Here is a 121,896-nt window from a genome sequence, read left to right on the forward strand (position 1 = left end):
GCTGTGGGGAGAATACCCCCCACCCACACAACAGGCTTCAAGCAGAGAAGTCCCTGAGGCTGAAGAGAAACCTGACCCATGCTGAAGAACACGGGGGTGCACGGTGGAGGGGGCAAGGTCAGAAATGACTGAGCTTGTGTATACGGCCTGCCCAGGCTGGGTGCTGCAGAAAACCATTGTCTTGTGGTCTGGGAAGTGTCAGGAAAGAAAATGTGAGGAGTCTTTGTTTCCCACTGTGGCCCCAGAAGGCATTATAGAAGTTTAGATCTCTGAACTCTGGGCAAACCATTTTCTCAAAGGGAACGAGGCCCAGGCTGGTTGTAAACCAGCTGAGCCAGCCCAGAACTCATGTGGTTCTTCTCTGCCTCACCTATCACTGGGGCCTCGCTGCTCCATTCCTGACAGCTAGGAAGGCATTCTCGGCTCAGGAAGCTGCAGTCCTGGACCATGGCCAGTCCTGGTCCCTCACAGCTCCCCTTCATGTCCTGGAAACCTGCTCAGGGGCTGGAGAAACCTGGCAACAAGAAGCTGAGTCAGAAGAGTTCAAAGGCGGGTGCCGCCTGGGCGTGGGTGGGTGCAGGTGGCAGGAGGTCTCACCTGGCCCTCAGCTTCCTTTCTGCCTTCCCACTCCAGAAACAATGGTGGTGGCCCCATCCTCAGAAATCTCCTGGGAATACACTCAAGCAAGTAGGTGGAAGGGAAGGTCTCCTCCCCATCCCACTGCCACACTAGACTCCACAGTCACCCAGAATTGGAGAGTCTGCAGGAACAAAATGCAAGATTCAGGACTCAGAAGGGCTAATGGGCACTCAGGACTTAGAGCCCAGCAGGTGGAATTCAAATGCCAGCTCTGCCACATGCCTGGGCAAGGTATTTCACCTTCCTGAACTTCACTTTAGTTTCCTCATCTGAAATATGGGGTCACAAATTCCAAGCTCAAAAGGTTGTGAGGTTTTGGGAATGTCTGAAAAGCTCCCAGTAAATAGTTGTCCCTCTCCTCCCATCTCCTTCCCTGAAGTCGTGGAATTGATGGAGCCAGGAGAGTAATAGCCCCAAATGCTGGGACAGGGGCTCCTGTAGGCCAGTGCCGGGATGGGGGAGGTGCATAAAGGGGAGAGAGCTGGAGACAATCCAAGACTGTTCTTCCCTCCTCCACCAACTGTCTGCCTGCAAGACCGCTCCCAGCCAGAGCCAAAGGCACGAGTGCTCAGACGGCGCGCCCCCGCCCCCACCGCAGGCCCCGCCCCGGCCACAGGCCGCTCTCCAGGGTGCTGAGCCGTGTTCACAGGCCCGGCCCGCCCCGCCCCGCCCCGCCGCCCCGCCAGGGGTCACGATACACCGTTTTTTGTTAGCTGGGGAACTGGAGGTGGGATAGGAGGAAGGATGCTCCTGGGAGGCAAGGTGGCTGCCCAAAGCGATGGGAGGATGCAGTTCTGGAATCCGGCCTCCGTGCTGCCCCCATAGCGTTGAGAGGACTGCAGGCTCCACAGGCTTCAGCTACCTCTTTATCGAAGAAGGCGGCTTCTTCTCAGCGCCCGCCTCCGCCCCGTCCTGCGAGGCTGTTTCCTTCCCACCTTCCAGACGGCCCCTCCTCTGTCTCCCTCACTGGTGCACCCTATCCTCGCCCCCTCAATATGGATGCTCCTCGCAGGACGGCGGTCCTGTCCTCATTCTCCACCCCACTCCCACGGAGCATGCAGCCTTCTCCCAGCATACCAACAACTCCGGGTGTCCCCTGCCGCCCATCCCTCTCCCTGGAGCTCCAGGTGTCCAGGCTGCCTCTTGGACATCTCCTCTGGGAACAACCCTTAGGTCCCTCATATTCAAATATTGAACATCCAATACACCTATTTTCCCTATTAAAGACATCAACAAACTTCTTAGTTTTTTGGGGTTTTTTTGGTTTTTGTTTTGTTTTGTTTTCGAGATGGATTCTCACTCTGTCACCCAGGCTGGAGTGCAGTGGCATGATGTGGGCTCACTGCAACCTCTGCCTTCCGGGTTCAAGCAATTCTCCCGCCTCAGCCTCCTAAGTAGCTGGGACTACAGGCACCGGCACCACACTCAGCTAATTCTTGTATTTTTAGTAGAGACGGAGTTTCACCATATTGGCCAGGCTGGTCTTGAACTCCTGACCTCGTGATCTGCCTGCCTCGGCCTCCCAAAGGCATTAGGAAACTTCTAATCTCCGAGCTGGACACTTCAAAGTCACCTTGCCCCATTCCTCTCCTATACTTCCTATATCGTCTGTCCCAAGGAACAGCAGATTCTCTCACATTCGTCCACTCACTCCCTCCATCCCCATCCCCCTGCTTCCTTCCCCCTCCCCTGGTCATGCTCCAGCCCCTATCCCAGGTCAACCTCTCTACTCCACCTCCGCCTTGCACCTAAGAGCAGCTAATTTTTGTATTTTTTTAGTAGAGACAGGGTTTTGCCATGTTGGCCAGGCTGGCCTCAAGACATCTATCTGGTAATGGAATTTCCTCTCAAAACCTTTGCAGGGCTCCCCAGTGCCCTCCTGATCAAGGCCAAGCTCCTCAGCCTGGCATTTGAGGTCTCTTGTGATCCAGCCCTGACTGACTTCACCACCCTCTGCCCCAGGTGGGGCCAGGTCTGGTCCCTAAGCACACGCTGGTTTCTCCTCGACTTTGTACAGTGTTTCTCCTCCCGGGCAGACTTTCCCCTCCTCTTCCTTTTCTCTGTCCATCCCAAATCCTGGCCCACCATTGCTGGGCCAGTCAGCACACACGCTGCCTCCCATCCACAAGGACAGGCAGGCAGGAGGGGGCACTGGGTTCTGGGCTAGAGACCCTTGGTGGCCTTTCCCTTCCCTAATGTCTTGCCACCGGCTGTCTCACCACCAGCTGTCACCCCTAAACCCCCGCTCAGGCTCATCTCATTTCTTCTACGGGATCCTGTTTCCTCAAAAGACAAGCCAAAGTCCTATTTACCTCGGCCCTAGTCCACAGCCTTTGGGCAGCCTCCAACAGGCCCAAGCAGGAAATGCTGGTGGAGGAAAGTCAGAAAGGAGGCTGATGGAAATGGGGTGGTGCACAACAGAGCTCAGCTCAAGGGCACGGTGGGGCACGTGTGTCTTGCAGACAAGAGACCACAGGTGTGTGGGGATGCAGGCAGTGACGCTTACTGCTCTGTGAGCACCCCCCAACCCCAGGGCAGGCTGAGGCTACCCATTGTGAGACAACCCTCAGCTCTCCAGGGAAAGGCTGGTAATTGGTGGAACATGGCTTTCACGAAGGGTTGGTCTGAACACCCTTGGGTGACTCCCTCTGGCTAGGGGACAGAATAAGCCCACATCTGGGTCTTCGCAATGGGAGCCTAGGCATGGGGAAGGGGTGGAGTGGGGAGTTCAGGGAGCCATCCCACAGCTTCTCCCCACTCCTCCTCTGCCAGGAAGCTCCCCTCTGTGGCTCTGATGACAATGGCTGAAGGAGCACCATGTCCTTGGGAAGGGCCTGGCATGGGTCTCTGCATTCTCATACTAAGCATGGCCCCCACCACACAAGTGACAAAGCTTCTGCTGACAAAGGAATGAACGGCCACCACAGCCTCTACAGTAGTTCTAAGGTGGAGCAGCTTCTTCAACACCTCAGGAAGGTGACTTTGGGATTCAGGTTGGGGCATGAAGGATCCACTGCAGGTTCCAGGATATCTGTCAGAGCTGTCCAGTAAGGAAGGGGTGACCCCAGGTGAGAGCAGTGACCTCCCCATGGCTGCTAGGCAGGGGGCTGGGGGTCTGGAACAGATGGCGAGTTCAGGGAAGGGAGAGGCCGCCTGAGGCTGCCCAGCCCCAGCTGAGTCCAGGGCCCTCTCCTGCCTCCCTTGTCCTGCAGGTGAGGGTGGCTGCACTGGTCTAGGAGGGATGGCAGAGAAAAGGGAGCGGGAAGTCAGATGGAACGGGGCTGGGCCAGACACTTGGAAGTGCCTTCAGCCTCAGGTTGAGATCATCTCCAGGGTTATAAATGAGGGAGCATGAGATGCTAGAGCCAGTGAATCTAATCCCTCATTGTGCAGATGGGAAAACTGAGGTCAGAGGGGTGCCCAGGTAACCTGGTGAGTGAAGGGCAAGGCCGAGCCTAGGACCAAAGATGGTGGCCGTTGCCCCATTGGACTACTTCCCCCTCTTCATACTCTTCCACCTCTCCTTCCTCCTCCAGTTGGGACAGCAGCCCACAAGAGAAGGCTGTGCGTATAGCTTGTGACTCTGGGGAGGGCCCCCAGGAATGTGGAATTCCAGCAGAGATGGGTCAGGGCAGAAGTGGCCCCTGTGGCTTCCTATTCTGGGGAAGGCTCTGCTCTTCTTGGGGTCTCAGCACCAGCCCCATCACCACCAGCACCCTCCAATCCAGCACACTAGGATCTTCCTTGCCAGGAGGCCCTGAACCTCCCACTCAGCCCTGAACCACCTCTTCCCCCATAACTCCCCGCACCTGAGGGGGGATGGAGGGGGTGTGACTCTGTGGGATGAAGGCAGCTGCTATATTTGAATTATTACATAAGCCAGGAGGGAGGCAGTTGCAACGTGACTCCATGAAGGTCGGGAGACAAGTTGAGGCTGGGCCCAGGAGGCAGGGGTCTCCTGCCCTCTGTCCCTAGACTCCAGCCTGACCTGGGGATTGCAAGTCGGTCTGCACTGCTGCACTGCAAGAAAGGTCTTCCCTAGGTCTAACCACACTAGGAAGGCTCTGTTCTCTATCTTCTTAGAAAAATATAACCTGGTTTCTAGAAACCCTAAGGCCAGACCCAGGCTATGCCCCAGATCCTGCCCCTACACTCTTTCCAGTAATAAAGATGGGATTAAAGGCTTTGCCATTCTTTTAAAAGAGCGTCTGATGGAGACAGCAATACACACGAGCCTTGCCTCGCCTGCCCCATCTGAGAGGAAACTGTGTTCCTGTCCTAGCTACTCCACTTACCAGTCATCCTCCTCCTGGGTCTTAGAATAAAATGGGATGACACATGCAAAGCCTTGGCACAGCAGGTGGTGGGCGCCCCATGATGGTTTATCGGCACTATCACTTGCATCTTCGCTCCCACTGCCAACTCTAAGGGCTGGCTGGAGATGGTGGTGGGAACTGAGATTGGACTGACCCCTCTGCCCCCAGTACCCTCCTTCTGGGTGGAAGGTGGGAGACCAGAGGAGAAAACGAGTCTGAGAGTCAGGAGCTTGGCCAGACTTGCTGTGTGACCTGGGACAAGCCCCTGCCCTCTCTGGCACCCAGCTCTGGAGCTAGTGTTTGAGAGAGGATTTCCCAAATGGGATCAGTGACTTATGGCAGTGGAAGCTGCAGTGGCAAGCAAAGTTGGCTGGGGGGGGGTGGGGGTGCGCTGTCCTGGGAATGGTGAGCTGGAGGCAGCCGTGGTGGGCACCAGCACAAGGCCCACCTCCTCGGCACCTCCTCCTCTTGACCCCACCCCCCAGGAGAAGGAAGCTGTGCCCACCCGAACTGTGTTGCCATGACACCCGTCTCCATGGTGCCAGGCACACAGCCCTCCCCTACCCCAACAGGAGGGACTGAAGGTGACAGGAGCTGAGGAGATTCGGGACCTGGGGTCCCTTTCACTTGTCCCTACGCCTCCATCGGCCCTATGAGGTCCCCATCCTGAGCCTCTCAGGAGAGCTGGGAGGAGCAGTTTCCACTTCAGAGTTGAAAGAGTAACAAAGAGGCCTCAGAATGACTTGTGTGGAGGGCAGATACACAGGAACGCAGGGAGGTGGCAGGGTGATGGGGAGGCAGGGAGAGCTGGGGAGGCAGACGGGCAGGGGGAGGAGGGCATGCCACAGTCACAAAGGGAGGAGGGCGTCCCAGGCTGACAAGTGGTGGGAGGCACCGTCCGGCTGACAAGTGGTGGGAGGCACCGTCCGGCCCATCTCTTTGGTCTCAGCGTTTGGAAGTGGGTGGTGGTGGGAGGACAGGGTGGAGGAGGAGGAGCAGGAGGGAGAGAGAGCAATTTTCCTAGAGAGCTCTGTGTGGGTGGGTGTTCATCCACGTGCCGTGTGTGTGTGCGTGTGTGTGTTCATCCACGTGCCGAGCGTGTGTGTGCGCAGCATGTACTCACAGATCTGGAGAAGCAGGCTGAGGTGTGCAGACACGTGTGTGCAGGCCTGAGTGTGTGTGTGGCATGTGTGCGCCTGTGCCACTGTGTCTCCAGGGTGATAAATACAGCAGTAGGAGCTGTAACCAGGGCAGAGAAAGTATGGAAATTTCCATAGGCTGGAAGTGGTGTGAGAGAAGGGACATGCTATGGCTGGGCCAACCCTGGCTGACCAGGGAAATCCCTGACTAGGTGTGGTGACCTGGGCACATACACATACCTTAAGTAGGCACAGAGGGATGGAAGAGCAACCCAGAAGAGCTTCCTGAAGGAGGTGTCATACTGGAGGAAGGGCTGGGAGGTTCAGGCCACTGAACTTACGTGAGAGACGGTCCCCAGAGCAGGGTCAGGGTCACTTAGGTCACAGAGCTGGCTAAGAGAATAGGAACCGTTCCTTGTTCTGACGGGGGATGATCCCAAGGAACCCACTGGACTGGGATGTGGGTTCATATCTCATATCTCAGAGGCAGGGGCATGGGGGACAGGCCCTACGGTGCTATGGGGCACTGTGCCCCAGCCACAGCAGGCTGCTCACTGCAGGGTCACATCCCCTTGTCTTGTGCTCAGACCACTTCCTCTCCTCCACCTGCGGAGAACTGCCTCTCCTTCCAGACTCACCTCCTCCAATCTTTCCTGATAATATCCCCCACCAGGAGGTCTCCACCTTCCTCCACACCACTCACTCATCTGCTCCCCCTCAGTGTTCAGTAAAGCTCTGCATACAGTCGGTGTTCAATAAGTGCTTGTTGAGTACAAATATATTGGGACTAGAATATGCCATGATATCTTCTCATGGATAGATGAGAACTGTCTATCTATAGGGAAGGGGATTAGCAAGGGGCAGTGCTAGACATTTCACATTTACTAGTTCATTTAATTCCCCAAACCATTAGGGAGTAGCTACTATTAATACCCGCAAAGTACAGATGACAACATTGAGGATCAGAGACCTAGGTAATTCAGGCAAAGTCACACAGCTTGTGAACAGGAGCACTGGCACCCACATGCGTGCTTTCCAAGATAGTGGGCCATGGGCAGGCGGCTTGGAGGCCACCAGAGCATGGGGCCAGGAAAGAAGTCCCAGCTCCCGCCCTTCCCCGCCCCACTGATTTCCTTCTCCAGAGGCCCCAGGACTCCTCAGAACTCTGCAGAGTAGGAAGGTTGTGCTGGAAGGAGGCAGGAGAGAGGCAGACATCCCTCCCCACCTCCTTGCCCCTCTCCCCTCTGCCCCTTGGCCTCCCCTCCACCTGCAATGCCCTCACCATCCAGGCTCTGACGTGCCTCGGCCTTCTCTCGCCAGGTGCCCCTTATTCCCCAGGGGCTACGCCTGGATTTGGGCTGGTCCTTGAAGCCCTGTCCTCCTCCCCCAGTATTTCAGTATTTTAACCTCTACTCCAACCATATCTGGCAAGGCCTCAGGTCTTCGAGGCTGGCTCAGGAGCACCTCCTTGTCCAGGAAACCCCTCCCTTTCCAAGAGCTACTCCTGGCCCCACTGCAGGTCCAGGTCTGGGGTCTTCAATTCATCCCTAGCAACCCGACCTCAAATAATATGTGAATGAGCAAACCATCCAGGGTCCCAACAGGCCCCATTTTTAGGAATCCTTGTGGCAAGGACCAGCAGAGCCTCCTGCCCCTAACCCCATCCAACACTATTGTCACAGGCATATTTCATTCTGGCTGAGGCCCTGAGGCTCCTGTTAGGATGTCACCCCTACCCCCTACCAGAGGGAAAGCACTTTAAGCCATCACTAACTCCTGGCAGTTCAGACCCCCTGCCTCAGGCCATTTGTAAGAGGAGAAAAGGGTTGGAATCAGGAGGTAAGTCAAAGAGGGAGACCCCACCAAAGTAGGGCAGTGGGAATGGACCTCAGGCCTGCTTCACGAGCATGGTGTGACCTTGGGAAAGTTGCCTCCCTCCTCTGGGCCTAGCTCGCCCTTGTCAAGAGCAGACAGTGCAGGAGGCACAGGGACCGATTCATAGCAGGTACTTGGTAGAAGGGTTCCCTCCTCTTCCTGGTTCCCAGAGCCCAGGACTCCAAAGCACATTCCTGTATGGTGCTGCCTTTCAGAATGTCACCAGCCTGCGGGTCAAAAACAGAACTGGGTCCCGCTTCACACCCCAGCAGAGAAAGGCCTGTTCCAGGACCACCATCAGGGCGTCCTCCAGACCCTGCTTTGATTCCAGCAATGATGAGTGGTCCGTGGCTGCCACCTTGTGGCCCAGCGTAGGACTGCAGCCAGCGCCCTGATTTGGGGAAGTGGCCGTAGCAGAGCAGGGGGAGCCTCCAGTCTCACCCACTCAGGTGGGCCTCAGGGCCGGCTGGGCAGTGCAAGGTCAGATCCAGGAGCAGATTCCGGCCCCCGAGCACCTGGACAAGGGGGTCCACTAGCCCTATCCTGGCTGGAGGCAGAAGGGTCAGACATTCGACCTGTGGATCTGGCCAGAGCGACCTGTGGATCTGGGAGACTCAAGGGGCTTGGCTCCAGCCTGTGAAACAGGTCAGCAGGACTCAGGGAACCGGTTCCAGTCTCCTGCCATATACCTCCAACTCCTAAGACAGTGAGAGGGAACCTGAAGTCCAGCTCCCCAAGTCTTCCGCTGGACCCCAGGCTCCCCACTGAGCTGGATGCCTGAGTCGGAGGTCACGTAGCCCATGCCTACCCACTCTGCCCAGCCCCACTGGCTGAGGCTAAGGACGGGAAGTCAGCCTGTCTGCCCGCTGAGCCCCAGAATAGTGGGTGGTAATGAGGCTCTAGGGAGAGGTGGGAATGTGGTGTCTGGCACCTCCCCAGGGAGTCCCAAACCCATCTCTGAGCAGCTCATTATCTCCCCTGCAGGCCAGGGCCTAGTCTTAGAGGAGATGGCCAGGCAGTGCCCAGCGAGGGCAGCCCCCTGGTGCATGACAGGCCCCACCTCTGGAGGGGTAGGTACTGGGGCCACAGGTGACCGGAAGGTGCTTCTTCCTAATTTCCTCAGGCTCCTGTGGCTCTGACCTTGCGTCTCCAGCAGGGGGCTGCTGCAGGGCTACCAGGCCTGAGTCACTGACATACCATACCCAGACCCCAGCTGGGACTGCAGCAGGACAGGGGCTCATGTCCAGCCAGAGTCAGTGCTGGACAGGAAAGGACCGGCACTTCCAGCCTGACTGCACAATAGTACAATGGGGAAGGCATGGAGACAGGCCAGGGCTCTGCTTGGGGAAGGGGGTCATCTGAATAACTCAGGGCCTGGAGAAAGCAAAGCCTAGGTTCTCAGCTTCAGGCACTAGGCACTCACCCCTGGGCTTCCCGACCTTCTGTCCCTCCTACCCCACGACGCCCAATCGCTTTAACCAATCACAGGTCTCAGCACCATAGGGTAAAATATACAGATATATTTATGTTATCAAAAAACCCCAAATGGGGGAAGGGGCATCAGGTAGTCTGGACCCCCCAGTCAGCCCATACTGGAAGGGAGGCTGAAGTCCCCAAAGCGCAGCTCTCAGCCCTGTAGAAGCTCAGCCAAGAGCTCCCTCCCCCTGAGCTGAGTGCTCCTCTAGAGCACCCGCTTTCTGCTGTTCTGGAGTTTGTTGGGGGTAGCAGGGGGCTCCCTTCCGGCGGGGGCCCCAGGGCCTCATGCCCCTGAAAGGGTGGTGGTCCTCCCAAGTTCCTGACTTATGCCCATCTCTCCAGCACCACAGGGACGGTGAACCCGGCGGGGGTGAGCAGGTTGGGTCAAGAGGTCTGAACACCTGAACAGAGTTGGGAGAGGTTCCCGCCCAGGCTGACCCTGCTGCCTCCCACCCCTGCCAGGGAACCCCATGCTGCAGTCAGGATGGAGGATGTGGGGTGTGGGGTGCAGTTTCCCAAGCACCCCCTACTGGCTCACACCAGGCCTTGGAGCATAAGGGGTGTCTGAACAGGCTTCCAGCGGTGGAATCCTAGAGCCAAGGATGGGCTCCTGTGCTCAAACGTTGCGCAGGAGCTGCAGGAAGGGAACAGGCCCACAGATATTTTGTGAAGGCCCAGAGGGGTTGACGCCCCACTGAAGCTGCTGCAGCCACTCTCCACTGCCAGCAGGAAGCACTCCAGTCAGCCAAGCTCCCAGCTCCCAGGGCCAGGCAGAGGGGACTCCCAGCTCCTAGGGCCAGGCAGAGGAGACTCCCAGCTCCCAGGGCCAGGCAGAAGGGAGACCCAGCTTCCAGGGCCAGGCAGAGGGGACTCTCAGCTTCCAGGGCCAGGCAGAAGGGGCTCCTTTGAATCGTGTGAACCAAAGGGGCCTATGAGGGCCCCCACTGAGGCTAGACGGGGGGCCGGAGGGCAATAGGGGAGGGCAATCAGGGCAATCATCTACTGTGGAGTAGAAGGCAGGTACCCAGCCAGGCCCCCAGTCCTCTGCCCAAAGGCATGGAGAGCCACTCACAGAGAGAGGGTCCGCGGTGAAGGCAGCCACACTCCGGCGCATTTCATTTTCACTACCTCGAAGGGGGATCAGTGACACACTGCCCAGCCGGACCTCAGGCACCGCCCGGGACACGCGTGAGGGTTCTGAGGGCCACACCAGGCCGTCATGCTGGGGAGCAGAGAGAGGAAGGGGCTGGGCTCAGCTTCAGCTCACCCAGACATTCAGCCTCAGATCTGCCCACCCTTCCCAGAAATGCCTCCAGCTGTGATCTGAGATGACGCCCTCAGCTTTGATCCCAGCCGATATGAGAAGCAGCTGTGGGGAGAACATGACTGCATCTCTGGCAAAACACGGCCAGTTCTGTTACTCAACTCCAATCTCCAGATCCACAAACCCCTCCAAGAACCAAGAAAACATTTCTCTTAGAGGAACATGTCTGTGCCCCATCTTAGGAACCAGGAACTACAGAATCCACCGTTTCCCTTTAGGCTTTGCTTACCACGAAACTCAGGGCTAAAAGAACACAGCTCCAAGAAAGAACTCAGCCCAGCACCCTGGTCATTTTGTCTCCCTTTTCCCTAAACACTTATGAGCTCTCCCTTTAAAAACTCTTTGTCTTAACTCATCTGTTTTAAGTCTAACCCAGCCTCTGGCCCTGCTCTGGCTCAGGAGTCATCCCCACCATGTCCCTGCCTGGGCTACCACAGCCACTGCCTCACTGGCCTGCTCACCTCTGGGCTCTATCCTCCGTCCCTCTTTCTGACGCTGCACCCACAGTGAGCCCTCGCAGACTCAAGCCTGCACCACACTCTGCCTAAATGCCACCTCCACCCTCTGCCAGTGGTTCCCCACTGACCTCTGTGTCGAGTTCAGTTTCCCTGGCATGGCCTACAAGGCTCTTTGAGATTCTGCTTCTCACTCCCTTTCCTGTGTTGACTTCCAGCACTCCTGGCTTCTCCCCCCTCACATTCCACTTTAACAATCTGTGCTTCTCTTGCATCTCTCTGGACCTTTGCTTAAACCATTCCCTCTGCCTAGAAGCCATTCCCCTCCTCTTTGCTTGGTGAATTCTCCCACATTTCCTAAAACTCAGATCCCCTGGGCTCTCCACTGCCACAGCACTGATCACACTGGGCTATAACTGGCCACTTCTGGGTCTGTTTTCCTGTTCACATGAGGGGTGCCCCAAGGGCAGGGTCTGTGTCCTGTCTGTCCCTAGCATCCCTGGCTTGGAGCTAGACTAACAGTAGGTGCTAGGAAGGGTTTATTGAATAAACTAGCAAATCAATTAAAAGCAACTCAAAATCTCCTTGAAGCAAGGGGTGGGCTGAATAGCACAGAAGCCAATGTCCCCATTCTCCATAATGGAAGCCTCCAGGGACCCACCCCACACCCCACACTCTGCACCTTGTACCTGCACAAACAGGAAGGTAGCAAACCACTCCCGGAGCTCCATCTGTGTGTCACAGCAGAGGTACCTGCAGGGTGGGACACGCATGATGCCAAAGGCCTGACTGAGCAGGGAACGCCGTGTCCGCCTCCTCAGCCCAGGGTCTGCTAGTGGACACAGATCTGGGCAGTGATGAGGGACCCAATCAAGGGCGATGTGCCACCAACTTTCCTCAGCCTGGGGTCTCAGGATGAGGTGCTCACTCACCACTGCTGTTTCTCATGTTTCTCTGTCTCATGCACCACTGTGAAGCCCCAGCTGCAGAGGAAGAGGGGAGAGAGTGGGGTGTTTGACAGGCCATAGAGGCTCAACGCCCCGGTTCCCAGGACAGAACCCAGAAGCCACAGCCAGAGCCAGAGTTCAGAGCCTTCGCACATGAGTGACACGTCCTGGCCTCTTCCTCTCTCAGCCCCCACCAGCCTCCCAGGTCCTTGACACCCCTAAGCCCCAGCCCTACCCTCAGAATCTGTGATTCAGTAGGAATGGGGTGACACCTGAGAATTTGTGTTTCTTTTTTTCTTTTTTTTTTTTTTTTTTTTTGAGATAGGGTCTCACTCTGTCGCCCAGGCTGGAGTGCAGTTTCGTGACCACGGATCACTGCAGACCCAAACTCCCGGGCTCAAGTGATCCTCCCGCCTCAGCCTCCTGAGTAGTGCACCACCAAACCCAGTTAATTTTTGTATTCTTTTTGCAGAGACAAGGTCTCGCCATGTTGCCCAGGCTGGTTTCGAACTCCTGGGTTCGAGCAATCTGCCTGACTTGGCTTCCCCAAGTACTGAGATTACAGATACGAGCCATTGCACTTGGCCGAGAATTTGTGTTGAAGGTGTGTCCAGGTGATGCTGCTGGTCTGGGGACCACGCCATCAGAGCCCCTGTACTGACCTCTGTCAAATTAAAAACCCCAGCTGTGCCTCCCCCATTAGTTCTGAGCCCCCACAGGCCCCAGCAGCAGACCTATCTGCCCAGTCCCAGCTTACCAGGTGGGTGGCCTGAGTTTCTTCTTCACTCCCAGGTAGACTTTGAGACTCTTGACGGGCCACTCCTTCTCAGGCCGGTGACTCTGGGGTAGGGCGAGGAGAAGAGGGCACTTTAGTCTGCAGAAAGGGCACTGGGGCTGCTCTCCCAACTGGGCACCTCCCTCTTCCCACTCCCCAGCCCTCTTTGCATCCTAGCACAGAGCACCTCCTCCAAGAAGCCTTCCTTATAAAGCCCTCCCTGTTCACAATCCAGCCCAACCAACCTCCCAGCCCTAGGCCCCCAAGGCCTGTCTCCCTGCAGCAGTATCAGACAATCAACCCTCAGTCTCCGAGGCAGCCGTCCCAACTGAGACATCTATAGCAGCAAATCCCAGCGCCACCCTGATGCCCTGCAAACTGGAGGACTTGAAGCATCAGCCTGAATCAGATTGTATGTGGAGGGAGAACTGCACATCCTCCCCCAGCACCAAGCTGGAACAAGCAGGTGTGATCAGAGAGCCTCAGTTGGCTGCTCGTGTCTATGTTCATCTCAGATTATTCATTTCTCAGCCCTCCCTGCCCCACGGAGGCTCCAGGGTTGACCGTGTGAACAGAAGGCTTGAGGGACCAGCAGTTACTAGCTCTTTGGTTCCACAAGAAGGCTAATGACTCAAGCTTAAGCAAAACAGCTATTCAATAGACCACAGGAAGAACTTCCCAATGGTCTAGGTCAGGAAGCGAGAGACCAATGTACTGGGGAGGGGCACCAGATTGCCAAAATGTTCACCTCTGGCCCCCACCTCTGCATATGGGTCTGGGCTTGGAAGGAGCAGGCTGGCTCGGAGGCAGAGGGATGGGGGCAATGACCCCCAAGGAAGGTCAAGCTAATGAGGCTTCCTCCTGCTCTGGGAGCCACTTGCTTGAAGCCCTACCCCTACCAAGCACCCCTGGAGCCCACAGAGGCACCAGGGTGAATGGCATGGGAGGGGGATTCACTTACAACCAAAACTGGGGGTCAAAGACTGAGCTACCTCCCCCCTGTTCCCCACCATTGCTGCCAGCCACCTCCAGGCATGGCTTCTCAGCAGGGGCCAGAGAAGGGACAACCAGGGGAGAGGGAAGTTTTGGGAACTGGTGGACTTCCTGTGATATCACAAAAGGATGGGCTGCCTAGGGACTGAGACCTCTGTGCTCTCACAGGGGGTGTGGCTTAGGAGGGCCTTAGTAAGGACTTTTCACTCTGCTTTTATCCCGATACCTGCTGATTGGAAAGCCTCATGTCTTCTACAGACAGCACCTAACCTAATTATGGGCATGTGCCCAGGAGGACCTGGTACCAACTGGGCTGCAGGCATGGGACAATCAGGGTCACAGACAGGGAGGAAATTAGGCAGGTGGAAGGAAATCAGGCTTCGGACATGGAAGAAACAAGATGTGGGGGAATACAAGGAAGAAACCTGTATGCACATACAGAAGAAGCAAGGCTGGGAGCACTAGCAACCGGCCTGCAAACTGGAAGACAGCTGATGGCAGAAATGGAAAGACTGAGATAGAGGCTGTAAAAGAGATTCAGCTGCAGGCACAGAAAACACAAGGCTCTGGGCATGAGGGAGGAAGGATGTGGGGGAAACTGGGCTCCAGGTACAGGAGGAATTGGGCTGAGGGGATGGAAAACAGGCTGTGGGTTTGGAAGAAGTCAGGCTGTGGGTGGGAGGGGAACAGAACTAGAAGCAAGCAGTCAAGTGAGTCGAGGGTGGACAGGACAGGCCCAGTCAGGCGCAGAGACAACTGCAGGAATCAAGGCATTCAAACCAGGCTGTGGCTCCAAGAAAGAAAACACAACCCTCAGGCCTCCGATTCCCTGGGGTCTGATGTGCACGGCACGTGTGTGATGTAAGGGTGGCTGAGACAGGAAGTCTGCAAAAGGGGGTCTTGGGAGGGAAGGATGTCAGTCAATGCAATCTCCTTTTGAGAATGAATCCCCCAAGCTGGAGTGTAGTGGTGCAATCTCAGCTTACTGCAACCCCACCTCATGCAATCAAGCCATTCTCCCACTTCAGCCTCCTGAGTAGCTGGGACTGCAGGCATGCACCACCATGTCCAGCTAATTTTTATAGAGACAGGGTTTCACCATGTTGCCCAGGCTGGTCTCAAACTCCTGGACTCAAGCAATCCTCCCACCTCGGCCGCTCAAAGTGCTGGGATTACAGGCCTGAGCCACTGCACCTGGCCCAAGGACTTCATTTCTAATCGGACAGCTCATGTTTCCAGCATCTCCAAGGCACGGGGCCATGGGCAGACAATGAAGTTTACTCTTGATGCTTAACAATCTCTGCTGGAACCAAGATCTTTCTAGCATATGCCTTTTCCAGGTGCCTCAGGGTTTTTAACAAGAGAAAACCCCCAGGATAAGGCACAAGTGACCATGTATCCTGCTGAATCACCTGAGATTGTCCCAATTTCAAATATTCTGTCCTACTGCCGCATAAACCAACAAATGCCAGAATTGATAACCCCGTGGTAACCAGCCCACATCTGCTCAGGGCCTCTGCCAGGCCAGAGGTGTTGGCTGTCACTGGGGTGTGAAGAGCACCACCTACCCTGTGCTGAGCACCCTGCTGAGTCCTCAAGTTCGAGACTTCCAGGAATATAAGCTTGTGTTTCCACACTAAGAAACCTGGGTGCGAGTCCCAGTCTACACTTACAGATGGCTTTGGGCAAGTCACACAAAGCCTGTTTTCTCTCTTTTTTTTTTGAGACGGAGTCTTGCTTTGTCACCCAGGCTGGAGTGCAGTGGCCGGATCTCAGCTCACTGCAAGCTCCGCCTCCCGGGTTCACACCATTCTCCCGCCTCAGCCTCCCTAGAAGCTGGGACTACAGGCGCCCGCCACCTCGCCCGGCTAGTTTTTTGTATTTTTAGTAGAGACGGGGTTTCACCGTGTTAGCCAGGATGGTCTCGATCTCCTGACCTCGTGATCCACCCATCTCGGCCTCCCAAAGTGCTGGGATTACAGGCTTGAGCCACCGCGCCCGGCCAAAGCCTGTTTTCTCACCTGGAAGTGGGGACAGCCCTCTTTCTCAGAGAACAGTAGTAAGGATTCCATGTCTCAGTATGTGAGAGGCCAGCACTAAGCATGGTTCCTTAAGGAACAGTAGATCTCATCCCTTTTTCAAGCTCTTCTGCCTCCTTCCTTCCATGCCCAGGGATCCACAGCTGCCTTTCCAGGTGCCTCAGCCATCCTCCCTCCCTTCTGCCCACAGCGAGGGTTCTAAGCACTCCTAGAGGTAGGGGGCCAGGGAGATAGCATCCCAGAACCAAGGGGGATTGACTGGACCGGTGGAGAGGCTCAGAAGTGAGGATGTGATCACAGAAGAGGGCAAAGGAGAGAAGAGATGGCATTTCCCACAGGGTTAGCAGGAGCCTGGGATGCATTAGAAGAGGCACAAAATGCAAAGAGAAGGAGATGAGGTCCTGTTCTATCGGCTCTGCTCCTGCCATGGCAGCCAAGCCTATTCAGACGACCTCAGGAAATGCAAGGGGCAGGAAGAGGCTGAAGACACTGGGGGTGGGGTGGGAGGTAGCTGTGGAGCTCAGGCTAGACCACCAGGCTTGGAACCATGTCTCTGCTGCCCATCTTGCAGGGCAGCAGTCCCCAATCTTTTTGGTACCAGGGACCAGTTTTGCGGACAACAATTTTTCCATGGGTGGAGGGATGGTTTTGGGATGAAACTGTAAAACCTCAGATCTTCAGACATTAGATTCTCATAAGAAGCACACAACCTAGATTCCTTGCTTGCACAGTTCACAGTAGGGTTCACACTCTTAGGAGAATCTAATGCCGCTGCTGACCCAACAGAAGGCAGAGCTCAGGCAGTAATGTTCACCCACCTGATGTTCACCTCCTGTTGCATGGCCCTGTTCCTAACAGCTGGGAATCCCTGCTGCAGGGGCATCTATGCTCTGTGGCCCCCAAGGCATAGCTGGGACCCACAGGGGCATCATGAGATGCAGATTCTCAGCAGAACCCGAGCAAGGACCTTCTCTCAGACAGAAGTATCCCCCTAGGAATAGGGTAGCCCCAAGGGCGGAGGGGATGAGCTCTCTCTCCTAGGACTATGCAGAGTGGAAAGAGCCAGCCAGGGAGGCCTCAGAGAGACTCCTACCCCAGGTGGGGGATATCCCACAAGCCTCTCTCGTCCCACCCTGGCATGTCAGGATCAGGGCAGTAGTAAGAATGTTCTGACAGTCCCGGAACACTGTCCAGGGTTGGAAGTAAGGAGGCTGCAGGATGACAGGAGAAGAAGATCAGAGCTCTAATTCAAACCTAGGTGCCATCATTACTGGATCTGTAACTTCCACACAGAGTCCTTTGGAAAATTCTAGAGCATTGCACTGATAGGGAACCCTATCTTGGGGAAAGGACCCTGGGACAGGATTAGGGATAAAGGGGAGGAGCTTAGGTCCAGGATAGGGGCCAGTGCCGACCAGCAAGGGGGCAGGGAACCATGCCTGGAGATGGCCAGGAGCACTGGCTGTGTCCCCATGCTCCTACCCAGCTCATTTGGCCCCCAGGTGGTGTAAGGCAGCTGGCAGTCAGCCCACAGCTACTCACGGTCTCAGGGGCCCCGCTCCACGGCCTCTGGCTCTGTTTGATAGAGGATCAGGGTTATGGAAGAAGTCCCAGGTCTAGAGCCAGGACAGCATGTGCAGTGATGTGTGGGGTTGGGGTGTGTGTGTGTGGCATGTATGTGCAGAAGGTGGAGGATGCCAAGTGGAGTCTGGGTTGGGAGAACACCTGCATGTGGACAAAATGAGTGAGGAGGGTGGCCTGAGAGGTGTATGGCGTACGATGTGACAAGGCATGCATGGGCCACAACTTGGGGCTGTCATCAAGTAACAGGTTCCTGTGGGTGCAGTGATAAGGCACAGGCACAGTGAGACAGAGCATGAGCATGGAGTGGTGTGATGGCATCTGGGTGCCAGGGCCTAGTGGGGCTACAGGGCACAGTAGAGTGGACATCCAGGGCCACAGCAGGAGGGGCCTTGAGAGTCTACAGTTCTCCCCCACTGCTGTGCTATCCTGAGAGCCTGCAACAGGAATATTTCCACTTGCAGACCAAGGGGAATCTCTGAGCACATTCAGGTGTACAGGTGCCCAACCTGAGGCAGAACCCAGTGGGGCCACTTACCCGGACCTCCTTGTAGAGCCGCAGGCAGCTGCTGTTGAGGATGAAGTAGCGATCGTGGAAGCCGCCTGAGGGCAGGCCCAGGCCCAGGAGGCTGCGGTCCTCACGGAACTTCATCATGCCATGCTTGGTGTCACTGACACGGCTGGCTGGGGGGGGACTGGAGTGGGTACAGGCTGCACCAACCCCTACCCGGGGCTGGGTCCCAGGATGAAGGAAGCTGCCCCATCCTGCCCCAGCCTCTCCACAGAGGCCCACCCACCTGGTGCCCTCTGCCTGAGCTGCTCCTACCTGGCACCACCAGGTCCCACTCTTGCTCTGGAAGAGGGGTACGCCCGGAGCCTGGCCACCCTGCAGGCACCACCTACCCAAGTACAGCAGCATGGCCTCCATGGCCTGGTGCTTCTTCACCACCAGGTGGCTGTCCGTGCCCAGCCCGTGCAAGATGGGCAGCACCTTCTCCGCAAAGTGCAGGGGGCGCTCTGGGGAGAGGTCACACCTACCGTCACTGGGACCATATGGCCCGATACCACCAAGGGCTGGCAAATAGGCACATATCACCTACACATCCCCAGTCCACTCCAACCATCTGCAAGTGCCACGACACAAAACACCACCATCACGACCGCCCTTCCCATGACCAAGCTTCGGGCTTGACACACCTGGCTGTGACCAAAGCTGCTCCAATTCAACATGTGCAAAACCATGCCTGTGATCTCTACCCTCTGCCTCCCTTACCACCCTCCCCATGGCCCCCATCAGGGAAACACCACCACTACCACCCACCAGGCTGCTCCATCCAGAAACAAACCTCTCCTCCCTCTCCTGATCCACATGTCCAACCTCTCTGCTCTGTCCATCTCCACTGCTGCCACCCCAGCCCACATGACTGCCTTCTCCTCGGACTAAACCATGGCCTTCAGAGTGTGCTCTAATTTCCCTCTCCCCACCCAGCAGCGAGTAGCAATCTTCTTAAACTCTTACTCACTAACCCTCTGATGGTCTTGCATTGCTGCTAGGCCCTGCGTGGCTGCCTCTGCCTTGATCTCCAGCCCCACCCATGTCACTATCCCCTCACTGCCCTCATCTCCTTGAAAGGGCTGTGCCTCTGCCCACCACAGGGCTTTTGCCTTCTTCACCAAATAACCCCTACTCTTCCTTCCCATCCTGGCTCGGGAACGATCTGGTGATGCCGTGGGTCTTTCCTCCACAGCAGTTAATGCAACTGTAGTTGAATATTTATTGGTGTGATCATTAGACTAATGCCTCCATCCCCTACCAGACTAACCCCAACGAGGATAGGGACTATGTGTGTGGCTCCCCAGCCAAGTGCCTGGCACTCAACAAGGACAGTAAAACAAATGAACACATACAGCCTCATCCTCCACTGCCATCAAGACCACCTTTACCATAAATTACCTTTCTCCCCTCAACCATCACCACTGTCACTGACACCTGAGAAAGCACTATCACAGTCAACACCATCTACCCCTTCACTGTCCCTTCTATCAGCCACATGACAGGCATAACCTCAATCCCTGCCAGCACCCTATCACCACCGTCACAGAGATCAGTGTGACAGCAACACGTCATCAAAGTCCTTTTCACCACCCATCCTCATGTGCAGGGTAGGGGAGGACAGACTGGGGCTACAGCTGAGACAAGCCATACCACGCCCTGCACAAGCCCAGGGTCACCCACCTGCCTCCTCCCTCTCGTTAACCTCAAAGCAGGTCCAATAGTCCTTCTCCCTGATGCCCACATTCCGGCGATCCAGGATCTCCAGGGTGAGCTCCTCGGCAGTCATGGATGCTGGGATCTGCAAGGACCAAGGAGAAGATTAGCCTACCTGTGCCTGGCCCCTGCTCTGCCACAACCTTGCTATGTGATTCAGAGCCTGAGCCCATCCTTCTCAGGCCCTTCTGGAGTCCTGGGATACAGAGAGGTATTTCTGAGTAGTTCTTAGGAGCAGGCCCCAGCACCAGCCAGATACAGGTCCCAAACTGGTCCTCTCCTTGGGATGGAAGCACTGCTCCCCTGGCCATCTGAGCCTATGCCTGGCCCAGCCTGACTCTCTGGCCCCTTGGCTTCTAGGTCCCAGCACCTACCTTGACATGCTGCTCGGTCTCTGCCTTCTTCTCCTCCAGATACACTGTGCAGATGAAGTCACCGGCATGCTGCAGGGAGACAGGGCTCAGCTGGGGGCCTAGGAAATGGGTGCAGGTGGTAGGCCCAAGCCCCCCACCCAGGCTCCAGCCTTCACCTGGGTCCCACTGGCAGTGCCAGCCACACGCATCTTCACAATGGCAGTGATCTCCTCCCGCTGCTTCCTGAGCTCTTCCTCATCCACCTGGGAAGGGGCGAGGGGCAAGGACAGGTGGTCACCGCCATCTGGAAGGCTCACCCCTGCCCTCCACTGCCCACTGACCAGGGACGCACACTAAACACCACCACATAGTGGTTAATGAGGTCTTCCACCACACGGCCAGCCTTGTAGTCCTGCCCATCTGTCTGGAAGAGCGTGGGCCCAAACACAATTGCCAGGTTGTGCACATTCATCTGGTTCGTGTCAGAGAAGCACTGGACACTGGAGAGAGGCGGAGGAGGGCCTTGAGTGAGGAGTCAGGCCAGAGCTTCCCATCTCTCCCTGTTAATTTCTGACAGGTCCAAGACTGGTCTGATCAGAGGGAACCACTATTTAATGGGGTAGGAACAGTTTTTCTGGCCATATCTTGGGTCCTGGTAGGAGTAGGACTGGGAAGCTGGGAGATCCAGCCAAGGTAACCTGGTCCCAAGTGGAAAAATCCTCTATAACAGTGGCCCCAACAGTTCTGGCACCAGGGATTGGTTTCATGGAAGACAATTTTTCCAAGGACAGGAAATTTTTCCAAGGACAGGTGGGGGCAGGGGATGGTTTCAGAGGCATTAGATTCTCATAAGGAGTGCGCCACCTCCCATGCGCAGTTCACAATAGAGTTCCGATCCTTTGAGAATCTAATGTTGCGGCTGATCTGACAGGAGGCAGAGCTCAGGCAGTAACGCTTGTTCACCCACCACTCACCTCCTGCTGTGCAGCCTGGTTCCTGACAGGCCACAAACCTGTACTGGTCTGTGGCCTGGGGGTTGGGGACCCCTGCTCTACAAATGTCCAATGTTAGGGCAGATCACAGTCAGCACTTGGTGCAGAAGCCCCGCTGGCTCCCAGGGGAGGGCAGTCAGCCAAGGTGGGGGTAGAAGAACCTTCACCCCATCCCCCCAGAGTCTCACAATGGTATCCTCCCTCACCAGTACAGGTGGCTGACAAGGGCCTTCACCGTAGCCCGGTTGACAGGGGGCAGCCGCACCAGGAGCTCTCGGTACCTGGAGACCTTCTCCTCCTCATCCTCAATCTCTGGGTGGGAAAGAAAAATCAGGTCAGAAACCCCCTGTAACTATCATCTCCTCACCCCGCCCGGGCTGCCCTGCCTCTCATGGTGGGTGACAGCAGTCCCTGTGCCCTCCAAGTCAATGCAGGCCAGGCACTCAACTAGGGTAAGGAATCTGGGTCTTCCAGGGCCCTGGGCTCCGTATGGAGTGGCGATGGGAATGACAAGCAGAGGCGGGCAACTGGAGCCTGTCGGTTAGGGTGAGCCTAGTGCAAGTGCCAGAAGGGAAGGGTGCAGAAGTCCGGAGGGATGGGTGGAGGAGGCTGGGCACGGGCTGCAGGGCCCACCTGAGGCCTCCAGCCAGGCTAGGCGCTGGGCGCGAGTGAAGAGCCCATCGGGCAGGTCGCGTAGGAAGCGCTTGAGCGCCGAGGAAACATCATCTACGTGCTGCTCGCCCTCCTTGAGGTGCACAGAGCGCGCATCCTGCCGCAGGCTCTCCAGCAGCCGCTGCGTCTTCGATGTCTGCCCACACTTGCGGTAGATGCCCTCAGAGGTCAGGCCTAGGGAGGGGCGGGGCCAAGCATTGGGGGCCTGAGGCATTGCGTCATGGGGCGGGGCCACGCAGCTCTGGGACGGGAGGCGGCTCTCCGGCAGGGGGCGGGGCCGGCACCCCAGGGGCAGGGCTCACCGCACTGCGTGATGTAGTCCACACAGCGGTACACGATCACCGGGATATCCGAGTCCCCAAGCTGCTGCTCCGACAGCGTGTCCCCCATGCTGGCGGCTGCTTTCTGGATGGCCCCCAGCCAACCCATGAAGTCCAGCCGCCGCTCGCCCTGTATGTACAGTGTCCTGGACCAGGGACAGTCAGTCACTGAGGGGCCTACACCTATCCCCCTCTGTCCCCAGGCCCATCCGACTGCTCCAAGCTTCTCAGAGCCCCTCGGGGAGGCCGTGGCTCACCTCCTTCGCTCCACCAGCACCAGCACCTGGTTCTCACTGTCCCCCTGGATGGCTGTGGAGGGGTTAGTCAAGATGAGGGCCAGGTCTTGTTCCTGATCCCCAACCTGCTCCCTCCCTCTCTGAGCACACACACACCCTTAGGACCCGCCTGCCAATGTATGGGGTGGCTGAGATCCACTCCAAGGACATGAGAGGGCAGGATGGCAGCTCTGGCCAAGCCAGCCAGAGTTCAGACTTCCAGGCAAGGCCTGGGGGCCTGGGAGCCCAGGATAGGGTGCCCTGGAGGCTGGGGGCCCAGTTCTGGTCCACGCACAAAGCTCCTGCAGTTTCCGTAGTTGCAGCGGCTCTTCGCAGGGCCCCTCCGGGAAGACAGCGCGGAGCTCGGAGCCACTGAGAGAGAACCAGCCCTCCTGGGCTCGCTGTAGGCTCAGGCCAGCTTTGTAGGGAAGGCGTCCGAGCCGCTCAAAATCCCGGGCCAGCAGATCCTCAGCCAGGGGAGGCACGAATGCCTGGCAGAGAGGCAGCCGGGGGAGACAGCATCAGCCAACAGCACTGCCTGCCCCAATGCCCCAGCTTCTTGGCTTATAGGCAGGTGCCCTCTTCCCACCCAGCAGCCTTCTCTTCCCCAAGGCAGAACCAAGCCCACAGATGGAACTTGGGTACCATGTCCCACTTCATACCCACTCAGATGTGCCCACCTCTGGAAAGCCTTCCCAGACACCTTCTGGAGGGCCCTTCTCTGGGCCCCCACAGCACCAAAGCATTCTTGCCCTCTGTTGTGGCACTGGTTACACTGCTGCTGCCGCCTGAACCCCACCCGCAGGGGAGCTGTCTTCCACCCCCACATGGGAGCTACTGAAGGGCTAGGACTAAGCCTGGTTCATCTGGGTCCCCAGGTCTCTGAGGGCTGACTCTCAGGAGGCACACAAGACAACTGATCAATGGACAAGTGAATGATAAAAAGTCACAGGCTCTCACAGCACAGGGGACCCCACAGGCACCTGGCTCTAGTCCCCGAGGCAGAGCTCTCCCCGTGGCCTCCCTGCCTCTTCCCTCCAGCCTCTGCTTGCTCGCCTCCAGGAACAAGGAGCACACTCCCCTGGAGGCAGCACTGTTCATCCTAAGATGGCTCTGACTGTCATTCACTTATTGAGCACCCGTGGAGTACAAGGCCACAGCCCTTCTTCTGCACAGCTAAGACAGGTCTGACCAACCCCGCAGAGGGCTGCAGATTACAGTAGGCCCTTGGCGGGACAGGCCTGCTCCATGTCTGCTGCCTTCCATCTAGCTGCTGCTCTCTAGATGGGGGAGCTGGGATACATGGGATTGGTCAGGAGGCCCCACCTTCCCCCGTCAGACACCCTTACACCCGCCCTGCTACCCCAGGCCCACCTTAGCAATACACTTGACCCACTCATGAGCCTGCTCCATGCTCTCCAGCCCAAACAGGTACAGCCGTTCTCCCTCTGTGTACACCTCAAAGGTGTGCTCAAAGCTGCAAATACACAGGCCAGGACTCAGGCCCACCTCATCCAGCACTGGCCCACCCCCAACCTGCACCATCAACCGCCATCCTCTGCCCCCTCTACACTGCCTTGGCGCTTGTCTTTACTCTGGTCCCCTAAGAGGTGGTGGAAAAGTCTTGGGCTGGGGCCTCAAAAGACCGGGGTCGGCCCTTGTGCAGCCTCCGTTTGCTGTGTGACCCTGGGGAGGTCCTCCCCTTCTCTGGGCCTATTTCCCTGTCTCCCCAGTGGGGGATTGTACCTTATAGCAACCACAGTCTGATTTGCCCAGGGGTGCTCACCCATGGGTATCAGGAAGGGGCACTGCCAGGCACACAATCTCGCTGGCCCGAATCTCTCCGTTGGGGGTCACTGCCCGCTCATTCTCATAGTAGCTCAGGACGCCGTCACTAAGGACACACCAGCGCCGGCTGAACTCTGGGGAGAATTTGGGCAGGGGAGCCACTGAAAACCACCTCTGCATCCTCCCAAGGCTCCCACTCCCATCTGACCCATGTGCTCTTCATTCTCTCAAGTTTCCCCCAAATCCATCCACCTCTCTGCATCCCCACCATGCCAGCCAGCCCACAAGTCATCCTCTCCCCCAGGCCTCTAAGGCAGCCCCTTCCAAAATCCCAGAGTGATCTAGCTAAAATCAGACCACATCCTTCCTCTAACCAAAACCATTCCATGGTCTTCAGGACAGACTCTGCACCCCTCAGCCTGCCATTCAAGGCCCTGCCAGGTCTACCCCTGCCTGTCTCTCCAGCTGCCTCTCTGTCACTCCTGGACACACATATCCCCACCCAGCACTCCCAGCTTTTGCAAACCCTGTCCCCTCCACCCACCACCTGAATGTCACAGGAAAACTTCTATGCCCCAACTTCCTTTTCTAGAAGCACCCATCACTCTCTACTCTGCCTCCTGCTACAATGGCTTTGAGAGACTGACAAGGTCCCACAAAAGAAATAGAAAGGAGACTCTGGACCAGGAAAGGTAATGGAAAGGATAGGTTGTCATGGCCATGCAGGCTTGTACAGTTCACAGCACTGAGCTTTACAGTGGCTCAGAGCTTCCTGGCATCCAGGGCAAAAAGGATGACTCAGGCAGCTGTTACATAAATGACATTATCAGGCAGAGGGAGGCAGACCTGGGGCAATGAGGTTGTGAACAGCATGGAGTTCCAAAGAAATCTCTTTGGGAGTTGGAGGCTTCGTCCCCATAGAAGAGCATGCAGGAGGTGCTGAGGGATGTTGTCAGCAATGACCTCACAATGTTCCCATAGCAGACTCTGCCTCTCATCCTGTCTGTGAGGGCCTGACATTTGCTCTCTGAGGTCAATGTTTCCTCAGGTCTGACCCCGTGGATGGGCTCCCTCCAGGAGCACCAGCTCTACCTGAGTCATCCTTCATTCTGCAGATATTTGCCAAGTGCCCACTGTGTGCTAGCCACTGTTCTAGGATCTCAGGGCTACAGGCAGTGGTGGCCAAAAGGAGTTTATGTCCCAGTGGGGTACAGAGAATCTATAGATAAGTACATTAATGGACAAATGAGTACCAGGTAAGTGGTGTGAAGAAAATGCAGGGTAGCCAGGCGCGGCGACTCACGCCTGTAATCCCAGCACTTTGGGAGGCCGAGGTGGGCAGATCACCTGAGGTCGGGAGTTTGAGACCAGCCTGACCAACATGGTGAAACCCCATCTCTACTAACTAAATTAGCCAGGCATGATGGCGCATGCCTGTAATCCCAGCTACTCAGGAGGCTGAGGCAGGAGAATCGCTTGAACCCAGGAGGCAGAGGTTGTGGTGAGCCGAGATTGCATCATTGCACTCCAGCCTGGACAACAAGAGCGAAACTCCATCTCAAAAAAGAAAAGGAAATGCAGAGTAAAGGGAGAGATGGGGGGTGCTATTTTGCATAAGGTAGTCAGAGATGACATCTCTGCAGGAGTGATACTGAAACAGAGACCTGACGGAAGTGAGGGATTGGCCATGCAGATACCTGGGGGAAAGCATTTCAGGCAGAGGGAACAGCATGGGCAAAGATCCTGGTAGGTGATAGCATGTCTGAGAAACAGTGAGGAGACCAGCAGAGTGATTAGCGGGGTGGTTCAGAGAGGTAATGGGGGTGGTGGCCAACTGTGCGGGCTCTTGTGGATTTTCTTCTGATTTGGGGAGTGAATGGAAGGCTGAGATCAGAGAGGGATAGGGCTTTCCGTTCAGTCCTCAAACTCCCTACCAGCCACAGGCTCTACCTACCAGATACTCAGCAGAGCCCATACCCAGTAGGGGCTCAATAAAGGCTCATTTAGTCCAAAGAAACTCTGGCAGTGACCTGCTCTGCAGCGCCATGCCCTACCCCCACTCCCACCAGGATCATTTAGGAAGCACCTTCTGTGTACCAGAAACTATATCCAGGAGGCCCTCTAGGGTGACTCTGCCAGAGTCCACTTGGCTGCCTCATGGGTCCACCAGTCTGGCCAGCCCTGGCTTCCCTAGCCCTGCAGCCATGCCCAGATGCCATGGGCCAGGGCAGGGTCTGGGGTGGCACCCACCTTCCCGGGCCCGGCGGTCCTGCAGCAGCTTGCCGGCAGAGGCGGTCTTGTAGAGGAAGCCACTGTGGCTCACAGTCGGCAGGATAACTGAGTAGTGCTTTTCCAGGGGCTTCATCGAGTCCAGCCGAGGCACCTCTTTGGAGGTGGGGAAAGGATGGCAGGTCATGCTGGCCACCCAAGAGGGTGTCCCCACCTCACTCCCACCTGGCCTGGGCATCCAGGTCCACTTTCGAATCATCAGCCCCAGCTCCCTAACTGGCAGCCTCAAGCTCCCCCTCCTACCTGCAGGGTCTTGCCCAGGCTGTTTCTCCACCTCTCCGCACTTGTGGAAATTCACTCCATTCCCAAGGCCCCGTTCTAGCACCGCCCCTTCCAGGAAGCCTCCCTGACTCCTGGCCCACCCCACTCTCCAGGTTGGAAGCACAGGCCAGGCACACTGGCATCAGGGGGGCATTGGGCAAACTCAATAATAATCCCTGGAAAGAGGATTTTCCCAGACGGCAGGAAGCTCAAGGTGGCAGCCTGACTACAGCCCTGCTCCCCATGGTCAGCAATGGCAGGGGGGAGGGGCGGTTCTGCCCCCAAGCCCAAGCCAGTTGGGTGGTCTCCTGTGTCTCCCTGGACACCTGGGCTCTCTCCAGCCCAGTGTGCCCCGCCCACCCATGGCCCTGAGCCCGGAGCCCCAGCCTTGAGCTCCACCCTCAGTCCTAGGATGTGGCCCCAGAGGCCAGGCCTGGGCCACAAGCTGCACCGCTCAGCGCACTGACCCCTCCTCACCCACCCCAAGGGGGAGCCAATGGTACCCAAACCAGGATCAGCACTGAGCTCCACCCAAATAGGGCAGTAGACAGGGCTGCCATGGTGGGTGACCCACACATGGAGAAATGTAACACAGCATCCCTCACGCAGCAACACAGACACACTCTGCACACACATGCACTCCAAAGTTCTCAACATCCCCACAAACACAGACCCAGGGGGTTCAGAGGTGCACAAACACCAGCACAGCTGCCAGCCATTCTGAGGGACCCATACTGCAAGTCAGGGAAGTCATCAACAGAGTCACAGAGACAGAGACACAGAGGAACATGCATACACAGCACAAATACACACTGATGTGCAAACCCAAGCACACCCCAGCTCACACATGATTTACCAAGGGCCCTTGAGGAGCTGCGATCACGGCCTGAGAGCAGCACGTAAATCAAACCCCACTGGGCACTGCACAGCCTGGTGGACCCCCACCCCACGCTCACCTGTGGTCCGATTGTTCCGAAGGAATTCCATCTGCAGTGTCTGCCCCGCCTGCTCTGCAAGAGCCAGGGGCGTGGGGGCCTCGGGGTCCCCCGAGAAGCAGCTGATACCGGCCCCACAGCCCAGGAGCGCCTGAGTCTCAGCCAGGTCTGTTGTGGTGACTGCAGCACACAGGGCCTAGGAAGAGGCAAGGGAGGGTCAGCCCAAGCAGGAGTGGGGGGCCCACAGGGAAAGAGGGTACGGGGGAGGAGAGGAAAGAAGAGGAAGGAGTCACCCAGGCCTGGAGGGGTCCATCCTCAGACTGAAAGAGAGAACAGGAAGGAAGGAAGGAGAGGGAAGAGAGGCCAAGGGGAGGAGGGGCGAGCAGGGGCTGCCTAGCAGAGGCCAGGGGATCCCAGCTGCCCGGGGCCTCACCCCTGCTGGCGGCCTGGACACAGCTGCCCAGTCAGCCACAGAGCCTCCAGAGGATCTCAAGCTCCTTCTGCCTTGTGGAAGAGCGGGGGGGGGGGGGGTGGGGGGGGGTTTGTAGCTAATTCCTCCCACATTTGAATTCCTCACCGCCTGCCCAGCACTCCCAACCAATGGGAGTTGCCGCCCTCCTGGCTTGCAGGCTAGACTGGGTTGGGCTGGGAGCAGGACGCCTGGGTCCCTGGGAGGTGGAGGCCTGACTCCTACCGGGCTTCTAGCTGGACTGAGTCTGCCTGGGAGGGGCAGTTTGGGGGACGGGCTGAAGGCCAACCAGAGGTCACAAATGGCATACCCCTGCCTCGGAGCTGGCTGCCTCCCGCTCAGGCGGAGCCAGATCAGGGCCTGAGACTTGGCTCCCAGCCTGTCAGGGCCTGGGGCCCATACGGGGCCTCATCTTGAGTTGGGTGTAGATGGGGGTGGGTCGGAGCAGCCCAGCTGTTTTTCATAGGCCTGACAGGAAATACCATCCCCATCAAGTTCACTCCTTTTGGCAGGATTCAGAAGCAACAGGACGGGGTGCAGGAGACTGAGGAATCGGGAGAGAGACAGACAGATGCTGGGGACGTGGCCTTGGCCCGGTCAGGCCTGGCTCCTCCCTGCATGGCCAGAACTTTTCATATCGCTTAGGCAGGGCCCTTCTGCCCTCCAAACATCAGTTTCCCCATATGCCAAGGCATCTCCCTGAGCTGGTAGACGAGATGGGTTAAGACAGTGTAAGGAACAGGGCAGCAGAAAGACAAGGGTGGTCCCAAGGGGCCCCAGAGCTGCAGTATCCTGACCTTGTCCAGCTCCTCCTGGTTGCCAAAGAGTGGGTGGTAGCGGCGGTACTTGCCCTCACGGTACTTGGCCTCCAGGTGGCACCGCCGGGTGCTGGGGCTGCTGCAGGGCTGCAGGGCCTCACTAGGGGGCACGTTGGCTGCCCAGAAGCGGTTCCCAGCGCCATTCCCCAGCTGTAAGAAGAGCTGCAGGGGTGTGCAGGAGGTCAGACGGGCCAGCTGACAGCCAGGGGCCGTGCCGGGCAGAAACTTGGTTTCTGAGGTTGTTAGGCAAGGGGCTGGGAGAGCCAGGCCATCTGCCCACTTTCCCAGTGGGGAAGGTGAGGACAGCCTGGCCTGCTGGCGGCTGGGGATGCTCCTGCCACCAGAGCTGGGCTCTGAGCCTAGGTCTCAGGCTCAGTGACAGGTCAGGGGGTCAGCAGCCTGACAGGTAGACGCCTCAGGCCCTGCACCTGGTCCCGGGGGCCTTGCTGCTGCCCCACCCAGTTCCACATCTAGAGCTCTGCATTCCTGAGACTATGATAGCCGGGGGTGGGTGCCTAACCTGTCAGCCAATGGGGTAGGCAGGGATTTTGGAAACCTCTCCTATCCCTGACATTCCTCTCTAGGCAAGAGGGATGGGGGTGGATTCTGGGTGAGTGCAGGGATCCAGCATTCAGGAATCAGTTCCTTCCTTCATCCGGCTCCTCCTTCCATAGCCATTTCCTAGGCCCCCCCACCTTGCCTCTTTGTCAGGTCCTGTATGGGGTGCTGGGGTCACAGCATAGAACAAAGCATAACGGTGCCTGCCACTACAGATTCACTCTGTGTCTTCCAGCAAGTTATTTTCTCTCCCCAGGCTTCAAGGCTGTAAACTGGTTATTCTAATCCTAACTCCTGGCTTGTTCTGAAAGTCAGTTAATTAACATATGCAAAGTCCTTAGCACTTATGTGCCAAACACACTGTGGGGAGGTGAGAAAGGGATGTGACACTCCAAGTGCTCTGGAGTTTGCAGCCTGGGTCTAGCCTCCCATTGCAGGTTCTCCCCTGTATCTACCACATATGGGTACCTGGGAGTTTCCAGTACAGGGGCATAAATGTACACGTGTGTGCACACGCAGCATACATACATATACCCACTGGTGCACGTGAGTTCAGATGAAATGAAGGCTGAGGGCCTCTGAGAGGGTGTGCAAGGTAGGGGAGAAGGCCCTGGGTCAGCCAGAAGTGGGATGGAAAGACGCAGGGGTGGTGGTCAATGTGCATTTACAGGGTAATCTCAGATAGATTACAGCCCTGCCCAGGACCTCAGTTTACACATCTATTCAATGGATGAAAGTGAAATAAGATCAGGAGTTAGCAAAATCTTTCTCTAAAGGGCCAAATAGTAAATATTTTAGGTTTTACAGAACACATACAGTCTCTGCTGCATTTTCTTCCCTTTTTTTTTTTTTAAATATAACACTTTAAAACTATAAAAACATTCTTAGCTCACTGGCCAGTTTGCTGACTTTGCCAAAAATTGCTTTTCCGAAATTCCCACCCACTAGATTATCATTAAGGGTCTCTTCTAGCTCCAAGGTGCTGTGGTCACTGAGATAGGGAGGGGGCTGGGAGACCCAGACAGCTGTTGAATGGGGCAGAGCCCAAGTATCAGTGGCAAGCAGGGGCATCCCCACCTCGATAAGTGTTTCTGTCCACACCTTCCTGTCCATCTTCAGGCTCCGCACCTTGGAGACGCCAGCGCCCAGGCCACGGTGCTCCCCTGTAGACACAGCGCCAGACCCAGAATCACCTGTGCCCTCCCCTTCACAGAATCACTTACCCACCCTCAGTGTCCACTGGGACAGGCAGGGATGACAGGCCACAGGCAGGCCCCAGGGGGTAGGCCTGCTGGCAGCTCTGGAATCCAGCCATGCTCTCTTGCTCCCCACAGGGCAGGACTGAGCCCTGTAATCCTCGCCTGGGCTCCTGTACCAGCCCTCTGCAACTGGCTCCCTGGAACCATGCTTGGCCTCTTGCAGGCCACTCTTAACATAGCCCTGCCAGAGGTGATCTCTTTAAAATGCAAATCCCTGACTTCTAATCCCTGCTTTCACCCTCCAGTGGCTCCCAGAATTAGATCACAACTCCTTACCTGCTTCCCCTACATCATCTTTCTACCCAGACTGTCATCGCCCATGTCCTCATGGCCACTCCTTCTTGCCATTCAGATCTCAGCGGGCATGTCACCTCCTCACAGAGGGCCTCCCCAGCACACTTCCCAAGACGTGCTCCTCCACCTGGATCCCCACCTCCAGCAGCCCACAGCCACCACCTGGGCTATGTCAGCTCCCAGGAGGACAGAATCCCCAGCATCTGGCACGCAGTGGCCAAATTGAGTGGCCTTGATTGAGCAGATGAATGAACCCTGGGCTCGACCATCTTGCATTTCATCTTCGTCATCCAGTCATTGAGAGTTTTCCACCATAGATCCTCAACAGCCCTCAAATGCTCACGGCTTCCCCAGGCCAGGCTTCCTCCTCCTCCCTCTCCTGGATCCTATGGCAGTCCCCTCACTGGTCTCTAGTCTTGCCCCTCTAACTCAGTTTCCACCCACCAACCAGAGTCTGACCCACAAATCTGACCACGTCCCTGCCTCCCGTCACCCTCCAGACAAAACACCAGCTCCTCCCTCTGCATGCAAAGCCCTGCCTGGCTCCTGCCAATTCCTCTTGTCTGGCCTCCCCTATTCTTCTGACATCAGAGGAACACCGGACCCCAACAAGCCTGGGCTCAAATCTTGCCAGGTGACCCTGAATAAGCCATTTCCTCTCCCTGTGCCTCCGTGTCCCCACCCGTGATGGGAGAAGTTGAACCCCAGCCTGGCAATGTAAGGACTCAAGGCTAATCACAGGGGAAAGGCCTGGTGTGCAGGAGAAGCCTCATCAATAGCAACTCTTTGACTGCTGTCTCCACTCCAGGCCCTCCCTCCAGATAGGACCCCTGGCATCCCAAATGGCCAACCCCACCACACCTCTGCCTGGTGCCCCAACCCCAGCACACACACCTGCACAGCGCTTGCAGATGACGACACAGAGGTTGATGGAGGCCCAGTCAGGCTGGGGAGCCCCGCAGTCAGCACAGAACCTGTTGGGGACTGCAGCCCAGATGCGCTCAGCCACTTCCGAGGTAGACAGGGCCTCGGCGACAGCTCCCTGCATGGCCTCCAGCCACTGCTCCTTCTCTAGCTCTGAGTCAGCAGAGAAGCTGGGGACACAGGGGTGGGGAGGTTGGTGGGGATAGACTCAGAGGGATTTGGGGGCAGCACGAAGAGGCACAGAATGAAGTGGGGGACAAGGTGTTGGGAGCGCTTAGGCAAAAGAGTGAGGCATCCCATTCTAGTAGGGAGAGTAGGTGTGGACAAAGGCAAGGACACCAGGAACCCAACAGCGTATGGGGGCAGGGAAGCCCAGTGGGGGGCTCTGCCCAGCCTGCGGAATGAAGGCTGCTGGGAAGAAAATGATGCCTGAGCTAAGGTTTGACAGATCAGAAGGGCTGAGCCAGGTGAAGAGGTGAAAGGGCAGTCTAGACAGAGGGAACAGCATGTGCAAAGGGGCAGGATGGCACAGGGGGCATTCCAGGAGACAAGAGGTCAGACTGGCAGAGAAGAGGCTGGAAGACGGACAGGACAGGCCTGCATCAGGCAGAGGAAGTCAAAGTGCACCCTGAGGACGATGGAGAATCCACAGTAAAAGACTCCTCCCATCCCCATCCTCATTCCTACCCCAGCCCCAACTGTGACATGCTCCATGACCTCACCCCACAAAGCACTCCATTGGCCCAGCATACCCAGACACCTGTGGCTGCCATAGCATGCCCTGCTCTTCAGGGTGGGAGGCCCTGGTTGAACAATAAATGATGACTGTCCCTGAAAAAATTTAGTTTTAAAAAGACCCTTCTGGCTCTTTCCCTGCCACCACCGAGTCACACATGTGACCATGAGTCTACTCCACCCATAACCGATTGCCACAACCAAGGAAGGCATCGTTGCTGGAGGTGTGATGGCCGTTAATGCCATCTTATGGAGGTGCTGGAGACCTCCTCCTCCACAACCTAGCACATGCAATTTGCAAAGCTGCCAAAGGTGGAGCCAAGACACCAAGCTCATCTTCCTCTGCTTGCACCCAAATGCAATGAGCCACGCATGCCAGCTGGGGGAGGCCCTTTGTGTAGAACACCAAGTCTACCTCTTTAAGGTTGATGACAACAAGAAACCCGGGAATGGGCAGGCCTCTCAGACTGACAATCAGAGAACGCCCGTCCGGTGGGGCTGTAGCTGTGTGGTAGTTAAGGTCTATGGCAAAGAATCTCAGGCCAAGGATGTCATCAAAGAGAACTTCAAATGCAAGAAATGAGCAAATAAAAACTTCTCTCTCAAAAATAAGGCCCCCCAGCAGTCAAAGCAGTTGGAGTAAAGAGGCTGACAGGCACAGGTGGCCTAAGAGTGAGGAGGCAGGCGCTGGGGCCAAGGGTCCACCAGGCCCGGGCCAGAAGGGTGACGGCAGAGGGATGGGGCCAGATGGGGTAAAAAGGAAAGGCACGGGCCAGGTGCAGTGGCTCACCCCTGTAATCCCAGCGCTTTGGGAGCCCGAGGTGGGTGGATCACCTGAGGTCAGGAGTTCGAGACCAGCTTGATCAACATGGCAAAACCCGGTCTCTACTAAAAATACAAAAATTAGCGTGGTGGTGTGCACCTGTAATCCCAGCTACTTGGGGAGGCCGAAGCAGGAGAATCACTTGAACCTGGAGGCAGAGGTTGCAGTGAGCCGAGATTGTGCCACTGCACTCCAGCCTGGGAGACAGAGCAAAACTCTGTCTCAAAAAGAAAAAAAAAGGAAAGACATGAGTCCTTCCCTCTTGGTCGGGGAGACAGGCCCCTGGGAAGAACAGGGAGCTGAAAGCAGGAGGTGACTACAGCCGTCAGACATGCAGGACAGAGCTCAGCAGAAAGATCCCACTGGAGATAGACACCTGGGCTAAGAGCAGAGAAGCGGGAGGGTTGGGGGTGATGCTAGTGTTTATTGAGCAGTTACTACCAGTATTACAAACACTTCCCCAGGAAACTGAGGCACACAGAGGCCAAGTGATTTCCCAGGTCACACAGCTAGTCAGTGATGGACCCAGGATTCGAACCCAGCCATAGTTCAGTATGTCAGAGGTAGCGGCTGAAGGCCTGGGAGTGGGCAAGGTTGCCCAGGGAGAGGGCAGAGGACAAAGAAAGACACCAAGGGACAGCTAAGATCAAAGGAAACCAAGACGGCAGAGCCTTGGTGGCCTAGAGACAATGACTGAGGAGCAGCCTCATGAGAGACAAGAGCATTCTCCAGGGGTGGTGTAAGCGCAGGGGCAGTGGGTGCAGGAGGCCAGCATGGGCAACCCCTGAGCAGCATGGCGGGCAGGGGAGGACAGCAGTGGCCAAGCGGCACAGTGGAGAGTGAGACCTCTTAGGAGGAAGGGAGATCAGAGTGAGTTAGCAAGTGACGGGAGAGGGGTTCCACAGGTGGGGCAGGGCGGGGCAGGGTGAGGGAACCAATCCCACAGGAAGGGGCAGCCTCCCACGTTGAGCAAAAGGAAAACATTAGGAAGGAGTGAGGATGCCGGTGAGCCAAGAGGATGGAGGGTCACCTGAAGATGCGGTAGGGCGTGGTGAGGTCGAAGCTGCGCCGGTCCACTTCCTTCACGTTGCCTACGCTCATGTCGATGAAGGTGATGCCAATGCCCAGGTGGTACTCCTGGAGGGCGGGTGGGACGGGATGAGGGCAAGGCTTTAGGGGCAGGGCATGAGGCCTGGGACGGGGAGAGGAAGGGAAGGTGGTGCAACTCAGGGACTGGGGGGGTGCCCAGGAGGGAGACAGCGGGGGACATGGGAAGCTGGGCGGGGCAAGGGGCTGCAGGTTCAGGGCCCACACAGCAATGAGCAGAGGTGCGGGGGCGCAGGGGCCAGGGCAGGGACTGGAGGGTGATGCTCAGAGCTTGGGGGAAGTGGTCAGAACTGGGGAAAGCGAGGACACATCCAGGCAAAGGGCTGGGCTCAGTGCAGGGAAAGAGGGAACAGAAAAGGCAGAGCTAAGGTCCTAGGTGACCCTGGGGCAGGGTAGGCGGGCAGGGGAGGGGAGAGGTTCTGTGACCCCTTAGCACCTCTAGATTCTTATAGAGCTGCACTTTGTCCCCGACCACGGCCACATACAGCTTATTCTTGAAGCCACGAAGCTCCAGGCTGCCAGCACGGTCAGGTTGCTCTGAGCCTGGAACTCCCAGCAGATAAGCGCTAGAGAGCCGGGCCCGGGCACGCTGCTCAGCCATGGCCTGCTGCAGGGCCTGCATCCACTCCTTCCGCTCCACTACAGGAGAAGGGTGGAGGAGTAAGCCCAAGGTCGGCCTGGCTTCTCCTGACCCTAGGCTTCTCAGGCAACACCTCCTCCAGAAAGCCCACCCAGATTGCCCCCCTATCATTTTGCTTGACTTCTCTGACTTGAACGAGCTCAGGCTCAATCCTAGCTTTGCCACTGATGCTGGGTAAGTGACCTCACCCCTCCAAGCCTGCTCCCGCTGATTGTGTGGTTCTGAGCTGGTCACAGAGGGTGCCCCCTTCCTCCACCCACCTCACAAAGGGACCACGCCTCCCTGGATGTGATGTGAGACGGCAGATGTGCCATGCTTCTCTTCCCCCTCCTCTGCCCAAACTTCCAGTCTTCTCTACCCACTTCCACACACACACACACACACACACACACACACACACACACACACCACTCCACACTCCCCACCATCACTCTCTGCCCGGAAGGCAAAGGTCCGGTTGTTTGTAATCACTTCAAACTTCTGGTCCCCGATGGCAGCCACGCGGGAGATGCAGGCCACAGAGATAAAGCGCTTAGAGTAAGCGTCCTGGGGGAGAGACAGGAGCTGTATTATGGGACCCAGCCCTCGCTCCAGCCTCAGCTGAAATGAAGGCTGCAGCCCTGTCTCCTGCAGCTGGTCAGAGACAAGACCCTGTGCTGACCCTGACTGCAGCAGAGGGCCAGGAGGACATGGGTTAAGGGGTCAGACTTAGAGCTCTGGCGAGGACTCCTCTGGGGAGGGACGCCACCTCGTTCCAGTGTTGGGGCCAGCCTAGGCTACAGCAAGGTCACGTCAGGACTGAGGCAGGCCTCACCTTGTTACTGTCAAAGTATCGCAGGTGATTAGCATCCAGTCTCACCCATCGTTTCTGATAGATGTAAGATCTGGAGAGGGAGAGGGACAACAGGCAAATGACTGGGGGTGGGAGGACACGTTCCAGGACTACCCCAGCCCTCAGAAGCCACACTCAGAGTGAGGATCAGCCAGGTTCTAGGGAGGAAGGATCCCAAATGGCCATTGGCAAGAAGATGGATTTCACAGCAAAAGTGACTGAAGTCAGACTCAAAGTAGTACATCTATTTTATTTTATTTTATTTTATTTTATTTTATTTATTTATTTATTTTGAGACAGAGTCTCACTCTGCCACACAGGCTGGAAGGCAGTAGTACAGGCCTAGCTCACTACAGCCTCAGATGCCTGGGCTCAAGTGCTTCTCCCACCTCAGTCTCCCAGGTAGCTAGAACTACAGGCATGAGCCACTGCACCTGGCTAATTTTTAAATTTATTTGTAAAGACAAGGTCTCGCTATGTTGCCCAGAGTGGTCTCAAACTCCTGGCCTCAAGCAAACCTCCCACCTCAGCATCTCAAGTGCTGAGATTACAGGTGTGAGCCACCATGCCCAGCGACCTCCCAATTTTCAGGGCAATAAAATGGGTCTGGAGGGCATCATCGGTGGTCACAGTCTGCCTGGAGGGAGACCTGTGCAAATCATCTCAGGCTCTTCTGGCTTTCAGATCCGCCATACCAGCGTCCTGGGGTCCTGGACACTGCCCCCCGCTCCCCCATGCAGAGCACGCCAGGACCCAAGAGGCCTCACTCACCCCTGCGGTGGGTTCTTGTCCAGCCAGCCAGCCTTGATGACTGGTGTGACGGGGGTGGAGCCCCCAGGCGGCCCGTCCATGGGGTGTGGCGCAGCAATTGTGCTGGGCAAGGACAAGCTCAGGCTGCTGGTGTGCCATCCGCCACTAGCGAGAGATGAGGGGATGGGGGGCTGGGCTGAGGAGGCGAAGAGGGGGCGGGCTGGGATTGGGCTGAGCAGTAGGAAGGAGGGTGGCCGGACACTCACTTGGGGACGCCCTCATAGGCGTGGTCATCCTCATCCTCATCCCCTTGGTCATCCCCAGACAGTTCCTCTCCCTCGCTCAGCAGACTGGCCACACGCACGGCCCGTGGGACTCGGCTCACTGGGGACTCCTCCTGCCCCCAAGACCCACTCAGCGTCATCCTTTCCTTCAAACCACAGATCACACCCACCCGGGGCTGCCACAGCCCCTCTGTCCACACAGCCCCGACCCGCACAGCCCAGCACTTTTAGTTCTGTTTCCTCACACTCCCCTCCCCCTGCCAGCAGAGACCACACAGGGACCCAGATCACAGGGACAGGAGAGCCAGTGGCAGACACCGACCTAGGACACAGACAAAAACAGAAAGATAAAGGGACAGAGAAAAAGACTGCAGGCTAGGGAGGCAAGACAGACAGACACGGGAATGCAAGAAGTGAAAGAGAGACAGACACTCTGGGATAAGACACGAGCTCCTGACACAGAGGGTGGGGGGAGGCCACATGCCCACACACATGCAGCCAGGGCCTGGGGGAGGCACACCAGAGCCCCGACCCCTGGCCCAGGGCGCTGTGGCCACACGTGACTCCTGACCCCTGTATGGCAAGAGAGTGAGGTGGGGAAAGGGGAAGCCTCCCGAGAAATGGCTGCCCACTCTCTGTATGGTGGTCCCCAGGATCTGACAGGCAGCTGGGTACCCCCCCAACACACTGACAGGCAGACAGTCCCATGCCTAGCCCCACCTTCTTGGCCATCACTCTGGCTGGGGCCCCTGGCCCCTCGTCTGGGACCTCATCGTAGTCAGAGTCATCTGGTGAGAGAGGGGTTGTGGGGACTCAGGGCAAGGGGCCTGGCCTCCTCTCCTGGGGCACCACACTGGGCTTCACAAAGCCTCCCCCATGCCAAGACCCCCACCCCCACTTCCCCCTGGCTTTCAAAAACAGGCACAGGGGATAGGAAGTGTGATTTATACCCTCAGGCCTCAGGACAGCACTAAAGGGTGGCAGAGGAGAGGCTGGGACACCACAGGGAGGTCTGAGTCAGTGGTGCACCTGGGGGTCAGGGTAAGGACTGTCAAAGGCAATATGAATCAAGAAATGTCGCCAACCCCAGGAAAAGCAAACCACCCAACACCATGGAAAATCAGACCATGGGTAACTGGCAAAGCTGGCCATGGCCCCACACTTAACAGTCAGGAGGCCAGATAGGTGGGCACTGTCTCCATTGTGAGGATGAAGAGAATAGTGCTCAGGGAGGCTGTGACCTGCCCGGGGCCACAGAATGGGCTGGTAGCAGGGTTGCACAGAAGGGAGTGTGATCCTTGCATACCCTCCAGAGGCCTGATCCCAGGGATCCCAGGCCATCCACCCAGAGCCACATCCCCTGGCTGCAGCACTCACCGAACTCCGGGAACAGGCGTACTGGCTTTGGAGGTATCTCTGGGGGGCAGGGAGGTGGAGAGGGGGGCTGGTGAGGCCCCTGGGGGAGGGCAGACAGGGGATCCTCAGGCTCTGGCTGGGGAAGGGATGACAATGGCAGCAACGACTCCTCCTCCTTGGTGGGCAGGCTGGGAACAGAACAAAAGTTGGGCATCACTAAGCAACAGAGCCAAGACTGAAACATACCGAGCCCCCAGCTGACCCGAACTGCAGCAAAACTCAGGCACTACACAAACTCACACAGACAGGAGCCCTCCTGCACACAGCCCTCCTCAACTCATCTCCCAGAAGATGAGTTCCTGGTTCCCCAAAGCCTAAAGGAAGCAGGCACCCTCTTTGACCTGAATGAGGTGGTCACCTATCCCCAGTGCTCTAGCTTTTAGTCACATGTATCCACTGGGTCTCCACATTGAAGGAGGGATAAAGATCAGAATGGGGAGTCAGGGAAGGCTTCGTGGAGAAGGTGATGCTTGACCTGAGCTTTTAAGGGTAAGAAGGCATTGACAGCAAAGAGAAGGGACAGGATTGAAATGAGCTGCAAAGCCCGAGGCACAGACTAGAGCCTCAGAAACCAATTCCTAAGGCCCTGAATTGTGGGTCTCTGTCTCGAGATCACCTTGCTCTTGCCCAGATTTGGATATTCACTACCTCCTGGTGCCCTCAGACTCCTCAAACTCACCTGATCCCACCAGACCCATCTCCCACAACACCAGCACCTCACCTCTGCTACCACTCCCCAAAGAACCCTCCCCTGATTCTCCAAGGCCAGGTTCAGGGCCTCCTGGGCTCTCACAGCCACACAGTGTTCCCATCTGTCTCAGTACAGATCATATTGCTCCTGGCAGGCTGTCTTCTGAAGGGCTTTGGCATCAAGGACATGAATTTGAATCCGGCCTTAGTTTCTTAGTTCTTGTGTGTCCTGAGCTGAGCACCTAGTCCCTCTGAGCCTCAGTTTCCTCTTCTGTAAAACAGGGGCTATATCACTGACCTGGCAGGGTGCTAGAAGGATTAACCAAGACAGGACGTGTCATGTGCCAGCACACAGGATGTGCAGAGACCACAGGCTGGAACAAGGTGCCTGAGCCCTGGAGGCCTGGCCCCACCAGCTGTCTCTGCCACTGTCCTGCAGGGGCCAAGAAGGAGAATCAGGGTGGACGGGCAACTTCTCCCTGGGTTATTTTTGGCCTTGTCTGTTGCCCCAGTGTTCCTGGCCATGGCTGACGGTGTGGGGCTACCATGAAAGCAAGGAGGGGCTGGGAGGAAGTGACAGGGTCTGCCTGGGGTGTGGTCATGATGCCAGGCCTTTCCTCCTGCTGTTGCCTCCACCAATAACACCCTTCTCCCTGTTCTCTGCCTGGGAACATCCATTCGTTTTTTAACTTTTTTTTTTTTTTTTTAAGAGACTGGGTCTTACTCTGTGGCAGACTGGAGTGCAATGGCACAATCACAGCTCACTGTAGCCTCAAACTCCCGAGCTCAAGTGATCCTCTGACTTCAGCCTCCCAAGTAGGTGGGTCTCAAGTGTGCGCTACCATGCCTGGCTAATTTTTGAATTTTTTGTAGAGACTGGGTCTTGTTATGTTGCCCAGGCTGGTTTTGAACTCCTGGCATCAAGCAATCCTCCCACCTCAGCTTCCCAAAGCAATCATTTAACTCTAAAACCACATTTCCCTTCTCTGAAAGTCTTCCTTGACCCTCCTTTATGCTGCTGTCCATTAAGACCTTCATACATGGCCAGACGCGGTGGCTCAAGCCTGTAATCCCAGCACTTTGGGAGGCCGAGACGGGCGGATCACAAGGTCAGGAGATCGAGACCATCCTGGCTAACCCGGTGAAACCCCGTCTCTACTAAAAAATACAAAAAACTAGCCGGGCGAGGTGGCGGGCGACTGTAGTCCCCGCTACTCGGGAGGCTGAGGCAGGAGAATGGCGTAAACCTGGGAGGCAGAGCTTGCAGTGAGCTGAGATCTGGCCACTGCCCTCCAGCCTGGGCGACAGAGCAAGACTCCGTCTCAAAAAAAAAAAAAAAAAAAAGACCTTCATACAAATGGCTGGGTGCAGTGGCTCATGCCTGTAATCCCAGCACTTTGGGAGGCCGAGGTGGGTGGATCACCAGGTCAGGAGATCAAGACCATCCTGGCTAACATGGTGAAACCCTGTCTCTACTGAAAATACAAAAAATTAGCCAGACATGGTGGCAGGCGCCTGTAGTCCCAGCTACTCAGGAGGCTGAGGCAGGAGAATGGCATGAACCCAGGAGATGGAGCTTGCAGTGAGGCGAGATGGCGCCACTGCACTCCAGCCTGGGGGACAGAGCGAGACTCCATCTCAAAAAAAAAAAAAAAAAAAAAAAGGCCTTCATACAAATTATTCTAAATGACATTTTTCAAAGTATCTCCTTTGTGCCAAGATATGAACCCTGACTCCAAAGTTTATGAGCTTCTTAGGACACTTGGCTACTTCCACATCACCTTCTACTATACTTGTCTCTTCTCCAGGTATAGATAAAAGTTAATCAATCCCTTTCCTCTTCTGTGTGAAGAGCTGGCCTTTGACTAGGTTTCTAGCTCTGTTCCCCTAGAAACCTGCAAACAGTGGCATGTCAGCCATGTTACCAGGCAACCACTGCCTTTGGCAGCACGGCCTGCACAGGAATAGCGTCCGGACGGAGAGAAACTATAAGCAGATTCTATACCTGGTAGAGAAACCGGCGCTTTGCTTCGCTCAGTGTGGTGACTTGCAAACTGGGCACATCCCACATAGGGAGTTAAAGCCACACCTGTATGGATGTTAGAAGACTACCGGCCCCTTAGGCAAGAGCTTTCAAAGCCAGGCTGGCTCCCTGTGAGTCACTATCCGCTGTGAGACCCAGTCCTTCACTCCCGAGCTGTCACTTGGAGGGTCACAGAGAATGGCTCCTGGACAGCTGCGTGGGCTATGGCTCGGATTGCTTCAAAGACCCCATGGCAGACGAAAGCCTGCCTCTGCCCTGGCAGCAAGCTGCTCCCCATCCGACGGGCCTCTCTGGGAATCTGGGGCCAAGGGGTGGTCCTGCGGGAGTCTTGAGTCGGAATATACTCTCACAGCTGGACCTATGAAGACCCCCCAGTGGACACTGCACCAGGCTGTCTCTCCTACATGACCTGAGTCCCTTTGGGGCACGGGCAGCATCTGACTTGGTACCCCCGCCCAGTCAGTAGCAAGAGCATGCGGGCAAGGTGGGTGGACAGGTGGGCAGGTAGATGGCAGGTGGAAGGGAAGGCAACGGAAGGGGTGAACGATGACCAGGTGACTGAGGGGAGTGCCTGAAGGCCCAAGAGCATGACCTGGGGTGCTGGCCCCAGTTGGTCACCTGCGATTCCCTTAGAGACTTTTTTTTTTTTTTTGAGACGGAGTCTCGCTCTGTCACCCAGGCTGGAGTGCAGTGGCTGGATCTCAGCTCACAGCAAGCTCCGCCTCCCGGGTTTACACCATTCTCCTGCCTCAGTCTGGGACTACAGGCGCCTGCCACCTCACCCAGCTAGTTTTTTGTATTTTTTTTTTTTTAGTAGAGACAGGGTTTCACCACGTTAGCCAGGATGGTCTCGATCTCCTGACCTCGTGATCCGCCCGTCTCGGCCTCCCAAAGTGCTGGGATTACAGGCTTGAGCCACCACACCTGGCCTCCCTTAGAGACTTCTTGACGGGCAGATCAATCCATCACTGCTACCTCCCAGAGCCCAAGAGGAAGGGGCCTTGGAAACCCAGCCTGGGATCGGCAGAGAGCAGAATTCCAAGCTGTCAGGCCAGGGCCAGTCAGACCTCAGTCCAGGAAGGTGGGGATAGGTGCCATCCCTCCAATGCCAAGCAGGATTGAGGGAGCCTGGCTCCCAAAGCTCCCCCAGGTCTGAGGGCCAGAGCTGAGGGGAATGTGGTAGCCATAAATAAAAACTGCCCACCTGCTTGTCCTCATCCCTGGGGTCCAGCAGCATCAGCCCCCTTCCTCTGGCACCACAGTGCATCTCCCGTCACTGTCCTGATCAGCTGCAAGGGGTCTATCCATCTCAGGCAGCAGGCGGGTTCCCTGAAGCAAGCTCCACACCCTCCTTCCTCATTGGGGTATCTCCAGCACGCAGCAGGGACTTACAAACGCCTGGATTCATTAACTGTGTGTATGTGTGTCTACGTGTGTATGTTCTCAGACATTTTCTCAGCACTTGACATGGATTCTTCATTCATCTACTCACAGCGCTCTGTAAGGTAAGGCTCATCATGATTCCACTTTACAGAGGAGGAAACCAAGGCACAGGGATGCTAGGTTATTTGTTCTTGATGCCACAGCTGGGATTTGAACCCTGGCAGCCCAGAACCAGAGCTGAGCAAACGAGGCCATGCCAGGGTCCCAGGGCTCCTCTGAGGCCAGCCTCCTCCCATGGGCAGCCAGGTCCCAGGACCCATCTGAGAGGGAACACATCACTGCCCTGCCACGACAAGAAGGCAGAGGGAAACCGATGCATAGGGCTGCTCTCCCAGCAGAGCTTTCACAGGGAAGGGACCGTGTCTCATGAAGGTGGAACAAAGGGACCTCTCAGAAGCATCTGGGAAATTCTAGCCACCTTCTCCAGGAAGTCTCCTGGCTGCTCCCTGACTGCCTGCTTACCACAGGGTATCAGGGCACTGCTGAGTCAGGACAGAGCCCAGGAAAGGAGAAGTGCTTTCAGGAAGGCATAACATGTGGGAAAACCCCAGGGAGAAAGCAGTGACCCCCTACCGAGAACAGGGCCCAGAGAATGCCCCCACCATAGCCCAAGTCCCAGCCTCTCACTGCTTGCACCCCTTAGAGTAGGCCCCGTTCCAATCACGAGGTCCAGCTGAGGCCTGGCTTGGATGTCACCCACTGACTTGTCACCCACTGGACCACGTCCTCAATGGCACCACCTCCAAGCCTTCACACAGTTTCATCCTCTTCTGCCCTCTCCCTCCCAAAGCCCACAGAAGCCCACCTCCACCTCAAAATGCAGCTCAGCCAGACTCCCCCTCTAGGCAAGCTCCAAGATTCTCCCACAGAGCTGCTCCCCACTCACCCTGCACTGCAACTCCCTGCTCCTTCAGTCTTCTCTCCTCTACCCAAGAGGCATGTGAACCCACGTGCTTACCCACTATTCCCAAGAGACTAGGCACCCCGGGCAGCTAAGGGGCTGGTTCACCCCAGCCTGGGCCCTCAGCTTGAATCTATTTTATTTTATTTTATTTTATTTATTTTTTTTTTTTGAGACGGAGTCTCACTCTGTCGCCCAGGCTGGAGTGCAGTGGCCGGATCTCAGCTCACTGCAAGCTCCGCCTCCCGGGTTTACGCCATTCTCTCGCCTCAGCCTCCCGAGTAGCTGGGACTACAGGCGCCCGCCATCTCGCCCGGCTAATTTTTTGTATTTTTTTAGTAGAGACGGGGTTTCACCGTGTTAGCCAGGATGGTCTCGATCTCCTGACCTCGTGATCCGCCCGTCTCGGCCTCCCAAAGTGCTGGGATTACAGGCTTGAGCCACCGCGCCCGGCCAGAATCTATTTTATAGAATCAGAGAAAATACACACAGCAGACCTCATGCCTGGGGGTTAGGGGACATGGAGGGTATGCAGAATGCAGAATGCAGAATGGGTAAGAGGAGGGTGCAGCTTGTGCAGAAGTCGAGAGGCAGACCATGGACCTCCCATCCTCATTGGGGTATCTCCAGCACTCAGCAGGGACTTACAAACACCTGGATTCATTAACTGTGTTTGTGCGTGTCTACGTGTGTGTGTTCCCGGGCATTTTTTGAGCACTTGGCATGGATTCTTCATTCATCTACTCACAGAGCTCTGTAAGGTAAGGCTCGTCATGATTCCACTTTACAGAGGAGGAAACTGAGGCACAGCGCTGTTGGGTTATTTGTTTTTGATGCCACAGCTGGGATTTGAACCCTGGCAGCCCAGCACCACAGCCGAACAAACAAGGTCATGCCACGGTCCCAAGGTTTCTCTGAGGCCAGCCTCCTCCCACGGGCCACCAGGTCTCAGGACCCATCTGAGAGGGAACACATCACAGCCCTGCCCACGGTCACCCTCCTCTTACCCATGACCACATAGTTCATTGTATAAACCAGAAACACTTCTAAGAGTTAAAAGAGGCACTATTAATAAATATGTCAGGGCAGCAGGCATAAACAGGGTCTGTCCCAGGTCAAATGAGATATGTAATTACTCAATTAACCAGAGACAGGGCTTTGGAGCCAGGCGGACCTGGGCTTGAACCCAGCTCAACCACTCATTGGTTTGGGACCTTGAGTAAGTCCCTTCCTTTCTGAGCCTCAGTTTCCTCGCTAATCTGTCTCCAGGCTTACTGATAATTCAGTAAAGGAGGGCCACTTGCACATGGCATCAGCAGAACCTCTTCAACTTGAAGGAGACCCAGGCCCTACAGGCTGAGCCAGGAACCAGCTTCATAGCCTTAGCGGCCTCTGATGCCGTCTCCTTCTGCTTCACCCCCAACCCTTCCTATCTTTCTGTCTACACCAATCTCTGGCCGAAAGAACCAGGTCTCACTGTGACAGAAGGAAGGCCACAGAGTGGAGCAGTCTGCATATCTCAGGCTGACCCTGGACTCACCCTGATACTCACACTCCAGCCCTCCTTGACTGAACTGCAGTCTATCAGTGCATACTTACAGGCCTTTGATACCCTGTTCCTTCCACCTGGAACACCCTCCCCTGCCTACTCGTCCTACAAAAAGCCCAAATCATACATCCATCCTCCCCACTATTGCATGCCTCCCCTTACATCTCAGGCTGATATGGGGCCTCCCTGGGGCTCCCCACAATTCCGATCACTCAGTATAGTCATATCAGTCAATGTGTGCTTCACTGAACTGCCTCAGAGGACTGAGGACCCAGACCTAACCCCATCCTACAGTCACCACCTCCCCACAAGATGTCACACAGGTCTTGGAGGGACCTGGCCCAATCCCAGCCCCTGGACTCTCACTATCAGGGCTGCGGGCCCAGTGATCTGGGGACATCTGTGTCCCACCCTGATGTCCCCTTTCCACAGGGGTAAACTGTCCTGGCTGCCCGCTTCCTCAATCATGCTCTGGACTCTCAGGGGCCCAGGCCTCAGTCCTATGCCTCCTGCTTCCTCTGTGGCTTTGTCCTTCCTCCTCCATCATGAACTCAAAGCTCATCCCCTCCAGCACTCTCCTGGTTCTGCTCTGCTCACTTCTGCCCCAGCATAGACAGCATAGACAGCCCTTCCTAGGGTCTCACCTGCTAGAATGGGATGTCCACAGCCTGCCTCTCTCAACTTCTGCACAAGCCGGGAGCCCCTAGGGCCAGTCCTCTCCATGCCACCAGCAGTTCCCAGCACAGACGGGACTTTCAGTAAGTGTGTACTGAATGACCACCACCCTACTCGCATCCTCATCACTGGAGAAGGTCAGCAGCTCCCCAACCTCTCCACACGGCAGCGCCCAGTTAACCTGGAGCCCATCCTCACAACTGCGCCTTCACCCAGCTCTCAGCACTTCTCCCTGGGACAACAGCTACCACTCGCTAAGCACTCACCATGTGCCAAGCATTCTGCTGGGGGCTTTTTTTCTGCGTAATGACCTGGGATTATTAACTCTGTTGTGCTCAGGACATGCCTCCTCCTCCAGGAAGTCCATCAAACCGCTCCCTCCTCTAAGCCCACACAACCTGTTTGGCCTTCCACCACCAGACCTACACTCAGCTTCCCCACTGGCCAGCCCTGCTGTCTGGGCAGGAGGTGGCAGAGGTCCCTTTCCCATGGTAGCTCTAAGAACTTCCCAGGCCTGGCCCTGTGCTGGCTCCTGAGGGCAGCAGCGGGAGGAAGTTTAGTCCTCAGGGAGCTCACAGAAGTACTGAGCCCTTCCTGGGTCCAGCCCAGGCCTGGCCTGGCAGAAAGAGCAGGTGCAGGTATCTGCTGGGCCCTATGGAAAAGATGAGCCAAGGGCACAGGACAGGGTTAGAGAGTGCCAGGTGTGTGGATAGGACTTGGTTAGAGGTCTATGTCCCCAGAAACCCAAGCACAGGATTGTTGAGTTCATTAGGAATCCACGGTAACTGAGCAAAGGGGAGACCAGCCCCCACACTCCATAAGCACCCACTACAGCACCAGTCCTGGGGAGGAGGGCTAAGAAGCACACCATCTCCCCATCACCCCGGTCTGGGGGTGGGAGGTTCAGAATCACAGCACCCTTGAACTTGACAGTGAAATAAGCCAAACTAAGCCTCCCTGAGGGAACCCCCAGAGGGGTGCAGGGAGCTGGAAGCAGAGAAGTAAGGCGATCAGCGCCAGGCCCCCAAGGGGCAAGAACCCCAAAGAGGAGCATTCTGTGGGGTAGAGTCTGAGAAAAGCCCAGAAAACAGGCACCGTGGGCTCCTGGTGGACCCAGGAGAGGCATATGGGGAGGTGGAGACCTAGAAAGCCCAGGGGAGAGGGAGGGATGAGACAAGGGGAGAAAAGGAAAAGGCAGGAGAAAAAGAGAAGAAGTGGGGAAAGTGAAAGAAGACAAAACTCTAAGAGAAAAAAAGAGAAGGGGAGGAGAGCAGCACAGAAAACCAGGCCAGAGGTGACAGACAGGGACTTCAGCCCTCCCAGGGCCTCCCTCCTACCTGCCGACAGCAACAACAGCAACAGCAGCCCCTCGCTTACCCTCAGATGCCTGCTGGGTCTTGGGGCTGAGGACTCCCACAGCTCTGGCCAGGCAGGCTGCGTATGCCCAAGAATGTCGTGGACCTGCCCGTGTAAGCCTGGGTCCCGCCTGGGCTGGTCTCCCAAACAGCCTGGCCCCTGGTCCCTGGGTGGGTCTGAGGCTGCGTTCTCTTGGAGGTTTTGGGGCCCAGGTGTGGCTTTGCACCTGTGATTTATGTCTTTAAGTTTTATGTTGTGCGTGTGTGTTTCTGTGTATAACTGTGGATCTGTCCAGGAGGGAAGAGGACAGAGAAAGAGAGAGAGAGAGAGGAGAGAAAGGAGGGAGAGAGAGAGAGAGAGAGAGAGAGAGAGAGAGAGAGAGAGTGTCTGTCTGTCTGTGTGTGTGTGTCTGTGTGTATGTGCGTGTGTATGTCTGCACCCAGCTCTGGTCTCCTAGAGGCTTCCTGCTTTCTGTCTCCCCCACCCCCTATAGCCGTGGCCAACACACACACTTCCTGAAAACACTGAGAAAGCGAAAAGTCACCCAGAATCCCCCGGGGCAGACACTTCCTCCCCGCCCCCAGCCTGCACCCCCACCCAACCTGGGATGAGAAAACCGACAGTGTCCACTGGTCTTGCAGGCCCTCACAGGGTGGATGCCCAGGAAGTCCTGACTGACAAGTCCTGGCAGTGGCCTCTCCACCACTCCACCCGCATAAGGAGACACAAAGAGGCTAGGAAAGAGGCTCTTTGAAGTGTGCAAGTTCTGGCCTGGCAACAAGTGACCAGCCTCCAGGAAGACCAGGGATTGGCTGGACTGCGGGGCAGTCAAGGGCACAGGAGGAAAGCCTGGCAGTGTGGCTCCAGCTGGGTAGCTGCCTTCTGGGCACACACTCCCACTTCCTGAGGTGCCTCCAGGCATCCAGGTATCAGAGAGGGACACCAAAGGCCGGAGCAAGCTGGGAGGGGATCTGCAGCATGACCCTGGAACCTCACATCAGAAATGACCCCTCTGCCACCCTCAGGGAAGCTAGTTCACAGGGCTCATGTCTGCAGCACTTAGAGCTGAGTAGACCTGACCTGAAGCCAGGAGGCAGGGTCTGGACACTGGCTTCCCCTCTGCCGGGCTGGGTGACTCTGGGCAAGTTTCTCAGCATCTCTGGAAACCTCAGCAAGTTCCCTACCACGAGCTTAAATTAATGGTAGGGGGCCGAGTGTGGTGGCTCACACCTGTAATCCCAGTGCTTTGGGAGGTTGAGGCAGGAGGATTGCTTGAGCCCAGGAGTTCAAGACCAGCCTGGGCAACAAAGGGAGACCTCGGATTTACAAAAGATTTAAAAATTAGCCAGGTGTGGTAGCACACACTTGTAGTCCCAGCTACTTGGGAGGCTGAGGTGGGAGGATTGCTTGAGCCCAGGAGTTCGAGGCTACAGTGAGCTATCATGGCACCACTGCACTCCAGCCTGGGCAACAGAGCGAGACCTAGTCTCTATTAATAATAATGACGATTATAATAATGGCAGGGGGTGCAGACTCTGGGGGTGATGTAGAGTCCCCCCAGGCCAGGCAGAATGATGAGACTGGTTCTGAGAGTCCTGGGCTGTGCCAGGGCTGGGAGGAGGAAACTCCATCCTTGCTTGTTTCTGATTTGCCTAAACCTTGGTCTGTGGCCTAGAACCCTGTTGTAGCCTCGTCCTTCCCACCTGTCTCCTCTGAAGACCTCTCCCTTCCTAAAACATCTGGGATGACATAGGTTGGGTTGTAGGATGGGGGACAGGGAGCTGGGGCAGTGAGCTCAGGGCCCTATGGCCCAGCTGTGCTGAGGGCACTCACTGGGTGCTGAGTCACATGCATGTTTACCCACATGCACCCCAAGCTCAGCACATGCCAGTACACAAGCTCACGTTGGCATTCATTGACTCACCCACACGATATACTTCCCAAGGGCCTATTAGGCACCCACAACTGTTTTAGATGTTGGGGATTCTGCAGCAAACAAAATTGACTAGGATCCTGGCCCCAGTGGAGCTGCCATCCTAATGGGCTCACCCTCTTGGCAGCACATGTACACACACATGCACACACTGGCTCAAGCCTGACAGTGCACAAATAACACAAATGCCATGTACTGCTCAGACAGCACGTGCACACCCACAGATGTACTCACACACTGTTGGGGTCCCCACCACAGCAGTAATGTGAGCACGAAGGTCCTAATAAACTCACATACACACCACTCCATGTCACCACTGAAACTGCACAAATCCTTACATGCTTCTACATCTTAGTAGCACACACTCTCAGAACCTGTCTGTGTAAATGCACAGACATTCTACCACCCTGACAGCTTGCACTACCACCCACACCCATCCGTATGGGTGCACACACAGACTGGCCCAGACACGCCTCACACTGACTCAAGACCCTGCGAGTACATACATGCACACGCATCCACCCCCAAACTCCACTGGGGAGCCTGGAGATGACCGGCCTCAGCCACCACATGACCTTGCGTGAAAGGCCCTAAGGTTGAGAGAGTGAGTTCCCCATCACAAGGGGTTGCAAGCAGCGGTAGGAAGGCCATGTCATAAGACACTATGGTGGAACTCCCACAAGGCGGGAGTGGGCAGGAGCAGTGTTCTTCTACATGCCATGGAGCTGGGGGTCACAGGAAGGGACTGAGAAGGGACATGGTGGCCAGTCAGGCTCCGTGTTGGCCCCCAGCCTGATCACTACAGTACTCACTCTTGGCCTGGTATACACACATGAGGCTCTATCTGCTGTGAGTTTTTCCTACCACAGGGCTTTGAAGACCGTACACTCTCTGAGTCTCTCTCTCTCTCTCTCTCTCTCTCTCTCTCACATGCAGAAGCACGGCCACTAGAGGGCGCAAGGGCACCAGGAAACTTCTTTCTGAGCTTCCCTCCAGGTTCCTGGAGAGACCCTATACCTGTTACCAGTTGTGTGAACCCAGAGAGAGCATGTAGTCTTTTTGTGCTTCCACGAATCAACCCTCAAAACACCACAGCACTAGCTTGGTCTTCAGGTCCCCCTGACTTAACGCTCCTCCCTAGGTGGGAAGAATCTCCCAGACCCTCCCCATAAGGCCCCCTGAATATGTCCTTGGTATCGATCCAGCCAGGGCCCCCTCCCCGCTCTCCCTCTGATTCGTTCATGTCCTGCATGAAGCCAGCACACAAATCTCCCAGAAGGTCTGCTGCAGGGATCATGGAGACCATGGAAGCACAGAGCCCAGCAGAGTGCCCAACAATAAACAAACAGGGACCAGGAGACCTCTCTCCACACACCCCTTCCTCCTCCAAGAAGCCTTCCAAGATTAGCCTGACTTCGCCCAAGTGTTCCACCAAATCTCCCTTACCCCAAACACATATCTACCCTGTCTGCGGATGCTCCCTGACAGCCGGGCACCCCAGCACATGGCAGGAAGGGAGGGGGTCTGTGAAGGAGATTAACATGGAACATCCACAGGAGACAGGGGAAACTCAAGAAAACACAGGGTACCAGAAGCCCCGGAGGGGAAACAGTTCTGAGGAGGGAGGGCATGCCGGATGAGGCCTGAGAGTGTCCCAGGATTTGGTGACATTTGGCAGTGGGAGAAGGAGAAAGGGTGTGAAAGAGCATAGCACCAGGACCTGGGCAGTCCCCTCACCCCCAACCCCACCCCACAGCTTTCCGTTTCCTCCACATGTTGCCTCTTGATGTCCAAATGCACCCTGATGCCCGGCAGTATCTCACACTTGCCAGGCCCCAAGCTGAACTCGACTTCCTCTCAAATTCACTTCTGTCCTGGGGTCTCTGGATCAGTGATGGCATGACTGTCCACCCAGCCACCCCAGACGGAAACCTGGAGGCCTCACTGGCACACGCCCAGCAGCCCAGGCACTGCGCTGAGTACCTGGACAGCTCTCCCCTCCTCCCGAGTCACCGGGCAGCTCTCCCATCCTCCAAGCTTTGCACACGCTGTTCCCCTGGCATTCCGAAGCGCCTTTCTTACCCCAGCACCAAAGGCCACAAACTCCATCTACCCTCTGGGATCCTCTGCTTGTGTGCCTCCCACCCTGGGTGGCATCCACTCACCTCAACAGCAGGCGGGGGGGTCCGGTGCGGGGCGGCACGGGTGGAACACTCAGCTCTGCCAAATGCCGCTTAGCCGGCAGTGGGGGCAGCACAGGGTCTGGGGCAGCTGTGGACGGAGTGGTGAAGCAGGTGGGCGGAAGGCAGCTCCTCCGGGGTGGGATGGGTGGGGCCATGGGGAGCCCCTCATCCTCTGTAGCAGTGGGCAGCAGCTCGGGTGGAGTGGCGGGTGCAGGTGGTGAGCGGAAGATGTGGCGCTTCATGGGCACAGGCCGTGGGGTGGGGCGGGGTGCAGGGGCTGGTGGGGTATGGGCACGGAGCAGGCCAGCCAGGATGCGGCGGCGGTGGCCAGGGAGTAACATGCCCATGTCCATCAGGCGGGCGTCGCTGAGACCTTGGCACTCAGTGGCCCACACCAGGCCATGCTGCTCAAAGAGCCCCGTGTACTGCTCCAGGTGCAATGCCTGCAGCCACTCGGCCACCGACAGTGCAGCATCCCCAGCCTCTGCCATGGTTCCTGCCAGCGGAGGCCTGACTGGCCTGACTGTCCAGAGCTAGAATAGACAGACAGGCACAGGTCAGAGGCAAGGCTGCCGAGGAGAGGTCCCCTCACCAGCAGCCGGCATGGCTCTCTCAAGCCATAGATTCAAGTTCTGTCCTGGAGCTTCCTCCCCTGTGCTCCATGTGCTAAGCAAGGCCAGGTACTGCCAGGTCTCTGAACACACAAGCTCTTCTCTCTGCCTGAACCTCCTCAACCTTTCCCCTGTGCTATCCCAGCATCCAGCTCACGTTTTCTTCTCTAGGAAACCCTCCATGATCTCTGGGGTTGGTACCACCCCACACCCCAACACACAGCCTTGGCCACTGCCGCGAGAATGGCCAGTGGCATGATTGGTGCTGTGTCTCGTACCTCCTCCCCACTGCCCTCTGCAAGACCCAGGGCAGGGCCAATTCCCTCTGAGGCACCAGTTCCCAGTGAGGGCCAGGCCAAGGGCTTAGTGAGCATTGAAGTATACCACTGCTGGTCCCTCCTGCAAGCCCAGTCTAGGAGCTGAGACTAGCCTCCCCCTACCTCCATGCCCCTGGAGGAAATGAAATGCTGTGGGAGGTGAGTAAACCCAGCATCACATGGCCTCTGGGGGCCTGGCCCTGGAATTGGGTAAACCCTCCCACTAAGGTCATTCATCCATTTGTTCTTTCAAAATAGCCTGGCACTAGGCAATGGGGACTCAGGCTCTACCCCTGCACCCTGTAATCAAGAGCTCCTGGCCTGGTGGGAGTCAAGAGGTGATATGAAGAGAAGGTGACCAGAAGAGATGATTAGCAGATCAAAGGGAAAAGTAATCTGATCATCTCCACAGACACTAAAGAGGCATATGATAAAACTCAATATCCAGCTTACTTAAACAAAAATCTTACTAAAACAGAAATAAACTGATACCTTCTTAAATGAGAAAAGGATATCCATTTTACTGTTGTTATTATTATTCCTCACATTGCCCTGAAAGCTCTGGACAACAAAAATAAACAAGAGGTATTAAAATCAGAAAGGAAGAGATAAACTATCCATTTGTTGCCAATAATATGAGTGTTGAGTTGGAAAGCCCAAGAAGCTCAACTGAGAAACTATAACAACCAGGAAAGACTTTAGTAAGATAGTTGGGTTCAAAATTAATATAACAGACTGGCCGGGCACGCCTGTAATCCTAGCACTTTGGGAGGCCGAGGCGGGTGGATTGCCTGAGCTCAGGAGTTTGAGACCAGCCTGGGCAATACAGTGAAACCCCATCTCTACTAAAATACAAAAAATTAGCCAGGTGTGGTGGTAGGCGCTTATAGTCCCAGCCACTCGGGAGGCTGAGGCAGAAGAACTGCTTGAACCCAGGAGGCAAAGGTTGCCATGAGCCGAGATCATGCCACGGCACCCCAGCCTGGGCAATATAGCAAGTCTCTGTCTCCAAAACAAAACAAACCAAAACAAAAAACAAACAAAATTAACATAACAGAAATCAACATTTATAGGCAATAAACAGGTAGAAACCAGGATGAAAGACTCCATTTACAAGAGCATCACAAAATAGAAAACACCAAGAATAAACTTCCTAGGAGATAAACAACAGCAATAGGAAGAAAAATTGGGAGTGTTACTGAGGGACAAAAAGAAGACCTGGACAAATGGCACAGCATAGTAAGCTCTGGATAGAAGACAACATAAAGAGATTAATGATGTCTAGGTTACTTTATAAATGTACACAATCCAATTAAATATGTACACATAATTTGTTTTGAAGCTAAACAAGCTGATTTGAAAGTTCATATGGAAAAATAAACAAGCAGGAAGAGTCAGGAAAATTCTGGAAGCAGGGGTGGAGGGCAGGGAGGGTAAACAGTAGGAGTCAACCTCACCACATGTTAAAACATATTATAAAGCCATAATGATTAAAACAGTATATGGTTACAGTTCGTGAACAGAACAATTAAACAGAACAAAAAGTTCAAAAGTAAACCCAAATACATATACAAATTTAGGATACACTAAAAGTAGCCTCTCAAACTTGTGGGGAAACAAGCAGTTATTAAGTTGCTGGGACAGCTGTAGAGCGCTCTCAAAAAAAACTAATGTGGATCCCTATCTCACACTTTACAACAAGAAAAATTACAGCTGAATCAAAGATTTCAGTATTTTAAAAAACCACGGCCGGGTGAGGTGGCTCACACCTATAATCCCAGCACTTAGGGATGCCAAGGCAGGCAGATCCCCTGAGGGCAGGAGTTTGACCAGCTTGGCCAACATGGCAAACCCTCGTCTCTACTAAATACAAAAAAAATTAGCAGGGCGTGGTGGCAAGCACCTGTAATCTCATCTACTGAGGAGGCTAAGGCAGAAGAATCGCTCGAACCCAGGAGTGGAGGCTGCAGTGAGCTGAGATCACTGCACTCCAGCCTGGGCAACAGAGAGAGACTCTATTTCAGAAAAAAAATAAAAAATAAAAAATGAAAGGATTGACAAAACCATCTTAGGGCTGAGTATGGTGGCTCATGCCTGTAATCCCAACACTTTGGGAGGCTAAAGCAAGAGTACTGCTTGAGGTCAAGAGTTTAAGACCAGCCTGGGCAACACAGAAAGACTCTGTCTCTACAAAAAAAAAAAACACCTGAAAATTAGCCAGTTGTGCACTTGTGGTCTCAGCTACTTGCGAAGATGAGGTGGGAGAATTGTTTGAGCCTAGGAGTTCGAGGCTACAGTGAGCTATGATCACACCACTGCACACCACTGCACTCCACCCTGGGCAACAGAGCGAGACTGTCTCTAAAAAAAAAAAATAATAAAAAAAAAAAATCATTTCAGAGAGTCAAAAGCCTTTTGAAAATGAAACAAAACGGCCGGGCGCGGTGGCTCAAGCCTGTAATCCCAGCACTTTGGGAGGCCGAGACGGGCGAATCACGAGGTCAGGAGATCGAGACCATCCTGGCTAACACGGTGAAACCCCGTCTCTACTAAAAAATACAAAAAAAAAACTAGCCGGGCGAGGTGGTGGGCGCCTATAGTCCCAGCTACTCGGGAGGCTGAGGCAGGAGAATGGCGGGAATCCGGGAGGCGGAGCTTGCAGTGAGCTGAGATCCGGCCACTGCACTCCAGCCCGGGCGACAGAGCAAGACTCCGTCTCAAAAAAAAAAAAAAAAAAAAAAAAAAAAGAAAATGAAACAAATCCAGAAGGCACACAGAAAAGACTGAAATATTCAACTCTACAAAAATCAAGCACTCTTGCATGGTAAAAAGCACCATAAGCAAAGCCAAGAGCTAAACAACAAACTAGGGGATATCTGCCACTCATATTCCACACAAAGGGCTCATTTTCCTCAAAGCTGAAAAGCATGCAGAAATAAGAAACGAATCAATCATCTAACAGAAAAATGGGCAAAGAGTATGAATGAAAAAATTTACAGAAAGGAAAATATAAATGGCTCTTAAATATCTGAAAAGGAACTTAACCTCCCCCACACTAGGAAATATGAATGTAAAATATTCTGAAATACTGCTTTCTACCTATCAGACTGTCAAAGAGCAATAAAGTTGGAAAATACAGGCACTGGTAATGGGGTAGGGCATCCCTTCCCTGGCCGTGGAACGCCTGTAGGCGTGAAAGCCCTAAGAGATGCGGATGTCTGGGCTGGGCGCGGTGGCTCACACCTGTAATCCCAACACTTGAGGTCGGGAATTTACATGGTAAAACCTCATCTCTACTAAAAATACAAAAAGTTAGCCAGGCATGGTGGCAGACACCTGTAATCCCAGCTACTCAGGAGTCTGAGGCGCAGGAGAATCGCTTGAACCCAGGATGTGGAGGTTGCAGTGAGCCGAGATTGCACCATTGCACTCCAGCCTGGGTGGCAGAGACTTTGTTCCCCCCGCAAAAAAAAAAAAAAAAAGCAAAAAAAAGAGATGCAGATGGTTGACCCAGCCACCCATAGGCACTTAGCCTGCACTTTTACTGGCACCCGCCAGAATTGACATATATAGAAGGTTACTGGCTGCAGTGCCTCTAATGTTTAATAGCAAAAGAATGCAAATAACCAAAATGGCCACCAATGGGAGACTGGTTAACTAAATTATGGTATAGTTGTGCAAAAGAACACTGAGCGGCCATAAGAATGAGGAAACTCCTTACATATTGGCATGGGATGATCTACAAGATACACTGTTAAACGAGTAAAGAAAAGTGCAGAACAGTTTGTATAACATTCTCTCTCTGTGGAAAAAAAAACAAGGGAGAGCATGGAGCAGTGTGCAGCTACCGGTAAGTGAACAAAGCATCTCTGAAAAGACACATGGGGGCAAGGTGACAACAGTTACCAGCTTCCTCCTAGGAAGAAAACTAAGGCCTGAAGGGACAGGAGGGAACAGTGGAAGATCCAGAGTTCATAGGGCCTGAAGTTCATGGAGCCTGAAGCTTACACAATTTAGGTGCCCTATGATATGGTTTGGATGTTTGTCACCTCCACATTTCATGTTGAAATATGACCCCCAATGTTGGAGATAGACCTAGTGGGAGGTGTTTGGGGTCAAGGGGACAGATCCCTCATGAATAGCTTGGCGCCCTCCCCACATTAACAAGTGAGTTCTCACTCTATTTGTTCACATAAGAGCTAGCTGGTTAAAAGAGCCCGGCTTCTCTCTTGCTCCCTCTCTCGCCATGTGACATGCCTGCTCCTGCTTCGCTTTCTGCCCTGACTAAAAGCTCCCTGAGGCCTCACCAGAAGCTGAGCAGATGCTGATGCCATGCTTGTACAGCCTGCAGAGCCAAGAGCCAAATACACCTCTTTTCTTTATAAATTACTCAGGGTATTCCTTGATTGAAATGCAAAACAGACTAACACACTCCTTAAGAGCATCTCACTTTTGCAAAATTCACAAAAACACATGACCACATGCACACACTGTTTACATCCTGGAAGGAGCCCTGCACCTCAAACTCCAGCTTCCCTGGAAATCCACCTCTGAAGAGAGGGAGACTTTTCACTTCAACATTATAAAGATGTCAGTTCCTCCAGGGTTAAGCTAAAACTTTAACACCATCCTAACTAAAATTACCAACTGGAATTTGTTGAGACCAGCAGATTCTAAAGTTCATATAAAATGATATTAAAGATGTGTTAAGTGGAAAAGCAAGATGCAGAACAATGTTATGTAAACATCTTGGTTAAAGAAAAAGAAAAAATATACATGTTATATATATATGCAAATATAAACACAGAAAACTGTACGGATATATATGACTGAGTTTGGGGAGGGGAATTGACAGCTGGGAAGACAGGGGACACTATACCCTTCTGTATCTTTTTAATTTTGTATCATTTTCCAAAAACTAAATAAAAATTAAAAGGGAATGTGATAACCATGAATAGAGCCTGAGAATGAGAAAGGGAACAAAACTTGCCAGGCAGGGAGGGGAATCCAATGAGGAGATAACATACACACAGACCCTCAAAATCCAGCCTGCTGGCCCCTGCCTTGTCCCTTTGTCCCATACCCCCTCCCCGTTCCAAGGTTCCAAGGCCTGCTGGGAGGCTCGTAGCAAGCTCTTTGGGCCTCACCCTCTGCCTCTCAAGCTCATTTCTCAAAATGGAAAATGGGCTATCCGGTGTCACTCTCCTTCAAGCCTCCCCCCACCTCAATGTTAAGGCCTAGCATGCCACAGCCAGCCCTGTTCCCACCACTCCATCTCCTGACTCACCAGCTGGGCTGCCAAGGATGCCTGGGTCCTCCCAGAGACAGCAGCTATTCTGAAGGGCTCTTCATCTTGGCCTGAGGCAGAAGCTGCAAGGACGGGGTGGAGGAGAAAGCCCATGAGGCAAGGCCACTATGAGATGCCAGAGAAGGAGAGGGGAAGAGGGAGAGGGACAGGGAAAACGAAAGAAGAAATGGGCACCAGGCACAGTAGCTCATGCCTATAATCCCAGCACTTTGGGAGGCTAACGCAGGTGAATTCCTTGAGTCTATGAGTTCAAGACCAGCCTGGGCAACATAAGGAGACCCCATCTGTACGACAAAAATACAAAAATTAGCCAGGTATGGTAGTGTGTGCCTGTAGTCCCAGGAACTCAGGAGGCTGAGGTGGGAGAATCACTTGAGCCCAGGAGGTGGAGGCTGCAGTGAGCTGTAATTGAGTCACTGCATGCCAGTCTGGGTGACAGAGCCAGACCCTGACTCAAAAAAAAAAAAGAAAAGAAAAGAAAAAAGAGATGGGAAAGAGGTGGAAGAAGAGGAAGAGAAGGAAGAGGGAAGAGGAAAGGATTCAGGGAACCTCATGTTCATAGAAGCTGGCAACAGAAGTCAGACCAGAGGAAGGCCTTCCTGGAGGGAGAAGGCAGACAGACAGGCCTGTCCAGATGTGGGGGCCGCACAGGTGGTAAAGAGGAGTCAGGACTTCCCTACTCTCTGGCCCCGCAAGACCAGTGCTAGGATGTGTATAGGGGCAGACTGTGGAAGGGACAGCCCCAGGAAGGGTGAGGAAGGGACAATGCAGCCCCACGACTAAACAGGTCTCCCTGACACGGAGCCTGTCAGGGGAGGTGGGGGACCTTAGAGGACCCAGGGACACAGGACCCTCTCCATTAAGCCATGAAGTGGCCTAAGGGAACAAGTGGGATAACTGAGTCAGGGGCATGAGACCCCAGGGCGCTGCCCCTAAACATGTAGGGGAGGTTGAGGAAAACAGACCAAAAGGGGATGCTTCCAGGCAGGAGGAGAAAGAATAGGACACCCCTAGGCAGGCCACCACCCTTGCTATGCAGATGGCCAGGGCTCTGTGGGGCTAGTGACCAGTGGGGTGGCATGGACAGGTCTCCCTCCCCAGGGCCTAGAGCAGTCAGGTCTGCCAACACTAGGGTTAACTTCAAAACTGCTGTGCTCTGCATAATGGCTTCAGCAGGTATTCATGAACATTTTACATCTTACAATCACATAAACAGGTATTTATCTTAAGTAAACTCCATAATTATCACTTCCTAGGACAGGGCTAAAACAGGTATATATTTTTTAAGTATTTTATTTCATTTATTTTGAGACAGAGTCTCACTCTGTCGCCCTAGGCGGAGTGCAGTAGCGCAATCTTGGCTCACTGCAGCCTCCACCTTCCAAGTTCAAGCACGATTCTCCTGCCTCAGCCTCCCGAGTAGCTGGGACTACAGGTGTGCACCACCATGCCCAGCTAATTTTTGTATTTTCAGTAGAGACACGGTTTTGCCACGTTGGCCAGGCTGGTCTTGAACTCCTGACCTCAAGTGATCCACCCACCTCAGCCACCCCAACTGCTAGAATTACAGGTGTGAGCCACTGCACCCAGCCTTATTTTACTTTTGAGACAGGGTCTTGCTCTGTTGCCCAGGCTGGAGTGTAGTAGTGCAATCATAGCTTACTGCAATCTCCAACTCCCAGGCTCAAGCAATCTTCCTGCCTCAGCCTCCCAAGTAGCTGGAACTACACGTACACGCCACAGTGCCCAGCTAATTGTGTTATTTTGTGTAAAGACAGGGTCTCGTTATGTTGCCCAGGCTGGTCTCAAACTCCTGGTCTCAAGCAATCCTCCCACTTTGACCTCCCAAAGTGCTAAGATTATAGGCATAAGCCACTGCACCCAGCCCAAAAGTGAGTATTTAAAAAACAACCTTTAAGTAGCTAGCACTTCAGATGAAAGCGTTGGCAAAAATGGCAGTGCTACTCAAACGACAATTTAAAACAAGAAAAGGAGACCACATAAACAGTGCTTACTGCATGCCAGGTATCCAAGCACTTTATATTAACTCATTAAAGCCTCACAGCAGCCCTGGGAGGTACATATGATTGCTATCCCTGTTTAAAGATGAAGAAACTGAGATAAAGGGAGGTTAAATAACTTTTCAAAGCCACACACCTAAGAAGGAGGCAGTATGAATATAGTCTAGCCCTGTGCTGTCCAATAGCAGCAGCCAGCAGTAGCCACATATGGCTATTGGACATTTGAAATGTGGTCCCTGGAATATGATGTGCTAGATTTTGAACACAGTGGATTTTGAAGACTGAGCACCAAAAAAAAAAAAAGAAAGAAAGAAAAAAAAAGAATGCAAAATATCTCAATAATTTCCCTATTGTTTACATGATGAAATATATTAGTAACATTAATTTCACTTGGACAGTTAAAATTGCATTGTGGCTTACATTCTATTCATACTGGAGACTGTAGCTCTCAACTTTTTTTTTTAGACAGGGTCTTGCTCTGTCACCCAGGCTGTGGCACAATCTCTGCTCACCGCAACCTCTGCCTCTTAGGCCCAAGCAATTCTCCCACCTCAGCCTCCCAAGTACCTGGGACTACAGGCTTGCGCCACCATGCCCAGCTAATTTTTCCATTTTTTTTTGTAGAGATGGGGTTTTGCCATGTTGCCCGGGCTGGTCTTGAGCTCCTGGGCTCAAGTGATCTACCCGCCTCCGCCTCCCAAAGTACTGGGATTACAGGTGTGAGCCACCAGCCTGGCCATCAACTCTTAACCACTCTTCACCGCCTCTCAAAACACAAACTGAGGGCCGGGCGCAGTGGCTCATGACTGTAATCCCAGCACTTTGGGAGGCCGAGGCGGGTGGATCACTTGAGGTCAGGAGTTTGAGACCAGCCTGACCAACATGGTGAAATCCCGTCTCTACTAAAAATACAAAAAATTAGCTGGGCATGCTGGCGGGTGCCTGTAAGCCCAGCTACTCAGGAAGCTGAAGCAGGAGAATCGCTTGAACCTGAAACGCAGAGGTTGCAGTGAACCGAGATCACGCCATTGCATTCCAGCCTGGGTGACAGAGTGAGACTCCGGCTCAAAAACGAAACAAAACAAACAAACAAAAAAACCTGAGCACCTGCTATATATAGGCCAGGCACTGTGCTAAAGGTTTAACACAGATTGACAGATGATGGTCCCAACCACTCCCACTGGAATGACAAGGTCTGGGAAACAGAAACTACTTCTCTCCCTGAGAAAAGCCTGGATCCCTACTGGGCCTCTCTCAAGTTCCTATTCCTGCACTAAGGGCATCTGGCTAAGATCAAAGACATGGTGACTCGGCACTGATATCCCTTTGGAACAGCCCTGTTCAAGGCACTGCAAGCATGAACCAGACCTCAGACCTGGACTGGCCCTCCAGGAATCTCAGGCTGGAAGGGATCAGATACCATCATCCAGTGAAAACTCAGGGGGCCCTCAACCAGGCTGGGGTCAGGGAAAGCTTCCTGGAGAAAGCAGCAAATTGAAAAAAGAAGTTCAGAGCAGTGCCCTGCTAAGCCACACTGCAGCCTGAGGCAAAGACAGAATCATCAGTACTAGTCCTCTTTTTATTTAAAATGTTAAATGTTTTATATTTTGCTCATCATGGATTTTTGGCATTAATTTTTATTTTTAAATGGCATTAAATATTATATACCTCGATTACTGACCTTTTTTAAATAAATAGTTATTGCTTTTAAATTTTAGGTATCTTTTGTTTTTTTTTGAGACAGGGAGGGTCTCGCTTTGTTGCCCAGGCTGGAGTGCAGTGGCATGATCATGGCTCACTGCAGCCTCAACCTCCTGGGCTCAAGTGATCCTCCCACCTCCCCCTCCCCAGTAGCGGGGACCACAGGATCTCGTGACCAAACCCAGCTAATTACTGAGTTTTTTGGTACCCCCTCAAATTCTGCAACAGAGGCAAGTGCCTCACTTGCTCTACCCTAATCCAAGTCCTAGTTTGGAGGTTTAAGCCCCTCAGCTGCTATGACACATCACTGAGTCCTCATCCTCAGGAAGGCAGGGACCTGGCAGAGGGGAGAGTCATCCTGTTGCGACAGCACAGCCAAGAGCTGAGGGATTTCCCTCCTCTCCACCTCAAGGGGCCAGTCAGGCCTCAGCACCCGCACACCCCCATCCTGACTCTCCTTCTCTCTCATGTCCCTCCAGTGTCTCTCTGCTGTGCCAACTACGGTCCCACCCCCATTCAAAGCCTTTCCATGGTTCCCAGTGCCTTCAAGCACTCCTTGGTCGTCATTCAACTTCATCCAGTTTGGACGTTTACAGATAAAGAAACAAACACCCACAGGGAGGAAGTGACTTGCTCAAGTTGTCAGTGACACCCCAACCCCCAGCCAGGCTGGGCTGGCCCTGTCCATGACTTCCTCCATGTCACTTCTCACACTAGGCACTGGCCTGGCAAACAGGGAGCCCCCGAAACTGTCTGCTGACAATGAATGAGTAAACCACATCCTCCCATCTTCAGGTGGCTCCAGGTCACCTCCTCCAAAAAGTCCACCCTGACTGCCCCCTCAAGCTCCTAGTCCTCTAAGGCTGAGCCCCACATCTCGGCACTGCTTCTGCTCTCTTTGGTTGCTCATTTTGTGGGGGTCCACCTCCACCCAATCCCCCATGTATCCTGGAGTATCCTGAGAGTCCATACCCCTTCTTATCTCCTCTGCCATCCACAGTGGTACCCAGGACCTGGCTGGGCTCACAGGTGCACTCAGTCCCAGTCCAGAGGTAAGGGTTGCCTGGAATCTCTAATCCTTGCCAGCCAGTCCTTCACGTCTGGCTTGAGTCCCTCTTGCTGGAACCAACACTTTTGCCCTTCTGTTCTCTACCTACCATTTCAACCCCCAGGTCAGAGTTCAAATCTCATCACCCCTTCTCTGTCCCAGCCCAGCAACTCCCTAATATCTCTACCCACTACTGACTAGTGACCTGTTTCACCAGCCCAGCAAGAAGATGACCCACAGCCTTAGCCAAAGACAGGCATCCTCCAGCTTCCTTCTTTCCCTAAATGCACACCATTTGGCAACCATGTGCCCAGCCCCTGGTAGATTTTCTCCATCTCATTTGCCTTTTTTTTTTTTTTTTTTTTTGAAACAGGGTCACTCTGTCACCCAGGCTGGAGTGCAGTGGTGTGATCTCAGCTCACTGCAACCTCAGCCTCCTGGGCTCAAGTGATCTTCCTACCTCAGCCTCTCCAGAGTAGCTGGGACTACAGGCACATGCACCATGCCTGGCTAATATTTATTTGTACTTTTTGTAGAGATGGGGTTTTGCCACATTGCCCGGGCTGGTCTCAAACTCCTGAGTTCATGCGAGCTTCCCCTCTTGGCCTCCCAAAGTGCTGGAAGTACAGGCGTGAGTCACCGCACCCGGCCCCTCATTCGTTCTTATAACAGCCCTAAGGACTGGGATTCTTCTTCATGTCATGGAAGCTGTGTGAGGTAGAAGTTCACCAGGTCACCTGCTATAGCTCACGGGGCCTTCAGAGGATGTGACTGCTTCTGTCTGGTGAAGTAAGGGAGGCTTCTAGAAGGAACCCCTGACTTGGGCCTTGAATGATAAGTAGGAGGTAGTCAGGTAGAAGCCATTCCAGGCAAAGGGGACTGGGTGTGCAAGGCCCAGGGACAGAAAAGGACCTGGTGAATTTGGCGACAGGAGATGTCAGTGGGGTAGGAACAGAAGATGTTTGGAGAGGCTCAATGGCTGGCCCTCGGTCACCTGCAGTCTGCTGACTGTGTGGGTGTGGCCCTCTCTTGAGGCCTCCCTGGGCCTGTTTTGCATTCTGATTTGCATGAGTCAGCCCTGGATCAGGGCAGCCTTAAAGGCCCTAACCCTTTCCACACCCAGCTCTGGAGTCCTCTTGGCCAAGTTGCCTCCCCTGATTGCATCCTCTCAGCTCCCCTTCGCACAGGGCTCTGCCCTGGGTTCAAGGAAAGACCTAGCCCTATGGGGAGCCAGGAGGGGAGGAAGGCAGGCTAGGGGTCCTGACTGAGGCCTCAGCTTGTCCACCACCACCTCCCTTATACAGCCTCATCCTCTACCCTGGGCCCAGCTGTCCCAGCATAGGCAGGCAGGGCAGGGACCCCAGCATCCAGACCTCAGGAAACTCCTCAGAGCTCCCCAACAGGAACCAAGAACATACACAGCCAGCTCTGGCCAGGTCTGGGTCTACAAACCACATCCCACCGGTACCACAAATGCACACCTCACACTACCTCAAGGGCCACACATTTCCCAGGGCCACACACACCTACCACCCCACCCAATGACCACACCTCAGATCTGCCCTTCTCCACCACACACAGCTCCCTACCAGCAATTCAACCGTGCGCAATGACCCCACAGCCCAGAACTCCACCCTCAGCCCTCCCTAGCCCAGGCACCAGGTGATACCTCTGCGTAGGGCCCCTTCGCTCTGCTGCCCTCCTGGGCCTTCTCCAGGCTCCGCTCACTCAGGCAAGAGTCTTAGAGACACTTCCGTAGATATGAGGAACTAGTGGGGGCTGGGTTCCCAGCCCAGAGGGTGCAGAAGTGGCCCCCACGCCCCTGCAGAAGCCACCTCCCTCCAGCCCTGCCAGGAAAGGCAGCAGGTACAGCCTTCAAGTGGGCAAGCTGACTGATGCCTGGGCCAAGCAGCCTACTTGCCATCTCCTGGGGACTGGCGGCCACCACATAACAGTCCCAGGAAGGCACACTGGGGCCTCCTGTCCCACCCCAGGCCACATCTCTGCCCTATAACTCACCCTGGCACCAGATTCCTGTCCTGGCCCATGTGTGGTGTAGCCTGTCTTCTGGGGTCTCTGCAGTGCTGGTGGCTGATGGGGAGCAGCCCCTCAGGGCAGTGAGGACTGAGTGGGACCCCAGGGCCTGGGGGAATGAAGAGCTGCCTCAGCTAGCTGGCAGGGAGTTGGGGGTCTATCAGCAACATCCCTGGGCTCCAGGCCTGGGTCCCCTCCCCACCTAGGATGCAAGACAACTCTGGTTCCAGTCCTGGCTCCACCATTTCTTGTCTGAAGCCCTGGGCAAGTCACATCACGTTCTGAGCTTCAGTTTCCCCTCCACAAAGTAGAGCTGTCACCCCCTGCCTCCTAGAGCCTGGCACCCAGATGACCATGACACGCCACCGCGTGTGTACTGGAGGTCAGCTTGTTCTTCTGCTCACTCCTCTGCCACCAGGCAGTCACTTCCTGTCCCTAGCCCCAAGGTCTTGCCTAGTCCTGACCCTGGGTGCTAGGCTTGTAGCCAGGCTCTGGGCCACACTCCCTCTGCGTCCTGAGGTTCTCAGTTACCCCAGACACCAATGACTACCACAGCCTAACTCCAGCCGTGTCCCCCTGCCGAGCTCCAGACCAGACCTGACTCCACGGCATTCTGGACCTCCCCCTGGAACGTCCTGCACGGCACACTCCCATCATACAATGAACTCAACAGCTCCCCTTGGGGACTGTGGGGAGCCGGGGGAGAAGAGCTGTCTCCAACCCAGGTGTGGCCTTTAGGCAAATAAAAAGATTCCTCTTCTTCCAGGAGCCCCACACCAGGGGAAGCAGCTGAGCAAGAAGAGGACGGGCTGGGTTTCAGTCCTCCTTCTCCCTTACTTCCACACACCTGCCAGGCACCTTTGAGCAGTACACAACACTCACACCCACACACAGTGGACCTGGCGGGAGGCAGGACCTTTTAATAACCTTCCTGCAGCAACCCTACCAGCATCACCCTAATAAAATGCTAAGCCACAGTTTTATTAATGACTAAGGGACATGAAAGACTAAGGGACAGTAGGCATTGCTGACCCCACTTTCAGGCCTCACACTAACTCCAACCCCAATCTTGAAAGACTTTCACTTTCTACAACCTTCAAGTAGTCACTGTTTCAAGTTTTCACAATTGAGTATCATTTTTATAATTAGAAAAAAATGATAAATGTTTTAAGTCATTAGAATTGAGTTTATTCCAGTTTGCTCCCCAAAACCATCATTATAAGGTAGCTTTATGATTTAAGTATAACATGCATAGATTACTAACAGAACTATTATAAGCGAAATTGCTAATTTCCTAGGCTATCTGGTTAGAAAATAAGAGACTGGGCCGGGCGCGGTGGCTCAAGCCTGTAATCCCAGCACTTTGGGAGGCCGAGACGGGCGGATCACGAGGTCAGAAGATCGAGACCATCCTGGCTAACATGGTGAAACCCCGTCTCTACTAAAAAATACAAAAAAATTAGCCGGGCGAGGTGGCGGGCGCCTGTGGTCCCAGCTACTCGGGAGGCTGAGGCAGGAGAATGGCGTGAACCCGGGAGGCGGAGCTTGCAGTGAGCTGAGATCTGGCCACAGCACTCCAGCCTGGGCGGCAGAGCGAGACTCCGTCTCAAAAAAAAAAAAAAAAAGAAAGAAAATAAGAGATTGAGACCCAAAGCCCCCTCCCTGCCCCCGCCTTACCCTCCCAAAGGTCTAAGACAAAGCTAATCAAATAAAGTCTCCCTCCCAGGCACTGGTGGCCAGCAGCACAGAGCGCAGCCCTCGGACTTTCACATGGGAAATGGACTGAGGCTCACTAATAAACTCCAGATGCCAGGGTCCCCGAGGTTTGTCCCACAGACACCATCAGACCCCACCCTGGCCCTGACTCTCATCCACCACACCTTAAGCCTCACCCAGGGGCCCCTCATGCCCAAGACCCCAAAAGACGGTCAGGTAGGGAAGGAGGTGTGGGATGACTCAGGAATGTCTAACGCACCTCACTTGCAAATAAATGTAGCTGAAAGTTAAATGGTTTGGTTTTAGGCCTTGTCAAAAAGTCTATCACATACTATGCCCCTCTGGCTGCACCACATACCCCTGGCCCCAAATGGGTCTGGGGACCACTGCCCCTTCCCCCAACTCCTTCCTGTTTACCATGTTTTGGGCACACCCTTGCCCTGCATCCATGCTGCCCCCATTCACCCTGGCCCTCTCAGCTTGCCTGGACTTCTGGGCCCTCACCCCTGCCTCCTGCCTCTGTCCCCTGCAACCAGGGCCCACTCTAGCCCACTGGGCTCACCTGATACATGGCATAGCTTCTGACCTCAACCCTCCACAGCCCCACCCCAAGACCCTCCCACTGTCCCAGTCCTCACCCTCGGCCTAGCTCAGTCCCTTCCCGCCCAGAAAGGTGACCCAACCAGCCCTACACTTACAGAGACCTGGGGCGCTCCCACCACCAGCAAGATGGGGCTCTGGCCTGGCTCCCTGGCCCTCAGGCACAGACACACTCTACAGGGGTTGGGGACTTCCCGTGGCACCTCCTCCCATAGAGGGCAAGAGGCAGCTCGAGGAGCCACAGGATGACTCCTGGAAGATCCTCCTGTGACCACTGGCCCCAGGGGGAGCAGGAGGGGGACTCCGAACACCATAAATGAGGCAGAAACGGTAAGAGATGGGGCTGACCACAGCAGGGTGGGAGTGCACAGGGATGACCACAGAATCACAGGCAGCAGGAGTGGACAGACCCAGTTGCACCAGTGCTCAAGCTACAGACCCTCACCATGTGCCCTGGGTGCCAAGGGCCAGCACTCACCCTGCCCTAAGAAGGAAAGGGAGGACACCAACTGACTCCTCTGTGAGCTCACTGGGAACCTAAAGCTCCTGCCTACCAAGGAGGAGGGACTTGGTGGGCTCCTCTGCACCCCAGAAGTAGGGGCCCAGGGGAACAGGGACCCACACCTGCCTAGTCTCTGGATGGCCCCTGGAATACAGAAGACAGAAGATAAGGGGGTCCCTTACTGCTGGCACATGAAAGGGGAAGCTGCCTGTGTTGGCTGGGGAGGGTGACCACATGGGTGGTGCCGGGACTAGGGCCAGAAGGGAGAGAGGGGAGACAGAGGGACCAGCCCCACAGGCTTTGGCCTCCAATTTGATGTGTGACCTCAGTCTCCCTGACTATATAATCAGACAACAGCCAGGGAAGACTCCCTGACTCAGTCTCCCTCTCCAACCCATTCTCCAGCAGGGCCACAGGGAACACTGGAACTTGATCACCTGATCCGGCCACCCCTGCTTGCAGCAACAAAAGGTGGTGCTTATGCAGTGCTTACTGTCTACCCGGCACCACACTAAACATATCACATGGATTGCCCCATAAAATCCTTCCAACAACCTAGCAAGCAGGCCATGTTACAGATTAGGCCATGTTACAGATTAGGAAACAGCCTCAGAGAGGTTAAGTAACTGGCTCATAGTCACTCAGGAGCCAGAATCTGAATCAAGGGTCCTCTCAAGGGAACAGCAGGAAGACAGGTAGGGCCCAGGAAGGAGAAGGGGAGGTCAAGTGATAGTGGGAGAGGGAGGCTGAGTGCAGACCGAGAAGGGCCTTGAAGGCCATGCTAAGACCCTGGTCCTTACTGTCCAGACAACAGGAAGTCATGGAGGACAGCAGGGTGCTCTGGTGATGGAGCATACTGTGACAGAGAAGCAGCAGGCAGGGGTTCCTCCTGCTGTGGGATTTGGGAATTATTCTAACTTCTCTGAGCCTCAGTTTCCTCATCTGTGTAATGGAATTAGGATAGCTCCACCTTGCAGGCTTGTGAGGGAGGGATGAAGCAGATCCCAAATCTGATCAGTTCTCACTCCCCAGTGACTTGCCACCTCCCTCAGAGTAAAAGCCAAAGCCAGCAGCCAGCCTGCTAGGCCTGTGCAACCTGTCCCTGCGTGCCCCCACTCAACTGTTGGGCCCCGAGCTCCTTCTGGCCAGAATATTCTTGCCCAGGCATCTGCATGACTCCTCATACCCATTTGGGCACCTCCTCAAATGCAAGGCCTTTCTTCCCTGACCACTCTATCCTAAAAAGCACCCCATTAGCCTCTATCTCCTTACTCTCCTTTTTCAGCATCCCACTTATCACTACCAGACACTGCCTTGTATGGATATTTGTTAAAGTCAGACTCTTCAGCTGAGAGGCACAGATCTTGTCTTTTTTTTTTTTTTTTTTTGAGACGTAGTCTCGCTCTGTCGCCTGGGCTGGAGTGCAGTGGCCGGATCTCAGCTCACTGCAAGCTCCGCCTCCCGGGTTCTCGCCATTCTCCTGCCTCAGCCTCCCGAGTAGCTGGGACTACAGGCGCCCGCCACCTCGCCCAGCTAGTTTTTTGTATTTTTTAGTAGAGATGGGGTTTCACCGTGTTAGCCAGGATGGTCTCGATCTCCTGACCTCGTGATCCGCCCGTCTCGGCCTCCCAAAGTGCTGGGATTACAGGCTTGAGCCACCGCGCCCGGCCGATCTTGTCTTATTCACAGTTGTGTCCTCCGTGGCTAGGACAGCGTCTAGAAAATGCTCAATCGATACTATTTGTGAAATGTATGAATGGAAATCTCCAAAGGCCTGGCTTGCAGGCATATTGAGCAGGCACTCAATATGTGGCACCTTCCAGTGTTTTCAGCCTTTGCTGCTCACCCTTCTGAAGTGCCCCCACCCCCACCTCAAATCCCTCCCCAGGAAGCCTCCTAGGCCACAGCAGCTGGGGCTGGGCACACACACAGAGTCCAGAAGAGGGTGGCCAGGGGCAGGGTCTGCAGAGGGCTGGACTGGGAGGCCTTTGGTCAGGGTTTGATCCCAGCTCACCCTGCTCAGGAGGCTTGGGACAAGGGGCTGCCTGGAGAGATGGGCAGAGCAAGGCAGAGTTGGAGGAGGCAGGTGTCAAGGTTCAGCCGGGAGATCTAGGAGTTGGAGATTGACTCTGAGGCTCCCTGGCACCCTCCATGGCAAGGCCTGTCCCTTCTTTTGACCTCTGAGGCTGCCCCTTAAACTTCCTGCTGGGCAGGCCCCTTAAACACTGCTGGGGATGCCCTCACCCACACAGGGGGAAGTATGACTCTCAAACCCCCTCAGCCATTCCCCAGAGCAGGGCAGAACCACCCCAGACTTCTAGGAGTCTCTGAGACCAACCCCCAGCCCTGAGGCAGGGGCTGCCTCTCCTGCCCGCCTACCCATTCCCTGACCTCCCCATTACCCAGTGGGGCTCATGGGGCTGCCACCCACTGGCTCCTGCCACCTGCCCCTCCCCTCTGGTCTCATTTCCTCCACACTCATGCTCCAACACCAGCACTTCACTACCAGGCCTTTGCTTACATGATTCCCTTTGCCTGGAACCTCTTTCTCTACCTCACCCTGCAAGCTCAAGTGCCACCTGCTCGAGGAAGCAGTCTCTAACTCCCACGGTCACAGCCCTGATCACACCAGATGTCACCATCTGTGACTGTGTCTGTCACATACATACTATCTCACCCCCAACCCTGGCTGGGTGCAAGGTTTCTCAAGGCAAGACCAGGGATACCGGTGTCCCAAAGGTGGCACACAGTGAGTATCTGTTGACTGAATGAACATTTCCCGATTCTACACATGGAGAACCAGGCAAATGACAACTTGCCCACTGCAAATCAGTGGCCAAAGTGCGGCCAGAACCCAGCCTCCAGCCTCCCAGCATAAGGTGCCTCCCATTCCACCCAGTCCCACCCAGTTACAGTTCTACTAGCCAGACCCCAGCCCTGCCTTCTCGACCAGGACCACACAACCCAATCACCTCCTCCTTAGGCACTTAGGAACCACCAAATCAACCTTCCGCATTTCTAGAAATGAAAGTAAGTCCCAGTCCCAGAAGGGGCAAGAACCTAGACAGGGCCACACAGCAAGTCAGGACCATGACTCAGACCTTAGCCCTCCAGCCTGAGCTCAGATATCTCCAGCAGCCTGTTCCTTGGAAGAACTGGGGAGAGGGTCTGCCTCTTAGGCAACCTTAGAGATACTGGAGCAACCTCCCTCCCCCACCCCCCACATACCTCCAAGTGAGCTAAGCCAGTTCTGCACTTAGAAATGTGGGTTTTCAGGCCACAGGCAGTAGAGGCAAATGAGTGTCCTGGTTCATGTCTGTGGAACAGAAACTGGAACAGAACCACTAGCCACCCCCTGGATCTTCAGACTCCCTAGGCTTAGCATGTCCATCTCGAGAGCCGAGAAAGACACAGAAGGAAGAGAGCAGCCCCAGGCGGAGCAGGTGAGGGAAACCTTTAGCCAAGGCTCTGGTACCCCTTCACCAAGCACGGGAGCCGCTGCCCCAGAGCTGTCCTGTTATCACCTGGAAAAGTGTCAGTCGCCAACTCTGCTCCTAGAGTGGGGAGGGGTGGCCCATTCTCCCTACCAGGCACACTGGTCACTGGGAACAAACTTGCATTTAAGCTGCAAACCCACACAGTGGCCCACCTGGATAAACGTCCCCACTAAAGAGGCTGAGAGACCAAGCTTCTTTTTTGAGACGGAGTCTCGCTCTCTCGCCCAGGCTGGAGTGCAGTGGCACAATCTCGGCTCACTGCAAGCTCCGCCTCCCGGGTTCATGCCATTCTCCTGCCTCAGTCTCCAGAGCAGCTGGGACTACAGGTGCCCACCATCACGCCTGGCTAATTTTTTTTTATTTTTTATTTTTAGTAGAGACGGGGTTTCACTGTGTTAGCCAGGATGGTCTCAATCTCCTGACCTCGTGATCCGCCCGCCTCAGCTTCCCAAAGTGCTGGCATTACAGGCGTGAGCCACCGTGCCTTGCCACCCGAGAGACCAAGTTTCAAGTGGGTGAAAGCCTTGCCCAGCTCACACATCAAGGGGTGCAGAACTGGGCCCCTCCTACCCCAACCCATGAGGAATGATGACCATACCCGCATGGAGTACCCACTGGAGGGATGTGCTGCAGGCCGGGGCTGGGAAGCACGACCCAGCCAGAAGCCCGGCCAGGCAGTCTTCCAGGAGGACATTCCTGTGTCCCAAAGGGCACCTGTGTCATGTCCCAAAGATGGACAGGACCAGGGGCCACACCTGGTATCCTGGCCATCAGTGCCCTTCTCCTGGACGACTGCCTGGCTGGGCTCCTGGCTGGGTTGTGCTTCTCTGAGGGGCAGAGCTGCTCCTGACCTGCGGCCTCTTGAGTGCAGCTGCTGTGTCCAGAGGCCCAGACAGCACCGGAAACAGCTGGGGTTGGTAGCTCCTAAGTCCCTTAGCCAAGCCCAGCCTTCTGTACCATAAGGCAGGGCAATACCTCCCCTCAGGCTCCTGATCTCTGTCCACCACTTTCTGCAGAGGCTCCTGAGCCTGGCTCTGATCCTTCAATGCTTGACCTGGGTCTGCTGAGCTCCGATGGCCAGCAGTGTGACCCTGACCTTGCTCTTTGAATTAGCCAGCCACCAGCCCTCCCCAAGCCTCTCCACAACCCCACCCTGGTGTCCGCTGGAACAGCTGCACTATCACCCACGAATGCAGAGGGGGCCTGGTCCATCTCTCCCCACTGCCAAGATAACTGACTGCCCCTCTGCTACCACCTAGTCTGTAGGGTTCCCAGATTTCTTGAAAGGGAGGCAGCTGGGTGTGTGCTGGGGGTGGTAGGTGCAGGGAGCACCTGGTACCTGGAGAGCAGCTGTGCCTCTGACCCACCAGCCAGCACTGAGAAACTCTCCAGACCTCAGCCGTCTGCACCAACCTGGATGAAGCATGGCACATGCCTCAGCCTCAACTCGGGGGTGACCCAGCCTAACTCGAGGCTTTTTAGGCTCTCAGAACCTAGAATTTCAGAAATTCAGAAGCTGGGACTCATAGGCACATAAAACCCTAAAACCCTCGAATCTCACCAGCGTAGAATCTCAAACTCAATCTTAAAATTCTAGCTGCTCAGTGTGGAGAATAGAAGGGAGTGGAGAGGAGTGAAACAGCCCCCTCCCCTGGTTCCCTCCCCTTCTCACCTGCCCAATTTGGTTGGTTTCTGTCCTGTGCTATTCACACCTGGGGGCTGGTAAGGGTCCCCAGAGCTGGGGGGTCCCCAGAGCTCCTCCTTACTGCCCCTCCCTGAAGCTCCAGGGAAGTTGAATCCAGTGAAGATAAATGCCCAGCCAAAGGTCTCTCACTGAGCTAGAGGCCTGAGGCAGGCCCTGGGTTCCTGACTCTGTGCCTGACTATAGGGAGACCCCTGCCCTATGCATTATGGGTTGCGGAGGAGAGAGGGGGATGCCCAGGGTAGGGCAGTGCTCAGTGGGCCAGTAGGAAAGCTGGCAGGGGAGACCTTGGCACCTGGAAAGCCAAAATGCAGTGGCAGCTCAGCCTTGCTCCTGGTCTTCTGTCCCGGGGGTTAAGCCACCCCAACACTGGCCTGGCCAGAAGGAGGCAGGGCCAGCCCAAGCTCTCCCAGGACCACTGACAGCCAAGATTCCAGGGGTGGCCCCTGGTTCCGCTCTGAGAATGGGGACAGAGGAGTGGCCCTCCTGATCTTCTCCCACCCTCTTGCCTTTAACTTTGCCCTCACAACAATGAAGATAAGGACAGGAGGGATATTTTAACACACTCCCTCAGGGCCTGAATCTTCCTCTAGGCCCCTCTGACTCTGAGCCCCACACACTGGACCACAGGTGGTCCCTGTCTCTGGGCTCTGGAACCATGTTTCCAGGGTTGTTCAGTTACTGACACCTGCTGTAGCAAAGCCCTAGCACCCCAACAGGATCAGGTTCCTGGTTTGGTCAGGGAGAAAAGACTTGGACCTTGTAACAAGGCAGTGTGGGCAGGGTCTGAAGGAAGCTCAATGCTTCAGGAAGCCCCAACCAGGCCTCAGGCAGAGTGGTAGAGTGCAGGCCTCGTAGAGCCATGCCGGGGTTCCAGTGCCTGCTCTTGCTTTCCTTGGCTGGGAGACTGCAAGCAAGTCACCATCTTTTACCGGCCTTAGTCTCATCAGCAAAATGGGATCTGGGAGAACCACTGTATGAACAAGAGCCAAGGTGGATAGGACAACAGCAGAAACCAGACCTCCACAAGACACTCATCCCAGGGCCAGGGCCAGGGCCACGGGGGCTCAGGATTTGACAGCAATTAGTCCAGTCTGCAAGCAGGATACCCCTGTATCCTTGAGGGCATCCCAGATCCACAGCTGGTCACCAGCAATGTCACCTGACCAGTTGGTCCTCTAGTCTCTGCCTGTCACTGACTAGGCATTCCCAGGGTAGGACTGGGTTTAGCTCTTCTCTGTCTGCAGTGCCTCCCAGTGCTTGCGGTTTTCACTGTGAAGCAATGGAAATGTAGATTCCCAGCTATCTATGTAATGGATGATCTTGGACAAATCACTTAACTTCTTGGGACCTCAGTTTCCTCATGTGTAAAATGGGAATGGTGCCTACCTCACAAGACTATTTTGAGGATTAAATGAATTCAGTATATAAAGTGCTTACCACACTGCCTGGCACATAGTAAGCTTCCAAGAAACAATAGCTACTGCTACTATTATTACTACTATTAAATAATGATATGTTGGCCGGGCCCAGTGGCTCACGCCTATAATCCCAGCACTTTGGGAGGCCAAGGTGGGCGGATCACGAGGTGAGGAGTTCAAGACCATCCTGGCCAACATGGTGAAACCCCGTCTCTACTAAAAATACAAAAATTAGCTGGGTATGGTGGCGCCTGCCTGTAATCCCAGCTACTCGGAAGGCTGAGGCAGGAGAATCGCTTGAACCCGGGAGGCGGAGGCTGCAGTGAGCTGAGATCACGCCACTGCACTTGAGCCTGGGCTACAGAGAAAGACTCTGTCTCAAACAAAACAAACAAAAAAAAGATTTGTTATTGAACTGGTCACTTAACTCCACGTCCCCTCCTAGCCACTCTCTGACTGTCCCAATGGTCTAGGACAGATGACCTAATTATGGGACAGGCTTTTCCCCTCTGTACTATGGCCCAAGGATGAGAAAGAGAGACATTCCACAGGAAGGCCATGGGGAAGACAATCCATGCATTGCCCCCCACCATCTCTCACATCTGGGGTCATCTGCCTCCAGCTGGGACTGTCCTCCTCAGATCACTGGTTGGAATGTACATATGGTCTGGGGACCTGGCCAGGGGTGGGGGGAGGTGGAAAAAATGTTATCTCTGATCAGAACTGAGGACACTGGCTTTGATTCAGTGGCAGCCCCGAGTTTTGTGGGGCATGTACATTGGACGGGGATGTCTCCCCACCCACCAAATCCTTATGCTGTTCAGATCCCTGGAGTGGCCACCCTTAGCACAAAACTCCTTTCTAAAACATAACACCTCTCTGCACAGGGCTGTGGAGGGTGCTGACTCTAACCTGCCCAAGACCAGAGAAGGGAATGAGATGAGCTGCCCGAGGGACTGGACTCTGCTCCAGAGGGAGGGGCTGGGTCAGCTTAGCTGGGGTCACACTCTGTTCAAGGCTGCCTCGGTCACCACCCGGGGAAAGCACCTCACTCAGCCCTGGGAGGTGCTCAAAGAGTTAAGATCAAAGTGAAGTCAGACAAAGGAGGCAATGAACACCTGGGTCGTGACCCTGTCTCTCTACCACCCTCCCAATTTAATCTTGCCCAAGTTACTTAACCGCTCTGTGCCTCAGTTTCCTTATCTGTAGAATGTTACCTAATTTCTTGGGTTATTGGCAGGATGAAATTGGTTAACATGCATAAAAGTGTTTACAACAGTGCTATAGGCATGTTTGCTGACCTCATTCTCCCTGATGTTATTACTCAGCTTTCTCTAAGGCTGTTTCTTCCACTATGATTTTGGAGGGTGATGCTCTTCTTACGCTCTTATGCAATTATGTAAATCGTTAGATGACAAATGTGCAGTGTCCAGCCCATAGCAGGTACTCAACAAAGAATATTCCCTCTCCCAGCCGGGTGCGGTGGCTCACGCCTATAATCCCAGCACTTTGAGAGGCCGAGGCAGGCGGATCACAAGGTCAGGAGATGGAGACCATCCTGGCTAACAAGGTGAAACCCCGTCTCTATGAAAAATACAAAAATTAGCCGGGTGTGGTGGCGGCCGCCTGTAGTCTCAGCTACTCAGGAGGCTGAGGCAGGAGAATGGCATGAACCCGGGAGGCGGAGCTTGCAGTGAGCAGATTGCGCCACTGCACTCCAGCCTGGGCGACAGAGCTAGACTCGATCTCAAAAAAAAAAAAAAAGTTCCCTCTCCCTCCCTCCCCTTTCTCCCAGAGAGGCCAGACTAGGAGACAGAACCTGTCCTGACCCCCACCAGGGGTCTCTGTGTGATCCTACCCTGATGTCTAGCTCTTGGCCTCAGTATCCCCATCTGTGAAAGAAGCTTCTGGGCCAAGTGGTCTCTAAGTGTCCATGGCCATATCTGTTCCAGCCTATCCCACCCTTGTTCCCTCCTTCCTTCCCCATTTCCTACTGCATCCCCTCCTGATGTGACAGAACCTTTGGGAGCCTGAAGCGGGGTAGAGGGGACAGCTGGTGAACAAGAATCACCAGCCCTCAAGAAGCCCAGGGCCCGGTCCAGGCCCCCAAGGGTTAAGACCCAGAGTGAGGGGTGGGGGGCCAGGGTCAGTGCTGGACAGGCGGGCCTGGAGCCCAGGGCCTGCCTCCCCTCCCCCCACCCTGGGAACAGAGGCCACTTGTTTGGGCAGTGGCGGGTGGCTTTGAGCTCAGCCAAGGGAGAGCTGGGTGGGAAGGAGAGAGGGCTCCGGAAAATGGAAGGGATTCCCCACCTCCAGCCGATGCCCTAGGCCTGGTCCACCACTAGCTCCCGGTACTCTCAGATACCCCCCCAGCCAACCCCTCTAAACTGACCCCTTCCCCTGGGTTCTCTCTTTCTTTCATTCATAACACTCAATGCTGGAGATAGGACTTAGCAGATAGGCCTGACTATTGCCCCAGCACCATCTCTCTTTGGGGCATGAGGCCAGGGCTGATCACGCCATCCTGCAGATGGGGAAATGGAGGCTCTGAGGAATTTGGGGACTTGTAGAGTCACATAGTGATTGGTGGCTGCACAAGGACTCGGGGCCCCAGGTCCCAGTGAGCCCCATGGCTGTGCAGGCCCCAACCCCACAGAGCTCCAAGGAGATCCTTCCTAAGCTGTGCCATTACACAGGACTGAAGGCTGGGCAGGAAGAAGGGGCAACAGCACCCCATCTCTGAAACCTGAAGTCCCAAAGGACCTGGGGAATTGAATGGGGACGAAGCTTCTAGAGGGTTGGGAGGAGGATTAACAATCTGCACAAAAAGCTGAGGCTGGATGTGTGAAGCACGGGTGGAGCCCAGGTGGTAGGGGCATAAAGCTGGGGTTCAGTGGGAGGCCTGAAAGCAAAACAAAACCTGGAGGCAATCGGGGCCCTGGTGGCCTCTGCCCCCTCCACCTCATCAGTCACCGGTACTCTGCCTGGGACACCCCCTTCCTAAACTATTCCAATATGCAAGTAGCCAATGGGGAGGCAGGGTCCCCAAGCCCGGTCCCGGCAATCCCCAGCCAGGCATGGGACACAGGATGAGTTCTCTCTGCACCTCTGCCAGCCACACCCATCTTTCTGCCATTCCTCAGACACACCATCCAAATTCCTGACTTTGCACAAGCTACGCCCCTGCCTTTGGAGGGTCCTTATCCTTGTAAATTGCCACTTAACTGCCAAGCCCATTCCAGTCATCTCCTCCCCTGGGGCCTGCACCTGTCCACACCTGTCTTCACGGCTCTGCTGGGCTCCTTTTACCCTGTGATGATCTTGCTGGGTGGTCTCTCCCAGCCTGGCCACTGGATACTCTCCACGAATAGGTATCACAAGTGCCTCAGTCTGGGACCCTGGGACCCACCAGAGAGTCAAATCCTTCCGAGTACCCCCAGGTGTCTGGCCCTGAAGCACCCCCCTCCCACCTATCTGGGATCAGGGAAGGCTCCCCAGGACATGGGATGTGGGGGAAGGGAATGTATATAGCAGAAACCACAGTGTGATGGCTCCTGGTCAGATTCTCCCCCTCCCCCGCGGCCCTGTACCAAACACCCATCCCCTGCCCCCAGGCTGCACCCCAAGCCTGCTCTCTCCAGGCCCAACCACCCCAGTCCCAGCGTGACCCCATTCCCTGAACACATACTTCCTTTTACCAGCAACTGGGCCAGGTAGGGGCTCTGGGGAAGCCATGCCCCATTTACTGGTGGGGAGGAGATGCAGAGACCGGAAGTAGCCTGCCCAAGGTCACTGGAGCCCCAGGCCCAGGGCGTAGGGTCGTACAGATCTCCAGAAATGTAAGGGTCTCAGCGGCCAACGAGGTGTGAGCCTTCACTTCACAGATGGGAACCCTAAGGCGCCCGAGGACGGCTGACTCCAGAGACCTTCATGCCAAAGGGCTATGGGCTGGAAGCCCCGGGTCCCGCTGGTTCACCCTCCTCCCTACCGTCTCTGGCCCGCCAGAGAGGCCAGACCCCCACCTCAGGAGGCGACCCCCACCACCACGCCCAAAAAGGTAAATAGAAGATGACCCGGGGAATCAGACGCAGCCCGCGGCCTCGGCGTTCCTTTCTGCAGAATGGGGAAACTGCAGGCCAATGTGGCGAGAGGGCTGCAGACGGGGAGGCTTCGGCAGCCGCACTGACCTGTTTTGAGTAAAGACTCCACGCGGGGACCAAGCGCACCGGAGCCACCACCGACTTACACCGCCGCCGCCAAATCGCAGCAAGGGGCCAGGCGCGCCCACCCCTCCGGGCGCTTCCGCCCGCCCCACGTGACTCCCCGGGAGGGGAAGGTGGGGCTGGGGCTGGGGCAGGGCAGGGCAGGGCAGGGCCCCGCCCCCCTCGGCCCCGCCCCCCGCCTAGTCACGATCCTGGAGTTGGCTGGCCTGGCCCGCCCGCCGGACCCATCGCTCTGTGTCTCTCTCCTGCCCCTCTAGCTGCTTGCGGGTCTTCCCACTGTCTCCTGAGGCTCAGGTCTAACCCCTGCCACCTCGCCCGCTGAGTCCACCTCTCCCTGAGTCTCCCTGCTCTCGCCACCCCTCTTCTGGTGAGTCTGCCCTGACACACACCCCACCCCCAAGGAGGCCACACCCCCAAGAGGACAGGAGGCAGTTGAAGGCCGTCCATGGTTCCTGACTACCTCCTCCAGGAAATCCTTCCTCCACCACATTCTTCAAGGGTATCTCACTTCCCTCCCCGGGTGCCCACAGACAGGGTTGTGGGGAAGCTACCCACCCAGCCACACCTCCCAAGGATCCCTCAGCGGAAGGCTGCAGCCTGAGGTTCCAGCACCCACACCTAGAGAACGGGAGATTCCCACCCATCCTCGCAGCACATCCACACATGAGGGTACCAGGCTTGGCAGGCATTTCTGGGTCCTGTGTCCAGAACACCTCTGGGGCCAGCCACACCAGAGACCTTCTCTGGGCTTCCATTTCTGCATATGCACAAAGGGTATATTTGGAAGAACAGATCTCACATTGCGTGGGGATGAGGGTTTACCCCCTGAGAAGAGGAAAGTGTCATTAATCAGAGCACCCACTACATGCCAGTCCCAGTGCTGGGCAATTTATTCCTTTTATCCCAATCCTCACATTCTGCTTGATGTCAGAAATTATCATTCCAAGTTATGGGTTAGGAAATAAGGCTCCAAGAAGTCTGAGGGCTTGCCCAAAGTTACAAAGCCAGTGTTGGGCAAAGTTGGGAAGTAACCCACTTTTGTGAGTTGTAGAATCTCCTGCCTGCCCCCCACTGGCCATTCACCCTGTCCCTCTGGGAAAGAGTTGACTCTGAGTAGACCATGTCTTCCGGTGGTAGGGCTAAGGCAAAGGAGCTTTCCGGGAGGGGAGAACAGGGCCAGACCTTGGGGAGAACTTCCGGGCCTCAAGTTCATATGGGGTCAAAAACACTGCAGAGGAGCAGAGCATAGGCCCCTCCTCTGGACCTGGCAGCAGGGGTGTCCCTTGGGCAGCAGAGGGCACCTGGGGGCCTCAGATCACAGGGGAGGCCCAGGCATCCCTCTAGACTTCAGACCAGTGAGGTGCAGCACAGGGTGAAAGGGCTGGCATCTGACCACTGGCTAGGGGATGGGGGGTCTGGGGACCCTACCATTTCTGTTAACACAGTCCTGAGGTCTTTGAAATGACCTAGGGAGGGCGTGAATCACCAAGCCTGGTCCCCGCCAACTGCACTGGAATCTGAGGCTCCTCACCTGCACCCCCAACCTCCCTCCAGGGTATGCTGCCCCAGCCTCAGCTCTGAGGCCCACAGCCCTGTGGCTTGAGACCCACAGACCCTTCCACCTCCCTTTTGGGATGACAGGAGTGTCAGACCCCCAGTCCTTTGGGTTGGACCCAAAAGGCCTTGGGCCGATGGACACAGAGTAGAACCTCACCCTCTGATTCCTGACCCAGGGTCTCTGACCAGGCCTGCTCCTTCCCTTAGAGCAGAGGTCTCCAACCCCTGGGCCACAGACTGGTACTAGTCCTATCAGCAACCTGTTAGGAACCAGGCTGCACAGCAGGAGGTAAGCAGAGGCTGAGCTAGCATTACAGCCTCCTGTCAGATCTGCAGCAGCATTGGATTCTCATAGGAGTGAGAACCCTATTGTGAACTGCGCATGCGAGGGATCTAGGTTGTGAGCTCCTTATCAGAATCTAATGATAAATGTGATGCACTTGAATCATCCCAAAACCAATCCCCCGCCAATCCTGATCCATGGAAAATTTGTCTTGCACAAAACCGGTCCCTGGTGCCAAAAAGGTTGGGGACCGCTGCCTTAAAGCAGTGAAAATAAAGCAAATATCCTGGTGTGAATGCCAAAATGACCACTCAACAAGGACAGCTGGATAGACATGGGCAGAGAATGGAACAGAGTACGGACAAGAGGGGGACAGTGATAAACCCCGTCTCCTCCCCACTACACAACGGGAAATGAGGAGATGCTGGAAGGATCAAAGGCCGATGATCAGTAAGCTTAACAAAATTAAGGGCAGAGGCAGGGGACCGCGGCAGCGGCCATGAGGCAGGTGGGAAGCAGGCACAATGATGAGCCGGCTGAGGCTGGGGATCGTTTATTGGGGCTGTGTCCAGCCAGGCTGCAGCGCCCGCCTGGGCCCGGCCCAGTGCCACCAGGAGGCGCCGGGTGGGGGAGGGGAGAAAGTGCAGGAGGAGCCGCCGCCCCAGGGCTCGCCCGGTCCTGTCTCCGTCCCTGAAGCAGTGCGGCGCTCAGGTGAGCGAGGTGTCGTCGTCGCTGCCCTCGCCGCCCGCGCCGCCCATCCGCTCCTCTCGGCTCTCGGCCACCGCGCTCTCATCGATGTTCTCCAGTGAGTCCGCATGCTGCACCGACAGCTCGGACAGCGCCAGGCTCGGCAACGGGCTCTGCTCCGGGTGCAGCCACGGCTTGAAGTGAGGCAGGTGCTTCTGCTTCCACTCGGGGTACTTGAGGCACGCCTTGTACATCTTCTTCATGGCCTGTGGGCCCGCCGCCCCGCGGGTCAGGGGGTGGCGGGGGTGCGGGTCCAGGTCTTCTCCACGCCCCCTCCAGCGGCTCAGCCCCCAGCATTCTGACTAGCTCCCTTTCAAAACTCGTCCCTCAGCCCTACTTATCCTCTCTGAGCCCTAGGCTCCATCCTCCATTCTTTCTTTTTTCTTTTTTCTTTTTTTTTTTGAGACGGAGTCTCACTGTGTGGCCCAGGCTGGAGTGCAGTGGCCCAATCTCGGCTCACTGCAACCTCTGCCTTCCGGGTTCAAGAGATTCTCCTGCCTCAGCCTCACAAGTAGCTGGGATTATAGGCGCCCACCATCACACCCGGCTAATTTTTTATTTTTAGTAGAGACAGGGTTTCGCCATGTTAGCCAGGCTGGTCTCGAACTCCCAACCTCAGGTGATCCACCCACCAAGGCCTCCCAAAGTCCTGGGATTACAGGCATGGGCTACCACGCCTGGCCCTCAGGCTTCATGCTTGACTCCACCCACCTCATCCCATAGTCCTCTCTCCAGCCTCCAACACCCCCCAAAATCCCAAGGCCACTCACCTTGGGAGCCAGGAACTGAGAAGATTTATTCACCACCCACTTGGGTAAGGAGCCTGTGAGGGCAGGGAAGGGAGGAAGCAGCCTCAGGGACCCAGCCCCTCCCCCCCACAAAAGCCCCACCCTCTGCCCAGAGCTTCCAGGGAGGCCACTGTCTTCCCCATGAGGAGCAGGTGTGTGAGGCAAGTCCTACAAGACTTTACCCTCACTCCCTTCCACCTCAGACTGAGGTCCTCAGGCTTAGTTCTGTCCCCCACTTTCCCTCTACCCAGCCTCAAAGACTATGTGGAAGAAAACCACAGGGTCCTAGGTGAGCACAGGCTACACATGGGTGGAAACTCTGACCCACCCCGCTGCACCTGCTGCCTCCCTCAATCACACTGATATCCCTTCTCAACCTAACCTTCCTCCCAGGAATGCCCCTGACGCTCAGCCTCTCCTCTGCCTGTCCTTCCAAGCCCTCCCCTGACCACACAGGCCTCTAGCTGAGCACCCCAGCCTGGCCTGACCCGGAATCCACTGTCCAGCTCTCCACCCTGTTTCATTCCCAAGTGTCCACTCCACCTCTGACACCCAACACAATGAGGTGCCGGGGGAGTGCTAGGCCTGGACCACTGTGTGCTCCCGGGCTTGGAGCATTTCCAGGCAAGGATGTTCAAGGCTTCCCCATCCTCTAGTCATTCACTCACTCACTCACTCCATGTTCACTGTGACACCCACCCTGGGTCAGCCCTGGGGACCCAGAGAGGAACTCACTGGGGGCCCAACAGGAGCCGAATGTTCTACTAGAGGGGAATGGACCACAGAACAGGGAGCCAGTGACTCCCCTGAGTATCAGGGATCAGGAGGTGACACCTGCAGCACCCCTAGAGGGGTGAGGAGGGGAGACTGAGGGGAAGGGCTGCCTGGGCACAGGAGTGGGGATGGGTGAGGTGTGAGAGACACCAGGAGACCTGGGACGGGGCTTAGGCTTTTCTTGGAGGGCAATGGAGAGCCACAGAGTAAATTCAAGCAGATGAGAGTCATGAGGAGATAAGTGTTTTAGAGAAATTCCTCTGGCCGCTGTTACAGACAAAGTAGTTGGTATGGAGAGAAATGCCAGACTCAGGAGCTGCTGAGGAGGCAGAATCCTCCTCAGAATCTGCTGAGGACGCAGAATCAGTACGAATCAGTGACTGGGGCTGGGCGTGGTGGCTCATGCCTGTAATCCTAGCACTTTGGGAGGCCGAGGTGGGTGGATCACAAGGTCAGGTGAGACCAGGCTGGCCAACATTGTGAAATCCCATCTCTACTAAAAATACAAAAAATTAGCTGGGGGTGGTGACAGGTGCCTGTAATTCCAGCTACTCGGGAGGCTGGGGCAGGAGAATCATTTGAACCCAGGAGGCAGAGGATGCAGTGAGCCGAGATTGCCCCATTGCACTCGAGCCTGGGCAACAAGAACAAAACTCCACCTCAAAAAAAAAAAAAATCTGGCTGGATTTGGCTGAGGAAGAGGGAGTGACCCCAAATGACAGCAGGTTCTGCGCATAGATGACTGAAAAGTGGAGACTTAGGGCAAGGGGCGGGTTAGGAGGAAAGATGGCAAGTCCCCCACTGGACACAACAAGGCTCAGGTGCCTGGAAGACATCCGAAGGGAGATGTCCAGGCGGCCGATGGCCACAGGGATCTGAATCTCAGCTGAGAGAGATGTGGCCACCTTGTGACAGAAGCCACAGGAGTAGCTCAGCCATCCCCAGGGAGAGAATTCTGATTGAGCCCTGGAAAACCCAGGCCCCCAGGACAGGCACAGGGAACAGCCAGTGAGCAGGGAACAAGGCAAAGCATGGGGATGGCAGAGCCCAGGAAGAGCGCTCCCAGCTTCATCAGTGGGGCAGTGGCACCTCCCTGGCCCACTCTTTTCAAACCACTGTAAAGTCCCAAGCCTTGGTTCAATGAAGGCTTTGGATGGAGATGCCCCAAAATGCAAAACAGCTCCTAACAGATGCCCTTCTGGATCCCTAGTAGATCAGGCCCCACCCCTGTGGTATAGGGAAGGATCCCATAATAAGCTGCCAGGGCCAAGCCCTCACCTTTGGGGTCCACCTGGGCCAGGTAAGTGATGACGCAGCTCTTAGGCCCCGTGCTCTGGATGAGGTAGCCCGTCTGGATGGACACAGCTCGGACCAAGTCTTTCCGAGGTGGGTATTTCTGGGGACAAAGGCACAGGGAGGTGAGACTCGGGGTAGGGGCAAAGAAGATGTTTTTGTGAGTATACCCAAACATGCACCCATGCACGTGCATGCGCGCACGCGCACACACACACAGTTAATTCACATGTCATGACATCTGTTCCAGATCAGGCCTGATTCTGGGTGCAGAGAAAGGGAAGAACCAGATTAGGTCATCCTAGCCCCTCTTGAAGCTTTCCGTGTTCCCCTCAGAAAAGCCCCCAGTCTGGGGTCAGGGCTCATGAGCACATATGGGCACTCACAGACACACACACTCACCCTTGCCCAGGCCAGCTATACCTGCCTGTCCTTGCCCGGGGAGATCAAGGTGGCTCAGCCTCAGGGAGGACCAGAGGACCCTGCCTCCCACCTCTTGTTCCTCATTTCCCTGTCCCAGAGCCCAACCAATCGAAGTCAGCCCATCCCACCCACTCGCCACAGAGGTGGCCACACTGTCCTCTCCTGATCTGCTCAAGAGACGCAGCAGGGAGACAGGAGCCATTATCCTCACTGTACAGGAAGGAAACTGAGGGCCAGTGGGCCCATGCCTGCCCGAAGTCACATGGAAGTCACGGTGGCAGCCTCAGCCTTGCGCTGCCTGACCCTCTCCCCTGCTCCGCCGCAGGGAAGGCAGGTTGACTCACGGGATGTTTGACTGAGTAGTTCATAATGATGTAATCAGCGCCCATGGGGAGCCAGGAGCGGAGGGTGATGACATCACGGTTCTTCAGGGGCTTAGGACACCTCCCTGTGGAGGGCAAGGGACAGTTCAGCCAGACCACTGGCCCATCTGCCTACAAGGGAGGGTATGGCAGAGGCCAGAGATGCAGGGATGCCTAATTAACTGCCAGCTCTCCAGTGCAAAGATGCACCTCCCTCCCAGACCACAGTCCCACAGCTGGAGCCAGAAAAAAGACAGGGCAAGACCTGTCCCTACTGTCTCCAGCCAGCCCTGCTCCTCACAATCTCACATAGCCCTTACCTTGTTGGCCTGGCTGGTTTGTTTATGTGAACGTGAGTGTACAAGAGAAAAACAGTATGAGTGTGCATGAAAATGTGTGCCCGGGACTATGTGGCATGTGGGTGGGGCTTGTGTACCTGATTGAGTGTATGAGTATGTGTGTGTGTATATACATGAACATGTGAGTGCATATGTATTTGTGAGTGTATGGGTGTGTGCCTAAGGGTCTAGGAGTGGACAGAGAGGTCAGTTCTATCTCTCAGCACTCAAGTCTCTGAGCAGCTTGGTCATGTGAGTGACCACAGGAGGGAGGAGGGAGGAGGAGGCTTGGTGGGAGGCCTGGATGGAGGCCAGGGGGACTGGGATCAGCGTGCTACGCCTGCTCACAGGAGTAATAGCCCACATCAGCGTTGACTGTCAAGCGGGCGATGTCAAAAGTCTCAATGACGTTGCTGTCCCATTTCTTGCGGTACTCAATGTCGTGTAGTACGTCGTAGAGTGTCTCGGCTGGCACATCACGGCACTCCATCCGGCACTGCAGACAGATATATGGGTTGTCAGGATCATACGGGGCTCAGAGCCTTGGCCAGGGGACCAGAAGGCAGACAGGCAGAGGGGGAAGAAGAGAACGAGGACAGCAAAGAACGGGGGCCTCTGAAGCCAGCATGGACTTCCTTCTTGCCACAAGCCCTGTCCAGCTCACCAAAAAGCCACCTGTGCCAGGAGACAGCCTCTGTATCCAGAGACCATCTCCCCCAACTCAGTCCAGTCTCCTCCTCCAGGAAGCCTTCCCAGCCAGAACTTCTGGGCTCCCACACAATGAATCTCTATGTCTGTGCCCACCCAGACCCCTGTGAGCTCCTCGTGGGCAGAGGCTCATGGTTGCTTCAGCATGGAGCCTGGAATGGCTACATGTTAAATGAAAAAGCATAAATGAAAATCAAATGCCCAATGGATGATTTGTTTCCTCCTTGGTACTTATCACCCGGCCATACCACCTGTCCTCCTATTTGTGGGTTTGTTTGTTTTCCTTCAACAAACATCTTTGGATTTCTTTTTTTTTTTTTATTTTTTTTGAGATGGAGTTTCGTTCCTGTCACCCAGGCTTGAGTGCAATGGCGTGATCTCGGCTCACTGCAACCTCTGCCTCCTGGCTTCAAGTGATTCTCCTACCTCAGCCTCCGGAGTAGCTGGGATTACAGGCATGTGCCCAGCGAATTTTTGTATTTTTAGTAGAGACGGTGTTTCACCATGTTGGCCAGAATGGTCTCAATCTCTCGACCTTGTGATCCATCCGCCTTGGCCTCCCAAAGTTCTGGGGTTACAGGTGTCAGCCACCACTCCCGGCCTGGATTTCTCTCCCCTCCCCTCCCCTCTCCTCCCCTGCCCTCCCCTGCCCTGCCCTGCCCTGCCCTCTCTCTTTCTTTCTTTCATTGAGGCGGAGTTTTGCTCTTGTTGCCCAGGCTGGAGTACAGTGGCGTGATCTCAGCTCACTGTAACCTCTGCCTTCTGGTTTCAAAGGATTCTCCTGCCTCGGGCTCCCGAGTAGCTGGGATTACCAGCACCCGCCACCACTCCCGGCTAATTTTTTGTATTTTTAGTAGAGATGGGGTTTCACCATGTTGGCCAGGCTGGTCTCTAACTCCTGACCTCGTGATCCACCCACCTCGGCCTCCCAAAGTGCTGGGATTACAGGCATGAGCCACTGTGCCCAGCCTGGATTTCTTACTATGTATTAGCCTTGCCCTCAAACAGCTTTCCATCTGGGTGGAAGATGGCCAAGGGCACCTTGTTTTATTTAACACCCCCCAACAACAACTCTGCCAGATAAGAAATTTAAGGAGGAACTTAAGGTTCAAAGAGGTTAAGTAACTCACCCAATGTCACGCAGCTGGTAAGTAGCAGAGCTAGGATTTAACCCAGATCACATGTCTGGAAAGCAAGTAAAAACAGAACAGGTTTCCCTAGGTTTGCACTCAGTGAGATGAAACTCAATGTCCTTGTTCTGTGATTTTTTTTTTTCCTCAAGTGCCCTATCCCCAAGATCAAGTTCCTCTCAGCAAATGGACAAGTTTTCTTGTTTAGTTTAAAAAGATCTCCCAGAAATGGCATTTAGACAGTGCCAAGGGAACCCTCACATAATACTTTCCACTCACAAGAGGAGACAAGCAAACATATGAGGGAGAGGTCACACTGTCTTCCCCTCATCCCAGAATAGGCCTTGGCCCCACTAATGGTGGTGGGATGCCACAGGAAGGACATACCAATGCTGGCTGGCTAGGCACCAAGAAACCCACCAAGCCTTGGATATAACTTCAGTTTACAGAAAATACAGAGGACAGAGGATCGAGCTAAGTGACACCACATGAGAATGCAACCAGACAGAGCCAGATAGTGAATCATTCTGCGGGGCTACTGGCCCAAGCTCTTCTACCAGTCAATGTCAGCGAAGGGGCTGGGTGGGACTGACTTGCAGGAGATAATAACCACATGTAAAGTGTGTCTCTGGATTGCAAACTGATTTGGACACAGCATCTATAAAGGGGATTTTTGGGACAACTGGAGAAATGTGAACGTGATCAGAGTATCAGGTGCACTGAAACAAAATGGTAGAGACTGCTCCCTAAAAAAAGGTTACAAAATAGGTCGGGCACGGTGGCTCATAACTGTAATCCCACCACTTTGGGAGGCTGAGACAGGCAGATCACTTGAGGTCAGGAGTTTGAGACCAGCCTGGCCAACATGGTGAAACCCATCTCTACTAAAAATACAAAAATTAGCTGGGCGTGGTGGCACACAACTGTAATCCCCGCTACTCAGGAGGCTGAGGCAGGAGAATCGCCTGAACCTGGGAGGTGGAGGTGTCAATGAGCCGAGATCATGCTGTTGTACTCCAGCCTGGGTGACAGAGCAAGACTGCATCTCAAAAAAAAAAAAAAGGCAGCATAACCTCAACTGGGGGAAAAAAATATATGCATAGAGGAAGCTCAGGAGGCACAACTGCTAAGGTGTTAACAGTGGAGATCTCTAAATGATAGGAATGTGATGGTTTCATTTTGCTTATCTGTATTTCTTTTTCTTTTTCTTTTCTTTTCTTTTTTTTTTAAGATGGAGTTTCGCTTTTGTTGCCCAGGGTGGAGTGCAATGGGGCGATCTTGGTTCACCGCAACCTCCGCCTCCCGGGTTCAAGTGATTATTCTGCCTCAGCCTCCTGAACAGTTAGGATTATAGGCATCTGCCATCACGCCCGGCTAATTTTTGTATTTTTAGTACAGACAGGTTTTCACCATGTTGGCCAGGCTGGTCTCAAACTCCTGACCTCAGGTGATCCACCTGCCTCGGCCTCCCAAAGTGCTTGGATTACAGGCATGAGTCACCATGCCTGGCCACTTGTCTGTATTTCTTATTATCTAACATGTATAGTACTGCTTCTGAAATAATGAAAACAATTTCAAAAGGTCCCCCAGCAATACTGACAGGTACACCCACCATGTGCCAGGTACTATACTAAGTGTTTTATACATATTATTTTATTCTTACAGCAGCGCTCTGGGATATTGGCCCCATTATAGAATTAAGAAAACCAAGGTTCAAGGACAGACTCGAGACTGCAATACTGTCTGTGTGACCCTAAACAATTCACCTTCCCTCTCTACCCCATTTACCTTTCTGCTGTATAATGGGGCAGGACTAGATCCAACCATTTAATCAGCAGCCCCCAGCTCCAGCCCTGTACTGAGCCCAGAAGAGTCAGAGATGAGTCCGAGGCCTGTCTTTGAGAGGTCTGCAGTGAAAGGAGGAGCCCACCTTGGAAATGGGGAGGTGCCCTAAAGTGCTCAGTGGGGGCATAAGAAGGAGGTCATCTCCATGGGCTGGGTAGGAGGATTAGGCTTCATGGAGAATCTCAGTGCAGGAGGTAGATGTTTGCCAAGTGCCCCTGGCAGACAGAACAGCCAGCCAAGGTGCAGAGGGAGGTGAGAGTATGGCCTGTGGGCAGTGAATGAGTTCCATCTGGCTCAGTCTCCATGGTGTGGTATAGCCTATGACTCAAAAGGTCCCTGGTTCTAGGTCTTCTTGGAAAAATGGGTGATTCCAGGGCTGGGTCAGAGAAAGTATAAGATGAGCATGGAACATCTTCTTGTGCCAGGAAGTAAGCACATACTTACTGATAGAGATTTTGGACACCAGAACCAGCTTGAAGGGCTCTGCCCCTGGCAGAGTGGCCAACTCTTCAAGGTTTACCCAGGACTTCCCCAGTTTTACCACTGCAAGTCTCACATCCTGGGAAATCCCTCAGTCCCAGGCAAGCTAGGACAGTTGGTCACCCTACCACGGGCACAACCTGAGATAAGCTGCGTATTAAACTCAATAATGACCATAACCAATGATATTCCATTGAATAAAATAGGAAATCAAAGTCTATACAGGTATGAATAAACAAATAAATGGAATGTTTGATGAGGAATGGGGGATTTACATAGTTTCAAAGTAACTTCCCATCAAAATACTTATTAATTACAAAGAGAAAATTAGTCACTTCATAGTAGAGAAGCCTGGCAGATAGCACCTTAATCAAGTGATCAAAGGGAATATCATGAATCACAGGACAAGTTGCCATCAGGTGTTGCCTGGTAGGATGCGGTAAGGGGAATATAGGTATCACTTCTGGGCTAGCTCTGCCACAGAGACATAAATAGAAACACAAGGGAACCTCAGACAAACCCAGAAAGAGGGCTTGTCTCATTTTACAAAATAATTGGCCTGTAAGTGTCAGGATCATGAGAGTCACAGAGAGAACTACATTAGCCGGAGGACACTAATGAGATGTGAGTAACTGAGTGAATGAATGAAGGAACAGACTGATAGGAGGAACGCGATGGTGAGAAAAGGGGTTGAAGAAGACAGAGGCCGGATCCAGCATCATCACTAGCATCCAAACAGCCTCCTCAGCGGCCACAGGGAGCTCCAGGCACTGCCCTAGACGTTCAACACGTGCTCATTCTTCACCCCAAACCTAGCTGGTGGTCGCTGTTATCATTCCTGAACTGCAACATAGAAAACTGAAGCTTGGGAGATTCAGCAACTTGCCCAGATCATAGAGCCTGAAAGCAGCCCAGCAGGGACTCAAAATCGGATCTTCCTGTCCTCTTAACCATCAAAGAGCACTCAAGTGTGGCTTCTGAGGAAACCAGAATTTCTCTAAATCCAAATTTGGATGCTAGTTGGCTTTGCAAATCTTCAAACATGGTATCCTGGACCATGAGTGTATGGAGGGGCAGTGACAACAAAACTCTGCTTCCTGGGTTAGAATCCAACCTGGGACTGCCTCTTCCCCAGCCAGGCTCAGTGCCCCCAAGGCCCAGCTGCAAAGCAGCTGAATGCACACTGTGAAGGGACCCATGCTGCCCCATCTTCCTTCCAGAGCAGGGCTGTTGTGGCTCCATAGGCCAAAGACCCACCTCTGGGACAGAGGACAGTGGGCGGAGCATGCAGAGCCACGAGACAGACTAGTTGCTCAGTGTAAACTCTGAGTAGCACTTTATCTTATAGAGAAACTTCAAAGGTTTCCCAGGCTGGTGGCAGACTCTTGTGGAGGAAGGCTGCTGCCCAGAGGGTAAGAACCTTTGCTGTGGCAGCACAGGTGAAGAAACTGAGGCAGGCCGGGTCGTGGGGGTCAGGCAAGTGTCCACAGGCGTCCCCCCTCCCCCCGGCCTGGCTCGTGCCCTTTCCACAGCCCCCAGCAGGCAGCACTGCTGCGCTAAGCAGAAGAAATTACATCTATCATTGTTCCTGCTGGTGGTGGTGGCCACACCCCAAAGGTGTAATTCTAAGAGGCTTGGGAAGGGACAGGTGGTGGGGTAGGGCTGAGTCTCTGGAGAGCACCAGGTGGGCGGGCCCACAGCTATTAGGCCCTGGGTGAGTGAGTGTCCACACCAGGTGTTGCCCGTCAGGTGTTGCCTGGTAGGCCATCTTGGCTTGCCCTCCCCCTGAGAAACTCCCCCCGGAAACAGGAACCCAAGGGAGGTTGCTTCACCAAGGAGCCATGCCGGGCTTGAGTGCGTTTAAAACCTGGCGACAGCAGGGACCCCGACATTCAGTGGTATTACAGTTGAGAAAACCGAGACCAGCTGGGCGCAGTGGCTCACACCTGTAGTCCCAATACTTTGGGAAGCCGAGGCAGGCAGATCACCTGAGGTCAGGAGTTCAAGACCAGCCTGACCAACGTGAAGAAACCCCCGTCTCTACTAAAAATACAAAAATAGCCGGGGTAGTAGCACATGCTTGTAATCCCAGCTACTTAGGAGGCTGAGGCAGGAGAATCGCTTGAACCCAGGAGGCGGAGGTTACGGTGAGCCGAAATTGCGCCACTGCACTCCAGCCTGGGCAACAACAGCGGAACTCTGTCTCAAAAACAAAGAAAAGAAAAGAAAAGAAAACTGAGGCTGGGGGAGCAAGTGACGCCATAGAAACTACAGGCTATGTCCCCGGCACTCCACTCTCCAAACCCCCTCAAGTTCTCAAGGTGAAAAACCAGGATTGCCCAGAACCCCTGGGCCAGCACTAAACTCCACAGCTCCCCAGTTCCCACGAAGCCATGGTCAGAAGGGACTGGACAAGCAAGGAGCAGGAAAGACCCACACAGGCTTTGAGGCTGGCAATCCCAGGCTCAATCCCAGCTCTGTCTCCTGGGCACGAGAGTTAACGCTTAGGAGTCTTCATTTCCTCATGTGAAAAATGGAAATAATAATAGCAGCTATCTTGTGGGGATGTTGTGATTAAATGAGATAACACATGTAATATCCTAGCGCACAGTAAATACTCAAAAATAGGCCGGGCATAGTGGTTCACACCTGTAATCCCAGCACTTTGGGAGGCCGAGGCGGACAGATCATTTGAGGTCAGGAGTTCGAGACCAGCCTGACTAACATGGTGAAAACCTGTCTCTACTAAAAATACAAAAAAAAAAAAAAAATTAGCCAGGCATGGTGGCACATACCTGTAATCCCTACTCGGAAGGCTGAGACATGAGAATCACTTAAACCCAGAAGGAGGAGGCTTCAGTAAGCTGAGATTGCACCACTGCACTCCAGCCTGGGTGATAGAGTGAGACTGTCTTAAAAAAAAAAAAAAAGAAAAGAAAAGAAAAGTAGCTATTGGCTGGTCCAAATGTAGTGAGTGATCTCAATTGATTATTCACAGCAAGTTACAGATCGAACTCCTTGTTCTACTGTTTTCCCCCTTCTCACTACTGCATTTGACTAGTCTTAAAAAAAAAAAAAAAAAAGTAGCTATTATTACTCCAGCAGGTTTCCATGAGTAGCCATGCACCCTTCCACATGGCTGGGACTAGGCTGCACTTGCAGGTGTCTGCTGATACTGTGCACCCTGGGTGCCTCCCATGCCTCACCCTGCCCTACCCTTCCATTCATCCTTTCACCATTCTCTGAAGCCTGCTGTGTGCCAGATCTGTGTGCAACTGGGTGGTGGGAGACCGGAGGTGAACCGGACCTGAGCCCTGCCCCAAAGAGGTCCCACCAAGTAGAGTGGTAAGGGACAGGGACACAAAACCTCAAGATAGCCGGGCGCGGTGGCTCAAGCCTGTAATCCCAGCACTTTGGGAGGCCGAGACGGGTGGATCACGAGGTCAGGAGATCGAGACCATCCTGGCTAACACGGTGAAACCCCGTCTCTACTAAAAATACAAAAACTAGCTGGGCGAGGTGGCGGGCGCCTGTAGTCCCAGCTACTCGGGAGGCTGAGGCAGGAGAATGGCGTAAACCCGGGAGGCGGAGCTTGCAGTGAGCTGAGATCCGGCCACTGCACTCCAGTCCGGGCGACAGAGCGAGACTCCGCCTCAAAAAAAAAAAAAAAAAAAAAAAAAAAACCTCAAGATAGCATGAGCAGGGCTAGGAGAGGGGAATGCACATGAACTGCATGGTAGACTGCGCCTAAGCCCAAAAGGATAAGGCCCTAAGCCACTGAGGGGCAGGGAAGGGCATTTCAGCAGGGGGACCAGTGGTGCAAAGGCCTGGAGGGTTAAACAAACAAGTACAGTCCAGGGTCCAGTGCCCAAGCTGTGTCCAACTCTACCCCTTACCTCTCTCCCACCCCCTGCCTATGTTCTCTGGGATGCCTTGCCAGTGCCGAGCATTAGAGAAGGTGGACTCTCCACTCCAGGGAGGGGCAGCAGTCTCTCCCAAGACCCAGGGAGATGGTTGACCTGAGATGGGAAAGGAAGTCAGGTCCCCTCCATGGAGCTGTGTCCTGGCCTTGAGAGCCAAAGGCCCAGGCAGTTACAAGCAAACAGACACACAGACAGGTAGACCCAAGGCTAGTCCTCCCTCTAAGACCTTACCTAGCAGGACGCCAATATCCTTGCCCATGGAATATGTGGGGCACACAGATTATCCCAAAGTCCTAGGAACCCAGGAAATGATCTATTCATTCAGAACCCTTCAGGTGACTGCTGGGGAAACCTGGCTTCAGCTGGGCTCTGAAATATCCTACAGGCTGTGCTGACTTCTCCATACACTGCATTTCAGCAGATAGTTTTGTGACAGGAGTAACTGTTAAGCAAATCACCCTTTCCCAACAGAACCATATTCAAATGAGAGGAAGAGTTCCTGATGGAGTGGAGCACAAAGTATCAAATCAATCACAGCCCTGAACAATAGTCCCAACCTCAATAACCATTACCATTGCTCCAAATCACTGACCATTCAGCACCCTGCAAAGGAGACAGGAGCACCTGGACCATGGACCCCACAGGGGCTGAAATTTAGCTCAAACCACCTCTGCCAGCTGTCAAGGGCACAGAGCTGCATCCTTTGCAGATATTGCCTCTGACCCTTCCAACACCCCAGAGGGAAGCATCGCTCCCATTTTACAGATGCTGAAACTGAGGCCCAGGGAGGTACAATCCACACAGCTAACAGTAGTGAAGCAGAGAACCAGAGTCCAGGTGTGACTGACCCTACAGTGTCAAGACTTTCTGCTACCTTCACCAAGGGGCAGGACTGGCCCAGCTAAAACAAAACACCCTGGCAACTGGAGGCTGCCTTAGTTGATGGTTATAATGCAGTGCTCTGGACTCAGAGGCCTTGCTGACCAGGGAGGCAGAGCCCACAGATTCTTCCTCCAAAGTTCCTGACCCAAGCTCCAGATTTTCCAGAACCCAGTGCTGGGGCTCCAAACCTGAAGCCCCTGTCACCTGCAGGCCCAGAGTTCATACAGCAGTGCTGGTCCATCTGTGTCAGACAGACCTCTGCCCTGCCATGTCCCAGCTGTGTGGACTTGGCTTGGGAAAGGACTCTGAGCCCCAGCATCTCATCTGTCAAGCAGGGATAATCCTCTCCTCAGAGTGGTCCTGTAAGGATTAGATGAGACTGGTCCCTAAAGCCCTTGGCAGTAGCTGCCCCTCCTCCAGCCCCAGGCCCCAGCAACTTTCCCTGATTTCTCAGGCCCTGCCCTGGGGGAACACCTCCCACTAATCCCCAAAGGACAGGACATACAGGGACAACAAGAAACAAAGTTTAAAATAACAAAAATGCCAAAATCCCTCCACAGCATGAGTGCATAGGGAGAGGGTGGGCAGCTCTCTCACACCAGGGCCCCGCATAAATGCCCCCTTCACCCTCACAGCCCACAGCCAGGCCCTGCCCTCACCATGCTGGACCAGGAGAGGATGCTCTGAGAGATGCAAAGCCTGGCCCACAGCACACAGTAGGTCCGAGCCCCAGCACCAGTGCTCCTCTGCTGTTTCTGCTCCCGCTTCTCCTCCCAGGACCCACTCACCACCTGCTGGCTTCAGGGGCCTCCACTGTGCCCTTCCCTGAGGTCCCCACAAGGCAAGCATCAGGCCAAGCTGATGGAGCACCTGCCCCTTGCCTCTGGGTTTCTGGGGTCCCCAAAATGGAGACCCCCAAGACCCTTCACTTTACACTCCCCCCGGCCCCCCAAAAATCCCAAGAGCTATTCCAGGGCACAGACCTGAGGGTTCAGGGTAAGAGGGGAAGGAGAGAGGTCTGCTCAGTGCTGTCATGAGGGGTGCTGAGGCACCTCCTCCTCCAGCGCTGCCCAGAATGCTTTCCCAGGACTTTCTCTCACTGGCTCCCTTCCTATTATGTCTTCAATATGTCTTCAAACTTCAGCCCGGCTGCCCCCTGTCCAGGCAGCCTGCCCTATCCCTAAACTCTCCAGGATGGGCTGGAGGCCACCGTTCCTTGTCTCCTAGACCCCCAGCAGCTCCCTTCTCAGCTCGCATTGTCATGCATTCATTTGCCTGTAATGCTGCGGCCCCTTGCTCATCTTGGCATCCTCCATGCCTTGTAGGGGGCCTGGCCTATAGCAAGCGCTCAGTAAGGAGCTGTTCCTGAATGGAGGGATAGGCAGGTAAGCCAACAAAGAGGCTGAGCCTGTGTGGGCTTCTCTGACTTTTAGAATGCTGGAGCCCTGGTCCGTGGCCCTCCGTGCATCTGTATAATTCCTAAAGAGGTGCAGCCATGAAAATCCCTGAACTCTTGTAGATCTCTATAACACAAAGACAACTACTATTACTACTTCTGCCATCATCCTCTTAAAAAGGGGTAAAGGGCTGGGAGGTGGAGGCATGAGGCTTCAGAAATATCAAGAGACAGGTTCAGGGGAGATTCTGGGACTTGCTTTAAGATCTTTAATAGTCCTGACAGTCAAAGAAAAGTAAAGTAAAATTGTACTGAGGTACCAATCTATGCTCAGTCAATTACCAAAAATATATAAAATACTCACTGCTTATGAGGTACTCACTGCTTTTGAAGATACGGTAAAACTGTTACACAGTGGCAGCAAAAATTGGTTCCATTATTCTAGAAAACAATTTGGCAAATACTTTTTAAATCATAAAAATGATTTAAAAAGAAATTTATCTTTCTTTCTTTCTTGGTTCACTGCAGTGATCACAGTTCACTGTCCCAGGAGCTGGGACTACAGGTGTGCACCACCACGCCCAGCTAATTTTTGTATTTTTTGTAGAGATGGGGTTTCATCATGTTGCCCGAGCTGGTTTCAAATTCCTGGGCTTAAGTGATCCTCCCACCTCAGCCTCTCAAAGTGCTGGGATTGCAGGTGTGAGCCACTGTACCCCACCAAAAATGTATTTTTCAATTCAGTTCCCAGAATCCCAGGACTACAAATTTATACTCAGGAAAAAAATATAAAATACGAAAAAATGTTATGTTACAATATTCATGAGTATATTATTGAATTTGCAATTAGCAAATTATACTGGAGAACAACCTGAATATCACCACCAGCAGCCCCAGTTTGGGTAAGAGTGACAACGTCACCCTAATGATGACTGCACACCACGGAGGGCGGAGGGTTCCCCCAAGCAGGGGCGGCCACTGAGCTAGCTCTGCACCTTCAGAACCCAGACAGGCCTATAGGGAGCAGTTGCCAGAAATGTTCCTGAATTAATAATTCTGTAGCAATATGAGAAACTTTTTTTTTTTTTTGAGATGGAGTCTCGCTCGTCGCCCAGGCTGGAGTGCAGTGGCGCAATCTCAGCTCACTGCAAGCTCCGCCTCCTGGGTTAATGCCATTCTCCTGCCTCAGCCTCCAGAGTAGCTGGGACCACAGGCACCCGCCACCACGCCCAGCTAATTTTTTGTATTTTCAGTAGAGACAGGGTTTCACCGTGTTAGCCAGGATGGTCTCGATCTCCTGACCTCGTGATTCGCTCGTCTCAGCCTCCCAAAGTACTGGGATTACAGGCGTGAGCCACCGCGCCCGGCCAATATGAGAAACTTCTACCGAGCAAGATTAAATGAACAAAACAGGATACAAACTAGTACCTGTGCCATGATTTAAACTATGAACAAACTCTACACCTTTGAATGAGAGCTGGAAGGAACCAAGGAAAAGTTCTACTCAGGAAACTGAGGCTCCGGGTGATTTATATTTATTTTTCTTTTTTGGATTCTTGTTACTGGTGCTACAATATCGTTTATACAAGAGATAAAAATCACTTTTTAAGAAAATTATTTTTTTTTGAGACAGAGTTTGGCTTTGTCACCCAGGCTGGAGTGCAGTGGCACTGTCTCAGCTCACTACAACCTCTGCCTCCCAGGCTCAAGGATTCTCATACCTCAGTCTCCTGAGTAGCTGGGATTACAGGCGTGCGCCAGCGCGCCTGGGTAATTTTTGTATTTTTAGTAGAGATGGGGTTTCACCATGTTCGCCAGAATGGTCTCGAACTCCTGTCCTCAAGTGATCCACCTGCTTCAACCTCCCAAAGTGCTGGGATTACAGGCGTGAGCCACCACACCCAGCCTTACTTTTTTTTCTTCCTAATTAAAAGCATTGCCCAGAACCCCAAGTCCTTACTCCCCGGACCTGAAAGCTGTGACTCAGCTGGTTGGGGCCTGAGACTACCCGTCTGATGCTGAGTTAACCTGGGAACACTGCGTTGTCTGGCAGGGCTTGTAGGCACAGACAACCACAACTCTTTAGGTTCAAGGAAGGGATAAAGGGAAGCCAGAAATGCAGGTAGAGGAAGGGGTATCTAAGCTGGGCCCTAAAAGATGACCAGGAGAAGAGACGGCACCCAGATGAAAGGGAGGGGGAAGGGGCTCCCAGAAGAGGTGATAGCCTGAGAACTAGAAATGGCCTGGACTAGTTGGGGGAAGGAGAGAGATCAACTCAGTGCCACAAGGTAACCCGGGTAAACAAGGACAAAAGTGGGAAATGGAACTGTCCTTTAGGGACCTGTTCATTCATTCATCCATTCTCAGCAAATGTGGATGGTGTGTGGCTCTGTGCCGGGCTCTGTGCTAGGAGGTTGGTATAATAAATTCACTGAATTCTATCCTCTCAACTACCTGGGAGGGGGGACAATTGTGCCCATTGGTAAATGGTGGCTCAGAAAAGTGAAGTGGAGGAACCAGGTTGCAATCCAGCACGATCAAAAGTCCATCCCTGAGACTATTCCCTGAGAACTAGGCTCTGTTCTGTGTAGGACCCAAGGAATCAGGTGGGCCAGCACCTGGCCAGAGGACAGGTCCATGCTGGGAGCTGGGGCTTTTGAGGGTGTGTGTGGAGTTGGGGGGATGTTAGGGCTGGCTTGCCTAGAGCTGGCGTGGGGGTTGGAAGGACACAGAGCACAGTGGTGTGGGCCCAATGCAGGGTCTTCTTTCCCCATCTTTGAACTCAGTATTCCCACCTGCAAAATGACCAGACAATCCCTATGGCCCTCTCCTGTGAAGTGAAGGGGATCTGCAGCAGCTACCTCCAACTCATCTTCTCCCCAAAAGTGGGGAGGTGTGAGCCACCAAGACTGTAGTGGAGAGTAGAAATGTTACCATGTCTCACCTAGACAGAGCTCCCTGAGCAGACTGAGCTAGGCCTTCTCTGCCGCTCTCCATCCAGGGCTGAGTGACTCATCCCTGCTCTGCCTCCTTCCCCGTTCCCTCCCTAGTCCCCAGCAGCCTCCCTGGACCTCCACCCCCACCTCCACCTCCAGGCTCCAGAGCAGCAGGCCCAGCTCTGCAGCAGTGATGAATGTCCTGCTCCGACCACAACATCGCAGAGGCTGGCCTCCTGCCCTGTACCTCTCCACTTCTATCCTAGGGGCAAGGGGGAGCCAGGCAGAGAAGGGAGAGCTGAGAAAGGGAGGCAGAGAGTGGAGGGCCTAGAAGAAAAGGGAAGGGGTGGGGGAGGCCAGTGGGACAACACAGAGGCTAGGGCTGACTTCCAGACATCAAGACAGGCAAAGACAAAGAGGGAAAAAGCCTCCCAGGGCTTCCCGGACCACCAGTGGACTGACGCCGCCAGAGCTCTGCAGTAAAGTTCCAGGCTTCATCCCTAACGGCCTCTGGAGCACCACACCCTGGGCAGCCCATAGACATCTCCCCCTCCCCATGCTCAGCGCTGCCATAGCAGGCACAGTTCTCCCTGTGCCCAGCACTGCCATAATGGGCATGGTTCTCCCTGGGCCCAGCACTGCCATAGCCATAGTGGACATGGCTCTCCCTGTGCCCAGTGCTGCCATAGTGGGCACGGTTTTCCCTGTGCCCGGCACCACCATAGTGGGCACGGTGCTTCCTGTGCCCAGCACCGCCATAGGGGGCATGGTTCTCCCTGTGCCCAGCGCTGTCATAGGGGGTATGGTTCTGGACTTGTCCCTTATGCTCTTACTCTCAACCTCTAGCCAACTCTGCCCCTTGGATTCCACTCGGCCATGACCTTCCCAGAAGCTCCTCTTCACCAGCCCAGATAGGCCTCACCATCCTTGCTTGGACCCCTGTAGCCACATCCTCTTCTCTGGCTTCCTGACTTCCAGGCCACTCTGTCCCCTGTGGCCAGGGAGCTTTTTAAAATCCAGAGCTGATATGGCCCTTCCCAGCCTGAAAGCTTCTGTTGTCTCTCTCTCTCTCTCTCTCTCTCTCTCTCTCACTCACTCTCTCTCTCTCTCTCTCTGCCATTAGGATAAAATCTAAACTCCAAAATGTCCTCCCCACCCTGGTTCTGGCTCTTCTCTTCCTCACTGTTAGCCCTGAACCCCTGCCACAGGGAGAGCCTATCTCCCTGACCAACTCACCAAGACTTTCTCAGTTTGTTGCCTTATCCTGCTGGGCCCCCGAGGCCCCATCCAAACACCACCTCCTGGAGAAGCCCCTGTACCATCCCCCTACCATGCTGCCAGTCACTGGCCTCACTCAGCCTGAGTATATGTCTTTGTCCCCACACTGCTCACAAAAGGCTGTCACTGTCTCCATGTGTCTCCCCATGAGGACTCGAGTCTCTTAAGAGCAGGACCCAGATCTGATATCTCCAGGTGGCTGGCAGGATGGGTGGGAGGCATGAGAAGGGGTTTGTTGAATGAATAAACAGCTGGGACAGGAACAACATGACCAGTAGAGACATTAAGGACAGAGTAACCTTAAGACACAGAAACGAAGTGACCAGGAGAGACATTAAGGACACTGCCAGTAACCATTAAGGGACAGGGGAACAGAGATAGATAGAAAACACACCCCAAAGGGAAGACCTTGAGACCCAGAGACAGGCTTGAGGCAGCTGCACCCCTCTTGGTGCCTCCCTCTATCCCCTCTGGCATGCTTGAACTGGCCTTGATGCCCTGGGGCCCCTGGAGGCAGGACAGGGAGCTTCAGAAGGGGAAACCACAGCACAGTCAGAGCTGAGCCAGGGGCAGGAGCTGCCAGGAGACAGCTGAGGAGACATAATTGGATCACAGACAACTCTGCTTCTGCAGTGAGGGGGTGTGACTCACACACACAGAGTAACGCCAGACACAGAAACACACATGGAGTCTCACACTCAGAGGCATAGGCGCACATACCTTCAACACAATTGACTGACCCTGTCAGGTCCCTGTCCCAGGGCTGTCATGTGGGTAGGAAGGGGGAGATGGGAAACCCAGCACCTGCCCCTGAGGAGCTCAGTGTCTGCCAGACTAAGGGCCACATCACACACATAGTCACTCACAATTCAGCTCCACACACGAAGGCTCCAACAGAATCCTCAATCCCTATCACATTATCTCGTCCTTATGCACAACCATCATCTGGTATCTTATTTAGTTGTTTGCTTCTATTTTGCTTGTCACCCCTTCAGGATGTGAAACCCATGACAGCAGGGTCTGATCTGTGTGGTTTGCCCCTAAATTCCTAGATATGACACAATCCTTGGAACATAGTATGTGCTCAATAAACATACTGAAGCAATGAATGAATGCATGCATGTATGCAAGCGGAGACACACAAGGGAACTCCATCCTTCTGGCTATCAAGCAGGCCTCTACCTCAAGACTCGTCACCTCCCTGGCAAAGTACCAGGCCCCAGCCACTATGGCAGGGTCCAAAGATGGCAGGCACGGGCAGAAGATGATGGAGGGGATCTCGGGAAGCCGGGGGCAGAAGGAGGTGGTAACACAAACCCCAAGGATGAGTAAATGGCTCAGGCACCAGAGGGGAAAGCAGAGGTGGCAGTCACCTCCTACTTCCCATTGGGCAGCAGGAGGCAGTATATATGTGCAGACATTGCTCACGGGCCCCAGGACATAGGATTCCAGAGAAGCATCAGAGGTGGCAAGTACCTGCCTTCAGGGAGCCCAGGCTGAGGGGCAGGAAGGCAATGGTTATGCTAAAGCCCCAGAGAACAGCTCCAGCTGCCCTGTGTCACCTGCCCCAGGCTCTCTTTAATTAAATATAGGTGACAGGAATCTACTGTGATTGGCATGGGACCCTCTGCTGCCCATGCTTTTGAGTCTCCAGGGACCCCAGGGCATCAAGGCCAGTCCAAACATGCCAGAGGGGATGAAGGGAGGCACCAGGAGGGTGCTATCTCAAGCCTGACATGTGGTCTGAGTTGCTTTCCCCCACCTGTTGCCAGAGCACCACCATCTGCCCAGTCAAGGGCAAAGATGAGGGGTCAGGGTTGAAATAAGGTTTCTATCCCCATCTATCCTCACTGGCAACCTGGCACCCAGGCCAGGTCTCCTGCTCCTCGGGAACAAGCTGGAACAGCCCCGCCGAGGCCCCGGAGCCCCACAGAGCACTGGGGTCATGGCACCCACAGCCCTGGCTCCAGGTGGCCCGGCCAGGCATGGAGATGCAGGGGAAGAAAGAAAACCTATCTGTCTCCAGGACTCCCTTTCTCTCATCTCCTGAAACTTTAAAGACTCTCGGCTGGAAACTGAGCTGGGGCTCGTTAAAGTTTAAAAGCCGGAGCCTGGGGAGCTGGCTGTGGACAGCACAGAGCCAGCCTGGGGGCTGAGGGCTCCTCTAGTCCCAGCAGGGACACAGCCTGGAGGCACCCTCCACTCCACTCCGGCTCATAAGGGTTCCTGCTTAGCGCAGGCACTGAGGGGGCTGTACATCCATGCCGTCCTGCATCCCAGCCTGCACAACACTTCACAGTGCGCACATCGCAAAGAGTTATGCTGTAACCATCATATCCTGTCCATGATCACTCCTAAGGCTCTCTGGATTCCATCCTTTGCTCCATTCTCCACAATCTGGCTTTAAGGTGGGCCTCCGCACCTCTGCCTAGACAATAGAGCAGCAGCGCCCTCTTACCAGCTTCCCTGTCTAAAACCCTCCCCTGGCACCCCAGAGCCTCTAAGACTCAAGGCATGGGGCCTCGGTCTAGCTCTCTAATCACCTCCAGCCCCTGAGTTCCCAGCCCACACTGAACCACCTCCCATTCTCCAAATGCACTACCCCATGATCCGCCTCCGGGCCTTTGCACAGCTGCTGCTCTGTATGGAATACTTCCGATGTGATCAAATTTGTAATCTTCACTCCCCACCCAATTCCAAAAGGATCACCTGAACATTCCTCTGTGCAGTTCCTTCCCTGACCCCCAAGGCTAATTCAGATGCCCTCTCTAGATTTCCAGAGCTCCTGTGACAAGAGTGTGTCTCAGCACCCAGCTGGGGGCTCCTTGAGGGCAGGGCTTGGATCTGATTGCCCTCTCTGTCCCCCACCTCCAGCACAGCACAGAGCCAAGCAGAAAGAGGCTAACGATGGATGCTTGCTGAATGTGTGAATGAATGAAGTCTCTGAAGACAGGCAGGGCAGATAAGGAAGCTGAATCCCAGGCATAGACAACTTGCCCAGGGGCATACAGCCAGGACTCTGGATCCTGGTGCTCTTTCCCTAGCATCCTCAATCCAACCCAGGCACCTCCTCCAGGAAGACTTCCCTAACACCTCCAGCCACCTCTGATCTTTCCCTTCTCTGAGCACCTCCAACCCAAAGTCTAGACACTCACTAACTGGGGTCATGCTCTCTGGGAGCCTGTTCCCTGAGGACAGCTCTGGAACTACTTCTTCCAGTTCCCCCCATGCCAAGTCGGAGCAGGAACCAGGCAGCTCAGGGCCTAACCCCGGATTCAGGATCCCCTTCTAGGGACCTCTCTGATGGCACAGACTGGCAAGACCTCAGCCACCATCCTCACTCTGTGTCCAGCAGGGCAGCCTCCCCTAAGGTTAGGACAGCCTCTACAGACCACCTGCCCAGCAACTTCCTGTATGGGGAAACTGTGCCCCATAGCAGGCAGAGCCAAGCTAGAGCCGGAACTGACCCAGTCCGAGGCCCTAAAACTAGATGAACTCGTGCCCCTGCCACTGCCAATAAGAAGACTGACCCAGAAAGGTGAAATGACCCCCAAAGCCACACAGTGAGGACTGGACTCTTGCCCAGCTAGGTCCCCTCTAAGGTGCCCTCCCACAATGACACAGCACAGGGAGACCCATGAGTCCAATCATGTTAATAACCCGGTCCAAGGGAGTAGTGAGATCTCAGCCTTGGCGAGTCAAGGACCTAGGTCCTGATCTAGCTTCAGCCATGTCTGGCTGTTTGGCTGTGCACAAATGAACCTGCCTTGAGCCTCAGTTTCCACATCTGCTTGATGGGATTAAGGAGACCTGTCCCACACACAGCCCTGACCCCACCTTCCCCATGACCCTTTTGAGTCCCAGAGACTGGTAAAGGTGGAAAGGGCCTTGGAGACCCCTGAACCATCTGGCATTTCACCAGGTGAGAGGGTGAGGTGCTGAGGGGTCACGAGCTGAGCACTGGCTTTGGAGTCTGGAACCCAGGTGGCCTGTGGTGTGGGGTAGGTGGACAGTGAGACAGGGCTGGGAGGGGCCACCAGAGCTTTTGCCAAAGGGGAAGGGGAGGAGCAGCAAGACAGGAAGTCGGAGGAGACAGGTCCCCACTGCCCAGCTTCCTGTGGCCAGCGGAGCCTCAGGCTCTCAGCCACACCCCCTCCCACACCTGCTCCAGGGTCAGGTCTCTCCTGTCATGGGCCCAGGCTCCTCTCAGGCCTCATTCCTGCCCCCAGGCTGCGTGTGCAGTGGGTGGAAGGTCACCTGGAACTGTCTGTCCTCTCTTCGCCAGGGTCTGAAGACCACTGAGGAGATACACAGGTCACCCCTGCCTCTCACGCGGCAGGCCTCAGGAGAACAGAGCATGTGTGTAACCAAGCCAGATGGAGGAGGTAGCTCTGCCAGGGCCTCACAGGCCACGTCCTCTGCTGTCTGCCTGCTCCTAATCTCTCCCCCAGGGCCCCAGCCCGGGTGCTGAGTTCAGAGACTCTTGGAGCCAAGAGAGACCAATTGCACAGATGGGCAAGCAGCCCAGAGAGGGGCAGGAATGTGCCCAAAGTCACATGCAACAGCCAGGACTGGACCCCAGCTGGCCCTGGTTGAATGACTGACATAAGCTCTTGGTCTCCCGTTTCTCACACCAATACAGGTGCCATGGGGAAGCTAACCTGGGCTTTGAGAGATCTGAGTTCAGCCTCCAAGCTGCCTCCTGCCTTGTACCCAGGATCTATGTTCAGCATCTGTCCCTGGGACAGGACCTGAACTCTTAGGAGGTGGTATCTGCCTCCTCTCCAGTATTCAGAGCACAGTGCAGCCCTGAGGCCAGGTCAGGCTAGAGGCCAGGAGGGAGGGAAGGGGTGGAGGTGGCCTCCAACAGCCCCTTTCCCTTTGTCTTGGCTCCAACTACTGGGCCCTGAGCCACAGTGGCTTCCAGGGACCTCTGGACCCGGGGAAGGGGAAGGGAGATGAGGAGGAGGAAATGAATCAGGTAGATAGCTAGGTGGATTCCCACCCCCACCCTGGGATCAGGAGCACGGGGCATGTCCAGGGGGCAGCTGGCTTTCCCAGCTCTGGGGACAGGCCCAGAGTAGGCTGGGACAGGAGAGGGGAGGGGGAAAAGGGGGCAGAAGTTCAGCAAACACCTGCAGTTGAGTCACAGCCTCCTGGAGTGACCCAGTCATCCCCAGGGATTCTGGCTCCAGACCTGCTGGGTGACCTTGGCAAGCTACTCCCCTTTGTGGACCTCGGCTTTCTCATCCATCAAACAAGAATAGGATGATAAGAACACAGCGTCCTCCAGGCCTTCAAAGAGTTATGGATGGGGTTAAAGTCCACAGTGTTGACTAAGATGCGAGCCCATGCGGAGAGGGGCAGGGGCTCTGGAGCCAGGCTGGCATGGTTCCACTCTTGCCTCAGCTGTGGCATGACCTTAGGCAAATAACATTACCTCGCTCAGCCTCAGTTTCTTTGTTTGTAACATGCAGACAAGACTACTACTGCCCCAGACTAGCCTCAGGGCAAATTAGATGAGGGGGAGAAATGCTTGGCTCAGAGCAGGGGCTCTCATTTATCAGAAATGGGATTATCTGCATGGAACCTGGGAGTCCTGGAATCTTGGGGATGGGAAGATCACAGGCCTCTGTCCATCTCTCCCAGAGCTCCAACTAGCTGTGCTGAGAGGATCAGGAGCGGGGAGCTGGCACTTTGGGGTGCCCATAACCAGGGTCCCAGCCTCCTTCCTGGGTCTGGGTTCTGCTCACCTCCTCTCCCCACCCTCTCTCCATTGTGGGGAGCAAAGCTGGGGAGGCAGCCTGCAGGGAGAAGCAAGGAAGGAGCACTAGCCAAGATGCTGGAGATCTGCTGAGACAGCTGTGTGACTCTAGGCAGGTCCCTGCCCCTCTCTGAGCCCCAATATCCTCACCTACATCCAGGGGCAGGAAGGGTATGACATAGGGATTACTAAGGACCCTTTAGCACCTCCAACATCTGTTCAGTCTGAAAGAAAAGGAGGGTAGGGTCCTGGCTGCCCAGGAGGGTGTATGCCTGTCCAGAAGCCTATAACACCCCAGTTTTTCCAAGTCTCCGCCACCCACAAGGAAGGCCACCTGACAAGCCTGTTCTGGCCACGAGTGGTCTGTTGCAGTCAGCCTGGGCCCCAGATCCACTAATTCCAGGCGTGGGCTGGGCAGGGTTTGTTCATTAACCAAGCCAGATGGAGGAGGTGGCTCTGCCCTATTGACACAGAGGGTGGGAGTACTGGCCTCAGTTCAGACCCCTCCTCCCCTGACTTTCTGGAGTGCCAGCTTGGTAGGGAAACTACACTTCTCCCCCAGTGTGCACTGCCCACCTGAAGGCTTTCCCAGGTCACAGTCAGGCTCTTGTGAATTACCTTCTCACCTTTCATTCAATTTGTTCCTTCGTTCTTTCCTTCCCTCTCTCTTCCACCAATATCCCTGCTCTAACTGTGTTGGATACTGGGGACACAAAGAGGATAGGACCTGAGAGGCTGAAGCGGGTGGATCACTTGAGGTCAGGAGTTCAAGACCAGCCTGGCCAATATGGTGAAACCCCATCTCTACTACAAATACAAAAATTAGCTGAGTGTGGTGGTGTGCACTAGCAGTCCCAGCTACTCAGGAGGCTGAGGCAGGAGAATCACTTGAATCTGGGAGGTGGAGGTTGCAGTGAGCTGAGATCTTGCTACTGCACTTCAGCCTGGGCGACAGAGTGAGGCTTCTCAAAAAAAAAAAAAAAAAAAAAGAGGATAGGACCTGTCCTGCTCTCAGGGAACAATCAGGTGGGACATGCCAGCTGCCTTCCCCTTCCCTGCTCCTCAGGCTCAGACACAGGTCAAGGTCCTGTGGCCCTGGGCAGCGAATCCCAAAGTGGGAGACACACATGGAAACCCAGAGGGAAAGACAGTCAGATGGCCAAGGTGCAGACAGAGTCAGAGAGGAGAAGAGGAGGCAGAAAGTGAGAAGCAGATAATCATGTGGGGAAGGACAGAAGTATATGTAAATGACTAAGACAAAGTGAGGCAGAAGGGCTTAGGGTCAGAGGGGAAAGGTCAGACATCTCAGGCCTTGGTAAGAGGCCAAGATACATGCCTGGGCTAAGTCTGAGACTAGGCAGAAGGGGAGGGTGGACTCCTCCACATTTCCAGGAGGATAGCAGAAGGGAGAAGGCAAGGAAGAGGAAGGCGAAGGGCACAGCCTACTGCCAAAGCCCACCGCAGGGAGACCTACGAGCCCTGGAAATGCAGCACCCACAGCAACACCAGATGTATTGGGGGTAGCTATTGAGGCCCTTAAACCAGAGTCTTCACCAGCCCCCGCCCCATCTGGTCCTCTGGGGGAGGTGGGTTCCCAAGGTCCCAAACCCCAAGCCTGCCCTGCAAGGCAAAGAAAGGAGAATTGTGGGGTTGGGAGGAGCAGGGGAGATGGCTGTGAGCAACTGATGTGTCTGCAACTGCTCCCTATGTTGGCTTCCCTTGACCCCAGGCCCCTTCCTCCCCCAGCCCACCTGCAGCCTGGCTCTGTGCAAGGCAGGGGTATCAGAGCCCTGCCTTCAGGATCTGCCAGCCACAATCCTGAGTCCCTGCAGAAGACTGAGGGAGCAGCCACGGAGGGAGGGAAGGGAAAGAGCAAGAGCAGGGCATCAGGCAGGAAGGACTCAGGTCCTGGGCACCCCAGGGTGCAAAAAGCAGGGAAGGAGACCCAGTTCAGGCTGAGAGAACCAGGAATCAGAGAGAGAAGGGCCCAGTCTCCCAACTGGAGTAACTCAAGTCAGGAACGAGGTGCAGGCTTCCCAAGCAGAGGGGTCCCTGAGGGAGACCACTCTCCTAGAAGGGCCTGGCAGCAGCCCAGCTCCCTGGAGCAGGCAGGGGCATGCAGAAGCCTGGGTTCCAGCTGAGAGAGGCAGGTTGAGTCACTCCTGCTCTCCAGGCCTCCGTTGGCCCATCTGTGTGATGGGGCTTGGCCCAGCTGACTGTGCCTCCTCCCGGTCCCTGGCAGGAGACTCTCTCTGGGCCCAGATACACAGTCAGGTGTCTAGCTCAGAGAGAGGACCAGGAGACTCCGGAATAGAGGCAGTAAGGCTGCAGTGGAGGCTGAAGTGATAGTGGGCAACCCTACCTTGATCTTGTGCAGCGTCCGATCCATCTCCACAGCCTGCACCCAGACAGACACCCCAGCCTTGCTGTAGGTCAGGTTCCAGCCCACCTCCGCCTCACACTCTGACCGGAAGCTCTGAAAGTCTTGGTCATCGGGCACCTGGACACTCTCACGGCCCAGGACCGGCCGAGGCCCTTGGGGCTCTGTGGAGGCCGCTGGCTTCTCCATAGGGAGTGTGGGGAGGCCCAGGGCCCTAGTCCTAGTCCGGCTCTCCTGGGTCCTCCGCGGAGGCTCCGACAACGTCGACGCGGTTGCAGATGCTGACGCCACCTTCCTGGGACCTGCAAGACCGGTTTGGGGACGGGAATCAGGCGCGCTGGGGGCGCGGGTGGGGCTGTTCGGGGTCCTGGCGGGTGGGGAGCTAGAGAGAGGCAGGGGCTGGCCCCGGGGAAGAGCGGACGGGCGCTGGACAGCCTCGGAGACCCCCTCCCGAGGAGCGCCCCAGACCCCCTGGGGCCGGCGTGGAGACTGCGTATGGGACGCGGTGGCCGGCGGGCGCCCGTCGGGACCCAGGGACCAGCCGGGACCCGAGGGGAGGGACGATGCTGGGAACCTGCTTAACTAACTCGCAGCGACGCTGGGCGGGCGCGGGGCAGGTGGCGGGGCGGGAGGGGCGCCCTCCGGGCCGGGCTGCTCACCTGTGCCCGCCGCTCCGCCGGGGCCCGCCGGGGCTGGGGTGCGAGCGCCGCCGCCGCAGCTGCCCGGGCGACCCGGGGCCGCGCGGGGGCTCTGGGGAAAGAGCAGTGGGTCCCGCCGCCCGGCCCCGCCCCGGGCCCCCGCCCCGCGCGCCCCTCCCGGCTAGGCTGGGGGCTCGCGGGCTCGGCGGCCGCGGCTCGGGATTTTCCAGGCTGCGGAGGTGCAGCTGACGGAGCTGCGAGCCCCGCCCCGCCCCGCCCCGCAGGGTCCTAGCGCCCACCCCACCGGCCCCGGGAGGGGACCCGGCGCGCGAGGGGCCAGTCCCCAGCGGAGACCGGGGACGGGGTGAGGAGAGGCCAAGACAGAGTGGGCTCTGCGAGGAAGGGCCACGAGGTGCAAGAAGAGGAATTCTGGAAGTTGACTGTGAACCCCTTCTCTCCACCACCTCCCATACTCACAGGTACACACCTCTGCAACAACCTACAGTATTTACACACGGGCACGCTGTCCCCAGAACAACCCAGAGACGCCCCCACGCAATACCCCAGAGATCCAAAGATGGGCACACACCCCCATGACAATCAAGAGACTAACTCGCAGGGATGACAGCCCCACGGCAGCTCAGAGATGCCCACAGCTTGCATCCCCCACCAAGCTAGAGGCACACCAAGCCTACACACACCCAACCCCATTCCCACTGGGCAGTGCAAACCCAGCAGGAAGCCGATCCAACCCACAAGGCTCAAGGTTCACAAGCTGGCCAGACGTAGGCAAAATCTCCACCCCAGTCTCACTCGTACCTGGGAGCTTGAACCGGGACTCCCTCCAGCCCCACACTCTGGCCCTTGTCCACCAGCACCCCTTCTCAGCATGCACACACGTGCGTGTACACACACACAAACATGCACGCACACACGCACACCTCCTATGGACTAGACTAGGCTCTCAAGAGCATCTGGCCCAGGGCTCTGGGCTCTCTTACCTCCCCAGGCAGAGTTGGCCAGAGCTCCATAGCTACCTGCACTAGCGCTCCTGCCATTCCTTCCAGCCCGGGAGGCTCCCCCCAGCCCCCTGGGTCCTAGTGCCAGCTCTTCCTCCATCTGCTCTGTGTGAACTGAGGCCAGTAGCTCAACTTCTCTGAATCCAGGCCAGGGTGAGTGTGGCAGTCTGTCCCAGCGACTGTGGTGAGCTCCTCTGGATGAGCAACTAACAGGGCCCAACAAGAACCTGCCACAGTCATCCTGACCAGCATGCAGATCTCAGCCTCCTCCCACCTCCCTTCCTGTCTGTGCCCCGCTGCCTCCCCATCTCTGGCCCTTAGTTTTCCATTTACAGAAAAAGGGAATCAGAATGGATAACCCTAAGGTGCCTCCTAGCCTCACCAGCCTAGAGCTCTAGGATGGAACAGCTTTTCTTAAATGTGCTAAGAAAAAAAACGAGGAGTCGAGGATTTGTCACGGTGCTTCACAAATAGAGGTGTTTCTTCCTGAAATGCTTAAAGCGCCGAGATGTTTGTAAATTAGGCCACATTTTAAAAATGAGTGGGGGTGAGCGGGGAGCTATGATGGCAAGTGACCCCAAAGGGCATCCTGCAAAGTGAATCCTGGACAATGTGCTGCAGGTCCTCACGAGGCCTGTGTGAATGACCTTAGATCTCCAGGCCTCCCATCTGCAGTGTGGGAGGCACAGTCAGATAATCACCCATCCCTTCTAAACCACACTCCTGAAAAGTGTCTGGGAATGAGTGGGTGGCAGGGGGCTGGCTCTGGGCTCAGGATGCCCAGGCTCTGACTCTCTGCTATCTACCTCCTCTGCCTCTAACTCTAGGCAGGTCACTGCCCCTCCCCAGGCCTCAGCAGTTTTACCTGATACCCATACCGCCTGGGTGGGACACTTAGGCAGTGTGGGTCTCAGATAAAACCCAAAGGGGACCCCAGTAGAGCCAAAGGCTGCTTTGCTTTGTGAACTGTATCCTCTTGGATGTGCCATGAGGAAAAGAGGTGGCAGCACAGGCCTGGTGGCTCCTGCCTTTTTAGGGCCCCAATAAAACACACCTCAGCAGATAGCCCGCACCAGGGCAGCAAACCTCTCACACCCACCATCCAGTCCAGGGCAAAAAAGACAAGGCCAGGTGACGGGAGGTAGCAGTGAGGGCAGCCTGACAGAAGGACTTCCCCACCCTAGAGAGCTGCAGAGATAGAAAAACTCAGGGAGGCGCAGATGGCAAGAACCAAACCATCACTCAGATCAAAACACAGAAGAACCAAGAATCTCTTGGACCTTGGGTGGGTAAAGGTGGGTGACGTGGCACCTGAGGGCTCAGGCAGCCAGGCCCTGGGCTCATCCCTGGGTCCCAGGTTTAGGCCAGGCTACCTCGCCAGCAGGTGGGTAGAAGGGTATCACCTCATTCTACTCATCGTTAATTTGCCCTTGCAAATGCTACCCCTCCCAGGAATTTCAGTATCTCTGGATCTGGGTCTCATGAAAACCTCTCAAACATGACAAAGCCGATTCATATCCTTCTCAGAACACCTCTAAGCAGCCGAGAAGGACCCCATCTGCTCCAGAGCAGAAGAATGAGCCCAGGAGGGCTGGAGGGGCTCGGGGAGAGGAGTCTGGGGAGGACCCACAACCTAGCAGCACAAAGGGCCTGTGGAGCTGAGTTCAAATCCTGGACCTCTGATTTCCTAGCTGTGTCACCAGAAGCCAGTGACAGGCCTTCTCTGAGCCCCAGTTTCCTCATCTGGAATAATAATACCTATCCTCTAAGAATTGTGGCAGGGAAAAGAGTTGTATATGTGCCAGTTTCACCCCCAGATAAGTAACTAAAAATAAAACTGATGGGGGTGAGTGGGGCAGGGAGGAATACACTGTCCAAAAATGCACGGTTCCAACCAAGGTAACATCTTGACATGATGGTTTGGCAAGTTTTGAGTCTCATGGAAGATCAAACAATGGAAACAGTTTTGGCAAAGCATGCCCCTACTCTGCCCACCGCAGTCCCCTGCCCCAGATCTGGTCCCCTGGCCAGGAAGTGAATTGAGGTGCCTCTCTGAGCCCCCAGGCTAGAGTCCAGGTCTGGCTGCTCTCTGGGTCCCAGTTTCAGAATGGGGCATCACGGAGCAGGAGCCAGAGTGGGTATACAAGGTGAGACTGTGTACGAGAAGGCGCTTGACAAACTGAGAAACAGCGTGGGAATGTGAGGCATCATTACACAGGGCACTGGGCAGGCCTGGATCTCATACGTGCCCCTCGCAGACAGAGCAGCTGAGGTTGTGGGAGCATCATGAGGTCAGGAGTTCAAGACCAGCCTGGCCAACATGGTGAAACCTCATCTCTACTAAAAATACAAAAATTAGCCAGGTATGGTGGCATGTGCCTGGGAGGCTACTCAGGAGACTGAGGTGGGAGAACAGCTTGAACCTGGGAGGTGGAGGTTGCAGTGAGCAGAGATTGGACCACTGCACTCCAGCCTGGGTGACAGAGCGATGCTCTGTCTCAAAAAAAAAAAAAAAAGGAATGAAAACCTAGGTCTCTCAGCTCCTAACCTGAGGCTCCTGCTCCTCCCACCCCCTATTACATACCACACCTTCCACTTGCCTGCCGGTGACCTTGACACAGTCACTGCCCTCTCTCAGCCTCAAGAGTCAGTCTCCCTTGGTGCCCTGCAACCTGCCCAGTGTCCTGGACAATGAGGGGCCTGAAAGTCTAGCCTTGCTCCAGGATGCCCACCCCTACTCACCATCTAGTTAGACAGGTGATGGCTGCCTTGATCTCCCCTCTGGGAGATGATAGGGCCCCACCCCTACCTCTTCTCCCCCACCCCCTCCTCAGGGGTAACCCTGCCTGCCAGTTTTGGTGGAGCAAATTCCCAGGTTGTCCAGGGCAACAAGGCAGTGTCCTGGCACTGTTCTAGAAGATTGGGCAGTGACCTGTGTGATGTCACCAGGAAGCAGTGGCATGGAGGAGGGTTCCAGAGACCCTCAGAAGGGTGCAGCAGGCTGGGCGCGGTGGCTCACACCTGTAATCCCAGCACTTAGGGAGGCCAAAGTAGGCAGACTGCACAAGTCCAAGAGCTCAGGACCTGGCTGGGCAACATGGTGAAACCCCATCTCTACTAAAAATTAAAAAATTAGCTGGGCGTGGTGGTGCACACCTGAGGTCCTAGCTACTCAGAAGGCTGAGGCAAGAGGATGGCTTGAGCCCGGGAGGTCAAGGCTGCAGTGAGCTGAGATGGTGCCACAGCATCATCTCCAGTTAAAAAAAAAAAAAAGTTCAGCACCAAGAACTCTGAGGCCCCTAGGGCTGGGTTGGCCTTGAGAGGGATGTGTCCTTCACAGTAGCAACAGGTGTTCCATCCCAGTCCCACCTGGAGCCGGATCTAAGTGTTTGCCCAGGGTGGGTCTCTTGCTGGACCTCACTGAGCAAACAGTTCACACCTGCCCTTAGGGAGCTGCTGGAGCCTCAGGGAGCCACACTGTAGTGCGCAGCCTCAAAGTCAGTGCAGGTTAGGGTCACCCCCACCTACACTTCTCCTGATGTCCTGTCACAGTCCCACACAGAAACACGTCGCCTTGCTATTACACAGGGCCAGACCTGCACAGCTACACACATTTTGTCATGCCAGGCCACACACGGCACCAAAGTGGAGTTGCCAAATAAAATACAGGACAACAGCTGGGCACAGTGGCTCACACCTGTAATAACACCTATAATTCCAGTGCTTTCAGATGCTAAGGTGGGAAGACTGCTTGAGGCCAGTAGTTTGAGACCAGCCTGGGGAACATAGTGAGATGCTGTCTCTACAAAAAATGTAAAACTTAGCTGGGCATGGTGGCACACGCTGGTAGTCCCAGCTACTAAGTAGGAGCCTGAGGTGGGAGGATCACTTGAGCCCAGGAGTTCCAGGCTGCAGCGAGCTATGATCGTACTACTGCACTCTAGCCTGGGTGACAGAGTAAGACCCTGTGTCAAAAAAAAAAAAAAAGGAAATGGGACAGCTGAGACACAGAGAGGCTAAGTAACTTGTTCTAGACCACACACCACTAAGTAAGCAGTTTCTTTTTTTTTTTTTTTTTTTTTTTGGAGACGGAGTCTTGCTCTTTCGCCCGAGCTGGAGTGCAGTGACCGGATCTCAGCTCACTGCAAGCTCCGCCTCCCGGGTTTACGCCATTCTCCTGCCTCAGCCTCCGGAGTAGCTGGGACTACAGGAGCCCGCCACCTCGCCCGGCTAGTTTTTTGTATTTTTAGTAGAGACGGGGTTTCACCGTGTTAGCCAGGATGGTCTCAATCTCCTGACCTCGTGATCCGCCCGTCTCGGCCTCCCAAAGTGCTGGGATTACAGGCTTGAGCCACCGCGCCCGGCCAAAGTAAGCAGTTTCAACCCAGATGGCCTGGCTGCCTAGCCCAAGCCCTTATATAAGACCACCGAGCAGGGAACTTTGTGGCATCTGTCCTGCTTCCTCTTCCATCCTTCTCCCCACCCCATCCTCTGATCCCTGCACCTCTGAACCCTGGGAGCTGCCCTCTGGGCCTTGCAGGGGCTGCTGCCTCCCCCAGGTTCCCCCCTAGCTGCAATCCCTCCTGCCACCACCATACAGTTGACAGAGTCCCCAGCAGGTGGGGAGGCCTCTTGACTGGAGAACAGGCCTAGAGAGGGCCAGAGGCTTGTCTGAGGTGGGCAGGGCCTGGAGCAGAACCAGGTGGATTCCCCTTCTGGAGGGTTCCCAGGCACAGATGGCCACACCCCGCTCTGCCTGCTGGGCCCTCCCACTGTTGATGTCTATTGGGCACTGCCACCTGTAGGAACTCAGTTCGATTTCGGGGTCGATGCGTCCTTCCAAAAGCCCTGGAGTTTCCTGTCCGAGGCGCCTGATCCATCTGCCTGTCCCCAGGTCCTCCCTTCAGCTCTGTGCTCAGACTGGGTGGGGGTGGGGGCATCAGTGTCTTGTGTCTTCAGGAAGGATAAGGTTGTCTAGGCCTTCCTCCACCAAGGTGGGCAAGAACTCCAGCCCTGGGACCACAGCTCCTTTTCTGGCAACCCACACAACTTTCTTCTTTTGGTTTGTTCTTCTTTTTTATCTCAAAGTTGGGGCCTCAGTGTCCTGACTCAGGAGAGTTTCCACCTCCTGGAACTGGTGGGGCTTCTGCGGAGGGCTCAGGGTCACCCTTTGGGTGATAGGAGAGGTTGGCGGGGGGGGCAGCCCCAAAGCCTAGCCTAGACTGTTACTGTTCCTGAGGGAAGGGGCTCCTCTGGGAGGCTTTGTGGTCTGAGTGCTGTGGGCCTGTTGGGGAGCCTGGACCTACCCAGTGACATAGCATGGGCCCAGGTGTAGCCCAACTTCCATACCCAGGGACCATACGCTGAGACATCTGGGGTAAGTTCTTCTCCCACTGGGCCTTATTTTCCTCATGTGTCCAATGGGGCTAACAGTCCCTGCCTGACCTTCTGCCTGAAGGGGTTGTGAAGGTGAGACCAAGTGTGAAAGGCATCTACTGTGGCCCAGTGCCCCTCCCTAGAGAGGGTGTGCAGAGCCGTGTGTGAGTGACAACCTACAGACCTCTGTGACCTCGGTGCTGGTGTGCACGTTCCCCAGGAGCACAAGTGACTGAGGCCTGTGTAGGAGCTGGGGTGTGACTGTGTGGCACTTCAAGGTTTCTCAATGTGGGTGAGGCAGTGCCTTGGGTGTAAGATTACCAGATTTAGCAAATATTTGGGATGTACTTAGAGTAAAAATATATTTGTTCCTTCTCTGAAATTCAGCTTTTTTTTTTGGATGGCATCTCACTCTGTTGCCCAGGCTAGAGTGCAGTGGCGTGATCTCGGCTCACTGCCACCTCCCAGGTTCAAGTGCCTCAGCCTCCCAAGTAGCTGGGACTACAGGCACGTACTACCACGCCTGGCTAATTTTTGTATTTTTAGTAGAGATGGGGTTTCACTATGTTGGCCAGGCTGGTCTTGAACTCCTGACCTCATGCTCTTCCTGCCTCAGCCTCCTAAAGTACTGGGATTACAGGCGTGAGCCCCTGCTCCCTGCCCATTTTTTTTTTAAGATAGGATCTTGCTGTGTTGCCCAGGCTGGAGTACAGTGGTGCAATCATAGCACATTGCAGCCTTGAAATCTGGGGCTTAAGTGGTGGTCTCTCCTCAGCCTCCTAAGTAGCTGGGACCACAGGTGTGCACCACCACGCCCAGCTAACTTTTTAATTTTTTGTAGAGATAGGGTCTCCCCAGGCTGGTCTCTAACTTCTGGCCTCAAGCAATCCTCCTGCTTTGGCCTCCCAAAGTGCTGGGATTATAGGTGTGAGCCATTGTGTCTGGCCTCAGTTGTTCCATCTAAGTTGGGTGGACTACTAGAATTTCTGTCATGACAATGAGGATGAAGTGAGTAAATCCTGTGGAATGCTTAGCACAGTGCCTGGCACACAGTGAGTGCTCAATAAATGCCACAGCTGCCATCAGTTCTCAGTTCCTGAGCTTCCTTCCCCCAGGTCTGACATCTGTCTCCGAGGCCTGGCCTCTGTCCTACATCTTTGTTCCTCAATCTGGAGGCAATGATTTCTTTTTCCTGAGTGGGGTTAACCTAGAGCCTGGAGGGTTGAGAGGGAAGAGAGGTAGCTGAAATGACATCTTGTCTCCCTCCCTAACCCCCAATCCAAGCAGAGCTGCGAAAGGCGTGGTGTCAATGGCATTTGCTCCTTGCACCCACACAGCCCCTCCTCAATGTCTGACAGCTGCATGCTGGGACAGCAGCGAGGCACAAGGGGTCTGGCCATATCTAGCCAGAGGACAGCATGGCACTGAGAGGTCCACGTTCCAGGGTCTGGCTCCCAGGACCACGTGAGGACTGGTGTGGGCAGAATTCTCTAGGGGCTCTGTCTGAGAATGGTGCTGAAGACTCTGCCCTGGGTCAAGGTTCACCCTGGGTTCCAAACCCACACCTGGAACAGGCCTGCAGCAGGCTCAGCTTCCATGGGCACTGCTGTCCGGGGACTCCTGCCAACCACTGCTTCCTGCTGTGAGTCCCTGGTGTCCTAGGTCAGCAGGTATCTCCACAGGCTTCCCGGGGGAAGACTGCCTCTTTCAGCACCTTCTAAATTTAGGGCTTGGGCTCCATGACTCACTCCTGAGCCTGCTTTGCTCCCCTCCTCCGGGAATGTGCTCCCACGGGATCTGCATCCTCTGCTGCCTCAGACTGATGAAGGCCCCACAATCCTGCAGCAGCCACACACACACCAAGGAGAGCTTCCAGACCCACTGGCTCCAGGCCAGCCCTGGGCTTCTCCCGACCAGGCCCTGTACTCTCCTTCCCTTACTTCTCCATCTTTCCAACCCTCCCTGCAAACCACAGCCCACCCAGGTGGCCACACTGGGAGCTGGCTCCAAGCATGACTATGAGGGTAGTCGGGGGAGGAGAGGAATCAAGCCCTGCCCCCTCCAGCATGGCTGTGGCAGAGCCCTCACCTGAAATCAGGAGGCTTGAGTTCTGGACCAGACTCACGCTTACCTCACTGTGGGGCTCTCGGTGAGTTCTTGGCCTCTCTGGGCTTCTCTTTCCTCCTCTATAAATAAGGAGTTTGAAGCAGACTTCCATTAGGGAGACTTGAAACAGAGCTGAAGTGAGCACAGGGCCAGGTCTCCAACTACTAACAAGGTGGGCCGGGGGGTGGTACCTGATGTCAGGCCCTGTCTCCCGCCAGGCGCCCCTCTTCCCCCAGCTCCTGCTCCATGAGGGGAAACGAGGACCAAGAACCTGCTGTTAGCGTTCATGGACTTCTGCCGTGCAAGGAGGAAGCTCATGCACAACCCCATACCTTGAAGGGGCCAGAAAGAGCCCAGGGTCTTATTCTGGTCTGACTCTCCAGAGCTGTAATGTGTAGCTTTGAGTAAAAACCAAATTCACTCTTGGCCTCAGGTTGTGGGGAAGAGAATCATGTGCATGTGCAGGTGTAAACGTTCGCGACATTTCTCCCCTGCCAGGTTCTCAGAACTGGAGGAGGAGATGGGGTCCCCCCTCTTGACTTCCAGAAATGCAGGCACCCAGGGCAGGGTGTGGAGGTATCTGGAGATGGTCAGACCTGGGGCTGCTGCTTCTCTGCCCCTGCATGACTCTAGGAAAACCCCATCTGTGGCCTGCCTCAACTTGTGTTCACAAGTAACAACAGTGGCTAACAGTTACTGAATGCTTACCATGGGCCTGGTGCTGGTTTATGCACTTAACAGGTCTTAACTCGTTTAATTTATAGGTAAAGCTTGAGACAGTCGCAAGGCTTAGCATCCCCACTTTACAGACAATTTGAGGCTCAGAGCGGGGGAGGGACTCACCCGGGATCACAGTCTTAAGTCACTGGGAGGGCTGGTTAAAAGCCAGGTCTGAGGACAATCCTGGCTTCTATTTGCTACCCCAAGTTGGTCCTTCTCGGAGCATACGTTAGACACTAAAATAAATGTTTGATGAAGATGTTTGACTACTGCCATGTGATGGAAAGATCCCTGTCCTAGTCCAGTTCTACCCCAACTCCTTGTGTGTCCTTAAGAGAGTCCTTTTCTGGCGGGGTGTGGTGGCTCATGCCTGTAATCACAGCACTCTGGAAAGCCACAAACAGATCACCTGAGGTCAGGAGTTTGAGACCAGCCTGGTCAACATGGTGAAACTGTGTCTCTACTAAAAATACAAAAAATGAGCCAGGCGTGGTGGCGGGCACCTGTAATCCCAGCTACTCAGCAGGCTGAGGCAGGAGAAATGCTCGAACCCAGGAGGCGGAGGTTGCAGTGAGCCAAGATCGCACCCTTGCACTCCAGCCTGGGCAACAAGAGCAAAACTCCGTCTCAACAACAACAACAACAACAACAACAAAACAAAAAAGAGTCCTTTTCCTTCTTCAGCCTCAGTTTCTCGGGCTGAAAAACAGAAATGATAAGTGAAGGCCCAGATAATGAAATGCTTGGAGGTGAATCCAAGATCCACTTCCAGATAATTCCATCAAATTATCTTGGATATCTTTTTGTTTTTGTTTTGTTTTGTTTTGTTTTGAGACAGAGTTTTGCTCTTGTTGCCCAGGCTGCAGTGCAATGGAACTATCTCGGATCACGACAACCTCCGCCTCCCGGGTTCAAGCGATTCTTCTGCCTCGGCCTCCCAAGTAGCTAGGACTATAGGCATGCGCCACCATGCCTGGCTCATTTTTTTTTTTTTTTGAGACGGAGTCTCGCTCTAGCCCGGGCTGGAGTGCAGTGGCCGGATCTCAGCTCACTACAAGCTCCGCCTCCCGGGTTTACGCCATTCTCCTGCCTCAGCCTCCCAAGTAGCTGGGACTACAGGCGCCCGCCACCTCGCCCGGCTAGTTTTTTGTATTTTTTAGTAGAGACGGGGTTTCACCGTGTTAGCCAGGATGGTCTCGATCTCCTGACCTCGTGATCCGCCCGTCTCGGCCTCCCAAAGTGCTGGGATTACAGGCTTGAGCCACCGCGCCCGGCCTTTTTTTTTTTTTTTGAGACAGAGTCTCCCTCTGTCACCCAGGCTGGAGTGCAGTGGCACCATCTCGGCTCACTGCAAGCTCCGCCTCCCAGGTTCACGCCATTCTCCTGCCTCAGCCTCCTGAGTAGCTGGGACTACAGGCGCCCGCCACCACGCTAATTTTTATTTTTATTTTTTTTTTTGTATTTTTAGTAGAGATGGGGTTTCTCCATATTGGTCAGGCTGATCTCGAACTCCCAACCTCAGGTGATCCGCCCACATCAGCCTCCCAAAGTGCTGAGACTACAGGCATGAGCCACCGTGCCTGGCCTACCTGGGACATCCTGAAGGATCTTGGATTTCTATTTCTACAAATACCTGCCTTTCATTACTTGCCTAGGGAGGCCCAATCTGTAACAAGACCTCAGGGTCTCCCAGCCTTTCCCCCAACCTACCCCCAAAACCTCTAAGAGCAATCTAGAGAGAATCAGCTGCATACAGTCCAGCTCCACCTCTCCAAGGGACAGAGAAAAGTCCCCTTCCCTGGGGGTAGCTGCATGATCCTGCAGGTGCCATCGTGTGCCTAGGTGCCACCTTGCTTCACCTGGCTGGGGAGTGGCTACTACCGCCTCAGCTCAATGTGCATCACTTCCCCTTCTCATCACCCAGCCCAGCCCAGCTATCACCTCTAGCTCCAATGCCCCCAGATGGAGTCACCTGAGTACCCGATTCCTCCTAAGCTCAGAAACAGAGTCCACTGCCTTCCCACTCCTTTCCATTCAGAGTCTGCCCCCTTAGTGCTGCCCCCTCCTCTGTCACGCCTGGGCTCTTTCCCTTACCTGGGCTACGGTCCTGAGAAGCAGGGTCTGTACAGCTCCAGCAACACTCTCCTCTTCCTCCAGAATTTTCCAGATCCTCCTCAGCTTCCTGCCTCTTATGGTCATCTCGACACAGCAGGGTCTTCCTCCATCAGGCCAAGGTGGGGATAGAAGAAGAATTGGGAACAGGGACTCCTCTAGGTTCTCAGGGTACAGTCAGTCAATCTAAGCCTGTATCCAACAAAGACACTGGCCCCTGGGGTACAAGGAAGGGCTCCAGGCCCAAGGGCAGGAGGATTAGGCTTTAGCTCTTGCTCACAGCCTGCTGAGACCTGGGGCAAGCCCCTGTCCCTCTTGGGGCCCTCAGGTTTGCAATCTGCAGAATGAGGAAATGGGTTCCTCAATCTACAATCACCTGACTATAATAATATTTTGCCTTTATATACAGCGTGGGTAAATTCCCGAAAGTAACTAAGCTGTTTTCACCCCTGGATCTCATTTGATCCTCCCAACAGCCTGTTCCCATTTACAAATGAGAAAGCTCAGGTCCCTAAGGGAACAAAATTACCCAGCCACACAGCAAGCTGGAAGCAGAGCCTGGGTGCAGTCCTTGAATCCTGATCCTTCCCTGGCCTTTTACCCTCTATGATGCTGGGACTCTGCCTGACTTCCTCTAACCTGTTGTCCCATTTGTAAAAGGGCTGTTGTGAGGACTGAATTAGGAAAGGCGATGAAGAGGGTCATTCCTTGTGAATCATAAAAGAAAGGACCACAGAACGATGACTGGACCGTTAGGTTACCATTTATTACGGTTATCTTCGCTAAGGCGCCCCCACGTGTCGATCCCGAGCCTCTCGGCTTGCGCAGGCGCTCTTTGGTGTTTACGGAGGCTGCGAAGCCCCGCGTTTGCGCGTGCGCTTCTCGCCTGGACCGCCTAGAGGTCCCGGACTAGGGGCGGACTAGGGGAAACCGCTGCCTCGCGCCCCCTAGTGGTTGTCGCCGCTGTCACCACGGCTCCCGGGGCCTCTGTCGGCTCCACTTTGGTTGAGACGTCTCCACAGCCCAACAGCGGCGGCCGTCTGAGGACAGGCAGGAGAAAATACGGCGCGCTCGGCATCGTCCTTCTCACCGGGGACTCCAGCATCTCAGTCACCGCTTCACCAAGCCCCAGGGGCCGGTTCTGGCATCCATCACGGCAAACTGGAGACCGCGGTGAATTCCACCGGAATGGCGCGCGCATTGCCACATGGGAACTGTAGTTCACGGCTAGGCCCTTTCTGGGGCTGGGCTGCTGGAAAAACTACATTTCTCAGGAGCTCAAGAGTCAGGCTGACAGAAAGGGGGCCCGCGGCATGTTGGGAGATGGAGTTTGGGGGTTCGTGCTGGCAAGGAAACAGTTAAGCAATGGAGCCAAGTGTTCTGTGCCTGGGCCTGTGTGTTTGAGTTGGGCAGGAGTTACACAGTAGCTCTTATAAGAGCGGAATAGCATTGTTGCGGCTTTTAGAAAGAATACTACTTATTAGTTGTGTGATCTGAGCGATCAAGACAAATGCCCCTTTATCTTATTTATTTATTTATTTTTTGAGACAATGTCTCTCTCTGTCTCTCAGGCTGGAGTGCAGTGGCCCCAGAACTGCTGGCCTCCCGCCTCACCCTCCCGAAGTGCTGGGATTACAGGCATGAGCCATCAGGTCTGGCCAGATGCCCTTTTATCAACTCCGATGGACCTTAAGGTTAAGGTTAAGGAAACAAAGGTTGCCTACCTCAGGGCTCAGATGGCATGGTAACTTCTTACATTTCTACTGCTACCAGAAAAACCACACTCTTACTAAACCCCTAGCAATAGAGCTATCAGGCAAATTATCAGACTCTTTTTTTAATGGGATTTGCAACTCAAACCACTACAACACTGATCGACAAAGGACAGGTCTTACAAACATTCTTTCCTGATAAGCAACTGCAGACCTCAAGCCAGTTTCAGCAAGCTCACAGAGACTGCACGCAAACTGTGTTTGTGCAAAGAACCAAATTCCACCTCATTTTCACGCAAAAACCCCATCCCAAAGTGAACATGGAATGTATGTTACATGTGTTTACCCACTGTGCATGCACTCATATCCCCTCATAAATATGTATAGCTTTCCCCCCAAACCTGCTGAATATGTATGATTATTGTGAAAATACAGACCCTATGAGTCATAAAAACCAGCCTGCGAAGAGAGAGCACCTTTGGTACATGCAGGAGAGTGTCTCTTCTCAGTTTGCAAACTGATGTCGCTAATGAAACTGCCTTCTACTGTTTAGGCATCCTGGTGTTCTAGAGGGCAGCAGTCTGCACCTCTGGCAGGCCTTCCTCTTCCATCACTCCTCAGAGACTGTATTCACAGGGGTCGCCTGTGTGTGAGATACTGTTTGTCTTTTTTTGGGGGAGGGCAGGGGCTGTTCGTTTGTTTTTGTTTTTTTGAGACAGGGTCTCTCTCGTTCTGTCACCCAGGCTGGAGGCAAGACCATTGTTCCCTGCAGCCTGGACCTCCTGGGCTCAATCTATTCTCCCACCTCAACCTCCTGAGTAGCTGTGAT

At 54.8% G+C, this 121,896-nt stretch overlaps 2 protein-coding genes across 18 annotated transcripts; both read right to left on the reverse strand.

Annotated features, from left to right (window-relative positions):
• Positions 1-9,469: 9,469 nt before the first annotated feature.
• ARAP1 (ArfGAP with RhoGAP domain, ankyrin repeat and PH domain 1) lies at positions 9,470-78,206 on the reverse strand. 13 transcript variants are annotated; one of them, XM_033205977.1, is made up of 35 exons: positions 78,062-78,206; positions 57,612-57,694; positions 51,379-51,929; positions 38,584-38,750; positions 37,927-37,994; positions 37,189-37,319; positions 36,944-37,087; positions 36,155-36,224; positions 35,766-35,886; positions 35,137-35,339; positions 34,624-34,730; positions 32,006-32,205; positions 30,636-30,721; positions 28,980-29,162; positions 27,735-27,909; positions 26,479-26,613; positions 24,227-24,362; positions 23,815-23,917; positions 22,736-22,931; positions 22,423-22,474; positions 22,148-22,311; positions 21,807-22,019; positions 21,380-21,485; positions 20,534-20,681; positions 20,358-20,444; positions 20,203-20,271; positions 19,796-19,913; positions 18,463-18,576; positions 18,098-18,243; positions 17,461-17,553; positions 12,929-13,011; positions 12,157-12,207; positions 11,914-11,977; positions 10,518-10,667; positions 9,470-10,079 (listed from the first exon to the last, which is right to left on the reverse strand). In XM_033205977.1, the coding sequence occupies exons 3-35, from the start codon at positions 51,885-51,887 to the stop codon at positions 10,062-10,064; spliced, it is 4,410 nt and encodes a 1,469-aa protein (XP_033061868.1). In that variant the 5' UTR covers positions 51,888-51,929; positions 57,612-57,694; positions 78,062-78,206; the 3' UTR covers positions 9,470-10,061. The 13 variants fall into 13 exon arrangements, with proteins under 13 accessions (XP_033061868.1, XP_033061871.1, XP_033061867.1 ...); XM_033205980.1 differs by having other exon boundaries at positions 17,521-17,553; positions 78,062-78,123; XM_033205976.1 differs by lacking the exon at positions 78,062-78,206 and adding an exon at positions 64,072-64,172.
• Positions 78,207-78,959: 753 nt separating this feature from the next.
• Positions 78,960-120,724, reverse strand: STARD10 (StAR related lipid transfer domain containing 10). 5 transcript variants are annotated; one of them, XM_033205998.1, is made up of 7 exons: positions 119,338-120,724; positions 107,367-107,686; positions 85,011-85,158; positions 84,307-84,410; positions 83,525-83,642; positions 81,455-81,507; positions 78,960-80,890 (listed from the first exon to the last, which is right to left on the reverse strand). In XM_033205998.1, the coding sequence occupies exons 2-7, from the start codon at positions 107,571-107,573 to the stop codon at positions 80,645-80,647; spliced, it is 876 nt and encodes a 291-aa protein (XP_033061889.1). In that variant the 5' UTR covers positions 107,574-107,686; positions 119,338-120,724; the 3' UTR covers positions 78,960-80,644. The 5 variants fall into 5 exon arrangements, with proteins under 5 accessions (XP_033061889.1, XP_033061890.1, XP_033061891.1 ...); XM_033205999.1 differs by lacking the exon at positions 119,338-120,724 and adding an exon at positions 111,784-111,942; XM_033206000.1 differs by lacking the exon at positions 119,338-120,724 and adding an exon at positions 108,636-108,724.
• Between the last annotated feature and the right edge of the window lie 1,172 nt (positions 120,725-121,896).

The sequence above is a fragment of the Trachypithecus francoisi genome, unplaced genomic scaffold (assembly GCF_009764315.1).
Source record: "Trachypithecus francoisi isolate TF-2019V2 unplaced genomic scaffold, Tfra_2.0 Lachesis_group8, whole genome shotgun sequence".
NCBI classification, from domain to species: domain Eukaryota; kingdom Metazoa; phylum Chordata; class Mammalia; order Primates; family Cercopithecidae; genus Trachypithecus; species Trachypithecus francoisi.

Coding starts and splice junctions, on each gene's coding strand:
- ARAP1 (XM_033205977.1), bottom strand. CDS start 51,887: ATGGCAGAGGCTGGGGATGCTGCACTGTCGGTGGCCGAGTGGCTGCAG. Junction 37,995..38,583: donor ACGCCTGTTCCCGGAGTTCG/GTGAGTGCTGCA, acceptor CTCTCTCACCAG/ATGACTCTGACTACGATGAG. Junction 22,020..22,147: donor GGACTACATCACGCAGTGCG/GTGAGCCCTGCC, acceptor GCCCCTCCCTAG/GCCTGACCTCTGAGGGCATC.
- STARD10 (XM_033205998.1), bottom strand. CDS start 107,573: ATGGAGAAGCCAGCGGCCTCCACAGAGCCCCAAGGGCCTCGGCCGGTC. Junction 83,643..84,306: donor ACTACTCAGTCAAACATCCC/GTGAGTCAACCT, acceptor CTTTGTCCCCAG/AAATACCCACCTCGGAAAGA. Junction 80,891..81,454: donor CTCAGTTCCTGGCTCCCAAG/GTGAGTGGCCTT, acceptor GCGGGCCCACAG/GCCATGAAGAAGATGTACAA.